Consider the following 144,179-nt stretch of genomic DNA (forward strand, 5'->3'; position numbering starts at 1 on the left):
CAACTTTAGTGGCAGTTTCCTATCCCAAGGATAAGAGAGTGCCCTGAACTTCTGTCCACTACTCTGTCCTCTTTGAAAGGCTGTTGGCAGAATGAGTGTGATTCTTTATGGTGGATGTCTTCAGCCACCAATGCTGAATATTAATCAAAATGTAGGTGGTGGTGGGTTTTGAACCCAGTACTGAGAACGGTTTGATTGCCAGTGAAAGACACTACCGCCATTATTTTTTATTCCCCACCGCCCCACCCCCCCACCCCCCCAGTGTTGTTCATTGCATTTGGTCTCAGCGGACATCACATGACATCCGTTCAAGTTGATCGTTGATTCCTTTATTCAGTTTTTTTTATTACAGAGGGCCACCATCTCTCTGACTGAATGCACTGAGCTACCATGCTGGCATCTTTAGGCAGACCAAAAATAGGATGGAGAGCAGGTGGCCAAGGAACATCATACACTTGGAGCAAGGAAAGTAGTTGCCAAAGACAGAACACTGTGGAGGAGGCTACTTGATGAAGCTGCGAACTGTGTGAAGTTTGTGAGGACAGGAGAGTAAGAGCAAGTCAATTTAATCAGTTGCATTTGGTGTAACAGCTACTGATGGTGCAATGCCTGTGCAATCTTTTGAAATAAAAAAAATTATTTAATTTATTTCCACTGATCTCACTACCTGAACCAGTTAACATTACTGGTTAGGTCACTTTGCAGATGACTCGATTGGTTCATATTTCACAATTACTGAAAGTAATAGAGAGTCCTTGAACTTCTCATTGTAAAGAAAACATGTAACCCAGACTTACCATGAAATTAAATGTAAATGAGTTACGTACATACATTGTCAGACCAGTTTTAAAACATGTGATTCAATTAACCAAACCTTTTATGATTTCGACTCCAGGTCCAATTTTGTTGCTCCCCCATCACACACAGAATCTTTATGATTTCATGTTATGATCAATTATATTAACTGCATGTCTTAGATAGGAAGGACAATAAAGAGATGATACCACAAATAAAACACTCACAGTTTTTGTAAAATAATATGTATTATGTCACATCAGTACATCTGCAGATTTTAAAAAAATGAATAGAGAAATTAAAAACTCACAAAGACAATTTTAAGTTTTGAAGAAAAGAAAAAAGTATGTTGTCCCTGATAAATATTCAGTCAGATCTGAACTGCTAGTAAGTGTAACACAAATACATGATCAATTGAATGTTGCACATTCTGTCATGTAATCTCCACTGAATATCTGTTCAATAAGTTACAAGTACAGCTGATAGGCACAATATTATGAAGCTTTTAACAATAAATTACATTCTTTTTGGTAAGCTGCAGATATTTTTTGCAGACTAAAACGTTTTTCATATTTCTTTCACTCATAGCACCACCTTACAATCACACAGCATTCCAATAATTTACACCCCGCAACTATCAATAACCTTCAATGTCAAACATTTGGCATGACTGCCACTGTACCACTTAATACACCTAAAAAACATTCCTGAGCTCTGAGCAAAATACTTTGCCAGGAACATTCAGTATACACACAGGATGCAAAATAACACAATGAATGGGACTAGACTACCAAGAAAAAGATCTACACTATAAATATGGCATAAAGAAGCAACAGCCTCTTTCACTCATACATGAAAACTTAACAACAGTATCAATCAAACAATGGAACTTTGTTTCAAAAGTACAAAGAAAATCTATTGGCTAATATGGTACCCTATTTCAACTAAAACGGAGGAAGCTGGTTTCCATGTGGTGCAAGTATTAAAAATAAATATCTGAAATGTGTTGTTCATTGTAAAAAACTACCTGTGCAGAAAATACTATTATTTTGTATGCAACAGCATAACATAACTTGGTGTCATAAGATTTTATCATGCAGTATGCATGTAATGGTTCAAAAACTTGAAAGTATTAAAAATGTAAAAGCTTCATGGAAATCTAACTTGAAAAATGTTTTATTTTCACTTCTGTTTTACTAGAACCACTGGTAAATCGATTCAATAATTTGCTTGAATCTCATGATAGCAGTATTCAGAGTAAATTGAAAAATAGTGCTACATAACAGAAGTTGCTTGTGCTTTTATACAGCAGAGATTTGTATAATTAAGAATTTTAGTGACCAATAATAATCCACAGAAACCAGCGAACATCACTGAAAAGTTTTATCACTTTTGCTGATTCTGATTTCAAACAGTATTTTATTCAATACACAAATGCTTTTTTGAAAATAGTATGTTGAGCATCATTGAAATTTAAAAAAATGTATAAAGCTGTGAAACAGTTTAAATATAGTTTCTCATATCCATCATTAAATTTTGGAACTTTGTTTAAAGCATCAGCATTACAAAAATATATCTACTAAAATATAACTGCTTTGTACATTACAGTGTTTGTCGAAAATATCAGATAATATTCCTCACTTAGATTGTACAATTTATCACAGTTGGCTTCGTTATTAACTGCTGAGCTTAACCTTTCTTAAATTTCTTGACAATTTTTGCAAAGTTGTTGTAACAGGTGAAATGAGTTAATTTCAATTTTAGAGACATATGTTTCTTATGTCAGTTTCTTTGTAAAATGTGAATAAATTGTTCTTATGTCATTGTATGAAATCAAAGTAAATTAATCTCTGAACTGCAATAGCAGCATACACATTATACATGAATAGAAACAAAAGCAGGAACAATATTGGAAATCTTTCACACTCTGCAGTTGTACATCATGCCAGTTCTCTAAGAAAGCACACTGAGAAAGCTGATATCAAACTCTGTGTTAGTTGTGTGGCACTATTCAGCATTTCCAACCCACCCACCTGTGCAAAAACACTTAAAAATTATCTTTCCATTTATGTATACAAATACTGCATTTAAGAAGAGTAAAATAGGTTACTCTTCAATCCAATAAAATTTACAACTTTTACATGCTATATCTACATATTATTACATTCACATTTGTTAAATAACAATAAAAAACATTTGAGATAGCACCTTACACAATAACTCGTATCTTATTTACGGAAACAATTAATAACATTAACAGAATGCGGCTCAGTGAAAGACTGCATTGGAACAGACTATAGTGCATGACAAACAATGGTTTTAAAAGTTTGTCATGTTTGGTACAAAGCTGTTGCTGCATTAACTTAACTCCAAAATGGTTTTGGATTACTCTGTTCCCTTACTATTACTGCATAGCCCGTTAACTGCAATGCAAAAAGAAATGGATGTTGCAGTTTTCTAATGCATGTAATGCAGTTTTACATTATATAAATTAAATTTGCTTGTGGGCTATGACTAGATAAATTTGCTTAAACGTGTTCAACACATTACAGCAAACAGCTAGTTCTTCCTGTAGGCACTCTTTGCTAACTCATTATCACTAATAAAGCTCCCTCTTCGCTTGCCACATGGTTATAACACTAACTAAAACATTAGCACCATATGGCAAGCTCTGCAGTCTAATAGGCATGTATATCTATGTTAACAGTCTATCTCTTCCAAATTACTGGAAATGGCACACCCAAAAGGGCTTATGGCAGGGAATGCCAGTGCCACAGTTGGTTTTAATAAATCACATACCAACTCTGTAACTACCCTGTGGTGCCTGCACCTAGGTAGACAAAGCTCTGAATCCGCCTCTGTTTACTGACTACTGAGATTAGCCTCCCACAACCTTTGCATGCGGACGGATGTAGGATGTGTGAGGCAGTTCCCACAGTAATTCTCCCTTAATATCTCACATCCTTACATCTCTTCGACAATTTCTTGTATGCTTGTCCAGGTTCCAGTGACAAACCCAAGTACTCCAAACAGAATGATCAACACGTTTTTCCAGAGACGCCAGTAATAACTCCCCAGTCCAGGAGATTCCCAGTAGGTGGCCAATTCAATGATGGCAGGGAACATCAGGCCAAGGGTTGATAAACACACAGCACCCACCAATGAAATTATTGGTCCTAGATTTGGCACAGCAGCTGCTACACCCACTGTAAAGAAAGTGTTCCATTTTATACACACAATTGACATGGCAAACATTGTAAACATTATGGCATAGGAGTTTTTATGTATTCTGCAAGCAATGGATGGAAATTCAGAAACAACTTGTGATTTTATAGAAATGATGCAGAATAGTTATATTGCTTGTAAAAATCAGTAAAAATAATGCAAGATTTGTGAGTGACTGATTGTTTTCTGCTATATATTCCAACAGAAATGTGCCATTAATAATTGTAACTCCAGATTTCCATATTTATTATGTATCTAAAGGACTTGTTTTCAATTTACAGTTAATTCCATGAAATAATGTCTTAGCATAGAAACTTTTAAGTTCAAAATTTGAATGGTGTTGTGTCAAATGAATCATATAGTTCTATTGCATAGACCAGAAATTATTTGTGACACAACTGTTATTGCATTACTGGCATGTGAAAAATTACATTGTAGTTATAATACAAAAAGTACATGATAAATACACTGAGTAAAGGTGTTTGGAGCAACATATATAGTCTTGTTACTTTTGAACATTATTCCCATTGTCAGAGGAAATGTTCCAAAGCTTGGAAGTGAGAGCTTAGTGGCTGTGAGAAAGTTAAATGCATAGATGTTTAAAACAATGGACTTGCATTTGGAAAGAGCAAGATAAAAATACCCATCTGTTTCTTATAGTTTTCATAAATTACCTAAATTTGATGTTAGAATTTAGCCTCCAAAAAGACACAGCTAATTTCCCACCATAGGCTTATCTAATTTAACACTTTGACTGCTGTTGATAGATTAATTCATCAAACCCCACTGTTCTCACTAAGCTGCTGAAGAGCTTAATTGTGACCTCTGCATTTTCCTTCAGCATTACTGATCAACTTGAACCTCCTCTCTGACCGCTGAGCACTCTTTACCAATACAGACATGTCACCACTCAGGAACTTGAGTACTGTTTCTGAGTTTAAGTACACAGCAGAATTTCTGCCCCATATCTTAGTAGCTTTTTATAGTTACTGCCATTAAATTGTGTTGGGATTCTTTTGTTTGTTGTGACCCTCTTTTGCTGCATTCAGCTTTGCTTTACGTCTTACTGTTAATCAGGATTGGCATCACAATATTTTTCCCATCATCGTTTCTACAAACAAAATGACAGGGCATTGTGGTTGCACTGAGGAAGAGTTCATGGAGATACTCAGGAAGAGCAGCACTGAAGATGAATTATTTGCTGTTGATGTGAGTGATAACTGCTCCTCGTATCCTGAAAGCCATGGTCCTAAGCAGCAGATGTAGAATTATAGTTCCAACAAGAGATGTAATTGATAGTCCTTCCAAATATGAAAAGCTGAAAGTGGTAGTAACTTTCACATGGGTACTGATTTCCTATCAGAACTCTTGATATTCATAGAGCTGCTTTGCTTTTGTCCAAAGTTTCTTTAATATTTCTATAGGTGACCTCTGTCTTTCCTCAAGTTATGCATTCTTCTACAGTCTTACATTTCTCATCTTGCCATCTCTACTTTGCCATTTTGCACTTCCTGTCAATCTCATTTACTAGATATCTATATTTTCTGCTTTTGTCAGTTAGATACCTTATCTCATGGGTTATTAATAGAGCTCTACTGGGCTTTCCCTGTTTGATCCCATACTGCTTTCACTATTTCATTTTTAAAAATAAACCAATTATCTTCTATTTATTTCAGTCAATTATTGTCTAATTCTCTTTCTCAAACTCTAAACTGCCTCTGTTTCTTTAAAGCTGTTCAGGCCCATTTCCTCAATTTCCTACCTTTCTGAAATGTCATCAGATTTAATCTGCAGTTTGTAACCAACAAATTATGGTCAGAACCCACATCAGTGTCTAAAAATGTTTTGCAGCTTTAAATCCAGTTTTGAAGTTGCCTTGCTGTTATGTAATCAGTCTCCTGCTCTAGTCCACATGTACAATCTTCTTTCATGAGTTTAAACCAAGGATTAGTAGTGATAAACTATGTTCTGCACAAAATTCCATCAGGTGACTTCCCCTATCATTTCTTTCCCCTAGTCCATATTCCTCACTATTTTTCCTTCTCTTCTTTTTTACACTGCTTAAATCCAATCCCCCATCACAATTAAATTTTTGCCTCCTTTAACTATTTGAATAATTTGTCCCATCATACATTCTTTAATTTCTTTATCATGAATGGAGCTGATTGACATATAAACTTGTATTATTCTTGTGGGTGTTGCCTTCATGTCTATGTTGACTATGATAATGCATTCATTAAGCTGTTCATAGATGCTTATTTGCTTTATTATCTTGTTATTCATTATTAGACCTACTTTTACATTAGCACTATTTTTTATTTTGTTTTTATAACTCATCTGACCAGAAGTCATGTTCTTCTGCCACCACACTTCACTAATTCCAACTATATCAAACTTCATCCTATCCAATTAAGGGATCTAATGCTGCACACTGAAACCCATAGAAAGCCACTTTTGTTTTACCTAGTGATGATATCTTCCTCAGTAGTTCCCAGATAGAGATCTGAATGAAGTAATATTTTCCCAGACTCAACCATACAGTAGAGTTGCATGCCTTCAGGAAATATAATGGCTGTTGTTTTTCCTAGCTTTCTCCTGTTTGCAGTACCAGCATAACAAGGCCATGTTGCTTAATATTACAAGCTCAGATCAGGCAATCATCCAGCCCGTTGCCTCTGCAACTACTGAAAAGCGTGCTGGCCCTCTTCAGGAACTACATGTTTGACTGGCCTCTCCACAGATTGATTATTCCTCCCACCCCATCCCCACCCCCTTCCTCTCTCTCCGTGACTGCAACTATGGTAGAGCTATCCATGCCACTGAGGCAGACAGCGACCCGACCTTGGAAATGTCCCTTATTAATGGGGGTGGAGCTAATTTTTACACCTTCAATTATGTCCATTTTGGTGGTGGCAAATCCTAGAGTAACAGGAGGAGACATACAAACATATTCAGCACAGTGCAAAGCAGGCTGTATGGGTAACACGGGATTTTGTGTGGGTAGATGTGATCAGGGGCTAACACCACAGCTCTCAGCTTGGCATGTAGCAATCTCATCTGCAGCAGCCATAGGGTCAAGCCTGTGATCCATCTTCAATCATTTAATCAATGGTGGTGAGTTCAACGGTAATATTTCGCCTTTGAGTGACCAAACATACATAAAAGTGGTAATATCAAGAGGAAAAAGGGCAGGTCAGAAAAATTTGAGACACAAGCAGATCAGAAACTAAAAGGCAGAACATGACATTACTAGAAAAAAGGAATAGAGTAAATATTTGGCAATGGAGACTTTTAATGTTAGAATGAGCTACTCAGTAAAATTCCACATGCTTGTGAATATAAACTTGTGTTACATTTTATGTAAATTAGTATGTTTCATTGTCATTAATTATGTTTGCAATTAATATTGCATAACCATTTAAATCTGTAACAAATGTACCTGTGCAGATAACGAGGATCGTTCTCAGTATGTACTCAGCAATGGTTTTGCGGGAACCAAAACGATGTTTTGTCGCCTTCCAGATGATCTCGAAGGGCACGTAGAACTGCAGTGCGTATGTGAAGAAAATTGCCACCGCTATCATGACCTTAACTGACTGGGCCAGTCTGTAACAAACCCGCACTAAAGATGGACCTCCATAGTTGGTTCCATTGGCATTTTGTCACTTCATTGTATCTTGTTGTAAAATGTGATACAGTGACATCCAAAAATGATTTGTGTTTGTATTCAGTACAAATTTATATTTGTACTCAGATCACTAATATCTGTCTACTATTTGAATTTTAAGGTGATTCGTCAGCTGTATATGTAATAATTGTTTACACTATATGTTGCTGGCAAGTGTCCTGAGGAAGTGCTGTAAATTTAATATTGTTTTAAAGCTAAGAAAGTTAGCGTTAGATAATATTTAAGCACTTTGGACAAATGATAGACATTGTGACATTAGATGGTATTAAAAATAATGTAGAACAATAATATAAGACCATACTGACTCTGAATTAATACTCACACTTCTTCTGTTGGCAAGTTCAGTGTTATGCTGCCTTCAGTCTTGTCACCATATTTAAGGTAGCCAAAGAAGCCGACAGCTGTGTAAAGGGACACTACAACTGCCATACCAATATTGAGCACACCTGGGCAGCCAATAAAATGTGTCGGTGTCTTCATACTGTTTTCGAGTGGCATTACCTGCAAAAAGATATTCAAATTAAATAAACAAAATTAAGAATTGATCTTAAGATAATTAGTAATATAGTACAAATATTATGGACAATGTTGCTAAGCTTTTTGACAATTTCCTCCTTCAAAGATAACTAATACAGTGGACATACACAAATGTGGCTACATTGTCCCAACTCTGCTGATTAACTGTGGTGTTGAGTTGTGTCAGGTCAAGTGGAAGGAAGGGAAAGTAGGCAGGGAGCAGTGGAAGTGCAGGTGCTGCATGTTGGCAGGGAGAGGTAATGAAAGAACATGATAGGGATGTGGAAGTAGTGAGTTTCCTTTGGTCCAGGTACCAGAAGTGTTGTGTGGCACATGATGAAGTGGTTTCATGGATTGTGACTTAGACAGGGAGGTAGAACAGAGGAAGATAGAAACTGCAGGGAAATGAGTGTAAGTGTGGACTCAAAAAAACTGAGGCATGGGGACAGGGGTAGAGATAGATGTGTGACAGAGAAAAGTATGGTACATCATTTGTCCCATATAGACGGCTGCATATATATATATATATATATAATGAATAAAAGTACAAGTACTTTGAACTATGAGAAGAGACTGCGACAGTCATTAAGAAACTAGTCCACTGAGGTTTATATACAAGTCATATAAAATACCAGAAGCTGTTCGTGTAATATGAATAGGTTCATGGATCATCCATCAATGCTGTCTCATTACTTTACTGAGTATTACAGATAAGCAAAAAAATATTGCAACTACTACAGTGATAGAAAATATTTTCTATACATGTGTATGAATGTCCGAAATCAGATATTAGTTGAGTACTTTAGAGAATCATTCAGAATAAAGGTGAGTGAGTCAAACATTAAAACATTAACACTAAGCCTGGTGTGCAAAAACCAAGCTACTGTGAAAGTCAATGACTCAGTTGTCAGAATCATAAAAAACAGCAGTGCTAATAATGTATATCCTGATTGAGCTTAAAATGCTAAAATGTCTCATTAATTTGAATTCTGCTCTATAATTAAATCAAACTGAATGTATCCTACAAAAGAGGTTAATGCAGAAGATTTCCATTTTTAACTGTTAGTATTTTTCATTAGTTGACATAAGAGTTAACATTTATTTAACATTAAAACCACACATAAATTGTTGATTGTTTCCACATACCACTCCTATTCCTTCCAAGGCAAAAATGGCAGTTCCAAAAAACAACGGTAGTTGTCCCCATGATGAAAAATTAGGAAGGCCACTGTTGGTGATGGAAGGCAGATCACTGAAGATGTAGTAGAAGGTAATTCCTAATCCAATACTGATCAGTATGTTTGCCAGCATTGAGAAAGGAGAGAGGTATTTCAGATTTCGAACCCAGTTGATTAGGATCAGTACAGGAGCCATTATCAGCATGTAGTACTGAATAGGCCACTCAGTCTCTGAGTAGAAATCAACAACCTATGACAGAAAGAGAAGCAGTTACAACCAACAAATAAATTTAAAAAAAATGGCTCTGAGCACTATGGGACTTAACAGCTGAGGTCATCAGTCCCCTAGAACTTAGAACTGCTTAAACCTAACTAACCTAAGGACATCACACACATCAATACCCGAGGCAGGATTCGAACCTGCGACTGTAGCGGTCGTGCGGTTCCAGACTGAAGCGCCTAGAACTGCTCGACTACCACGGCCGGCAAGAATAAACAGTTCAAACAGTTCATTATTTTTGTGAATACCCTCTGTGTCTTCAGGTTTTTTCAGATAACAACAGCTACATATTTAACTACTTTAGTATTAAAGGAGACCACTCACCAAAAAGCAGAAGCATTGAATTGTTGATCGGCATACACAAAAGAAGGAAAACTTGCTAGCTTTCAGAATTACCTTTTAATGGCCTAGAGTAAAATACACAAACACACACACTCACAAACATGGATACATGCCCTATGCCCGGCACCATGGAGGGGCTTGGGAATGGATATTTGTGTGTGTGAGTGAGTGTGTATGTGTATTTTACTCATTAAAGGATGACACTGAAAGCTAGCAAGTTTTCCTTCTTTTGTGTTTGCCTATCAAGAACTAAATGCTCCTGCTTTTTGGTGAGTGGTGTTATCTAATCCTAAGGTATTTACAAAAATGGTTCAAATGGCTCTGAGCACTATGGGACTCAACTGCTGTGGTCATCAGTCCCCTAGAACTTAGAACTACTTAAACCTAACCAACCTAAGGACATCACATACACCCATGCCCGAGGCAGGATTCAAACCTGCGACCGTAGCAACAGCGCGCCTCCAGACTGGAGCGCCTAGAACCGCACGGCCACCGCGGCCGGCTAAGGTATTTACACCCAACAAGAACTTTACAGCAAAGTTTATGTATATAACTAGTATTCAGTCACACCAATGACATCATCCAAATAGAATATCAGCATAACAAGCATTTTTGCTACATAACAAGCAATAAATTGTTGGATTCAGTGATTGATGTGAAACTGCATTTTACCTAACCTGAATGACATCACCTGTGAAACACATTTAAAAAATGTATTTTGTGGCTTGAGAGGATTTATTTATTGCATTCTAAAGATATTAATCTGATCTCAGTTCATGAAAACTGTAGTGGTAAATTACCAACCAAACTAAATAAATGGTCTTGGACAACATGTTAGTAGGAAGCCTAATAAATTTTTGATTCAGAGTTATCTTTTAAATATGTCAGGATTAGCCTGAAGATGTAGATCAAGTGTACACATTAAATTACTATAGGTGATATAAGTCACAATGAATTACACAAAAAGGTAAACAAAATGTTTCCTCATATCACAACGTTTCTGTATTTTCACTTTGAAACTGGAATAATTGAGTGCACACAAGCAAGAATCATACGGAATTCTGTAGAGGCAACAAAATTACCGTGTTTATCATTATGCCTTCTACATATCATCTGTTTAAAAAAAGGTCAACAATGCATATTTAATTATTTCTGCCCTTCATGGAACTGTTGCAGATTTGCTTAGTCACTGTTCAGCTATTAACAATCAAATGATACTGCATCAGTTCCATTTATTCTGTACACCTCACCCAAAACATATATCTATTTATTTTTATTCATATATTAATTTATTTATCCTTTCATCCAGCCATGTACTTTACATAGTTTACATTAAGTTAATTACAGCACATGTTATAACAAGTCTTGCACCACTTAGAAATAATTATGAAGGTGTGTTGAAGAGTAATACTTCCAAACTTTTATGTGAAAAATCTTAAAGCTTTTTAAATAAAACAAACATTATTAACATTCTCCTTATATATATTTTTTCTGCAGTCCTCTGTCACTAGAGAGCTCTGAATGGTAGCGTGTAACAAGGTGGTGTGTAATGTAACCATGTCAGTGCAAGAAAAACAGCATGTTGTAATCGAGTTTTGAATTCATGTAGTTCATTCATACATGGAGCACAGCATGACAATGCCAGGCCACACACAAGCACTGTGACGTCCATAACAGTCCGATGGCTCAGGTTCACTCTCATCAATTGTCCTCCATACAGTCCAGACTTGGCCTCATCCGATTTTTGTCTGTTTCCAAAACTTAAAGAAAGGGCACCTTTAGGACTTCACTCTGACCTGATGAAGAGGTGCAAGCCAGAGTAAGGCTGTACCTCTGTCAATGAAGTTAAATATTCCACAAGAAAGGTATCAATGAACAGGTCTCTCATTGGGAGAAACATATTTATTACAAGCATGACTATATTAAGAAATAAGTATGTAAACATGATCTAGAATTTTAATAACATTTGTTTTATTAAAAAAAGCGTTAAGATTTTTCATGTAACACTTTTAAGTGTATAACATAAATAGTGGTAACAGTAGTAGCTACCATAAATAGTAAAAATAGATTTTATATAATTTCATGGAAAGTGAAACAACAAAGACAAATTATAAGGAGGTAGATGTAAACTGAAAACTCTGGATACTGGTAGCAATGAATGTTGGGAAAGAGGTGGGGGAGGGAGATAAAAAGGAACATCCAGAATGAGGGGTGGGGATGGAGAAAAAAGCATGACTGTATAAAACATGAAAATGGAAATACAGATAGCCAGGAGAAGATGGAAGCACTTGCTTTACTGTTTAACAGAGACAAATTGGCCATGTCTAGCACTGAGATCACTTAAGAAATTTTTAGGCCTCAGATTTTACACGTAAGTAACGTGGTCAACAGACACACATAACAGTTACACAATGCCAGCCTGTTATATAAAATTTGTTAAATTTAACTAATTTCTTACCTGTTTAATATTTTTTGCAACAAAAACAATGTAGACACAGCAGCATCCTATTAAATCAATCACCAGGAATGTGTTTATGCAGCCCCTGAAAGAGAAACAATTTCATACATTTTCAGGAAATAGATACCTTGTGTTACAGTATTGTTGTAAACTATACTTCAATGCAAATAATCTTTTTAATTTGGTTGTCAATAGCTGTGTAATTAAAATGTGAAAATACAGAACAACACTTTGACAAAATTTGTGAATGTAGCATGTCTGTTTTACGTATTTCAGTATCCAAATTTCAATATAGTATTTTTTTAATATTGCATTTTTCTGACAAAAAAGTTATTTAATTTTTTTATGATAAATATGTGCACTCACGCTGCAATTCCCGAAAACTTCTGCAAAACTGGTGGTCCTGTCAAAAATGCTGCTTCAGCTACTTCAGAAAAGCCAAGCGTAGGAACTTTGGATCTACGACATAGGATATGTGCGCATTTCACCTGAAAAAGAGGTTTTTGTTATGCTCGCTGCAGAAAATAGAGTGTACAGAAGTATCCACTCAGTTATAATGAACTGCTCAACCATTTCATAGCCTGTTCAGAAATTTATGTAAACTGAAGGTAATAAAGACAGGAAATTGCTTTTTGCCTTATAACAACATGTTTATCAAAGTAATTCTTCTCTTAGGGAGATATAACTAGTTCTACTTATGTCATTCAGACTGAGTTTGTCATCAAAATATGCTACAAATGTATATATCTAATTTACATTCTTAATATTAGAAAAATCATTATTGATTGTTTATATATAAATGAATACTTGTGCAAGTAATCACATGAAATACTCACCAGTATGTGTACACAGTATGTGCAGACAAAACCAACAATGAAAATTGCAACAAGGCCAAACAGGAGACCAGAATTGTAGAATGCCAGAGGCATTGCCAAGATTCCTGATCCAAGACTTCCCTTTAGCAAATGTATTAGTGTCTCACAGTCACTGAAAAAGTTAAAAATCACAGAATCTATCAGTGGTCTACAACAGAAATAAGTGAAAAATATTAACAGTTAATAAAATTGAATGTAAATTATGTTCCTAACTTGTGGAGACCTACTAAGCCAGTAGATGTGAAAAACATGGAACAAAACTACAATAAAATGTGAACTCTTGTTATAAATAGTTTCCTCAGAGTACTCAGATATGCATTTGACTTTGACTTTTAAAGCATATCATAAGTATGTGAATTATGTCTTGTTGCTGCAGTCAATAATTATGTCAGAACTGACTGAGAGAAACAAAATTATTATGTACATATTTCTGCAGTGACATACTCTTTCAGTTTAATCTCATAAAGAGGGCTGAGGGTAAGGGAAATGACTATTAAATGAAAGTCTGAGGTCTATGTACATTTCTCTCGTGTTAATATTATTTCAAAATTTATAGATGCAGGTCTACTGCAAAAAAAAAAAAAAAAAAAAAATTATGTCAATCCTATAAGACATGTCAGCAGAGTCCATAACTAAAATAATAGAAACAGTTAAACAATGCTTGCTAGAGATATCATGAGATAAAATATGCACATGCAGTGGATAATGAAGCGGAGAGCTCATGATAATCACTATTCATAAGAAGCCTTAGAAGAATCTTCATTACACACATAATGTCAGTTTTGATAATATTATCAGTCTGGCAAGAAATAAAGAAAACTGCACAGCAACACTTACGTGGTGGGATGTGGATGGTCACGATGTTCAAAGGGGTTATAACCGAGCTCCTCATCATTGGCAGGCTTTTCAACAAGTGGAGTAGTTGATCCAGCAGCAACAGTGATGGGAACATCATTTTTATCACATTTATATCTGTGAAAAAAAGTGGATAGTTAGCACACTCAAGGGGACTTTAAAACAGATAACATGAATTAAGTATTTCCTGATTGTAATAAATAAATACAACCATGTCTCTGATGACACTTGTTTGTATAATGTAAGCCATACAGTGAATTGCAATCTTGGATTGAGATGCCCAGTTATGAGAGTGTTATCTGGATTACCGAAGGACAAACAGTTAAAATTGTACAAGCAAGTTGTGTGACATTGCTGTAACAAATAATATGTAAAGTAGTGTTAGTGGACAATAGCTAGGATGGATCTAGTATGGTTGGTGCCAGTGGAAACACAGATCACACTTTGAGAGATTGTGATACCAACCAATTCCTACATTAAATATGTGAAGCTTGTAATCATAAATGTAATTAGGATTCTCAACTATCTGAATTAAATTTTTCTGATGAGAATTCATTTCTAATGCTTTGGGTAATGGATATCTATTTTTAGCCAGTTTCCAAGATGTTAATGAAGTTAGAAACAGATAACACATGAACTTCTGCCACATCAAGTTAGTTGAAGTTTGATGAATTACATCAGACACATTTATTAAAAGGAGAGAAAAAAAAATCTGGCACTTTATAGAGTGTGAGTTCTTGATGAAAACAAGTTCAGAACATGTTGTGGCAGACACTGATTGCTTATAAAGATAGATGTGTAAATTACATGTATGGTCAGACACATGTATGACACAAAGTGGAATTCAGTACATATGTTATATTTTGTCAGTAACATAATTAATTTTGTTTTCAGTTCTCCTGCCATGTGTTACCTGTATGTAACTAGTGTCCTTATTTTCATTTTTTTATAGTGTGTGTTTCAGTTAGAGTGACTGAAATATCACTGATTGCTTTTTTAAATTCTAGCTTATCAATGCTGTATCTAGCATCTCCCTCTTCAGGTGACTCTATTTGACTTTAATGCTTTAGTAAATTTGTTTTAAATTCTCTATGAGTCAGCCAAACTAATAGATCAACCACTACCAGTTAGTTTGAAATGTATTTACACTGTCTGTATTTTACCAGATCCTCTGGTAATATTGACTTACATCTTTGCATTTGATCAAACATACTACATTTTTTATACTCTGAAACATGAAGACTGTTTCTTTAAGCTTACTTCATTTGAGCACATTACTTACTTGTTAAGAACAAGGTCTGCAAGTTCTGTTCGACAGCCTCTCTTCTTGGAATCATATTCAGTGATTATAGGTCGCAGGTTGCCTGCCTGTAAAGAGAGAAATTGGATATGATTAGATAGTGCTGCATGTATTGACAAAAATTATGTTGATAGCAATTAATGCCCCCTACTGCATTGTGTGTCTCAGGTAACTTACTTAATCGATACCTTATTGCCAGACGTCTCAGACAATGGCCACATATTTGCTTTTGGAGGAAACAGTGAATGTACTGCTAGTGCTCAACTGATGATAAGTCCTAGTACACTGATCAGGAGACACGTTTCCGGTGAATCTCTGATGAAACCCCTTTTAACTCATCCTCTTATTAGGTGAGTGGCCATTCTCTGTTTGTTGCCTTCATTCACATCTGCATCTCATAAACAGTCCAAAATTTGACAAATAGCCTCATGGTGCAGAAGAACTACTCTTGAAATATGATGCCTCTTTAGCTGAAGTTGTCAACCGATGATAACTTGGTGGCACTCAGTTGGAGATAGTTCAACCCATTCCAGGAGGTGAAAGAAATTTCCTATTGCAGAATTTGGACTGCAAGGGAAAAGTGGTAGTGCCTGATCATCACATTTTGCAACAATGTCCCGTGTTGAAAATCAAACCTTTCCACAGTGTCTAATAGAATGAGGACATGTGGCACTGTAAATTAAGATCCATCCCTTGTATAGGGGTGGTTGGTAGCCCTCCTTTTACTATTTGAGAGGGATGGACATGTGCTAGTAGTGAGTTTCACCATGCTTTTGTTCCATACTATGGTCATCAGTAACAATACAAACACATCAATAAAGTGCACAAGCATGCTTCAAAGTATCAGTTTCACACAGATGTGCACTTGATATCATGTAAGATCTGAGGAATGTAATGATAAACCATCTCAAGAAGGAGCTTCATCAGGACAATGAATTGAGATTCCCACAGTGTCTTCAATGCTTGCTGATCAGTATGGGACTAACTTTGACTATGACTCCACTCAGATTTCCTCCAGCCTGTTTCCATTACATAACTAGGCAAAACTATGTGGCTGCAACAAACTTCTGGCAGTGTACTAACTGACTGACTCCATCATTGAATCCTGAAGGCCACACAATAGAGACTCACCACCATCACTGTCTGCCAACAACTTCAATGGATGCAGTATGGAGAAGTATGGGATCAGTATACTAGTCTATCGTCAGCATTCTGACCTTTAGAGATATTATTATTTCCTATTTAAGTGGATTCTCACCCTCATGATTGCATTCAGTCCATTCCAGCCCTTCTATTAAAAAAAATCCCTTGTAAAACCAAAATTCAAAACTAGGTCCTCTTCATGATTGTCAGACATGTTGCTTCTGAGGTGGACACTAATTATTCCTTTAAATGAAAAGTAAAATAGCAATTATACGCTTCTGCCAGACCACATGGTGCTAATTCATGTATTATAAATGCCTATCTTTCCTGTAACTTGCATAATAGTGTATATGCTATGAAGGTTCTGATTGCACCATCATAAATTTTTACTAACACCTAAATTACCGCTCAGTCATAGCTTATGCAGTATTTTAGTATTGACAATACCTTTCAAGGATCTAGTTACCACTATCATATGTAATAAATTCAAGTTAAATTGTGTTTTTGTGGAGATCTTGACAGAAATGAATCAAGAACGTTTTTCAGCACAAGTGACATATCATTCAGTGATTAGATTCAACTGCCAATTTACACAAAAATAATGGAAGTTTGGAATTTAGTGACGTAGGCACACCAGCCACCAACAGTACTTAGCCACCAAGGACTTGAGATACAGTATCTAGCACCAATAATCTGGATCTTCAAAGGCTGAATTTGGATTTGTACAGTTACAAGCATGGAAGTTTCCTTCAGCACCTGACTAGAAGGAAAATGTAGTCTTCTCAAGTTCTTCCTCAGTTGCTAACAGTTGCCTCAGGAGCCCTGTTGACATGCCGTGCAGTCAGACCCTGCCAAGTTTCCAAGAGATAGCAGAGGCAAAGTCATACCTCTCTGCCAGCAACTGTTGAAGTCGGCCACCCATGTAGTGTTAACCAGCTCACTTTATTCCAAGAAGCGTTCTGCCTGTGTGAATGGCTCACTGCTCCACAGTATGTGGTCATCACGTGCACTCCCTGGCACCGAGGCGGTGCTCATCGTGACAGTCACACTATACTGAATTTTTTGCTAGCCTTTAACTTGACAAAATCTCTCAAAACAGAATATGAATCTATTGACTTCTAAGTACCATTTTCAATGGCTACAGTTGACATTCTACACCATCATATATAAACGTTCTTGACCTAAGGCATGTCTTTGTCAACTAGAGTTTTAAAAATCTCCTCTCACTACTGGCTACAGATAAAGGATAAGTCAAGAGGTTTTGTAAGGTTAAAAAAGTCGTGAGAAAAATGTCAAATTGCTTTATGGAAAATAAGGTAGGTCTGACGAGGCATGTGGAGCACTTCCAGCAGGAATATTGGGCACAAAGATCAAAACATCATCTTTCAGTTCCTTCCCACTGGTGCCACATTCATCATCATCATTTAATGCAGTCTCAAGAGCCGTAAATACGACTTCTAGTTTTCCACCATCCCTCGTCTGCAGATCATAAATAACGTACAGAAAGCAGAAGCTCTTACTATAAGTGTAAATAACCTAAAATCCATTTCATGCACGACAATGCAGAAAAAATTATCGTGAAGGAACTTTCTGCTTCCTGTTCATCAACAGGCTCATTGTTAGACTCGTAGGTAAAATACTTCTTCATTCTCGTGGGACTAATTAATTTTTTTCCAACTCTGTATGAGATCGACGTTCGTGTTAGCAATTACATTTGCATCAGTTGTCACTTCTTCTGAGCTTTCCTGCTAATTATGATATTGCCTGTGTACAAATCTTGGACTTGAACGCCTCTTATCTACAGGGTTATTACAAATGATTGAAGCGATTTCACAGCTCTACAATAACTTTATTATTTGAGATATTTTCACAATGCTTTGCACACACATACAAAAACTCTAAAAGTTTTTTTAGGCATTCACAAATGTTCGATATGTGCCCCTTTAGTGATTTGGCAGACATCAAGCCGATAATCAAGTTCCTCCCACACTCGGTGCAGCATGTCCCCATCAATGAGTTCGAAAGCATTGTTGATGCGAGCTCACAGTTCTGGCACGTTTCTTGGTAGAGGAGGTTTAAACACTGAATCTTTCACATCACTATGCATGAAACTTGCCCTCACGCGTTCAACCGTTTCTTCGCTCACTGCAGGCCAACCTGTTGATTTCCCCTTACAGAGGCATCCAGAAGCTTTAAACTGCGCATACCATCGCCAAATGGAGTTAGCAGTTGGTGGATCTTTGTTGAACTTCGTCCTGAAGTGTCGTTGCACTGTTATGACTGACTGATGTGAGTGCATTTCAAGCACGACATACGCTTTCTCGGCTCGTGTCGCCATTTTGTCTCACTGCGCTCTCGAGCGCTCTGGCGGCAGAAACCTGAAGTGCGGCTTCAGCCGAACAAAACTTTATGAGTTTTTCTATGTATCTGTAGTGTGTCGTGACCATATGTCAATGAATGGAGCTACAGTGAATTTATGAAATCGCTTCAATCATTTGTAATAGCCCTGTACTTGGTACCCCAAGCTGCCGCTTGGGTTGGGTCCTCATTCCACCAATGTGTCATCAGTACTAGGCTGTTAAATGAATTGCGAGTTAGCTCAAACTGTGTGGTAAATGTGACGTGGCACTGATTCCAGAACATGTCCAGATGCGCCATTCCGTCACGCTGGTGATTTCCTAACTTTGCGTGAAGTGTAGCCAAGTTTGGGACTTGCGCTGATGTCTTGGCAAGAACGGCGTTACGTTTCTCCATTAGACGAATCGTGTTCTAACAATAACGGTTTTCGGGTCTCCCACTGCCTGTTGCGAAATCTGCCCTGTCTAGCCGCCATGACACGACGAGCGACTTGTGTTCTTTTCAGTCTCCTCTAGCAAATTGTCAAAAAGTTCGTCAGCGATAGTTCAGATGATGAAAAGAATTATTTTACCTATCCAAAATATTTCATCCTTGTATTCGAGACGGTACGGACAAATGTTTCGAGCTTCAGCGCAACACATTGTACATAGACCGTAACTTAGGCGCGGGAACAATATTCTGCTCAGATTTTGCAAATTTGGTAATTTTGGAAGCAGGTTAATTAGAAATGAAGCATTACTGAAAAACATTACTTAAATTAAGTATGTAGATAAAAATATTGCGCACACCAAATTACATGTTTCTTTGCAGTAAAGAAATAACAAATTGTATAAACTTCCTCAAAAAAATCTTACTGTTTATGGCTGCTAATGTACATCCGTTTTAGTAAGACGTATAATAAAGAACAAATTTTATTTGCTCCTCATAAATTATCAATATTGTTTAGTTATAAAAGAGCGGTGCTGAAATTAGCTGTTGAGAAAATATCACTTTCCAGGAACTATGTATGTGGGTGTGTGTGTGTGTGTGTGTGTGTGTGTGTGTGTTTATAATTTTATTTTGCGTTTCCTTGCTTCAAGCGAAGCAAACTCACCGCTCAAGTCACTGACTTGAGCTTAGGAGTTGTGTCGCATACTCGTATTCAATCGACAATGTAGCTAAATCTGACAGTCTGCTTCAACGAATACTTACTGCATCCACAGGATGATGCTGTTACTGGCATTGTCGTAAATATCCTCAAAGCCATTTCAGTTTTGGATAGGCGTCTCTCAACCGTAACTTAATTCTTAAAGCACTCTTTAAAAAAAATAAAAAATCAGTTTTTGCGCTTCCTCTGTGGCTGCATTGTTGGCGGGAGCCTTTTTCGCCAGCCCCTCGTGCAAAGGGAGACAGAAAGACCGTGCCAGTTTTTTAAAAACTTCTTGCATTAAAACATTAGCGTAATTCCTAGGAGCGCTTAGTGCTCGGTTAACTAAGAACCATTATGGCGTCACGTTCGGTCGTCAAACCTGACCCTGCATTGTTTGCCAACCCACACCTGCTACGTTGCCTGAACAAGACGTAAACAAGTCTGCAGCGGCATTCTGAATTTTGCAATCTCCCTTGCCCACTACCGCGTTTGGTAAGACAGCTGGACGACATGAGAGCGGTGTTGTTTAAGTTGGAAGGGTTCAAGGCGCAAACCATTTACTTATCACAATTTCGTAATCTGGGCGTTCGAGCACTAGAAAAGACATTCGTTAGACAATGGATCGCTCTAGGTTACGGTAAACGTCTGCAGACTGGCCAACAATTTTTTTTTTTTAATGAGGCATTGGATAATTCTGAGCAGTTATTTATCTGTACTGTAGACTTCTCTTTAATATCTGTCGGTTGGATCTAAATGTGCCAGTATATTGCTATACTTGAAACACTTGGTTAAGCCAGTTGACTCATGCTCGAAAGGATCGGAATAAATACACCAACTTGGTAACTTAATGTTTTAGTGATTTCCGCATGTGATTCTTCACTTCAGCCAGTGATCCATCTGCAGCGATGTTGCTGTCGACGAGATATTAAGCCCGACAAAAAATAAACAGCTTCTCAGTAAAGAGCCACTGCCACGTATTTCGTGACAGTGTTTGCTAGTTTTCACTTTGTTGCCATCATTATTCGCACTGACTTGCTAAGCATTACAGCTGAACTTTACTCACAGTGTTTAGCTTCGCAGAGGTTTTGAGGGAACAAGTAGCGGGTGCATATATCCTTGTGTATACATAACATCAGTAGAAAAAAAAATGGCTCTGAGCACTATGGGACTCAACTGCTGAGGTCATTAGTCCCCTAGAACTTAGAAGTAGTTAAACCTAACTAACCTAAGGACATAACAAACATCCATGCCCGAGGCAGGATTCGAACCTGCGACCGTAGCGGTCTTGCGGCGCAGACTGCAGCGCCTTTAACCGCACGGCCACTTCGGCCGGCTTAACATCAGTAGAGGTTTGTATGACTGTAGTAGTCTTTCGAGCCTTGTAAGAGCTTTTGCGTGCAGAAAGCTTAGTCACAGATACAGGAAAGATATGTTCATTTCTGCCTCTGTACAACAACTCTTGGAATGAATGTCCAGGAAATTCTCTTTCGAGTTTAGTGAACAGAATTTGTCTGTTTTAGTACTTATTACGACATTTAAAAAGCTATGAATATTCCTGTCGTATCACATTATTGTCTGGCAGACCCCGAGGCAAGTTTAGCCTCCAAATCGGAAACCTTGCCACGCATGGTGGCTTTCTGCCTTCAGACAGTACGAGTGTTATGTCCCGGTAAGTGTAGCTTTTTGGTGTATGTGAAAATAACGTCGGGATTTTAATGGGCAGTCTGATGATCAGGAACTGCACAAGATACCATCTCTCCTCAACTTGCTGGCTAAGTAGCGGAAATGAACATTTGTTCCAACACCATGATTCGAGGCAGCGCATGGCTTGGCTATGAAAGCGGGTTTGTTCTTGTCAAATTCCGGCGATTTTGGTGTATCTGTGTTACTGCAGTCCACTGTTTCTCCACGATAAATGTTCTCAAAAATTACTGATGAAGTGAAGTTTCTTTTCCCATGTCGCTGTTAACTCCTGTTACAATCTACAGGATGTTCTAGAAGTCACTCTCCCGACTTGCCGCCTTCGTTCAATCTATTGAGTAGTTTCCTATGAAATCCACTCACAAAAGAGCAGCAGAACTTCAAGTATCGCGGCCAGCAAGGCACGATTACGTTAGATAAAAATTTAAAAATGGAAGGCAGTGAGGGCCGAACTTTGGTTGCAAATTTCGAAATGTCGAGTCTCGCTCAAGAGTGTTATTTTCTGATGAATTTGGGATGTATCACTGTTTGATTGGGAGGGGTGTGGTTTTCTGATCTAAGGAAAATCCCTATTATGTGCAAGAGTCGGAAAACAAAACGCCCCATGTCAACACAATGCCTGTTCGGACCATTTTTTTTTAAGGACACTTGAACAGAAATTTGTATTTAGACAAGTCGCCAACGTAGTTTATTACTTCAGCTCGAAGACATGGAAATCAATAATGATGTGTGTCTACAGCGGGATGGAGCTCCAACACACTTTGCTATTTAGTTGCGTGAGCTTCGTGATGAACAATTTCCAGACTACTGGATCTGGCGTGGTTCAGTAGCATCTCCATCGCCAGTGAAACGACCACCACGGAGCCTTGACCTCACCACGCCGGCCGACTCATTATGGAGAATAATCAAGTGCCACGTGGCTCACCGTTGGCAAGACTTGTGAAGAACTGAGCAAAAGTGTTGTGGAAACCTTTCGAATCGAAACTCATAACATCATCCACAAGACGTCGAAAAGAACATGGATCTCTGTGGAAAGCATGGTAGTGTACATACAGAATCACGGGATATAGTGCATGGTTTTCATTACTTCATTATGCTGGGTAGTTATAATTGAAGTGCAACTCCTCGCGGAGGTCCAGAGTGAGCTGTAATTATCGTGTGGGAGCCAAACTTGGTAGATGTGCTTGTGTGTCAATGCGAGACCGATTTACGCAGGAAAAAACTTAGTTCTAATTTTAGCCACCAGGTGCAAATCTGGCGCTGTACATCTAGTAAACGTCTTTGGTGCTCGTATTGAGCTAACTATGCAAGCGCCGGTTAATAATAAAATCAACATCATGCCTTTCTCACTTGTTTGACCTTTTCTTTCCAGGTCAATAGAAACATTGTAATTGGGACTAATGTTTTCCCAGCGTAAGTCGGATCTGCATTAACGCATTAAAATATCTACCAAGTTTCGCTGCCATACAATAATTACAGCCCAAATTGGGCCTCTGCGAGTACTTTCACTCTATAAGCAACTGGCAGAATATACTGGTTTGACCTAGTGGTACAAGAACTTCTCGGATACACGGCACTTATCCAGCTGTTATGACAGCGTATGTTACGGGACGCTTTGATGAGATGAGTGCGTGATAGACTTGTGCAATGCGGCGCGGCTCTTCCCACGAAGCTGCAAACGAGTCCCGAAGGTTGACCACGGCGTCAGGCAGGGATCGCGTGGATGTGGCCCATTGCGGTAATGGTCAACATCCCCCGCGACGGCTTCAAGTGGCTCAAGTACCCACCAAGGACGGCCAATTGCGGATCGCGAGCTGCGCTCCCTTGTCACCTGCCTGGTGAGGGGGGGAGGGGGGGGGGGGGGAGGGTGACAGCGAGGTCGCGATCGCTTTTTTATTTTTAGCTCCCGCTGCTCTGATTGCTACCAGCTACGTCATGCTAGCGCCGTCGCTCTCGGGTGCGTTGACTCGCACAGTGTGGAGCGTAACTTTGGGTTAGTTGTTAACAATTTTTAACTGCTTAATGAAAGTGGTAGCTTGACCTTTTATCGTGAAATATCTGTTTTTATAATTCCTTGTGGATAAATCTGGTCGGATATAGACATGGCAAGCATATGGCCGTCCTGTAGCTGCAGCCATTATTGAAACTTCCTGGCAGATTAAAACTGTGTGCCCGACCGAGACTCGAACTCGGGACCTTTGCCTCTCGCGGGCAAGTGCTCTACCAACTGAGCTACCGAATCACGACTCACGCCCGGTACTCACAGCTTTACTTCTGCCAGTACCTCGTCTCCTACCTTCCAAACCGGGCGTGAGTCGTACTTCGGTAGCTCAGTTGGTAGAGCACTTGCCCGCGAAAGGCAAAGGTCCCGAGTTCGAGTCTCGGTCGGGCACGCAGTTTTAATCTGCCAGGAAGTTTCATATCAGCGCACACTCCGCTACAGAGTGAAAATCTCATTCTGCAGCCATTATTGTTACACTGCTATCATGGATCATACTTCAGAAGCCATCTAGCCAATTTCGCCTTTGACTTACCTGTCTCAATATAAGCTCAATATGTGGATCTGATCGTCCTGTAACATACCCTACTCCCTATCATTTCAGGATTTACGCATCGATCAATGCGCTGTATGTTGTTTAAAACATTCTTTTACTGCCCTTTTGTTGAAGCGCAGGTATGCTAACGGCGTCTAAGTAATCAGTTGTTAGAGGAGGTAAAGAGATCCTACAGGCAGAGGGTGGGTAGTCCTTCATGTACAATTCGTAATTACGTGGTTCTCTAGATAGTCTTACGTAACTCTGGAAGTACGCCTAAACTGACACTGCTAAAACTTTTATCGAACTTGCGCTTGTTCACTTTGCTGCTACAAAAACCTCTGTTGAAGTTTTTAAATAATTCTAGATAAATTTTTTTTACGGGACAGTTTTATGAAAGTCTTATTTCGTTTTCTGTTAGTAGTCTACTTTTGTCACTCATTAAAAAAAGAAAATGTTGTTACCAATAAAACTGAAGATACAGTTAAACTGAATAATCACGCGGTATAAATCTAATGCAGTTAGGAACTCGTATTACTATATGATATTACTTGGTATTAAATTCAAGTAATGTTCAGTTTAGTGAAAAAATAGAGAGCACACAGCCTGTTTTTTAGTTGTTGTTACGAATTAATTATGTGATAAAGAACTTATTCAACCACATCAGCCGTATGAGAAATAATGTTGTAGATCATCACAAAAATCCTTCGTAAACTGTGATATATTATGCATCTAACAAGCGAAATCACTTTTGGAGGCGCTCGTGGCATTTACCTTCCACTTCACAAAAATCTACCACGGATTGTTTTGTGTTATTAATCAGTGGTTGAAGCTGTATCGCTACAAGACACGAAACACGATGTCTCATGGGTAAAATGTAGGCAAATTAGTTGGAGATTGCTTCGTTTTGGCGTCCTGATTGACAGCCCGTGATTACGGCCTTAGCGGTATCACCTGCCAGATAGCGACGTCAATCCTATCGCCGTCACCGTAAAAATCGAAGTCTGCGTCATTCCAGGGAAAGGGTGTGTAACGGGATACTAGAGATGACTTCTGCGGTTTACAAACTATGTACGAGGGCGAGTCAGTGTTCTTAGAGTCGTGGAAGCGAAAAACACACATTGCTAATAATTCGTCTACAGTGGCCATCGCGACTGAACACCTGCCAAATGTCGAATCCTTTCGGTAATACTGATACTAGTGACAAAAAATGTCCAAACTGTTGACATTTACGTTAGTTTGCTCGCCCATCTTCCGCAGCAGCCAGGAAAATCGGTAGTAATTGTTGACATGTGTCACGGATGTTCTGTTCTTTACAAATGGAATGTACTGAACGAAGGTGTTGTAAGTTAATGATGGTGTTTGTTTTAAGAGTTGAAACAAAAATTCTCATATTGATATCAAAAGTTGACTGTTGGTCAAAAACAGCTCGGCAAACACCGGAATTGTAGTGTCATTCAAATGGGACGTGTCTGAACATCCGCCTCGTCGTCCAACTGGCTCCAGGAGACATCCACCTGCAGAAGCTCATGACAAAGTAGCATGGCTCCCAAATCCCAACGGTTTGCATCCGACAAATAACAGCAAGACATTGTGGCAGGCTAGCTGCAATCTCTTGTTAAGAGATACGATAAATGCTTAAATATGAATAGCAACAATGCCGAAAAGTAATATAAAGGTTCAGCTTTAAGACATTCACGTCAACCATTCCAATACGTTATTTCTTGACTAACGGAGGCTATTTTCCAGGTGACATTGTTGTATTTTACCGCGAACGGTAAGTATGCAGTGTTCTGAATACGTTGCAAGTGTCACTCGGGGTCAGACCAGTGTTCTGTGTAGATGCGACTGTATTAGAACAGAGCTAAGTGAATTAGAACATGAATAAATTGTTCGTGCTCATATGATGGGTGCTTCCGTAACGAAGGAAACAGAGATGTTCGGTGTTTCAAGAGGCACCATTTCGAAGATTTATTCCGCATATAAGGAAAGTGGAAAAACGTCATCCGCTAAGTCACAACACAGACGAGGAAGTGTGTGTTGAGTGATTGTAACAGACTGTCATTGAAGAGGATTGCTACGGAACATAGGAGGACAACAGCTACAAAATTCATTGCAGAATTCAACCATGGCAGCACCAATACAACAGGAAGGGAGTTCCACAAGCAGTGAATTACAGGGAAAGGTGGCATTTCAAAAGCACCCATCAGTGATGCAAATCCCGTAACAAGAAAACATGGTAGCGAAGCCATAAAATCTGGACTTTAGAGCAATGGAAGAAAGTCATTTCGGCAGATGAGTCTTGTTGCACACTGTTTCTAACTTCTGTCCGAGTTTACGTCCTAAGAGTGAAAAAGGTGGGGGTTCAGTGATGATTTGGGAAGGCATATTGTGATAGTCCGCTGGCCCCATGCGTACTCTGCGAGTACCCATTACCGCCAAGCATTGTGTGACCATTCCGGCTGATCAAAAAAATAGTTCAAATGGCTCTGAGTACTATGGGACTTAACATCTGTGTTCATCAGTCCCCTAGAACTTAGAACTACTCAAACCTAACGAACCTAAGGACATCACATACATCCATGCCCGGGGCAGGATTTGAACCTGCGACCGTAGCGGTCACGCGGTTCCAGACTGAAGCGACTAGAACCGTACGGCCACACCGGCCGGCTCCGCTGATCAGGTCCATCCCATGGTACAATGTTTGTTCCCCATGGCAGTGCTGTGTTTCAAGGTGACACAACCCCTCTTCACACAGCTCACATCGTACTGGGCTGGTTATGTGAGCAAGTGGATGAAATGACGCGTTCCTTTGAAACTGCACAGGAACTATTTTTATCCATTCCAAAATGACTGGAAGTGTTTTGAATGCCAAAGGTTTTCCTACTCCGTATTGGGATGGTTTTTCCATTTTTACGTGTTTTTGTCCACCCCATGCAAGTGCTCGTTAACGCTCTTCATTTCGACAGAACTTCCGTAGTCGTACTGTGTACAGTGTATGTTCTTAAAAAGCGGGGGCGGCAACCGATGTTAAGAGATAAAGAATGAATTGGAGAGATGAGAAAGTGGCTCGAGCAGGGTTCACTGTCGCATGGCTCTAGCATGCTTCGCTTCAGAGTCGAGGTCACGAGACGGCCGCCCCGTGGCAGTCTGGTGGCGGCACGTGGCCGTTTACATTGGCTATCGCATTGTCGTTGCTTCCGGCGACCACAAAGAAGGCCGCGCGCGAGCTCTGCATTCGCCAGCGCGCCTCTTCCACACAACGGCTGGCCCGCAATCTTCCACTTTGGCGACGGTGGCCAGACTTGGCGTAATAGGGCGCTATATTTAGAGGCGCTGGAGACACTCATCTCACGGGAGGTGCTGATCCCAGCGCTCTGTACGGCTAACGGGCCAATGCGCGACCAGACAGACGTACGTGCTTCACTTTGACACTGCTCGCTTTGTAACTGATAAATTAATGGCGTTGCCAATGTTCGTCGTCTGTGATTACATCCGCTTCAGCGTTTACTTGGTGCCTTCTAACTACAACTGGATTTATTCTTATCTCTTTCTCACACTGACCTAGTCTCTAACGGACACCACCTATTTCCAGAACCAGCACTACATACAAGAACGAACGATCTGGGGGAGCACGTGTACTGTTGATCAGTCTCTTTGTCGAAGCAGTATTGCTCCTCGCGTTTAAGAGTTGAATACTCGTAAATACAGAGGACTAGACAGAAAAATTATAAAGTTATTGGGCGTAAAGCAGCTCGTCTTGAGCAGAGTTACACGTACAAAATACGTAAACCTGACATTACTCTAGTGAAGTAGTATTTTTCGTCACTCTTTAGTGCCTCAGGGTATCTTTCAGACCAGTGAATGCCAGGACAGTACGGGGAAGGTCAAGGGCAGTTGGGAGACACTGTTGCCATGTCACTTCCACTCCGTCCACGGTTGGAGAGCGAGTAAAAGACAGATCGAAACACAGTCACATGTTATTTTCGGTTCGTCAGTTGCAAACAGGACTAGTTTTGAACTGTGGTTGCGATAACGAGCAAGGGGGAAAACCTGGAATTCATGGGGCACTCACTGTTAATGCGTGTTTAATGTAGAAAGTGACTCATTCCCATCTCTACGAGAAAGTTTTGATTGTATTGGTATGTTCATGTTCACGCGAAGATACGAGGTGTCCGTAAATTATCCTTACAATTCAAGACTTTAATAACCTTAAAACTATACGAAATATTAACAAAGGACTTTCAACAAGTGACAACGCATTTTTTTTATCCCCCAGACGACACAATTTTGACGCCAAATTGAACCTGAGAACCTGGTAAAATATTTCTGGAAAGGTGGACTCGACGAGATGGTCCAATTCGATGGTCGCCACGATTTCCTGACCTCACGCGGCCGGCCGTAGTGGCCGTGCGGTTAAAGGAGCTGCAGTCTGGAACCGCAAGACCGCTACGGTCGCAGGTTCGAATCCTGCCTCGGGCATGGATGTTTGTGATGTCCTTAGGTTAGTTAGGTTTAACTAGTTCTAAGTTCTAGGGGACTAATGACCTCAGCAGTTGAGTCCCATAGTGCTCAGAGCCATTTGAACCATTTTTTTTGACCTCACGCGATTAAACTTTTTACTGTGGAGTTTTGTAAGGGACCTGGTGAAACAATCAAGGTTAGGAACCTACAGGACTTGAAGGCACACATTCGCAATGCATTTGAATATGTCACCGTTGAGATCTTGAGTAGCACATGGAGAGGAATGGCATTCCGACTAGACATTATCCGTGTCACTAATGGTGCTCGCGCTGATGTAAATGAATAAGGAAACAAAACTTTATGAGCTATCACAAATATGAAAATCATTTCTTCATATCTAGCATAGTTTTCAAGGTGTTAAAGTAAAAAGTTGTAAAGATAAATTGTAGGCACCCTGTAATGTAACGATACTGCACAGCTGATCGAGACAGGCCGGCGGACTCAACATGCATGACATTAACCGAAAGTGTACTGCGTTATATATTAAACGAATCACCCATTTGTTGGACAAGGAACCTCTCATAGTAACCAGTTGGCTCTTCCGAACCTTAAAATCCACCGATATGCATCCAACCATTGATGTAGGTAAAATACATTACAAACTACGACATGTCAAGCAGTTTTTTCTTGAAGTAAGCTATATTGATGGACATTATTTGACGCAGGATTTACCGACGACGCACCTGTTATTAAAAAGATGGACATCTCCAATAGTCCGGAATCCCATTGAACTTCAATACCCGAGTGTTCATTGGAAGGCAGTTTGGGACAACATCAGTTTAACTGTCCACACTGCTGAGGTGGCATCCACATGGTATAAAGTGGTAAACGATGTTATACCCACTAATGAAAGGTTGCATAGAATCGGTTTCAGTGACAGTGATAAATGCGTCCGCTGTGGTCTGGTCGACACCCTACGCCATCGCTTCACTTGTGGCGGTCATCTCATTAACTGGAAATGGGTGCAGCAGAGGCTGGGCCTGATTACTCGCAGCAGCCCAGCCAGCCAATGCACCGACATCCTGCTCTGGCCGGACACGAAACATTTTCCCGCTACAAAGAACAACACCGTGATGTGGCTGTTAGGACAGTTTTTGACATATATCATCATCCACGATAGAGAAGATAATCTCATTAGTTTCGAGGCTTACATGAGAACGGCACGCTGGAAGATGAAACGGTACCCAAATTTCAGGAAGATGTTTGCTAACATGTTAGATATAATATTCTAAAAAAACAAGGCGTAGGGTAATTCTCGAGGCCGGTAAGGACACAAATCACAGGCAAGACTATGTAGCGAACAAAATACACAACGAATAAGGGGTTATACCAGTTCCTAGGACTACTCCCGACTTCTCAATGGTGTTATTAACTTCATTATGACGTTTTCATTAATTTATGTTCCTGTGCATCTCTTGTTATCCGTTTGTATGCTCCAAATGACTTTGAGTTTGGACGGTTATGAATCAGTTAAGACAATCAATTATATATATGCTTGCGTTTCGGTTCTATGTCTCTGTCTGGACTGAAGAGGCTATTGTCAGTTTACTATTTACGTTCTATTTTGTAAGCTTACAAATGGCACTATATTGAAATGTGTTCTTCAGTCTACTGTAGGATACAATTCGTGTTGAATCAGTTCCAGCACTTCAATATTTTGTTTTTGTGCTTATGTACATATATGGTTGTTTTAATAAAGGAACAAAAGGTAAAAAAAAAATCGTAAATACAATATGCTATACACTGGACGAGGCTACGTGCTGTCTGGTCAACCATAGTTGACTACGCATTATTTTGCTGTTGTAATGCTTGTGTTTATGACTCTTTTAATAATTTTATGTATATCTTGTCTTAGACAGGAATGCCAAAAACGTTCCGGTAGGAACAGTATGTATTAAAGAACCTTAATCCGTGTATGCATTCTCCATCAAGAAACTGCACAGAACTGTTGACCAAGTTAATTAGGTACATAACTATGTACCTTATTAAACTATTATTTGTCTTTTGTATTGTGCCTCTAAACATGAGCATGAGGCCCGATACCAGTTCTGTATAATAAACTGTATATTTTAAATAAGTTCTACTATGCAACCGATACTGACATTTTGGTTACTACAGAGCTCCTAGAATTCATCGTTTAGTCATTCTCGAAGTTAACAGAGATCGAGGCGGAGATCAATTGAAAAACGATTAACGAAGTAACAGGCCGTGACCTCGGTGAATGAACCATCGCAGAAATTGTGTAACGTGGCTGACGGAAACCACTCTTCCTAAATGATAGTATGCTGCCTTCTCTATGACCCTTCTCGCTTTGTTCTTGAGTATCAGCGGAATGGAGGCGTACAATAATGCGACATACTGTCATACTACATGTGCTGTTACGCTCAGGGTCCAAATCTATGATAATAGTGGGATCTCTGCTACAGAGACTTACACTGCACGAAAAGTATTCAGTTACTATGTACCACTTCTACATGATAACTCTTTATTCGTCTTCAAATAAAGTAAAACAGAACAGCAAAGGCAACAAGGAAAAGAACAGCAGGTGCTTCCTCCGGACGTCGCCCTTTGTTAGACACTTTCCCTAGACACATGGCGTTTCCGCTTTGTGAAACAGACCGAGAATATTCGGCTCGTCTTATCAAACAATGATCTTGAGTAGTTGTAACTCTAAGCTTTTTACTGTTCCTCCCGCGTTTGCACCTAAATAATTTTGGAGACTGGGTCCTTCTCATCTAGAACACAAATTCGCTTCTCTTCAGCCATACACGTTTTGCCACTGCTGCAGAATCGTTAGTGGTTACATTGTTTTTTATTGTGCAATTTATGTAATTATTGGGTAGAGCTATTAGTGTGCCAACTAAAAGAGAGACAGTGCGAAACAACATTAACATTAATTTCAGGATAAACGGTATACAAACTGATGACGCCATTGCAGTGACACCACGTGTTTGACTGAAAACAAACCAAATTATATTGCATAATGTGGGTTCGATCTCCGGGGGAAGAAAGAAAAATATTTCTATATCTTGTGCACACTATACTTGTAACGATTCGAATTATCATATTATCTCCTCCTCAGTTTCGTCTTTCTCACCACGAGCGCAGATTTTCAGCCAAGTAGTTACTCCTACAGACTTCTACTTCAGTTGTGCAATTGGCTTACTGTTGTCTATCGGAATTAACGACTGTAGTGGATAGACTTTATCAAAAACGAACGCCAAAAAGGAATAGCTATTTTGTGTTTTTAAATTGGGTCCCTATTATATGTACAGTACTTGACGTTGGTGGTTTGCTATGTCCTAAATGAATGTGACTGAAAGATGGAGCCAATTGGACTGAGAATCTCGATACCAGCCAGAACCCTCTTTTCCCGGTTGCAACAGTCTAAGCAAAGATGGAAGATATGTTGGAACTGTTTGCCTTTCAGATGAGTTACAGTAACATAAATCTTATTGCAAGCGATAAATCCGTGGCTGGATCACCCACTTCTCATACAGTTGTCGTCCAGTTCATCACAAGTGAATCTGGACAGCTTAAATTGGATAGATACTTAGTGGAATTGCCTCAGCACTCACACGCAGCCTTGTGTTAGCCTCGCTCTGTCACAGAAAATATCTTCTAGTACCAGTGGAGACAGTAATGCCAAACCGAATGCCAACAGATTCATTTCAGTTACTCTACGTTAAACCGCCGACGAGTCCGAAGAACAGTTAATACTTAGTTATTTCCATGAAATTCAACGCCTATGTCAAACGATTTTTATTCTGCATAGAAAATGCTATTTTAAGACATAACATGCGTAGTTCTTGTAGTAAGTTAGATACACATGGGAGCGGCTGTGTTGAACAAGAGGGCAGAAGTGTTCTGTAAAATGCACGCGCAGCCAGAAGGAGGTCAGAAAAACGGGGACGCTTCGCCGATAAAATTTTTTCCGAGCCGTTGACTCCTCTGGGAGGTGGAGTGGCGGAAGTCTTTCTCTAGCATTCAAGAAAAGGCCTTGTTGGAGCTGAGCGGAGCAAAAGAGAGACGGGGTGGCGAAGCGAACACTCGCATGGTTGAGTGTTCGGTATTTTTGCCACGTACGAATTGTTACAATTCAGTGTTGAAGTATTTTCCACTGCTGATTTTTAAGATAACATCTCGTAACGGAGACACATGTGATCTCCCTTTTTTTTTTACTTTTTTTGTTAAAACTTACTTTTACGTACTGTACATAGGAAAGGGCGTTGGCAACGATTTCTGAGGGTTAGTTTGCATAACTGGAACATTTTAATGATGGACGTTAACCTTGGGTGGTTTACAGAACGGAACTTTCCCTCTGCAGTGGACTGTAAGCGACAGCGTATTTGCCTGACACACTAAAACTGTTAGCCGGTGCGGGATTCGAACCCAGACCTTGGAATCCAGAAGAGTAATAGAGGCGTATTAGCAGCGATTGTGAAGCGTATTGGAATAGTGCGTTGCCTGTGGAACGATAAAGCTTCGATTTCCGGTCTCTGGCGCACAGATATTTTTTATTTTTGTTTTGAATTAATTATTTGTACACACATATTGTCAGAAATACTGCATGTAACGAAAATACAAGACTACATGTGACATATTTTGCTTCTACAATGCAACCAGCTATATACGTACGCAAGAAGCAACTGGCGCTAGCATAGCAACGAAAACATTCTCCTCCTGAAAGTTCTTTTGTGAGCAGAAGAAGACTGCAAAATGTAGTAGCTTCAACATATCACGGATTAAGAAACCAGAGAAGTAACAGCTTGACTGAAGTATTTCAGTAAGAAATGAAACCTGATCTGGTATGCTCGTAAAAATGGTCGACAAAGGGTGAATCTTAGGGTGTATCCTATTTTATTGAACAACGTGCTGAAAAGTGATTCTTCAGCAATGTGCAATGAAAGTATTCACAGCAATTGTAAATTTATTGTCTAGTCTGTGTATGCCGTGCGGGCTGTTTTGAACTGCTTAGCTTCAGTGAGACGCTGCAGTCACAGACCTGTGCGTTCGTGTTACGGAGAGCTATCATACTGTGCAAATTTACGTTGCCCCTGGCTTCCTGAAGATATTCGACTCGAAAATCTGGGTTGAAAAATCTTGATGCAACATCATGGCAGATAATGTATCACATCGTTATGAAACTGAACAAGTACTTTGTTGTAAACAGATCTGTAACTTGAACGGTTAGCAATCGGAAAGGAAATATTGGAATCATCGTATTGTCACATCTAGGAACACTTCTTTTTCATATGGCAAAATACAATACAACCAAACAGGGAAGAATACTTCTTCAAGGCGTCCTACGAGACGTAGTCATAAAGTTTTAATTACCAACTCGAAAAAATAAAATTGCGTAATTAATTTTTTGTTTAGAGGTACACAACTACAGTCCTGGTTCGCACTGAAATATCCGCATCACAGTAACGTAGCACGCCCCTAGGCGAAAACAAAATGGCGCCGCCAACTGACAAAATGGAGAAGGCCGCGCCATTTTTTGGCTCCCCTAGTGGTGTGCTAAAGTACTGTGGTGCGGATGTTTCAGCGAGCACGAGGTATACCTGTAAACAGACGAAAAATTACTTACGTACTTTTATATTTTTTTCAGGCGATGAAAAACTTTATTACGGTACTAATTCTTGTACAAGAGAACATTTGAGAGAGGAGGTAAAGAAGAGATGACGTAATCTGAAGTCGGAATACTGGTTTGATGCACATCGCCACGATACTCTGTCATGTGCAAGCCTGTTTATCTCTGCATAACCATCGCAAGCTAAAAGTATTTGAACCTTCCCACCAGTCAAGTCTCGATCTCCATCTAGAATCTTTACCCACCGCATTTCCGTTAATTACCAAACTGGTGATTTCTTCATGCCTCAGGGCGTATCCTGTCGACCGATCCCTTCGTTTTGTCCAACTGGATGTTCGAATAACATTCTTTTTTGCTTTTCTGTTTCAAAAATTGTTCATTAGAAACGTTCGGAAAACTTTACAGAGCATTCCTCAATCAAACAGGTCTTTTTAGTAGTTACGAAATTAACAGCGGCGGCTGGCTGTATCTCGTGTAGCAAGGCCGTTGCTCACACGCTTGAGGAAAAAGTCCAGAAAGGTCTGTTGTCTGCCGGAAATATACCGGCTACAGAGCTCAACAAACCGGTCCTCGCCGTGGCACGGTGGACCCGACCTCGCTTGGCAGCGGTTCCATGTACGGGCCGGGTCCCCCGTCGGCGCGCCTGGACAGCTGGATTCCGCGTGCCTCGCAGCTGACGAGGCAACGACCACGCGCATGGAACACGGCCAACAGGCGGTCCCCCGCGCCCTGGAGAAACTGGAAGCGTTCCAGCGAATGGCACCGACCTACGCTGGCGGCTCTGCCTCAGCTCCCATGCCAGTGAGCGCTCGCCCCTCCACGAGTGATCCGCGCATGCGTCATTCCGTTCTCTTGCTGAGGAATGCTGAATGAAAGCGTGGGCCCCACACTACTCCGAAGAATGTGACGGCGAGTGTGACACAATGAATATACCTACTCAACGTTTGGCCGGCCGAAGTGGCCGTGCGGTTAAAGGCGCTGCAGTCTGGAACCGCAAGACCGCTACGGTCGCAGGTTCGAATCCTGCCTCGGGCATGGATGTTTGTGATGTCCTTAGGTTAGTTAGATTTAACTAGTTCTAAGTTCTAGGGGACTAATGACCTCAGCAGTTGAGTCCCATAGTGCTCAGAGCCATTTGAACAATTTTTTTTACTGAACGTTTGAATTTGTTGCTGCGGGCGAACGGGAGCCCTGTCGGTTCTGTTGCACTGTAAAAGGGTGTGCTAATAGCGAACGTATCGTTAAAAAATTAAATCGAGTTTAGTCACGAACGCAGTAGCCAGAGATGTGCTAAGAGGACAAGCACTCCATAGGCATATGCACACTCTGCCATTTGAATGACCACTTTTGATGGTAAAGAGATGTGGTGCATGCACCACGATTTTTCGAACAAGCGCACCCCATATGACATAAATCTGCTGGTCTTTTAAAATTGCAATCTATGATGATGCTCGTTTCTCAATAGGAATTCAAAGACAAATTGAGACTTTTTCTTTCCTTCGTCTGTTTGCAATGAAACGTCATGGATGGAGTACTATCTGAGCAAATGGGGATAAAAGCAGAAATAGATCCAAGGTAGATAGACAGGCTATCTGGATCCGAAATCTGCATCTACGGAGAAGAAGGCCAATGTTTTACAAGTGTGCAACCTCAGTCACTATCATGTTGAAGAAGAGTGATTTACATGACGTTGATATTCAAACCTAGGTGTAGCCGAATGAGAGTGTCTAGTTAGCACAACATTTCGGTGACGTACATCACCATCATCATGTGCTAATGAGGCCGCTGAGGTATCAGGAATGTAACTGAGGTGTCAAAAATAATATAGTCCATGCTTATATATCTAGGTCAGATGTGTCGTAAGCATCGAAAAATTTTTTGGCATCTGAGGAGCAACAGATGCAGCTGGTGAAGACAACGAGCTACGTCACCTCAGTGGAAGACACATTCCCAATAATCAGTTTTGCACGAATCACATTTGTTTTGTTAAAGTTTGCCGTCCTGTATGTAGTGCATCATTAACAGGAGACCAATACAACGGTTATAAATAGTTGGAGAAAAGATGAGAGGAGTAGGAAAATCATCCATTGCACCGTTACTTCACTAGATTACATCACCGTGTTACAGAGACACTGCGGTGTCACTGATCGCGGTTGATAATATATAGATGTGAGGTATGCACCACAATATATTTGCCGTAACTACACAAGTGTGGTCCAGCTTGTGAAGATGACCAAAACGGAGAAAAAAGGAAAAAGATTGGGGTTTAACGTCCCGTTGACATCGAGATCATTACAGGAGGAACAAGACGAACAACGTGTTAACTGACACAGTCATCTGGTCTGTGATGAAGTGGTTCGTTGATAAGGCCGAGAGCTATGGTCTTATGTGTAATAGCGGCCTTTACTTCAAGCAGGCAGCAAATACACATAAGACCACCGCACACACTATTTGAAGATGGCGATCAGGTAAACCGCCGAAATACTGTGCGCGGAAAACGGAATCGGTGGCTTGGCAAGAAACACGAAAGCACTTTACCAATAAATTATGACAAAAAAACTACATAAATCGCATCCGTAACAGCTATAGCCACTAGCTTTAAATCAGTTAGCATCAGAATGTGGTAGCTCAGTTTGTTTACTTTGAAGCTAATATCCACTTGTCGATATACGAATCTCCGTCGTTCCCCGAGTCCTTTTAGCACGTATTTTCACTTTCGCCTTTGAATACTTTTTTGTGCGTGAAATATTCGATGGTGCGACGTGATTCCGATGATAGAATGACACCCACAGGTGTGCGGGCGGCTTATTTACAGTTCCAGTGGGAGCAAGGGTAGCTCATCTCCTCTAGGAACATTCCTAGTAAAGCTAACTTTTGAATTGGTGGCTATCCTAGCCTTCTAATTGCAATCTAGATGAAAGGGATCAAAGCGAAAATCCTCTCCTTTTACAAAAAGTGTAGAGCCGTATTAAATTCTGTAATACGGAAATAAGGAAGGCACAGTGACGTTTCTAGACTCCATATTTTGAGGTTGCCCTCTTCATTTGGTGATCTCCAGCCCTGACCACGTCACAGTTTTCGCAATGTCACGAGTGAAGGAGCCAGCGAACTCTTTATTGCGCTTGTCAGGTTGCTTAGTGGTGATGGAGTACGTTGAACGGTAGCTGTAGTGAGATTTACAGCACCCGTTGAGTGCTTGGTGTCGCTATTCCTGTTAGATGACCGGTTTAGCAATTGTTTCAATGGAATAATAGCCATCCACTTGACTGCATGCGCGGCTGGGGCGTCTGCGAGATGAAAGAGCGTCGACAGCCGTCTCATCTCTCATCTCAAACTCACGTCGTCCGCCTGACATGCTCTAAAAATATTACGTCTGAAACCAGGCTGGCAGCTGCGACGTTTCACACACAGCACGGAGTGTAGGAAGGAAAGAAGGAAGCACTAGCTGTCCCCACTTTGGGTTGCGGAGCTCTGTCGTTTGTTGCTGCAGAGTACAAGGCGCAAAGCGGCGTCAGTAATATAGCGATGCCCTCGACACCGAGAGACCACAAATCCAGACAGTCCCAAAGTCTAAGATCGAAATAATTAATACCAAGGTAATAAGGATTAGAAAAGAACTGCATGCAGACTTGGAAACTACCTTAGCCGCGATCATGTGGATGCGCAAGTACTGAAAACGGGTTGATTTGTGCGGTTTGCTAACAGTAACTTGCGATTTTCTAACAGCGATGCACCATGTCGTTGAGATGAGGAGCCACCGGAAATATATTCTGAAGGAGCAAGGACTAGATGGTAGCTGCAGTGATCGTGGGAATTAGAAGGAGATCACATCGGACATTACGCCTGGATTTAAAACGAGGGCATCCACAGAACATTTGAAAAGTGATGATGAAGTTGATAAAATAATCCACTACAGACTGGGACAGTGGTATCAGTCACTGAAAGATTCCTCTGTAGCAGAAAACGAAAAGCTGAACATTTACTGGAACTGCAGCATATTAACTGATGAAACAGTTCATTGTAATGGAATTTATGCAATAATGACCGATAAAGGTGAGAAAATCACTTTACTCATAGACATCACTCTACCCAGCACTCATAATTTACAAACAAAAAGCAGCCCACAATTTACAGACATAAAGCTGAGGAAGTGATGTTCCATATAGACTCAAGACTCAGAGTTTATAAATCATCTGCAACTTGAAAACTGCCAAGCAAAGGGATGTGGTAGATGAGGTAAGGGCCGTATGGACACACACAGCATCGCTATTGTAATATTGGACATGGATGTTATCTCAAAACGGACTGCGGAAATACTACAGAATGTAACCTGCAACCTTCACCCTACTGGCATTACAAAACGCAGTTGTACTAAACCCTAGCAGAATAGTTCGTTGGATTCTCGGAATTCATAGTTAATGCAGTTGCAACCTTTTCTTTAAACCATTCTCATTACATCGATACCTTGTCATAATCAGAGGACAACATTAGGAGCTTCCACTAATGTTAAGAACTGGATAACTTATCCTAGTGTAGACTGAGTCGGAAGTAAATGCGAAAATAGAAAATTTTTAACTGCTACGTTATCAAACGTAACGTGTAATCCAGAATGAAATTTTCATTCTGCAGCAGAGTGTGCGCTGATATGAATTTTCCTGGAGATTGAAATTGTGTACCAGACCGATACTCGAACTAGGGACCTTTGCCTTTCTCGGGCAAGTGCTCTACCAACTGAACTACCCAAGCACGACTAACGATCCGCCCTCACAGCTTCAATTCTCCCTGTACCTCGGCTCCTACCAGTAGCCGATAGAATCATTCTAGATTTTTACATTATTTTAAGTAGCCTTAAAGCAGGAAGTGTGTCTGTATGCATTCATACAACCAACGTCTTCGTTGAAGCAATAGGGAGGGGGATGCAAGGTACATCAATATATGTCTCATATAGAAATACAGAAAGAGAACAGAAAGAAGGGGAATGCGAGTGATCAGGCAATCTGCACTAACGTTACTGATTGTTAGAGTTGGCATTGACTGGGAGGTAGATGGAACGTAATCGACTCCTACGAATGAAGAATCTACCTAGTTACGTAACATTTTCGTGCGCAGTAGGGGAAATATAATACGCTCGGCGACCTTCGGCGATATTCTCTTGCGCAATAAGTTAGTACCTCCTATACAGAAGAGTGACACCGTCACAAGTGCCACACAAATGCGCAAAGGAATGCGCCCGCATTAGCCTTCAAGCTACTTATATTCACTACAGGTACTTTGAATCTGGAAACCGTGCTGTCAGATATGGTTATTAAAAACGAAAAAAAAAAAAATCTTCGGCATTCACTGAATATTTTAGTGGTAGTCACTAGTGAGATATCAAAGGAATTTTGACATATCAACAGTCAGTCCTTATGGGACTAAGCAATTCATGAAAAACATCCTCATTATGACCGAATGTAATTTACAGCGAATAAATAAGCAAAAAGACCTGGATATTGTTTAACGTCATTATCGGTGACAAATTATTCACGAGTGCTGGGTGTACAGTGGCGAATGTCTGTAGTAATTTAAGTCTGGAAGACCAGGTAAAACTAGTCATGGGGAAGCCAGATAAAGCACTGAGATTCATTAGAAGAATCCTAAGGAAGTGAAATTCGTCTGTAGTGGGAGGGTCAGTTATGAAAGTCTCGTCCGACCTGTTCTTGAGTATAGCTCATCACGGCGAGATCCTTAGAAAAATGAATTAAGATTACTTCTGTTCCTACCTTTAATTGTTTACACCAGACGTAACTTTGGCACTGGCCAATTTTTGTTGTTGCTTTTATGATGATATAGCTTCAATGGCTTACTCTGAGTCATTCATTATCACTGTTTTCTGAAACTCGTTGGTTCAATAGTTAATGGCCTCAGCTTTTCTATCTAAGTTGTTTTTACAAGCAAAAGAAAAGAGTAGTCTATTTACACATACACTAGCATTTCCAGCTCTCTGACTTACCAATTCATCTGTATAAACATGGAGTCAACGTTACGGTGAGAACCATGTTTTATTGTCCATTGAGATAGCTCTTAGCGTATGCAGATTGATATCATGTTTTCTTGTGAGCTTTCTGTTAAAATTAAATTGTCAGTGTTGTCACTGTACTTATGCAAAGAAAGTGGAGGTACGAGCTTTCCTTTTCTGCAGATGGGGAGTTACCATCCCTTATAATATGTAACCTTTGAACAAAACCTTTTTATGTTTTCAGCTGCCTTGGATGTCATATAATCTGACTATGAATGTGTGTTTGGTAGCCTGATTAATTTTCTATGAAGTAAAATTGCTAGCATTTCGACATCAAGAAAATACAGCGGTATCGTTCTTAACGATATGGTGGACAGAAATCGATGGAAATGAAACAACTATTACCGGCAAACACCGTACGGTGGTGTGCCAAGCGTCAAGGTCACAAACCGACGTACAGAATGAGCTAATTTCGTCGCAAAGTAAGAAGTGGAGAGCGTAATTCGTTGAAACTCTTACATGCATGACATATTTACCGAACGTGGTTGGTGTTAGTATATGTGGAAAGATCACTTGATTATTATAGCACAAAGGGGATTATCATCATATGAGTATAAAAGCCGCCCAGTCGAATAAAAAGCGACTTTGGTGATGCTATTTTTTCTGCTTGTATTAAAATTAACTTTATAATTGTCATTTCAGCGAGTCGAGTGGTACGGATCAGCCACGAGGCCACCGGTTTTTTTTCTTTCTTTTTCCCCCCTTGAACCTTGTCAAGCGTGGCTGGCTGCTCGCCGGTACCACTGCCCGACGCCATTCAATCAAGCTGTTTTACTGGAGATACAGCGAGTCAGCAGAACGTAAATTCACGGTACAAAACACAGGCCACATTCCCTGTTCAGCACAGGAGTAACCAACCATTTTTACCTGCAGTACACTTATATATCTCTGTTGCTACTAAATTTTTCTAATCACCCGCTGGTTCCAGAGTAATGGTAATTTACAATGTAGGGAACTAACTTCGCTTTATGAAGTTTATAAAGCAGAGTTACAGCAAGTTAAAGCATATAAAAATAGTTATCAACGAAACATTTTAGATCAAAATTTTATGAAAACGTAATAAAATGTTTTTTAAAACGCCTACTGCCTTCAGTCTACTAGTAGACATTAGGGACCAGATTGACTATTACTGACTTTTGCACTAGTACCATGTGACTCCACTACTGAGGTAAGTGGTAGATATGTGGCAGTCTGTTGTATGAAATTAGTGTAGCAAGACATGTCCACGGGCATATGTGACAGAATGGTAGGAAGGGGTTGTCTTGTTCGGAACTTGCTCATGACGAGTCCGTGAATAAAGCTGGGCCGTGCGTAGAGGACTGTCTTAGTGCCTTCAACAAACTGTGTATAATTCGCGGCTATTTAACATAGCATAACAGCAGTGGCCGCAGGAAAGAGACTAGTTCAGGCCTTGTCAACGAGAATCGGTTACAGACCTGACATGAACTGCTGCTTCAATGAATGCAGGGATTTTCTTATCCAGTCTCCAAGCTAACATTACGGAGGGAACTGCATGCAATGGACACTGGGAATTGGGTACCTCATGAAAGGGCGTTGTCCACAGCGCCAAATATCCGCACGTTTTTGAGCCAAACAACAAGGAAACTGGATAGATTCTGGCTGGGGGCGTGTAGTGTGGTACGAAGATTCTGTCTCTTTCACAAATGATGCGAGGTGTGAAACGAACCTACGACCCAATTGGGCGTATACCCGCAGGGTGTGGTGAGTGTCGTTCAAGCCGAAGGTGTCGATTCTTTTCTTATTTTTTTGGCTTTCGGGCCGAGCCCATTCAGCCACCCAATAGTAATATCATTTATGACGATACGAAGATAAGGACAACACCCAGTCCCCGAGCGGAGAAAATCTCCAACTTGGCCCGGAGTCGAATCTGGTCCGGAGTCGAATCCGGCCCCCTTCGTTTAGAAATCCCCTGCCCTGATACCGCAGCTACCGGGGTGAACACCGAAAGTGGTTCTGTGATGGTTTTCAGTACTGCGAATTGAGTCCACTCATTTAGGGTATGGTGATCATCAGAGACATCAAAGGACTTGGAAGAGCAGTTGAACGGAATGGACAGTATCTTGAAAGGAGGATATAAGATGAACATCAACAAAAGCAAAACGAGGATAATGGATTGTAGTCGAATTAAGTCGGGTGATGCTGAGGGAATTAGATTAGGAAATGAGAGGCTCAAAGTAGTAAAGGAGTTTTGCTATTTGGGGAGCAAAATAACTGATGATGGTCGAAGTAGAGAGGATATAAAATGTAGACTGACAATGGCAAGGAAAGCGTTTCTGAAGAAGAGGAATTTGTTAACATCGAGTATAGATTTGAGCGTCAGGAAGTCGTTTCTGAAAGCATTTGTATGGAGTGTAGCCATGTATGGAAGTGAAACATGGACGATAAATAGTTTGGACAAGAAGAGAATACAAGCTTTCGAAATGTGGTGCTACAGAAGAATGCTGAAGATTAGATGGTTGGGTCACATAACTAATGAGGAGGTATTGAATAGAATTGGGGAGGAGTTTGTGGCACAACTTGACTAGAAGAAGGGATCGGTTGGTCGGACATGTTCTGAGGCATCAAGGGATCATCAGTTTAGTATTGGAGGGCAGCGTGGAGGGTAAAAATCGTAGACGGAGACCAAGAGATGAATACATTAAGCAGATTCAGAAGGATGTAGGTTGCAGTAAGTACTGGGAGATGAATAAGCTTGCACAGGATAGGGTACCATGGAGAGCTGCATCAAACCAGTCTCAGGACTGAAGACCACAACAACAACAACGATCATTTAAATAGCCTCCGTTACCTAGTATCTTCTTAGACGCTCTATTGCAGCTCAGATGGGCCCCTAAATGACCCGATTATAGCCCCAAAGAAAATGTCTGAAATGGTTTGGTACAGCAGGTGCAACGCAGCAATCAACATCCTCTCAATTTGGTAGTCCTAGAATATGGCATACACGTGAAGAAATACGTGGTCCCTCTTCGTTGACGATTTCTGCCCGGGGAGTGGGTGTTTGTGTTGTTCTCATTATTCCATCATCATTCACGAAAGTGGTTAGATTGGACTGTGTACAGATTGGGAATGTGTACGGGCGCTGATGACAGCGCGGTTGAGCGCCCAACGAGCCAAACATCACCATCATCATCATCATCATCGTCGACGACTTGAGACCATTATGAAAGCCTGGTAGGGTGTCTCCTGGTGACGACTAAGTTTTTGCAGGGTGCGCTTAGCACGCGGTCGGCCGCGGCAAGTGTCTGCGTCCTTGCGTGTGGTCGCCAGCGGCTGCGGCGCGTCCTTGAACCGCGCGGCGGCGCGCAGACGGCGGGTCCGGTTCCAGTGGCCGCCTGGTGGCGGCGCCTTCGTGTGCCGCTGCCGCCCACGAGCCGCGCGCGTTGCGCAACCGGGTAGGCCGACGCCGTCTCGCCAGATGCCGTGTCCCATCGAGCGGCCGCGGCCGGCTGAACTGGCGGCCTCACCCGCTGCGGCAGGTCGCAGCTACGTGGCGCGCGCGAGACGGCATCGGAGGGGGGGAAACCAGTTTCACTCGAAGCTTGCTAGGAAGGGACGTCAAAATGACGTGTACTTGTCTATTACGTTAATCGACTGCTATCGAGTTACGTAGGCACAACGAATTTTACGGAAGTACTCAAGTGTGTGCATAAATCCTCGCAAATCTCGGCAGCTAAATACACTAAAGCCGAATATATACTAAGATGGTATCTGTTCTTTCGGACATGCCCGAAAGAACAGATACCATCTTAGTATATATATAGTTAAGGTTCACCGGCCATTTGACCATCTTCTTCATCTGTGCGAATGAACAAACAGTGCCCGAACTCTTACGGAAATCTGCAACGCGCCGCGAGTAATGAGTATAATGGGCAGGGGCACTACGAGTGTAGTGCGGGACAATACGTTGAGGATGTGGGTTTCGCGGGAGGCGTGCCAGATATAAATCCCTGCAGTCGCGCTATCCTCTGTGTCCTCGGTGTCTCAGATGGATAGAGCGTCTGCCATGTAAGCAGGAGATCCCGGGTTCGAGTCCCGGTCGGGGCACACACTTTCATCTGTCCCCGTTGACGTATGTCAACGCCTGTAAGCAGCTAAGGGTGTTCATTTCACTGTAATTTCACACTAAAGCTGAACTCCACCCGAACAGGTCAACAGGCCATGAAGGCCCACTGGCGTCACCGGATGCGGGCATGGAGGTTCATGTGGTCAACACTCTGCTCTCCTGGCCGTACGTCAGTTTACGAGACCGGAGCCACTACCTCTCATGAAAGTCCCAGTTTGCCTCACAAAGGCTGAGTGCACCCCGCTTGCTAACAATGTAACAGTGCTCAGCAGACCGGATGGTGACCCATCACAATGCTAGCCCAAGCTAAACACACTGACCGAAAAAGAAATCGCGGCACCAACAAGGAGCTGTGTAACACAAACGAAAGTTTGTAGGCGTGTTTCTACATCTGAAAGATGATGTCTCTTTAGGTTTCGTGCAGGTCTCATAAGATTTGCGCTAGTAGCGCCACTAAGAGTATGCCAATCAAATTTTCTTTAAATAAGCGCTGTAACGGCCCTGAGCGTTTGTTAGCTTAGAGATTGGACCTGGTGAGTTGATGCTGGCCGAGAATGCCTTTAAGGCGACAAAGTTGCCGTTATCAGCATCTCACCGAGATTGAACGAGGTACTGCAATAGGTCTACGAGAAGTTGAATGTTCCTTCTGCGATACCAGGTCGGGTTGATAGAGGAGATGGAGAAGATCCAAAGAAGAGCGGCGCGTTTCGTCACAGGCTTATTTGGTAAGCGAGATAGCGTTACGGAGATGTTTATCAAACTCAAGTGGCACACGCTGCAAGAGAGGCGCTCTGCATCGCGGTGTACCTTGCTGTCCAGGTTTCAAGAGGGTGCGTTTCTGGATGAGGTATCGAACATATTGCTTCCCCCTACTTATACCTCTTAAGGAGATCGCGAATGTAAAATTAAAGAGATTCGAGGCAGTCGTTCTCCCCGCGAACCATACGCGACTGGAACAGGTTCAAATGGTTCAAATGGCTCTGAGCACTATGGGACTCAACTGCTGTGGTCATAAGTCCCCTAGAACTTAGAACTACTTAAACCTAACTAACCTAAGGACAGCACACAACACCCAGCCATCACGAGGCAGAGAAAATCCCTGACCCCGCCGGGAATCTAAGCCGGGAACCCGGGTGTGGGAAGCGTCAACGCTACCGCACGACCACGAGATGCGGGCACTGGAACAGGAAAGGGAGGTAATGGCAGTGGAACGTAAAGTGCCCTCCGCCACACACCGTTGGGTGGCTTGCAAAGTATAAATGTAAATGTAGATGCTGATACATAATTTTTGTATGTTTTCATTAGTTATAAATTACGTTATAATTTTTACTTTACAATTTTTAAAAGTCTTTAGCGCGCCGTTGTCAGTGATGCTGTCGAAATTTATTATATGTTGATAAGTTAATCTGCACCATCACTTATTTTGAGATGTTTAATTCGTTTCTAAAACTGACAACTTCTCTTGACAGCTTGACAACGGTGTACTATGTTTACATCTTTGGTTTATTAATCTATCGATTTGTGTGAGGTAGTCATCATTGTATTGTTTACTTCTGGTATTATGTTTGCAAATTATACTATTTACACTTTCGTTTCGTTGGCCTACTTAGCATCACGAGAGAAGCACTATCTAGTAGCTGAAAATGAGACATAAGCGTCCCTATTCCAGGGAGAACTAGGTCTTAACGGAACTTTTGCTCAGCGCAGTCATTCCTAATCTCCACACCCTTTCCATTTCAGCACCCTCTAGTCCCTTCCGTTCTTCTTGTTCCAACTGCTACGCCCCTCCCCCCCCTCTTTCTTTCACCCTGTCTCATTTTCTTTTTTTCGCCCATCCCAAAATGGTGCAATGGGCACGTGCCCTAGCTGCCACAGGCTAGTCACGGCATTAGATGTAGGTATAGTATACGTGCAGTTCAGAAACTTACGGAATAGAACTTACACAATTAAAGTCCAGGCGGTGCACACGAGACATCCGCACTAGTTAGGCTGATGTAATGAGGCAAGTATTCATAGCTGAATTGTACGTCCATTAATACGAGTAGAATGTCATGGCCGAGTATTTGTCATCCCATTGTGTAAATTTGTTTTTCCCTGCACCTTGCCAAAGCTGTATTCAAAATCTCAGCAACTAAGTTTCAGGAAGAGAGTTGTACGAGATCACATATGCACATGCATTGATATTAGAAGTAAAAAAAAAAAAAATGGTTCAAATGGCTCTAAACACTATGGGACTTAACATCTAAAGTCATCAGTCCCCTAGAACTTAGAACTACTTAAACCTAACGACATCACAACCATCTATCCCCGAGGCAGGATTCGAACCTGCGACTTAAGCGCCTAGAACCGCTCGGCTACAGCGGCCGGCTAGAAGTAACAGATCACATATGTCGATATAAAAGATTTCTGAGTATCGTGCCGCGTCATAGTGTGCAATCTGTGCTGGAGAAACCAGCATTTCGGCTACGGTCCTGCTTCCGGGTCTACTGATCAGCAGACCACTGTAACCGTGACATTAAGACGCGGCACGGTACTCAGAAAGATTTTATGTCAACTGACTCTGGCCGCGGAAGTCCATACGCAATTAGATCACATATGGTCGTTCAACTAAGCGTGCGTTCGTGAGTTTATAGCCTATAACACATGACATTACGCGCTGGCATCCCGTACTATCGTCCATTTGTCCTCGTAGAATTGTTAACTTGTATACGTACTGCGACCGCTGGTGGAAACCGGCAAGTAGGCACCAACTTCTTCGGCGTGTTAGGAGATACCTGCTTTTACGCCGCACACAGTGCCGGTCGGTGCCCACGTCACACGGCCAGCCGCCACGCGAAGTACGAGCCCCGCTCTTATCGCGCGGTCTCATTGTCGGCAGACAAGCGTGCCGTGGAGCGGCGCTGCCGTGTGGGTGGCCTACCGGCCAGGGGAACGCTGCGGAGGACTACGGAAGGCCCGCTGTGCACGGAATAGGACACGCCGCGGTACCGGCCCACATACAGACTGTGTTCCCTTCTAGGGGCGTCTGAGTCACAGCACAGCAAAGCAAAGTTCCTCTCGCCGCCCTACATGGCACGCTCACGAGAGGAGAAGCAGTGCCAGAGTGGAAGAAAGGCTCTGCGAGGGACTTACAATACCGCCTAAAATGACCAGGGAGACTTACTAACAAATATAACGCGCGAGAAAAAAAAGAAACATACTAATGTGAACTACTTTGTGTTTTAATGACCGGTAACACAGTTCTAATTATATACGGAATGAATTTCTCTATGGACGTGCTCTGCAGTCAGTTCCTCGGCTCACAAAAATCGCGTTGTTCTAGTCATGTACACACGAACAGCACATCTTGGTCTGACTGTAAATCATTAACCATTGGCTGCGGAACACTGTGTATCGGCTACCTTCCGCGTGACATGTGCTGCCACCTCCAACATACCCATGGGCGCGAAAATTAAAACTAGTTACCTCATTCTGGCGTTTCCGACTTACTTATTGCCACACCCTCGAACTATAAACCAATATAAAAGTACCCTAGACCTCTCCTGAAAGCGACGGCCAAACAAAAATTGCCTCAAATTCACGTAGCAGTTAATGTTACATGAATAACATAAAAACAATCGTGTCAGTTGCACATTTATTCAAAATTATTTTATTTTTCCAAGCACAGAAATGGTACGTCTTTTATCTTCTCTGTATCTGTGCAGTAGCACAATTAGAATATAAGAGAATCTTTCCTTGTTTCTTTACATTTGTTAAGATCGAAAAATTTTTATGATCTCTAACAGGAGTCGGTTGCGCAAACAAAACTCAGTACAGATGCATAATCGACTGAAACGAACAAAACCAGCAGAAAAGTGCACACCCAAGAGGTTGTGATGCCACAGTAATTTTACCCCTCCCCAAATAAAATTTAGTGTTGACGAAACAAGTGAAGTTACGTTTGGATACTAACCAGCACGTTTCAAAATTTTTTGCTGGATAACCATTCAAGAGGCATACTTCGCATTAAAAGCTTCTTCGTACCTTAGGACATGTTTCATTTCACGACCATTATTTGTAATGAGAAAGCTAAATGCTTAAAAAATATTGCAAATAAGTAAATAAATTAAAACAAAAATAAACCGACTGTACCCTCACGGCAGAAAAACTAATTATTTTTCTACGCTTCATCTCTTTTGTATTATTTTCATCTTTTCTTTATGACACCTTTGGCGTTTTGTCACTGACTTTATATTACTTAAAGCTGACATACGCTTCAGGAATGTCCGATCAGTACAAAGTTTTGGAACACTGAAAACTTCCCGTGCCAGATAATACTGTACAATATTTGATTTAAGTTTCCATCAGTTTTTCAGTATTCAGTAGAACATAATTATGTATTGTTACGATATGTTCGCCATAAATCTTCCAGATATTGTGAAGACAAGTTTTCAGCCGAAGAGCTGGAAGGAGAAGAGTATGGAAACGTGATACATGGAAAAAACATTTAAGTAACCTCTTTATTATTTCGAAAGTAGTCACCATAACTATCAATACAATTAGTCAATGTCTTAAGGAAAAACTGTTTGCGGTTGCCTGCGGAACCATGATTGTACCCAGGCGTGCCCTCATCGTCCGAAGCAAATCGACGGCCACGAATATCTTTCTTCGTGGACGTCGATTTGGTTCGGACGAAAAAGTGCACGCCCGGGTACAACCAAGGTTCCTCATGCAACAGTAAACATTTTTTCCTTAAGTCGTTAACTGTCTTGTCCCACAGCGGAATAAGTGTATTAATAGTTATGGTGAATACTTTTGAAATAATAAACAATTTACTTATTTTTATCAATTTGTCTCGTTTTCATTCGACTGCCCCTTATAATTATGTCCTCGGTGTGCGCCCGAAAACCGAAAGAGCTTCGAATTATATGGGAAAATGGCAAGAAACGCATATGAAATATTTTTACAGCATATTCCTGAAAGGTGAACAAAATGGAAATTTGGATAACTTACGCGCTTCGTTTCTTTTGTTTCTGCAGAGCAGGGAGACACACTCACCTGGAAGACCTGAAATGAAACAAAGAAAAAAATACTGTTAGTCAAACTGAACAATATTGGAACGAAAGAGATATAATTAACAAATGTAAAACATAGGGGCATATTTCAATTGTTACGCAACCGAATATCATAGGAAATATTAAGAGCCCCAAGGAATCCAGATTTGTGTGAGCTACACGGCGAAAACTTTCATTTCTTAGTTTCATCAGTTACTTCTCTGAAACTCCTGTCGCCTTCACGTTCAGTACACTTCATTAATCACAAATACTTTAAAATAAATGGACACGAAATGCCTAATACAAACAACAGACAAGTACAGTTCTTGAATTGCTTCTTTTACGTTTAACGTAATAGTATCCGTAAGAATGGTGGGAGCAGGGGGACAGTATTACGTAACACAGGCTGCTATTCATAACAGAAAAAAATAATATGCGCCTATCAAACGAATTGTGTGCAGCCATCCGAAGACTAGCCATGAAACTAATTACGAATTAGTAAGTAGTTCATTCTTCGAAATTGTAAGTGACAAGAGTGTTGTGATCTCTCAAGTTCTAACGGTATGGCTGATTAAAGATGAATACTTTTCCCGGAGTAGGTAATTTTTAGCCTAAACTTGTCGGCACACTGATCTGTGTGTTAGACTTGGTTTCGAACCCAAACCCATGCCTTTGACAAGAAATACTCTTACCTGCCGAACTATCCGACCAGGCTTCACAGTGACATCTTAGAGAAACGACTTACACGCAGCCTATGGCCCATTTCCCTAATGACCCTTTCACTCTACAGTGAAGTGTGCTTTACTGAGATACTTTCTGACGGATAAAGCTTTAGGGCTCGTGCGTGTATAAATGAAAGTTTCAACCGTATTTTGAAAGAGACGGCGATGCAGTACCTCGCGCAGGACACTGTTGCACGATCGAGACCTAGAGCAGGCGAAAAGCCCTCACAACTTCATTTGTGTGCCAAGATTTACTACGAGAAGACGACTTCGGAGCCTCTGTCTGTCTGTCTGTCTCTCTCTCTCTTCTCCAGTGAAGACACCGTACACGGCGTTGCAACTGGCGGATACGCATCTGGAATTCATTGCGCAGGCAGCAGAAGTAAAAAAACACAAGGTGATTCGCAACACTGTATTGTTCTCCAGCGAGATACGGCCCGTGACAACCGTGCACGAAGCAGCTGTTCGGAATACCAAAAGTGTCTGCGCGCGTCGCCAAATTTTACTTTCATATTGGTTGCGACATTCATCTACTCATTGTGATCAGTATTCCTGGAGCCGGCACTGGTAGGAAAACGACAGGAAATTTTCCACTGCCCACTGCTGACGTCGACGAGAGTAAAGCCTGTTCCTGTTTCGGGAGTATATTATCATTTAGAAATAGTTTCTGGAAAACAATGATTTCGTTTCGTTAAAGTAAATCAAGGTCGAAGCATCACCGCATTAGCCTCTCTGATGTGAAGACTATAACGAAGAGAAACTATCAATTGTTCTACAATTATCAGTCGAGAAATTGCTTCGTAATGATTTGAAGTTTCAATTGCTCAAATAACTTCCATACTAGTGTCGAAGAGATCATCGCCAATTCTGGGCCCTAGAGAAACGGTTTCATTTTCGGTAGCCACCGGATTTTGCAATTCACTGTCTAATATCAAAGGAATATTTTTTTAATTCCTCTGGGTGGTCATATCTCTTCGTTTTACATGAAGGTTTTCCACTACTTCTGCTCGGAATATGTATTTCAGCACGTAGTTGTTAGAAGCGTGTGACTTTTCACCGCAGAGTACGTGTCGTGAACGTTACCCGCAGTGGTTATCAGTCGCAAGACGATAACCGACAACCTAAAACCGGTTAGCGTGTTCCAGTTTTTGTCTCCCTCTGCCCCCTTCTTTTTGCTTTGGCGTTAACACACAGAACAAGAAAGGGGAACAGTGGTCATTGTCAGCTGTTACTTAACTATTTACCAAAAACGTTTTTTAATATGATTTCGGTGCAGTACGGGAAGAGCATCTAAAAATCTACAAATATCTAACACATGTAGACGAGTCACAGATTCCGCTATTTCTCGATCTTACCTAACTGCTCCAAGATCATCTAAAAATATACTCTTGTTGTGTTGCGTTCGTAAATTGATAGACACCGAAACCAATGTAAAAGGTGCCTTCAAAGCCAAAAGGTTTGTAAAGTTCCTGAGTCTTCTATTTTTGAGATACTCCGTTAACGGTATTTGTTTATGCATGTTATTGTGATTTATGATGTGCTATAAACATTGGTAAAATAAACTCAGAAATATATTTTAAACAATTTAGCTACATATTCGGCGTTCACGTGGCAATAAAGATGGTCAAGGAAAAAAGAATAATAACCTGTTCTGGTATTCGGGCTGTGCAGAAATCGGATCCAGTTTTCTAACATATCTCGAATGTAGGATACTGACGATGGCTCCTAAACTATCCCTCCAGGACGAAGATTTGTGAAGACAAAGAATTAGTTTTGATTCTGAAGCATGAACATTTGTTCAGGCGACTCGAAATCGACAAACGCTTCGAAAATATCAAATACTTTTATTAGAGGCCTCCCCTTACGTCTATACACTCTCGAACAATTCATGTTCCTGGAGTGATCCTCAAACTCTTCTTACATATTCTGATGGGTACGGTAAGGTAATGTACTGTCTTGTCGCTTGTGAGGTGCTGTAGCCGAACTGTGTTCGAACTGTAGGATCCTACATCGTCCACTGATGAAAAACGATGGCAGACTACCATGGTACCCGTTTCATCGCTCGTGAACCCCTCGCTCCCTCCCCCTTCCCTACCTCATACACATACCTTCTCCATTTGACTGATCTGTGTTCCGTGGAAACTCGAATGTGTCGTCTCATGTGGCTTTCCACGCACTCAACTCAACCACTGGTCTGTACTGATCCATTCAAGGGACCTTTTTCCACTTTCCGAGTGTTCAATAGCTGTGGCAGTCCCTGTGCCGTGTGATATTCCGTGTGCAGAGGAAAACGTGTAAGACGACGAGTTCTGTAGTCTTCAGAAACGGTTTGCTGCGGCGTTATATACCTACTCACCATCGTTGACCGGCGCTGAACTGGTGAGTGAATTGTAAGCTTTGCTAGAACCTTCGGTAGTCGGCGGCGATCACATTCTTTAACCGATGTTGTCCGAATGGAGGTACCCACATTACTCTATTACCGCAGCAAGACGTGAAAATCGCAGTGCCTGCACGATTTTAGAGATGAATTGACCTGTGTGCTGATCATCCACGATCTGGTCTTGATCACATATCTCTCGTATTGCCCATGTTACACTCTACTGCCACGCCGATAGGCAGTACTTGGCCTGAGGACATCCCAGTTGGTTAAACGCTTAACTGTTCTATTCTACTGTGCCGACAAAAGATTTCTGTCTGCGATACTGCAGCTGAATCAAATTCGGTAGCTCACGAGTCTGAATTGTACAGGAAGAATCACCAATCTCCATACAAATAGTGAATGCCGTGAGGAAGTTCTTTTTCATTTTCAGGAAGGCGGACCAATTGAAAAGAAATGTCACTAACCAAAGAAGAACGGATTGACATTATTCTGTTGGCTGGGAACGGTACGCCATGTAGCACACACTCTCAGGGCAGCGCACAGAACGCAAATAACCTATGATACAGTGGCAAAACTTATCAAGAAATTGAAAAGAGCAGGTTCCGTTGCCAACTGGACTCACATTCCGGAGGACGACAGTTCAAATCGCCGACTGGCCATCCAGATTTATGTTTTCCAATATTTCCCTAATTTTCTCGTCGTGGTGGCTTCACGACATGTATGTGGGAGGAAGTAATACGTTATCTGACACTTACGGAAAGTGCTCTCTATGTCAATAGAAAATCTCTCCGTGATGTAATAAGCCTCCTTCGTAAGACTATCACTGTGTGTCGTCATGGAAGGGAGACACATGGAATATAAACGCAAGTGTAACACCATATGACACCATTTCCACTAATAAGTGACAATTGACTCCAAATAATGAAAACTGTGAATTCGTCAGCATGATTACTAAAAGCAATCCGATAAATTTCGGTTACACGATAAATTACACAAATCTAAGGGCTGTAATTTCGCCTACATACTTATGGATTGCAATTACGAATTACTTAAAATGGAATGTTCATATAGGTAATGTTTGGGTAAAGCAAACCAAAGACAGCGATTTATTGGCAGATCGCGTAGAAAGTGCAACAGATCTAGTAAAGAGGCTGCTTACGCCAAGCACGTCCTCCCTCTTCTGGAGTATTGCTCTGCGGTGTGGGATCCGCGTCAGATGGGATTGACGGAGGAGATCGAAGAAGTTCAAGGAAGGGCAGCTCTTTCTGTATTATTGCGAAAACAGGTGAAAGAGTGCCATGGACATGATACGTGAATTCGGGTGGCGATCATTAAAGCAAACGATTTTTCGGAGTGGCAGGATCTCCTCGTGAACTTTGAATCACCAACTTTCTTATGCGATTTCGAAAATGTCCTGTTGGCACCCATTTATATAGGGAGGAACGATCATCGTGATAAAATAAGATAAATCGGAGCTCGCACAGGAAGATTTAAGTGATCGTTTTTCCCTCACGCCGTTCGAGAAAGGAACGGTAGATGAATATCTTGAAGGTGGTTCGAAAAATGCTCTGCCAGGCACTTAATTGTGAATTGCAGAATAATCATGTAAATGTAGGTGTAGATGAATAAAATGTAGACACCACGTTTACTCTTTGTATGGAGTCTTATGACTCACGCGGTAGATGAAACTGAATTCCACAGTGGTCCTTAGTACAGTCCAACAATGTCTTCAAATAGGTGATGCGGCTGCGGTTAACGGGTCGATATTTGTCTTACGGGTATTTAGTTGCTATTTCGGAGTAGGGACCGCAGACAGGACGGAGAGCGCGTGGGACAGTTCGACTCCAGACGCAGTCTCCAGCGGAGCGGCGTGAGGGCGGGCTGGAGACGCGACACCCCAAGGACACGGATCAGGCCGCCTCCACGTGTCGTCACGCCGCCGCCGCTCGCCGTCTGCAGATTCCGTCGGCCGTGACGCTGACGTCCACACCAGCAGCCACCACTCCGCAACTTCTCCGTGCAGCGCGTGTGAAATCCGTTCCGACGCTTCGTTCCCTCGTGAACAGCCAGTGTTTCTCATCTAGCGGAGGACAGCCTTTCTCATCTCAAAAGGTGGCACAACGTTCAAACAATTCATTCTCTCCTTTCCTCGGTAGTCATGCAGTCGGAAAGAATAACACGGGGCGCTTTCATCTCGAACTCATCGGTGAGGGCGAAAATAATTTCATGGCCACAGTTTATGCGTCAAGGAGACGAACAATGGTGTAGTACATTTTCTGGTCAATGAGCTTCTGCCTATGTCTTTAGTTTCTTAAAAGATGACGATATACACTGAGGAACTCACTGGATAGCGACATCCACATATAAAGATGGTGATAGTATAGCGTACACAAGGTATAAAAGGGCATTACTGACGGAGCTGACATTTGTACTCAGGTGATTCATGTGAAAAGGTTTCCAACGAGATTATGCCCGCGCGATTGGAAGTAACAGACTCTGAACATTGGAGCTAGATGTGTGGGGACTTCTATTTCTGAGATCGTTAGGGAATTAAATATCCGAGATCTACAATGTCAAGAGTCTACCTAGAATACCAAATTTCAGGCACTACCTCTGACCATGGACTATACAGTGGCCGACGGCCTTCACTTAACGACCGAGAGCAGCGGCGTTTGCGTAGCAGTATTAGTGCTAATAAACAAACAACACTGCTTGAAATTACAGCAGAAATGAATGTGGAACGTACTTCGAACATGTCCGTGAGGACAGTGAGGCGAAATATGGCATTAACTGACTCTCACAGCACGTCTGCTAACAGCACGACATCGCCTGCAGCCTCTCTCCTGGGCTCGTGATCATATCGGTTGGACTCTTAGACGACTGGAAAACCGTGGCCTGGTCAGATGAGTCCAGATATCAGCTAGGATGGTAAAGGTCGAATGTGGTACAGACTGCACGAAGTTCTGGACCCAAGCTTCAAGAAGCTACTGTGCAAGGTGGTGGTGGCTCCATAATGGTGTGAGCTTTTACATGGAATGGACAGGGTCCTCTGGTCTAACTGAACCGATCGTTGTCTGGAAATTGCTATATTCGGCTACTTGGAAACCATTTGCAACCATTCAACGATGGAACTTTTATGGATGACAATGCGCCATGTCACTGGACCACAGCTGTTCGCAGTTGATTTGAAGATCTTCTGGACAGTTCAATGGAATGGTTTGTTCACCCAGATCACCCAATCGAGAGCTCAATCTGCGCACGAAATTCTGCACTGGTAACACTTTCGCAGTTATGGACAGCTACAGAGGCGACACCCGATAGCTGAGTGGTCAGCGCGGCGGTCTGTCACGCCAAGGCTGGGTCGGAGATTTTCTCCGCTCAGGGACTGGGTGTTGTGTTGTTCTCATTCCATCATCATCAGTGGAAGGCAACGGGAAACCACCACTGGAATCACGTCCCTAGACGCTCATGCGGTGGACTACTCTGACAAGGCTTCTCCCATGACAAGACCTGCCCTAAGGCAGAACACAAAGTCCTATAGAGGCAGCATAGCTGACCATTTCTGCGGAGGGCTACCAGCGACTTGTTGAGTCCATGTCACGTCGAGATGCTGCACTACGCCGGGCAAAAGGAGATCCAACACGATATTAGCAGATGTCCCGTGACTTTTTTCACCTCAGTGTAAGGTAGTATTCTTTGTGATCCATTCGTCGAACCTGAATGTCAAGCCCAGAGACATGTTGAAGCTTTTCGGAAGAAGCAAGGAAGTAGCAAACTTCGAGCATCGGTCACATCCTTCACTAACTCAAACAAAGGACTATACTCTTCACCCACCCAGCCCTGTCACCTAATTAACAGGCAGAAAAAAGACCAGTTCAGCTAGTGTCTAAATACGTTTCCAATTTGCTGGTTGTATTCTTATTATTTAAGCACTCGCAGAACTGTATTTTTTTCTTCGATGAGTGTTTCTCTGCCTTAATAACTTCTTAATAAATAATTTTCATTTCGTATATTTTACAGATTTTCTTTAAGACACAACTCGTCTAGAAGAAGCGATCGGTTGATAGCATACACTCCGAGGCATCATAGAATAGTAAATTTGGCAATAAAGGGAAGTACGGGAAGTAAAAAAATGGTAAATACAGAGTACTCTTGGCTACAGTAACCAGGTTCGCGTGGATGTAGGTTGCAGTATTTATGGAGAGATGGACAGACTAGCGGGAACAGATGCATCAAACCATTCTTCGGAATGAAGATCACAACAACATCACCGCTAGTCAGCAATGGTACAGGACCATAAATGTTTCCTTACATTTCTGATAGTTTGTTTTCCTTTTTCTTGGGTAACTGGAGTCTGTTTGAAGCAGCCAAGCATTTGGTTCAAAATGCTAAGTGCCATAACAGTGTTGAGTAGCTTTTTACGTCTTTTTTCATTGAATCCATTTTTTGGGCTTATCAGAGCTCCTAATTTTCAATATGATGGAGTTTTATTGACCGAAAGTCTTGAGAGCCCTTATTAATCGTACGGTGCAGTTGTCGACTGCAGTGGACAGTTGTTAATGTTGCTTCTGTGGAGTTTTTGGTCAGTCCAGATGCAGAAAACGCACGCGGGGCACAGGCACCATTAAGGAGTGGACTGGGCTTATTTGCAGCCTCAGAACTGATTAAAAACGCCAAAGTTGCGAAATCAACAGCTGCCCACTGCAGTGGAAAATTGGAACATGTGGTTAAGGTGCTATTTCGATGAAGTTCACCATTATGTTCAATGTCAACCGTATTGCCACAGCGATCAGTTTCTGAACTCTGAGCCACAGTTATTCACATTCTCGGTCCCGCCCCGCTAACTGGCGTCACCGTAAACTGCTCTTCGCAGAGCGTGGGCGTGGGTATGAAGACAACTAACTAGGATCTGAAGGTGATCATTGAAGAAGAGACTGTCTGAAATCAAGACTGGGCATAAATTTGATACGCAGTGGACTAGTGATTCTGGTATACTCGTATCTGTGGGCTCGCGTACAGTGAGCCACGTAATATGAAAGGGAACGAGTTCGCACAGTGTTCCCGGCGAAGTCGAGTCCTGTGCGCCGGAGCGACTGCTCGGAGCCAAGTCGGCGACCTTTGCTTCTGGGAACTGGGTGCGGAGTTTCTGAATGGGACGTGGCTGAGTCACCCTCTTACGCAAAGCCGCGTCATACCGGCTGGCACTAGCCCCCTAGCGTGCACGCTCAAGGCGAGGTAAACACGTATCCTCACACTCGCCTGATAGGCAACCCGCTAACGCTGCCGGCTCTCATCTGGCTGCGAGAGTGCAGACCCAGTGATACAAGTGCCGTGCAAGGCGGAAGCCGGCTGTGTGACGCGTTCTGCGCAGATAGAGTGAGAGAGAGAGAGAGAGAGAGAGACGGAGAGTACTCAGCGGACTCCGCACTGCGCTCGCTTGTCGCTTTTCCATACCAAGCGTTCCAGCCGTTGCCTAATCTCGTTAACTGACTACGATAGGGTGGGCGCACATTGAGGAACTGTTTCTACTAATGACTCTTCCTAGAACAATTAAATGCACAAAAAGCTATCGCTGTCGCTTCTACATCTACATCTACACACAAACTCCTCAAAGCACCATACGGAGCGCGGTGGAGGACACACCTTTACCACTGCTAGTCCTTTTCTTTGCTGTTTCACCCGCAAATGAAGCGAGGGAAAACCGATTGTCTTCGCATCCCTTACACTAAAAGTACATTGGTGGCAAGAGAACCGTTCTGCTCTCACCCGCCAAAGCCGGTTCTCTAAATTTTCTCAATACTGTTTCGCGAAAAAAATCGCTCCAGGACTTCCCACTTGAGTTTACGAAGCATCTCCGTAATACCTGCGTGTGGATCGAACATACCACTAACAAATCTAGCAACACGTCTGTGGATTGCTTCAAAGTGTCTGATTTAATCCGACTCGTTACAGATCCCAAATACTCGAGCAGTACCCAAGAATGGGTCGCACTAGTGTTCTAAACGCGATCTGCTTTTATAGGTGAGCTACACTTCCCTAAAAGTCTCCCAATAAATCAAAGCCGATCATTTGCCTTCTCTACTACCGATCTTCCGTGCCCATTCCATGTTATATCGTTTTGCAACGTTACGACTAGGTACTTAATCGACCAAATTGTGTCTAGCATTGCACCAGTAATGCTTTATTAGAACATTACGGTTTTTTTCCCTACTTATTTTCATTACCTTGCGTTTTTCTATGCTTAAAGCAAGGTGACATTCATCACATCAAACAGAAATTTTGCCTACGTCATCCTGCACATTCCTACAGCCACTCGTCGACGACTTTCCTGTACACCACTGCGTCGTCAGCGAACAGTTGTAGACTGCTGCCCGCTCTATCCGTCAGGTCATTTATGTACTTAAAGTACAAGAACAGTGCTATCACACTTCCTGGGGCAATCCTGACGTTATCCTTGTCTATGATGAACGCTGGTCGTCGAGGACAATGTTTTGCGTTCCAGTCGCTCACATATCTGGGAATCTACTCAGTCTGCTCGTACTGCGGTTGAAGTCCGCAGTGGAGCACTGTGGTTAACGCCTGTTGCCCCTCATCCACGGTTTGTAGAATTTCGTACGAGAAAAGGACAAGCCTAGTTTCGCTTAATGAACTCCATTATGCCTAAGTACTCTCACATTACCTAAACTAACATAAAAATCACTGCTAAATGTTCTACTCTGACCACGAAGGACACACTGTTGTCAGATGCAGCGTAATGCCGCCGTTGGCTGAAGCGTCACGTGGTACACTGCTCCATGTAACTAGCTGCTGTTGCTCATCGCCCTAACACTCACCTTCCCACTTGCAAGTGACTTACAGTGGAGAAGTGCAGTTCGATCTCTGACGACAGCCATCCGCAAACTCTGCCCGAAGACAGATGACTTTGAAATCGATTTCATCTCTTTCCCAGTGATTTAGCTGACAAGTCATGTGGAATAGCAATTTTATTTAGTTGTTTACATAACGATGGGCGCAGCCACAACTAGCGAACTAGGATACTGATTTGGTATTTATTATATTTACATGTGTAAAAATGTCATGCAGTTTACGGTTTCAATGGTATTAGGAGGGCAAAAAACTCTGTCCATTAAAATATGTAAATAATGTAAATAGTAATACTTACATGTGTAAAAATGTCACCGCAGTTTATGGTTTGGATGGTATTAGGGGTACAAAAAACTCGTCCATGAAAATATGTAAATAAAGAAATAACACACTTTGCTGTTCTTAGTTGTTCATCACTGAATACATTTGTTGAATGTTAAGGTTTTGAATGATATGCGTGGACGAGAGAGAAATACAACTATCATGCCAACTAGCGAGCACCATGTTGGACCATGGCAAGGATGATTGAGGTAAGCTACTCGCTGATTCGATCTGGGGTAGCTAACTTACATTAGATATTTCAGTACAAATTTCTGTGTGTATTATGTTTTGATCGTGCCGATTAATGTTTGGAAGATCACAAATGGGTATTTCAACAACTTCTTTAAGAATATGTCGATTATAAATAGGCCCCTACTTTTTTCAATTGCAACTTCTTCTAGGTAAAAGCCAAAAATGACCAATGGAGAGCAAGTAAAGGCGAAACACTATCCCACATCCGTGTCAATTTTTGTTGGTAACAGCAACATGCGTTTGGCTTCGAGGATCAGTCTTATAACTGAGCACAAAACTGGGATGAGTACAAATCTACACCATTCGGGCAGCATATAGCTGTCTGACAGGACACAAGCTTCCACTGGTTAACAGATTCTTACGTGCTAGCTAATCCATTATAACTGATGCAGGGTGAAATGAAACAGTTGTAACACACCGTACGTGTTGTTGAGTGAAGTGGGGTCCGAATTCAGTTCTTGCCACATTGGGCAGTGTTTACGCGATTTAGTTAGATAACTTGAAGCTAATGCATTCCTTCAGCAACACCGATGCTCAGTTTCGTATTGAGTTTATTGCACTGTTGAAAGTAACTAAATGTTTACTGTATAAAACTACAATATTTAAAGCTCAAAATTTAGACTATGTTTAGAATGCGCCATCAGAAATCCTTAATTTGCTTTGCAAATCCATGTGATTGAATTGTCTGAGTATAGTAGAATAGACGTTAGCAGGCGAATGGTGTTACGTCACCCAAGAGGTACTGCGTACACACGATTGCTACATTGTTTAAATGGCACACTTTGCCTGAAGCCCTGAACAGACCGTCGGCCGGCGCAATCCCACCCACGCAGCGGCTGGAATCCAGGTCGGAGAGTTTGCGTTTGCAGTTACCCGCGGGTAACTGCTATGTGCAGCGGGTAACTGCTACGTTTACAGAAGCTGCGACTGTTTGTTTACTGGCAGCCGCGTAAACAGACAGGGAGGTTCTTGACCATGAGCCAACATGTGTTTGCGCGGCTCCGCCTCTAGAAGAGCTATGGCGTCATAGCTTTATTTTCTCTAGAGCTTTCACGTGACCGCGGACAGCCTTCGTTTGGGTTGCAGGCACGCCGTGAGTTCAGCTGCACCGTAAGGCAAACGAGAGGTTGGACAGCGCACGAGATTCGTCATGTCGGTGGTGTTTCTCAGTCTGTCTTTCATGGGCTCTTCGTCCTGTCGAAGTACTTAACTCTATCTCCTTCATTTATCACTATCCGCTTCTGCTGGCCACCATATTTCTCAGTCTAATCTTCCTCCAGATCATAGTGTCGTAGTGAACTAGTCTCGTATTCGGAAGGACTTAGCTTCATATTTCGGACAATTTATGTCTGTTATCAATAATTTTCCTAAATCAGTTTAAACGATTTCCGAAATAACTTCATGAACGATAGTAGTTCTCGTTCTTCTTCTGCTCACATGAACTTTGCTCCATCTCTAACTAATAGCACGTTATTTTCGCCAAAAAATTTCCACTTCAAAACGAACAGAAAAAACTGTTACGAGGTTTTGTTGGGTAGCATATCTCAGGGTGTATTCAGAGAACTGCAAAGAGCTGTTATACCATCTTATAGATTCGAGATGCAGCGCTGCAGTACGTCTTTCTAGCGTTTTTTTCTCGTAAGTAGCAGACTACATTCCTTTTTGGAAAATATGCTGGATTTTCCCCTCAGTACGCTGACGAGGATATTTTTGCCTTCAAAATAGTATAGCTCAGTGCCTCACAATAACCTTCAAAGAATTGTTATACCATCTTATAGATTCGAGATGCAGCATTGCAGTACATCTTTCTAACGTTTTTTTCTCGTAAGTAGCAGACTACGATCCTTTTTGGAAAATATGCTGGATTTTCCCCTCAGTTCGCTGACGAGGATATTTTTGCCTTCAAAATAGTATAGCTCAGCGCCTCACAATAAGTGCAGACCACAAAAGAAACACCCTCGCTTTGCTTCCTAGTAGGACCTTCCATTTTTCCTGCCACTTGAGGCTTCTATCACGTCTCGTAGTGTTTGTTATGTGAAAAATACCAAATAGCACAATGGTAAGGAGTCCACGTACAATGTTAAGTCACTTCTGTGGCGGAACGAAGCAAACGGCATACAACCTCTAAGAGGACTATGGAGAAGAAGGCGCTGCTGTAATGAAATCAACCTTCGGGTAGGGATTTTAGAGAATAAGTCTCTGGAATCGTAAATCTTTTTTAACATTCCATTTGTTTGTCGCATATTTGCTCGTAATTTTAAGGATAAATTGGCATTATGACTACCGGAAAATAAAATTTGTGATAACTTTAATGGTGGAAAATACGAAACGAATTGGTTGCATCCGGTTGCTCTTGATAACAGCCTTTCAGTCATGTTCCAGGAAATAACACGCTATCTGTCCGTGTTGTGGGTGTGGTCTACGGCATTGGCAATACAGGCTCTATTCCGCTCGATAACAAGGTGCTCTGTACACGAGAAATCTCTCCATACGACAGCTGGTTTAAGATTTCAGAATCCGCAACAAAGCTAAAGAAACCATTAATAGGAACAAGTACTCTGTTTCTTCTTTGAAAGACTACTGTGAATCACCTGCCTGCTTTAGTAGCCCGTTTTTTCACTCTCTTTCTTGCCATGGCATAAACACAGACCCATAAAAATAATGTAATATAGGTTAATGGATTACTAGCTGCTGTCTTTACATGGCGATGTTAGCTTGTTGTCCCTGGATAACAGCAAGATTTGAAGAAGAATAAGCAACAAGATAGTACTACTTAATAATGAAGTAGAGACTAACTCGTCAGAGAATATCGGAAACATGAGGAAAGACCATAAGTGTGTGATTACACATTATTTTGGACACTGTAGGTTCATGGTGGGCACTAGACACGTTAGTGAAGCCGAGTGTCGCAGTTAGAAGACGAAAAGAACGATTTGACATCACAACTACGTTGTGGTCGTCAGAGCATGATTCTTGCGCAGAAGGACACAGCTGCAAAAGAGGTAAAGGCATTCACGTTATTGAACGAACCATTGTAGAATTCGTCAAAAATAGCTATGAAAACTCCATAAATGTCCTCACTATGGATGGCTGCACATGAATGTGAAGGCCGGAACGCCGGCCCGAGTGGCCGAGCGGTTCTAGGCGCTACGGTCTGGAACCGCGCGACTGTTCCGGTCGCAGGTTCGAATCCTGCCTCGGGCATGGATGTGTGTGATGGTTAGTTAGGTTTAAGTAGTTCTAAGTTCTAGGCAACTGATGACCTCAGTTGTTAAGTCCCATTGTGCTCAGAGCCTTTTTTTGTTTTGTTTCGGAACGAGATTCGGTTATCGTAACCAAATCGCAAATAGGACTAAGCAAACAGTCGATGTTTTTGTCAAACTCGATATGCTTTTTGGGATATTTACGTAAAATTGTGAGACGTCATGGTAATAATTTTGTGTCCAAGAGTACATTTAAAGTTCATAACTGCACTCTTCGTACAAGTGAATCAGGCATCAGTTACGGAAGCCATCAGTAACGAGTTTAAGAGGCTCAGTTATAAGCTCAAGCATTATTTTTGGGAACTATGAAAAGACGCTCTGCGTTCATTTCGAAGGATTCTGATAACGTAGATAATCTAGGAAAATGAAGAAATCCTGTTATAGTGAAGCAGAGAAAATGGAATAATAGAAACTGGAAGCTTCTAAAAGTGACGAAGTGCACTGGTATAAAAAAAAATAATGTGTGAAATGCGAAAAGCTGATTCGTTTATCAGGAACAGATGAGAAAGCAGCCTGAGGTATACGATTATGATTGTGCTGATCCATTGAGGACAACGTAATATGTTAAGCAAGGGAGCAGTATAATAAAGTGAATAACAGGGTGGAACAGCCCTAACGTAGCATAAAGATTGCATCTGCACTTGGAAAAGGTTTTCCTTGCGTACTATTCCACTATACTCTCTTTTAAAAGCCGAAATACATGAAAGGGAGGCAGTAGTTGAGAAACGATTAAGACAGCGCTCCCATATCGTCCAATGTGTACATAAAGAAAGCAATAACTGGAAGTAAGGAGAAATCTGGAAAAGAAATAGCAGCTGAGGTAGAAGAAATAAAACTTCAAAGTAGGTCTGTCAGAGAGGGCAAGGAGAAAGCAGTTTTACTAAATGAAGTCAGAGAGAGAGAGAGATACGCAAATATCAGGTGGTTATAGTTAAAGTGCAGCTACCAACAGAGTTACACTGTGGGCTGTAATTATCTTATGGCAGCGAAACTTGGTATACATTCTAATGCATCAATGCGAAACCGATTTACGCTGTAAAAAAAATAAGTTCCAGTTTTGGCCACCAGTTGCAAATCTGACGCTGTACAGAATATCGTCGATATCCCTTGCTTTCATGTTGAACCACTTGTATAAACGGCGGTTAATAATAACATCAACGTTATGCCTTTCTCACTTGTTTGACCTTTCCAGCCCACGTGCCTTTCCTAATCCATTATATATGGAAACATTTCTATACGCCTTTCTTGCATTCACAGCCCCAGGTTTGCACCTGGTGGCAAAAATTTGAACTAATTTTTTTGCAGTGTAAATCGGTTCCGCATTAACGCATTAGAATATGTATCAAGGTTTGCTGCCATACGATAAACACAACCCACACCGCTCTTTAATTATAACGACCCGGTGTGTACAGACTTGCGCAAGGTAGAGAGATGCAGCGAAACAGTTGTTCGAGTGGAGACCGCAACAACAACAACAACAACAACAACACATTCAGCTATTGACATTCGGAGCGAGGGGAAGAGCAGAGAGCAGGGGCGACTGGGGGGCCCCGCGTTGTTTCTGCAGCGCGGCCTTTGGACAGGCGGCAGCGGCTGTGAGGCAACGCCTGCCGGACGCTGTATTTTAAGCAGGAGTCGCGACGAGGCCTGTGGAACTGTTCCAGCCGGCGCGCCGGCGTGCCACGCACAGCTCGCCTCGCCTGTGCGAACTCTCCCGTTGGCATTCTGTCCCTACGTCGCGGCCGGTTCTTAAACATCGAGCCCAAGAAAGATGACATTTAGCATTTCTTACTCAGTGATGTTTAGCGTGCCTCCGACAACGAATTGATTTCAGACGAAACATTAGATTTGTAAGTAGGCTGTTTAGGTTTTTATGTTGGTAACGTCATGTAGCGCTCTATATGAAAATCACTGACTGTGCTGTGTGAAGGCTGTGGTTGGTTTGCATTGTTGGAGTAATATTCGCCATTGTAGTGTTGGGCAGTTGGCTGTTAACAGCGCGTAGCGTTGCGCAGTTGGAGGTGAGCCGCCAGCAGTGGTGGATGTGGGGGGAGAGATGGCGGAGTTTTGAGAGCGGATGATCTGGACTTGTGTCCATCAGAGACAGTAAATTTGTAAGACTGGATGCCATGAACTGATATATATATTATGACTTTTGAACACTATTAAGGTAAATACATTGTTTGTTCTTTATCAAAATCTTTCATTTGATAAATATGCCTATCAGTAGTTAGTGCCTTCAGTAGTTTGAATCTTTTATTTGGCTGGCAATAGTGGCGCTCGCTGTATTGCAGTAGTTCGAGTAACGAAGATTTTTGTGAGGTAAGTGATTTGTGAAAGGTATAGGTTAATGTTAGTCAGGGCCATTATTTGTAGGGATTCTTGTAAGTCAGATTGCGTTGTGCTAAAAAATATTGTGTGTCAGTTTAGTGTTGATCAGAATAGGTAAAGAGCGAAATGCCTGAGTACGTTCAGTTCTGCTCAGCTGTTTGAAAATCAAATAATGTAAGAGGTTTATCAGCACAGTCATTCAGTAAGTTTTCTAAGGGGACGTTTCAGATTATGTAGGCAGTATTTGGGAAAGAGGGACTGCTTGCGTGTTTGTTAAAGGAACCACCGCGGAATTATCAGGATCTAATGAATGAAAAATAAGGAAAAATTAAAAATGGATCATATCATGATGGATCTCGTTGAGGTCCGTGGCGGTTGTTCAAATAAAGGTTGTTCAGAAATGAGAAGATTTTATGTTGGGCTTGACCGTTATCTTTATGAGTTTCAATTGACAGTGCAACATTCTGTAAGTAATCACATTTGTTATACTTTCCGCTAGGCGTTTCGGAAGATTACACGAGAGTGAGTCAATATATACCGGCTGATCAAAAAGTCAGTTCAAAATTGAAAAATTAATAAAGCACAGAATAATATAGACAGAGAGGTAAAAATTGACACACATGCTTGGAGTGACATGGGGTTTTATTAGAACCAAAAAAATACAAATGTCAAAACATGTCCGACAGATGGCGCTTCAGCTGATCAGAATAGCAATAACTAGCATAAGACAAAGCAAAGATGATGTTCTTTACAGGAGATGCTCAACGTGTCCACCATCATTCCTCAACAATAGCTGTAGTAGAGGAATAATGTTGTGAACAGCACTGTAAAGCATGTCCGGAGTTATGGTGAGGCATTGGCGTCGGATGTTATCTTTCACCATCCCTAGAGATGACGGTCGATCACGATACACTTGCGACTTCAGGTAACCCCACAGCCAATAATCGCACGGACTGAGGTCTGGGGACCTGCTAGGCCAAGCATGACGAAAGTGGCGGCTGAGCACACGATCATCATCAAACGACGCGCGTAAGAGATCTTTTACGCGTCTAGCAATATGGGAGTGGAGTGCCATCCTGCATTTTGGTTCTAATAAAACCCCATGTCATTCCAAGCATGTGTGTCAATTTTTACCTCTCTATCTACATTATTCCGTGGTTTATTAGGTTTTCAAATTTATACTGACTTTTTGATCACCCGGTACGTTGCAAACGGGAATAGAGATACCAGAGCCGCCTGTACTAGTCTCAAATTTATTTTCCTTTTCTGCATACTCCTCTCGAAAAACTAAACACTTAGCCAATCGCTCGACAAAACGTTAAAAGCCTGCAGCATAGAATTCTTGTCGCGGTGTTCGCATCTAACGAGTGACATTTCAGGATATAACAAGTTTATTTGGTTCCTTAAATTGGTGCAACCCACAACAACGATGTGTCCCGCGGATAGCGAAATACCCCCAGACGGGGAAACAGTTTGCAGTCACCGCATACCACGGATGGCAACTACGTTTCCTATTCGTGATTTTTTTTCTTCTTTACGGAATTCTTCTATCCAGTTGAACAAAAATTTCCATTAAATACAGTTATAACCATGCGTGGGACGAATTTCGCCGTGGCCGTGCTCTGCCGACAGTTCCTCGGCTCACTGGAATCGCGTAATTCTAGTCGTGTACATTCTCATAGCACACCCGCCATCTTGGTCTGACTGCAGATCATTAATCATTGGCCACGGAATTTTGTGTATCGGTGCTACCACCTCAAACACGCGTACAGGCGTGAATTTTAAAACGATATGCCGTATTCTGGCGTTGGCTTTTGCGACCCTCCATCATCAGATGGATTTATGTCAGTAAATAAACACGAAATTATCGTGTGTGCGACTTTTGGGTAGCCCGGGGCTGCTCTTCCAGTCATATTTAAATCACGTACACATTCTTTTTAAAGAAAGAAGGAAGATTAGGATTTAACGTCCCGTCGGCATGGGTATTATTAGGAACAGAACAAAACTTCGAACTGTTTCTTGGACGGGGAAGGAATTCAGCTGTTCCCTTTCAAAGGAACCACCCCGGTATTTGCCTGGAGCGACTTGGCGAAATCACGGAGAATCTAAATCTGGATGGCCGGACGCAGATTTGAAGCGTAGTGCTCCCGAATTCGATTCCAGTGCGTTAACCACTGCGCCACCTTTTTTTTGTTTTTTGTTTTTGGTTCCGTTTATGAAAAGTGTACGCAGAGTAAATAATGCACGGGTGAAAAAGCAGTATTTGTCTGCTAAAAGACAGCGCTGTAGATTACCAAGAAGCCATACACACACTGTATCTTACCCTGTTAATTGACATAAATCCACCCGATGATGGGGCTATAATCCTCTGAAGTGCTTGAAGGAAAGTATAGAAAATGTGACTGGTTACAGTAATTTTCAGTTTGAAATGATTGCTGAGACAGACCGTAACCTGCCGGAGATACCATTAAAAAGCTTTTATTTCATCGCCACTATCAGTTTCGGGTAACTATTCCCATCTCCAGACGAATACAACGGTTCTATCACACCGTCAATGTCTTAAGTAACATGTTGTCTACTCCTGCACTGCGTGTGCTTAAATATTCTCATAGCGTGCAGGAGAAGATGATATGTTGCTAAAGACAGTGAAGATGCGGCAAAGCAATTACAGCTATCTGAAGATGAGACTGATGATACAAAATCTGTAACAGTGATGAAATAAAAGGATTCGTAGCTGGCTGCAGTCACTCTCAACAGACTTTAGTTGAAACTGGATGGTGGGATGGGGTTTTGAAAGCCGCAGCCTCCCGAATAGTGTACTATGTTGCTCGGTCTTTTCCGTTGAAGGAAAACTTAGGTCATCAGTGGGAAAAGAACTCAGGTTCTGACAGTGAGAAACGCGTACCGCAACCCGACAGACCACAATGCACAGTAATAGAATAGACTGCCGGAGTCAGATGTGTAAATAACTATCCGTCAAGACAAGGAAGCGCAAACAAGTCAGTAGCAGGAATCTGGAGGAAATAGGTCTTATCTAAGTGCAAGAACTTGCAAACGTGCCGTTCCTGTCACTTCGGCGTTTCTAAAGGTCAGAAACGTACATTAAGCTGAGCCATAAAGGCCTATCGACGTCGACTTACTGCGTGCATTGGGACGCTTTTATTTCACCACAGCTTACGACGGGCGAAATAAAGAACGATATTATTCATTGCCCTGGCACTTTTGCGATGTGCGCTTGCTGGCGGGAGAGAGAGAGAGGGGTGGGGGTCACTGGAGAAAGCTAACACGATATTCAGCATGTAAGCACACAGTCGATTAAGTGGCAGAAAATAACGTAAGGAGCTGTTACTGAATATGACGCTGCTCACCCCGCTCCTCGTGCCAGGTACACTTTACATCTCGAGCAAGCCATCGAAATAGTGTACTTATGTACGGATACACGTTCACATACACTAATCTTCCATATTTTTTGTCTGTGACATATCGGCTCAGAATTAAATTAAAAGTAGTTCCCAACTCCGGAATCTGACGAAAGATTTCGAGAGGTTTCACATCATAGTAAGGCAAATACTTGAAGCGGAAATCTCCAGCCAAAGGTTCCGAATTGGGATTCTTTTTGTCCAGTTACCAGCCCCCTTGCTATTTTGCTGAAACGGCTTTACAACAGACCATTATTAAAATTAAAATAAAAAATACAGCGCTCTTACGAATGCACCACTGCGTGTGTTCAAGTAACTTCTAATGTGTGTTACTTCGAGTTCAGTATTCTGAACAACAACGAACGTCCTTCTTTAGTTCTCTGAAGAGCTATACCGCACTTGCGAATCGAGTGGATCATACGATCACCAACTGAGTGACTAACGTTATAATAAAATTTAAATAGCTTTGTGATGGACCTTTCAACGAGTCGATTGGTAGAAGCCAGCCGCCAGCCAATCGCAGTTCTTTCTCGAGTGGCATGAGCTAGCCGTGTTGCCTGGTTGTAGGTACACACACAGCCTTGTCTAACACGGATGGCCGTACTCCGACAACACCACTCCTGGCCGCTGCAGTCTGTCAGTCGCTGAGTTATTTTAATACAAGTATACTGTAAGCTGCCATTGCAAAAGTTTTGGACCGGCTCAGGCGTCGGCGCTTTCCGTTATCAACATACAGACACGTATTCGTGACTGAAATCTCTGTCCTGCGAGCTCGCCTGATGATTGTTGCGGTTTCCCTAAGTCACGTCAAACGAGCGTCAAAATGATTCCATCACAAATGCCATGGCGGATTTAATCTCCCGCGCCCCCATCCCTTCACCTTTCCTTTTGCCAATAAATCACCTCTCCGTATTTAACGACCTGATGAGACACACATTTCAAGCTTTCGTTTCACTTCCTTCTGTCTTCAGGGGTCCATTTTTCACGTAGATGCCTCAGGAATTTTCTTATTGGAAACATTGCTTCTCAGCCTGTCGCCCTTCCAGCAAAATTGTTTGTTTGTTTCTCGCTTTCTTTATGTTCATTCTGCTTCTTTTATGTCCGGCTCCTACGAAATGTATTCTAAACCTGACTGAAACAAAAAAGAAATAAAAATATGTAAATTTGTGTAGTCCTTGAGTGTAACGTTTAGACGACTTTATCTCAAGTCTTGGCATCCAGTAGTACTTTACAGGCGCATCAGGTACATACAGCGCTCTTACGAATGCACCTCTGCGTGTGTTCAAGTAGGTTGTTGCAGAAAGTAACTATTCCTGTAATACGCTGGTAATACCAAGCTCCAGAAATATTTCTATACTTTTATTTTTGGGAGCTCTGCACTTGTGTTTCAAAATAAAATATTTATCCTATATTCTTGAAAAAACTTTGTAAATCTGTAGTGTATTACGCGCTCCTCGAATTCTCATAGTCACTAGACGCTACATTTACCTGAACATTTCCCCAGAAGATTAACCAGCCTTGCGACATAGATCACTGGCTGTAGATGAGGCATTATTTAACTAGTCCCTGCCCATAGAAACTGCATATCAGTTTATGTGACTCCAGGATGCATACCTGAATTTCAAATCATAACTGCAGATCACAGTTGAAGTACCAAAATTAAGATGTGAAAATGTCTTTTGTTGTCTGAATCGACTTTATCGTTCTTTCTTTCACTCAGTGTTGTTCGGAAGTAGTGGGATTATCAGTGTGTTCGGTTCCCGACAGTTCAGCAAAGAAAAAAAAAACGCTTCAGTAAAAGCAGATTGCTATTATTCAGTTTCTGAATGTTGAAGATATAGGGAACCGCCCACATTTTGCTAAGAAACGAAGCAACAAAGTTTAGCGCTTTCTTAAAAAATCACGTAGAATGTCACTTTTCTTGTGTAATGTAACGTTCAAGAAAGAGAATGAGCTCGACTGCTACTCGCTGAATCCGCCTCAGCTTCAAGCACATATCTTCTCTCTCCCACGTCTCAGATATTGGGAACCTGTAGGCGACGCCGCTCCCATTTGTTCCTTACGAGTGGAGAAAACATTTAACGAAACTACTCAACGCCCCTGATAATACCTAAGTGGTGTTCCAACTACACTTGACGTGTTATACCTGCTCGTTTTGCGTCGTCCATCTATTCAACACAAACATTTTAAATTTTTTTTGATGGACTTGTAGATACGACGCATGAATAAGTGGTATTTGTGCCAAGTTTGTAACCTTCAATTATTTCAAGGATAATTACTGGCAAGTCGAAATGCTTTACGATAGATAAGCAATTTAAACATGCCTCACGCCACTTGTAGTGAAATAGTTCTGATAAGACGAAGATAATGTAACGACACCAGTAAGTGGCGTTTCTGTCCAGTATGGATGTATTGGAAAAAAACTACGCTTAAAACGTCAGTTGACTACCAATCTCACGCCAAATAAATGAATTTCATTTTTGGTTAATTAGCCAGACTTGTATGGAAACTGAATAACGGCGAACTATTGTGAATGAGAGAAAATCATGTACGAAGTTAACGGAAGCGATGACGGAGACGTGTGGTTCTGTTAAGCAACTTCCAAAATACTTTGTGATCCACAATACCTAATATGCCAAAGAACAGATCCAGATTCTTTCTTCCGACTGACAAAGGGCAATCAGATCTTAAGAAATGTATGAGGTTTTCACAGGATGCTGGAAAACGGCTGACCATACCTTATGATCATTAGGTTACACTTATGATCATTAGGTTACAATCCCTGCATAGGTGTAGAGTAACTTACCAACGGCAGCGGACTGTGAAATCTAAGCTGATATACTCTCGGACCCACGTAAATTCCGGTTGTCTACTAAGATTACAAGTTAAGGACTCAGTACATGGTTGATAAAGATTGGAAGTTGGAATGTTGATAACAGTTTGTGAAAAAGAACATTGTAAAGAAGGATTGTTGTCATTTCAAATCGATACCAAAACGCACACCTGTCAAGCTTCGAACAAGAGACCATAAATTACCTGAGGGAGTCTTTATGCATTTATTTGACAAAATAGATGTGCAATAAAAATCTCGGAACTCCATGCAAACGAGATAAACGAGATCAGCCCTGACCCTTTTCCAAAAGCACCACTTAAAGAGCTTGTAAGTGATTCGCATAGAAAGACGAAAACGGGGCAGCTGTCAGCTGGATTTGCGGGTGAGAGATGGATGCGTTAAGCATTGGGATCCGATGGGGCTAGTAACGTTAGTGGTGTATCCCGGATCTTAGTAATCCTAGATGTATCAACAACAGTGACGAATAGCAGATCCGGCTTCTTCGTGAAAAGTGAGCCACGGTCGGCTGTATAAGCTTCACCATGTCACAAATCGTTGACCCAGTTGCAAAAGAAGTCGGCAGAAAGACTGCTATTGGCCTAGACGCACTTCTGTATCGGAAAGCTATCTTTGCTATCAACGAGTGTTTTTTCAGTGTTTATTTACTGTGACTGTTTCGTCGCGTTTGTTTATTTTGCGGTTTAGATTGAAGAGTCTATCCAGTAAGAGAGTTTGCGGGGCGCTTTTGGTTCGGGCAGCCAGCGCTCTTCCCAGTCGCTTTACGACTCTGGAAAAACTTTCCTGCGACGGCCGCAAACTGCATGGCCTCAATTCTTCAGAAACTAGAACGGAAATCAAGTGTTTTCTATCGGCAGGCAGCACTGTTCACAGTACCAAGGCAACCAGAAGGGAAAAAGAAACCCTGGGCCGTTTTAGATGTCCTTCCGTTCAGCTCTTAGTGTGAATACCGCAGTTATTCAACACCAGCGATTTCATACGACAGGTTTATATATACTGGGAGTACTAGTATCTTACAAACAATCGTGACAAAGGAAAACCTGTGCAATAGAGACAACACTTCCACGGTTAAAATTTGTCTCTTCTGTCATAAGCTCCAAACAAACGATCGAGAGCAATTTTCATACACGTAACATTCATCCTTTGAAGGAGAGTAATTTGGTAATCCGCTCCACGGAAGAGAAAAAGAAAAGACAGACCGCTTCCAAGCTTACGGTTTTTGGTTTCCGAGGGGCAATCTTGTCCGGAATTTGCTCTCCAACACCACTAGTTAAAAAGAGGATCGCGTACTCTTGCTCCAACTAAAAGCTTGCTCACCTACTTGACAATCCACATTGAAAACTACTGAAAAATGAATGGAAACTGAGACAATTCAGTTTTTCAGCTACAATTTTCTCGTGCGAGGGGACACTTACGTAGTTATTACACGACATACATTTTCACAGCGTTGGCTAAATGAAAACATTAATGTTTAGAAGGCTGGTACGTGACGAAAAATCATGTCTTATTGTTGTTTCAACAATAATATCGTCTATATTCAAAAAGTGATCACTCTGGAAAGAAAGAAAAAAACACCTCCTATTTAGCTTTTTGTAATAAAATGCATAATTATTTGTTTGCTGTCCTCACTAAACGATACTTGTAGGTAATGAAGGTAACGATGGCAGTTACAAATAATATGTTTTGCTGTATTGCATGTATCGAATGTGTTTCTTTCGTTTCGTGTCGCTTGCACAGCGTTCCTAAATTAGGGAAAGTAGTCAGATATCTTTTATTGGATAAGTGCCAAAGTCTCACCGTTAGTCAACATGCTTTATTTTATTAACATTTAAAAGGTCAGTTCCACAATAAAAGGCGACAAAAAAAATGTTCTCGAAAGCTTTACTGCACGTTCGCACATTGAAGGAAATTTACGCAGAAACGCTTACTTACATCCAGATAGCTGCTCCAATTAATTCTATATGTATGTACGTTTGTGAAAATGAGCACGAAGTGCCTTCGAATACATGTTACTCCTTCGGCCGAATTTTGCACCAAGTTAAATGCTCCAATAAAACAAGACATATTATCCCGCTTATTGAAATTTATATAGTGTATCAGGTATAACTGCAGATATTTCTATTACTGACTGAGGACGGTGATGTTTACGTCATTTTCAAGCTAATAATTATAGCTATTATAAGTTATGTTTTTAGGTTGGTTAGTACCTCCAAGTACATGTGGCTAGAGCAAGCCATTAATCCTTATTATCCCCTTGGCAGCTGGTCAGGCGTTGAAATGTGGACGCGTGGGCCAAAAACGTTTAGTCTATCCTGACAGTCGTAGTCCACTTAGTGGCATAGTAACGACCGTGCAGAAAACATCTGGTAATAAGTTGCGTGACGTGTTTGCGGGAAGTGTTAGAAGAAGAGCAAAGACGAGTCTTACTAACGGTTGAAAACCCCTGAATCAATGTAGATGAGCTAAGACAAGCAATTTAAAGCACATACCAAAAAGTGGACGACGAATGTGGAGCATGTGACGTCACTTGCAGCAGCTGGGCTTGTCGATTCTACCCTCATCGGTAGCGGGCAGTGTTGCACACCGCACCGCTACAGTACTCTTTTTTCTTTCTTGCATTATCCACTGCGATGCGATACCGCTCCGGTAGTGTTCATACAAGACTACAGTGAACCGGTTTACATGTATGAAAATAGAGTAGCCTATCGGAGTGATACGTAGCTCTGCCCCCTAACAATATACACTACTGGACCTTAAGATTGCTACACCAAGAAGAAATGCAAATGATTAACGGGTATTCATTGGACAAATATATTATACTAGAACTAAAATGTGATTATATTTTCACGCAATTTGGGTGCATAGATCCTGAGAAATCAGTACCCACAACAACCACCTCTGGCCATAATAACGGCCGTGGTACGCCTGGGCATTGAGTCAAACAGAGCTTGGATGGCGTGTACAGGTACAGCTGCCCATGCAGCTTCAACACGATACCACAGTTCATCAAGAGTAGTGACTGGCGTATTGTGACGAGGCAGTTGCTCGGCCAACATTGACCAGACGTTTTCAATTGGTGAGAGATCTGGAGAAAGTTCTGGCCAGGGCAGCAGTCGAACATTTTCTGGATCCAGAAAGGCCCGTATAGGACCTTCAACATGCGGCCGTGCATTATCCTACTGAAATGTAGGGTTTCGCAGGGATCGAATGAAGGGTAGAGCCACGGGTCGTAACACATCTGTAATGTAACGTCCTCTGTTCAAAGTGCCGTCAATGCGAACAAGAGGTGACCGAGACGTGTAACCAATGACACCCCATACTATCACGCCGGGTGATACGCCAGTATGGCGATGACGAATAAACGCTTCCAATGTGCGTTCACCACAATGTCGCCAAACACGTATGCGACCATCATGATGCTGTAAACAGAACCTACATTCATCCGAAAAATTGACGTTTTGCCATTCGTGCACCCAGGTTCGTCGTTGAGTACACCATCACAGGCGGTCCTGCCTGTGATGCAGCGTCAAGGGTAACCGCAACCATGGTCTCCGAGCTGATAGTCCATGCAGCTGCAAACGTCATCGAACTGTTCGTACAGATGGTTGATATCTTGCAAACGTCCCCATCTGTTGACTCAGGGATCGAGACGTGGCTGCACGATCCGTTAAAACTATGCGGATACGATGCCTGTCATCTCGACTGCTAGTGATACGAGGCCGTTGGGATGCAGCACGGCGTTCCGTATTACCCTCCTGAACCCACCGATTCCATATTCTGCTAACAGTCATTGGATCTCGACCAACGCGAGCAGCAATGTGGCGATACGATAAACCGCAATCGCGATAGGCTACAATCCGACCTTTATCAAAGTCGGAAACGTGGAGGTACGCATTTCTCCTCCTTACACGAGGCATCACAACAACTTATCACCAGGCAACGCCGGTCAGCTGCTGTTTGTGTATGAGATATCGGTTGGAAACTTTCCTCATGTCAGCACGTTGTAGGTGTCGCGACCGGCGCCAACCTTGTGTGAATGCTCTGAAAAGCTAATCATTTGCATATCACAGCATCTTCTTCCTGTTGGTTAAATTTCGCGTCTGTAGCACGTCATCTTCGTGGTGTAGCAATTTTAATGGCCATTAGTGTACATATAATTGTTTTGATTGCATTTGACGAACTTACGACGGTTTACTGGTTTCGACCAGATCCTTGTTACTAAAGTAAAACTTGAGACAGACATCTAGTGCCCATCTCGATCACTTTCGTGTAACTTCGGTAGCAAGTTACTGGTGCTGATGATGACATATGATTCGAAACCGGTAATTGTAACAGCCATAAGCCCACCACCTACCATCAAGATAATTGTGGATAAGGGAGCATTTTTGAAAATAGAGTGAGCGCTACAATTTGAGAATGTCACTCTCCCAAATATCTGTGTTCTTCAGGGTGAAGGCATTTCAACGATTCACTTCGTAACTATTGATAGATGTTCTCAAATCGACGCAGGCTACAGTTATTCAGGGTCTTTAACGGAGACGTGACTGATGAATGTTCACAAGGAAAATCTATCACAGGAACTCTCTAAGGCGCCTTGGTTAGAGCTGTCTGACGGAGGACTGATTATAAATGGACGGCAGAGTGCTGTGACGCCGCCGGTGCATCATCTTGCCAGTAGCATCGGCGACCTCGCGTTTCTCTTTCTGCAGCCACCTTTCAGAGAATAGGTCACCTGTGAGCCCGTCTCGCCGCCAGTATTTGGATCAAGGGCGGAGGCGGCGGCGGTGCTGGCGTTGTCTCAACGAGGCTCTCAGCGCCGGCGTCACGGCCCCCTAGTTACTGTGCCACTGCTTACTGAGGCACGTTGTTTTTGCGCTTGAGGTCAGCCTGTTGACACACAGGCCACCTGCGGAATGGACGCTCCTCCACCGTGCAGTAAGCTGCCCGTCACTAATGACCTCGTAGTCGACGGTATGTTAGACCATAAACTATTTCCTTTTTTGCAGTACTATATCCACCTACTTTCCGGAGAACTGTAGCAATAAGCGAGACCATACTGTCCCTACGACTTATTATAGAAGATAGACTAGGCAAGGAAAACGTATGTACACAGCGTTTGTAGATTTAGACGGAGTTTTTGACAATGTGAGTGGAATACACTCTTGGAATAAAAATGTGCGAGGGTAAAATACAGGGAGCAAAAAGTTATCTATAATCTGTAAAAAAAACAGATTGTAGTTATAAGATTTGAAGGAAATAAAAGGGGAAGCAGTAGTTGAGAAGCCGGCCGCTGTGGCTGAGAGGTTCTAGGCGCTTCAGTCTCGAAACGCGCGACCGCTACGGTCGCAGGTTCGAATCCTGCCTCGGGCATGGACATGTGTGATGTCCTTAGGTTAGTTAGGTTTAAGTAGTTCTCAGTTCTAGGGGACTGATGACCACAGATGTTAAGTCCCATAGTGCTCAGAGCCATTTGAAGCATTTAAACCTAGGAGAAATTTGGAAAGAAAATTAAGCTCGAAAGAACAAATAAAAGCATTGAAGTTCGATACTGTCAGAGACGGCAATGGGCTTGGGAGATCAGTTGAAAGGAATAGATAGTGTCTTGCCAAGAGTTTATGAAATTAATATAAATAAAAGTAAAACAAGGGTAATAGAGTGAAATCGAGTACAACGAGACGATGCTGAGATAATTAGATTAGGAAATGAGGTATTACATGTAGTAGACTGGTTTTGCATATGTGCACCAAAATTTTTGACGATGGAAAAGAGGGGTATAAAGTGCAGATCGCGTTTCTGTGAAAGAGAAATACTCTTGTTTCAGGATCTATGAATATTATAAATTAAAGTCCACTGGTACTGCGTTTTTATGCCTGTAAGTCATGGCTAACCTCAGGAGCTATTGTAGGGATTTTGATACGGTTTTCTCTACTAGACTGATTCACTAGAAAGGTTTGTGTACATCACTGCATATTATAAACAAGTCATCAGGTCGGAGGCAGTGCTATCCGTGCGAGGCTCGGGCGGGTTGCTAGTCTGATGAACGAGTGCACACTCAAAAGCAACGCCTCTGATTTTTTTATTCTGTTCCCATATCGCTTGAGGTATTACACTCCATGGACATTACTCGGTCGACGCAAGTGACAACCCACTGCCGCTAGAGGGCTCCAAATTGTAGCGAGTAACATATCGGTATGTAACGTAACTATGTTGTTGCGCCGCTACGGTCGCAGGTTCGAATCCTGCCTCGGGCATGGATGTGTGTGATGTCCTTAGGTTAGTTAGGTTTAATTAGTTCTAAGTTCTAGGCGACTGATGACCTTAGAAGTTAAGTTGCATAGTGCTCAGAGCCATATGTTGTTGCGTGAGAAACGACATGCTATAGTCGAGTTTCTAATCGCAGAAAACGTGCGTCCACAGAAGAATGAAAGCTGTGTGCGGTGATGACTGTATGGACATCAGTAATATGCGACGTTGGGTTCTATGTGCTCGTAATCAAGGAATCGGCGGTGGTGCTAACTTAAGCGTGTGCGACAGAGCTAAGTGTGGGCGAACGCGTATGGCAACCGACGAGACTCATCGGAATTAGGTTGATGAACTCATCAGAGGAAATCGTCGGATAATACAGAAACAGATCTCAGGTAAGCATGGCATATCACGGGAGCGTCTACAGACCATCACTGCAGAACTGCGGCACAGAAAACTGTGTGAAACAGAGGAGACTGGACATTTTTCAATAATGTCTTTTGCGTTTTGAGCGTGAAGTGACATTGTGACAGTTGATGAAACGTGGGTCCACAGGTTTGACCCCGAAAACAAATGAGCATCAATGGAGTTTCACCACGAAGGATCACATACGCCAAAGAAATTCAAGATCATGCCCGCAGCAGGAAAAGACAACCTTACAGTGTTCTGAGATGTTCAAGGTGAGGTGCATTTGAAATTTATGCCTAAATGCAACGCGATAAACTCTGCAAGGTACTGCGAGACCCTCGCTAAACTGAAAGTACGAATTCGAAGAATTCGTCGGTACATGGAGCACCGTCTCCTTCATCATGACAATGCCAATCCACACACGAGCCCTGCGACGTCTGTAATAATCCGCCACCTGGGATTCGTTGTCATCGATCATCCTCTATTCAATCCCGACTTGGTCCCATCCGATTTTTGTCTCTTTCCAAACTTTACGGAACACTTTCAAGGACTTCGCTTTGATAGTGATGGGGCGGTGTAAGGAGAGGTGAGGTTGTGGCTCCGTCATCATAGTCAAACATTCTACAGTGGCGGTATCAACAACAGCGCCAGGGTGACTATGTTGAGAACTAAATATGTAGACATGCAGAGTGAAGATTTAGATTTTTATTTTAAAAAACTTGAAGAGTTTGGCGAAGTCCTCTCTGTTGTGTTGGCAGAAGAGCCAGCACCGTGTTACTCGTGGAGGCAGAAATGCACGCGTTTTAGCTCGCGCAGGCTGCCGTGAGGAGGGAAGGACTATACTGACGTGAGGTCTGGAACATGACAAGGAATTAGAATTCAGAAAGCGGACCTAATTAGTTTGATACTTAAAACTTTAATCCATTAATGATGAACGGTACATGAGTCACAATATTATCTGTTCAGAAGACATAGTAACTGAATATGGCGCCTTGCTAGGTCGTAGCAAATGACGTAGCTGAAGGTTATGCTAAACTGCCGTCTCTGCAAATGAGAGCGTATGTAGACAGTGATCAATCGCTAGCAAAGTCGGCTGTCCAACTGGGGCGAGTGCTAGGGAGTCTCTCTAGACTAGACCTGCCGTATGGCGGGGCTCGGTCTGCAATCACTGATAGTGGCGACACGCGGGTCCGACGTGTACTAACGGATCGCGGCTGATTTAAAGGCTACCACCTAGCAAGTGTGGTGTCTGGCAGTGACACCACACTCCCTGAAGGTATATGTCTGGAGTGCAGCCTGGTACGGAAATGAAATGTGAACAGTAAATTGCTAAGATAAGAAGAGATTGCAAGTTTTTAAAATGTGGTGCTGCATAAGAATGCTGAAGATTAGATGGGTAGGTAATCCGATCTGATTGGGCGGTACCAGTTTCGATTTTTACGTAGTTTACTTCATCCTCTTTTATGCTACCAGTGATTGCTACTGTCTTTAGTTTGTTCGTATTTAAATTAGTTATAGTACAAGACGCCTGCTCAGTTGCACACCACATTTCCTTTTGGTGTTTTATCCTATAAAAATTTTTATCACTTCGATCTGTTGCGCCTCAGATTAAAATCGAAGGCAATGGCTGACAGTCGCCTCACTGTCATGATTACCATTGTTCCCTAGTTTCGTGAGTGAGCATTCTCTCCTGTCTCTACTGCGCACATTGGTTGCCTATTCATTCGTTAACGAGGCGCCAAGGAGTGCGAGAGTTATGTACCTCCGGGCGCTGCTGACATCAAGTTAGTGAAGTTCGCCGCAGTGCCGTACGGTGGGTTCTTCCTAGCGCAGATAGCTTATCCTTCCCCGCCAGCGTTGCCTCCTCCAGTCTGCTGGTTTCGCGGAAGGCGATTACCTGAACAAATTTACTCAGGCGCGCGGCGCGGGCCTGGAAGGTGAGTTGCGCAAACGCCGGGTGGCTCCCAGCGGACCTTATCTGCCGGCGCCAGTACTTAACCGCGTCCCTCGTCTACCGGACCGTTCCACACGAACAACTGCTGCGTCTAGGTCGCCGGTAATTCAGGGCCTCCACGTCTGACGACTCCCGGCACAGCATTCGCCGCCACGTGTATTTGATTAACACTCGAGACCACTTGTTCGGATGATAACATCATATTTTTCTTTTCCTCATTTGTTTTGCGGCAATATGATATCGCAAAAGGTGACTCATGTCGATGGTACAATCCCGTTACATATGCCACTGGCTGCCTCAAGATCCTAAGTAACAAAACTTCTTTCGTATTCCAGTTTGGCGCATTTTTCATAATCCGCAGTAAGCGAAAATATTGAACTGTCATTTTTTTCTTGAATAGCTTTTTTTTTAATTTGACGCTTCCCACTATTTGCTTCGACTTCACTGAAATAGTTGGAAATGTCACAGCTCGTGGATTTCATTGAGATCACTTTTCACGCTCAAGAACTGTAACATAAGCAGTGGAAAAAGTCATAGTTGTAGTACAAAAGAACAGAGTTTAATACAGTTTATGAAAACTAAAACAAAAAAGGCAGGGAAGTACATAGTGTCGGAAGTTCCATACGGATTTTCGTGGATGATCTGTAGTATACAGAGAAGCTGCAGCATTAGAAAATTGCAGTGAAATGCAGGAAGATCTGCAGCGGATAGGCATTTGGTGCAGGGAGTGGCAACTGACCCTTATTTAGAAAGAAGGATCTTTTATTGTATGATTATATTATAGCGGAACAAACACTGGTAGCAGTTATTTCTGTAAAATATCTGGGAGTATGTGTACGGAACGATTTGAAGTGGAATGATCATATAAAGTTAATTGTTGGTAAGGCGGGTGCCAGGTTGAGATTCATTGGGAGAGTCCTTAGAAAATGCAGTCCATCAACAAAGGAGGTGGCTTACAAAACACACGTTCGACCTATACTTGAGTAGTGCTCAGCAGTGTGGGATCCGTACCAGGTCGGATTGTCAGAGAAGATAGAGTAGATCCAAAGTAGAGCGGAGCGTTTCGTCACAGGGTTATTTGGTAAGCGTGAAGGCGTTACGGAGCTGTATAGCACACTCAAGCGGCAGCCTCTTCAAGAGAGGCGCTCTGCATCGCGGCGTAGCTTGCTGTCCAGGTTTCGAGAGGGTACGTTTCTGGATGAGGTATCGAATATATTGCTTCCCCCTACATATACCTCCCGAGGAGATCACGAATGTAAAATTAAGAGAGATTCGAGTGCGCACGGAGGCTTTCCGGCAGTCGTTCTTCCCGCGAACCATACGCTAGTGGAACAGGAAAGGGAGGAAATGCCAGTGGCACGTAAAGTGCCCTCCGCCACACACCGTTGGGTGGCTTACAGAGTGTAAATGTAGATATAGACGTAGAGTGAGGTCACTGGCAATAACAGACTTGAGAAAAGTGGTGGGCGAGGGACAGAAAGAGAAATGTGATGGACGACAAATACCGAAAAGAGAGAGAAAGAAAGTGACGTCAAGTGAAAAGCGAAAGAAGCATAACTGGGAGAAAAATGGAAGAATTTGCTTTACTGTTTGGCATAGAGAAGCTAATCATATTTGCTTATCAGGGAAAAGTTATGAGGTTGACAAAAGGATTTGCAACAGGTACTTTCGTAAGCTAAACAGGGAAATGTATTGTGCGCAGAGCTGCTTGTTCCAAAGGTGTAGTACAGCAATCGAGATAGGATTTTCCGACATTTTTCTTTTCTTTTAAATTTCTAATATGGTGCATTGGTGTGCAGGCACACTGAGTAGCTGCTACAGCTAACATAGTTGCGGATCTTGTCTCGCTGCAATCATTCTAGCTGACCATATGAGCCACTGTCGTGACCAGATACACGGGTCTCGCAGATGTGACGCCCGCGAGTATTCAGGGTTGGTTGAAATCGTCTAGAGTTTCCAAAACTCGCGTCATATTGGATTATATCGCAATAGCGGAGTTACTTTACATCGCGTGATTGCACAATTGTCTGCTTCGCGTCCCGTGGAAATATATCCCGAAATTTCCGTAGGGGACACAAACAAGCGTAAGTTTTCCTGCAAGTGGTGGTGGAGTTGTCTGCCCAGTTGTAGTGCTCATACAAAGTTCCATTTAGGTTCTTCACTATTTTCTGGTATCACGTTGGGATATAAGAATACGAGACAATTTTTCACGGACTTCAGAATTAATTAATTTATTATAAGATACTAAAATTACTAGTGACTTGTCTGCATGTAGTTTATGTCCTGAAGGCAGGCCATTATGGGCAGTTTCCAGTTTATAGATGTCGAATACTCTTCTCTTTTACGAAGGGTTCTAGAGACATTTCACTAATCCTCCACAAGGGGCGACATACTTGAAGCGAACTGTAAAGAGAGGCATCGCTTAATGGTGAACTGAGGCAGCTCGCGAGACATCAAAGTCCCTCGTCCGGCCTGAATATATGGATGGTAACGTTGTCAGCTATTTGACGTTCGGATGTTTGGAGCTCAAATTTCAGTAAAATCCCAGTTTCAAAACTATCGGAGACAGACTCGGAGGAGTGACATTAACCTGAAGATCCGACATTTCGGAGTCTGAGATGACTGTCTATCGTACCTTAGATGTAAGAGGAGCGTGTATGGACTCTTAGGCTCATTTCACATTCATCCGCGGGCCCGTGTGGCCGAGCGGTTCTAGGCGCTTCAGTCTGGAACCGCGCGACCGCTACGGTCGCAGGTTCGAATCCTGCCTCGGGCATGGATGTGTGTGATGTCCTTAGGTTACTTAGGTTTAAGTAGTTCTAAGTTCTAGGGGACTGATGACCTCAGATGTTAAGTCCCATAGTGCTCAGAGCCATTTGAACCATTTGAACACATTCAACCGGCAGCCATGTGCACGGAACGCTGCCTCTGCGATTACACATTTATCCGGCTGCTTTTGTACACGGCACACGAGTTCCGCTTGTTTTAATTTCTTCCCAGTCTCTCAGCACAGTCCCGACATAATGGAACGTGGACAATTGCTGAAATCGGTTTTAGTTCATCATCGTTTCAAAAGAGGAAAGAGAAACAAATTCATCTGGTTTATTTAAAAAAACTGTGAATGCGGACGGTTTCACGTCCTATTGCAAGAATTATCCTGAAAAATTCTTCTGACACTTTCGAATGAGTATATCGAATTTCGATGACCTTCATGGCCGACTATTGAATTCATTACCCCGCAAGAAGACATTCTTGAGCTGATCTGTTCAGCCTATACAGACGTTGGCTGTCGGCAACAGACAGAATTTAGTCCCACAAACCTGGCCATTCTTCCACTAAAGAACTTAATCCTACAGTTCTGTTTCCTGTGCCGTGCATAAGACTACAAAACAAAGTTATGAAAACAAAAATGAAGGCAAATAATAGCCGAATGAATGAATTTATATACACTCTGTTGTTGCCTCTAGTACTGCTTAGTCTCGAGCCAGAACGGTGTGATGGGACCAGAGTTCAGTAAGTCCCCACTACCACACACTCCAGTGTGGTGACGGCAAGGCAGTCGTCTGCTGGAACTGTCGGTGGCACGGCCGTGTACGCTGTACCCTATAGTCGGCTGCTGGACAAGTGAGAAAAGGGCCTACGGAGATGGGCGACCCTTGAGCCAGCCAAGACACCCTGACCTGCCCTAGTTGCGCGGCGCGGCGGTAGCGTGTTCGTGGCCCGACTGGCCCCCCCTCCGACAGGGCAGCAGTATTGATCTGCGGGCCAAGCCAAGGGCACCAAACTTCCGTATTTATAGTCGCTGCGGGTACAACTGAGGTATCCTCCCAGCAAGAATGGCGGCATTCTCTGCCCTGTTTTCTGCCGCCACCTCAATCACTTGTGTGACCAACGTCTATAATTTACCCCAGATCTGTAATTATGCACCTAAGAAATACGTACATATGACGCCTGAACGTTTATTTCCCAGCGTTTGGAGTAAAATTTTCCTAATTTCCGTTACAAATTGACTTAATATTATTCTTAGCTTCAAAAATATTTTTTATACGCGAAGAAATCAACTAGGGATGGAACACAAATACAATAGAGGAAAATAACCACACCTCCAACCTATGCTGTAGTTCCAATAACATGAGAAGACAGCCTATGAAGATGAACACTCTAATCGATCAAAGAACAGAAGTACTATAACTTTATTAGAACTAAAGTTCTTAGTTTGAACATTTATTAATTATTATTATTATTATTATTTTTTTTTTTTTTTTTTTTTTTTTTTTTTTTTTTTTTTTTTTTTTTACAATCTCGTAACTATACCGGAAAACTCAGCTTCTCAACACGACTTCAATGCTGCACCGTAGTTTAGGTGCGTCAACAGATACAGTCACGTACGGGAAGTAGCTGCTTAAACACTGGAAACAAATTTCGAATTCTAGACAAACGGTGGTAACCAACAGTATGCAACAATATAGCGTCACAGTCACTACGTCGTATCAATATGATACATATAAATATTTGTGGACAGTGTGGATACGTAGATATCGTAATCCACAACCGTACCGACGCCATTATTGCAATAAAAGTGCTAAAGCAACGCTTAGCAACAAACAGTAGGCAGAACCAAGTACGACTCAGCAAATGCAACACTCCTCAAAACCAGGCTAAATGGGCACCCACGCAAGAATACAGCAGAAGGCAGAAATTTACATTTTGGGCCACGCAGCAACACTTGCTTACACCGCAGTAGCCCATAGAGTATAGCCATAACAGGAGAAAGAGAGAGAGAGAGAGGAATGTGCGGAAAGATATAGACACTGTCTTCGAATAAAATTGCAGCAGTTAAAAAAAATGAAATAGAGCTGAAGTTATAGTTACTATAGACGAGAGACATGAAAAGGGGAGTACGTATTTAAAACGAAAGAAAAACAGACTTTCTTGTGGAAGAACAGATATAAAATTTCAGCTCAAGCCTACAGGACCACAAAAGTTTTGAATATCTAAGGCCTGTTGTTCCAGCCACTGCTGGATGCTTCTCTCATGTTATGTACCATAACCATAATCCTAGATCAGCGTCGATAGCAGTAGATAATAGAGACCAGTACGTTCTTAACCACGTTATCGATGTGTCTATCGTACTGCTGGCTGGTCCCATACAATTCCATAAAAAAATTAGTCGCAATTCAATAAAGGAATTATTCGGTGCTTTTTTTTTTTTTTTTTTTTTTTTACTATAAGCCACAAAACGAAATTCAAAGTACAAAGTAGACGGGGACGCTTCATCAACAAACAGATGTCCAATTTCACTAAAATCTTCATACCATCAACTTCCTTCCCAAAGTGTTTTCGGTAGCATAGCTGTGTCCACTTATTTGCTGTCGACGCCCACGAGCGGCGTGACTCATTAAACTATCATTTGAGACTTACGTGTATCGTGCTTCTTCATTTCTAAAAGGAAGAGAGGCTGCCGTTGACATTCAGTTATTACGAACGAAGGACAAGCTCGAATGGCGCAAAGATAAGGTAGGAGTATGGCCTCGGCAGTTTAGGAATAATGCACAAAAATCTCAATCTAGACGACCGAAGGACAGAAGGACATACCGAACGAAGTGGCACACTGGTATGACAATGGCTTTTTATTCGGGACAGCAGTGGTTCAAATACTTGTCCGGGCCGCGAGGAGTACCTGCGCGGTCTAAGGCTCCTTTCCACGGTTCGCGCGGCTCCCCCGTCGGAGGTTCGAGTCCTCCAAAAAAAAATTTCAAATGTGTGTGTAATTTTATGGGACTTAACTGCTAAGGTCATCAGTCCCTAAGCTTACACACTACTTAAACTAAATCATCCTAAGCTTACACACTACTTAAACTAAATCATCCTAAGGACAAACACACAGACACCCACGCCCGAGGGAGGACTCGAACCTCCGCAGGGACCAGCCGCACAGTCCATGACTGCAGCGCTTTAGAACGCTCGGCATGGGTGTGTGTGTTGTCTTTAGCGTTATTTTAAGTTAGATGAAGTAGTGTGTAAAAGCCTAGGGATCGATGATCTCAGCAGTTTAGTCCATAGGAACTTACCACAAATACTCGTTCGGCAATCCAGATTTAAGTTTCCCACGACATCTCTAAATCGTTTAAAGCTGTTTCCTCTAAAAGACCGTCACCAATTTCCTTCACCATCTAAATCTACATCGTTCCCCAATCCTAGCTCTCACTATCTTCGGTCTGTTCCTTCCGAAGGAGTTCTTCTGGGTATTAATCCTGTGAGGAAAGTACTGTCCTATCTCACCAAGTGCTTCATTTTTAGAGCGAAGCCAGATATATCAGTTGGGCCTCATGCATCTCCGTGTCCATCGTTGACCTCTCACTTGAAAGGGAGGGTAGTTATCGAAATAGTGCAGTTTGTCTGTTCATGATAAATCTTTGACGAAGCCGTACGCGAAGGGTCAAGAAACTTTGCTGTTTTGGCAAACATTTCTGTTGTTAGTCTCAGTGCCCCTTCCAAGCATGCCAACACAGAGGGACGGACAGTCAAGCTTACCCGCCTTATCGATTTACCAGAGCAGAGCTGTGCAGCGTGAGGTTCATAGTGTGTTCAAAGGTAGCAAGCATTAGCAATGTGGCACGAGTGAGTGGTACCGGCTGCTATCCTGGATTCATGTGATGTAACGGAAGAGATCGGCGACGAGCCTCAAACGAGCACAGAGGCGCAGTGATGCGAATACGACCAATCGGAGCCACGCCGGAGAGGCACTCCCGTTCGGTGCAGATAGAGCTGGGGGCGAGGCCGTTAGATGCGCGGGAAGTATGTAGGCCGGCGGCGGTGACACAATGCTCGCTATTTATACGCGGCGTCCACTACGGGCGTCGGCGTCCATCGGCGGGAGGAAGGCGCCTGCAGCAGGGACCGCAGCACCCGCGTGCTCCCGGCCTCTGCAGCCCTGCTGGCGGCTCATACGGGCTCCCGGCCTACTTGCCGCTGGGTGGTGGGGTCTGGCTGACGCGGCGCGTGGCCGTGGAACGCCAAACAGCAGTGTCGAGTTGTAGGTGAAGAGGCTCTCTCGCCAAAAGCATTCTACCAGTGATTTGACAAATGGCTCTGAGCACTATGGGACTTCACTTCTAAGGTCATCAGTCCCATAGAACTTAGAACTACTTAAACCTAACTAACCTAAGGACATCACACACATCCATGCCCAAGGCAGGATTCGAACCTACGACCGCAGCGGTTGCGCGGTTCCAGAGTAGCCCCTAGAACCGCTCGGCCACTCCGACCGGCGTGGTTTGACAACAATCTGGCACTGCCCTCTAGCGTAGAGACTCTCCTACTCACCATCCCACAGGAGGTCCACAGCAGACTCAAGTTACACATCGACCGAACATACAGGGGTTGCACAAAAATATGGAAAGACCAACAGCACATTGTCACGCCTAATACGGTACAAAACAGAGTCTCCTCGGAATCGATAAACAAAGCTCCTTTACGGTTTTCAGGCAAATCTTACAGCATTCTTCTCACAAAACAGTGGAAGTTAACGTAAAGGCGGTGGAAGTTCTAACAACCCTACCACAACAAAGGTCAAAATTTTAATAATGATTGTGGTGTTGCTCACGCTGCTAAATACTGCATTTTCGGGCAACATCAGTCATATTATGTGGCAGGTGTCATTAGAGCACAGTTAATAGTCATTTCATGTAATAATGAAAAAAACTAGGCACTCATGTTTTGTGTTTCCCACGCAGGTCTCGTCGTAAAATCATGGCTCAATCGCTGAAAATCTAGGTGGTTATGATTCCAAGCTCGGATGCAAAGAGGCCTAGGTTTGATCGTGCTATATTCAAAAGTTTTGTAGATGCGCTTCACAAACCATTCTTGGAGATTACACTTTTGTTGAAAACATCTTCCTCACATTTTATAAGCCAACTACAATATGCATCGTTCCAACATGACGTCCAAGACTTGACTTTCTCAAGATCCGACTCTCTAACAACTCAACAACTAACTAACTAATAATCGCTTACGCGCCCAAAAATCAGAGTTACAAGTACGTCAAAGATCATAGTGACAAAATAAAGAATACACATAAGAATAATATCATTGCAATATAAACATATCGATGTATCAAAAGTGAAATCAAATTTGAATGTTGTCTCAGAAATATGTTAAGTAGTTAACAGAAATACAGTAGAATATTCCTGGTATCGAGAGGTTCAGGTAAGGTACCGTAATGGTTACGTAATTAAAGTACCATTACAAAGTCGATAAGGATAACGCACCCTTCTTTCCAAAGCACATTACAAAGGTTCAATAACACTGAGATCTAGTAACTGGTAGCCAGGGGAGGTGTGAAGATTTATCCTCGTGCTCACAAAACCAGTCCTGGACGATGCGAGTTGTGTGAACAGAGGACCAGTCATCTTGGAGCTCAGCATACCACTGGGGAACAAACATTGTATAAGGGATAAACCTGATCAGCCAAAATGGTCACGTATTCCTTACCGTCCTTAGTGAAAGTGAAGAAGAATTACATAATCTGCGGAATAGAAAATACAATCTAGTGAATAAGCATATGGATTGAGATTAAATCGAAGGAAGCCGAAAGTAATGAGAAGTAGCAGAAATGAGAACAGCGAGAAACTTAACATCAGGATTGATGGTCACGAAGTAGATGAAGTTAAGGAATTCTACTATCTAGGCAACAAAGTGACCAATGACGGATAAAGCAACATCAAAAACAGACTAGCACTGGCAAAAAGGGCATTCCTGGCCAAGAGAAGTCTATTAGTATCAAACATCTGCCTTAATTTCAGGATGAACTTTCTGAGAATGCACGTTTGGTAGTGAAACATGTACTGTGGAAAAACCAGAACAGAGGAAAATCGAAGCATTTGAGATGTGGTGCTACAGAAGAATGTAGAAAATTAGGTGGACTGGCACGGTGAGGTATGAGGAGGTTCTGGGCAGAATCGGAGATGTGGAAAATACTGACAAGGTGAAGGAACAGGATGAGAGGAGATCTGTTAAGGAAGGGAATGACTTCCATGGTACTAGAGGGAGCTGTAGTAGGCAAAAATTGTAGAGGAAGGCGGAGACTGGAATATCTCCAGCAAATAATTGAGGACGTAGGTTGCAAGCGCTACTCGGAGATGAAGAGGTTGGAACGGGAGAGGAATTCGTGACGGGTCGCGTTAAACCAGTCAGAAGACTGATGACCCAAAAAAAAAAAAAAAAAAAAAAAAAAATCCTTGGCAATAATGAGACCTTACAGAATAACCGTGGGGTCCATTGGATACCACGATATGGCAGTGAAAAGCAACAAGAAACCCCCACCATGTTTCACTCTTAGGACTTAAACTCGGCCAGACATTGGCAGCAGAGCCGGCAGCTGTGGCCGAGCGGTTCTAGGCGCTTCAGTCAGCAACCACGCTGGTGCTACGATCGCAGGTTCGAATCCTGCCTCAAGCATGGATGTGTGTGATGTCCTTAGGTTAGTTAGGTTTAAGTAGTTCTTAGTTCTAGGGGACTGATGACCTCAGATGTTAAGTCCGATAGTGCTTAGAGCCATTTGATTTGATTGGCAGCAGTGTGAAGTAACATTCTTCCGACCAAATGACTTCCTTCCATGCTTCCATAGTCCTGGTTTCATGGCTTCGGGAGCACGTTTTTCCAGTTACGGGCAATTTGCATCACTGATTAGTGGTTTTGCAATGCCAGCTCGCCCTGTAATTCCCTAATTATGGAACACCCCTCGTCTTGTTTTGAAGCTGTCAGGCTTCGCTAGTGCGACATTCAGTCTTAAAGTGACTTTTACATCCGTCGTCCTCTTTATTTTTCGTCACAGTCATCTTCAGTGACGCACTTTCGTCCTCGCTGTGACCTAGCGGATGATGTTTTCTGCTTTCCCTGTATAAGGTATAAATCTTCGGTACGGTGTTTCTTGAAACACCAAACACTCCGACTTTCTTGGTTACGGAAGCACCGACCACACGAGCAATAACAATTTTTCCATGTTAGAATTCTCGTAGCTCCGACATAACGCACTCACAACTACGCGGAACACACAGGTGCTGTTCGTGGTCAAACACAACAGCACAACCTGCAGGCTTGGGTAGCAGCTGCATTTATAGAACTTGCGTCTCTCCAGTATCCTCTACAATACTCGACCTGACTCGCGTTTACCTATGAAAAATTTGTCAGGAGGTCAGTTTTTACTGCCTCCAAATCCTACAACGGTACATCGTCTACCACGCCTAGATGAAATCTATACCAGCTCATGTAACTGCCTTATTCTCCTTTGAGTATATCCCTCACACCAACACATGTAAATAAATCAGAATAACGCGTCTAGATAACAAACCAAATTAATAATGGCAAATGGTTCAAATGGCTCTGAGCACTATGGGACTTAACATCTGTGGTCATCAGTCCCCTAGAACTTAGAACTACTTAAACCTAACTAACCTAAGGACATCACACACATCCATGCTTGAGGCAGGATTCCAACCTGCGACCGGAGCGGTCACGCGGCTCCGGACTGAAGCGCCTAGAGTGCACGGCCACACCGGCCGGCCCAAATTAATAATACAGACTTTAATGGTGCTATAAAACAAAAGCGGAAACAACTAAAACGACATTCTGAAATCATACAAAGCTATTCGGTGTAGTCAGTCAGTTCATATTTCTCTATTCGATTCTGACAGAAAGGAGTGAAGTTCCTTATACACTGCAAAGTCCGTGGTTGTTGATAACGTTGGCACATATGTTGGTAACTGGTATTCATTACCCATAAAATTTCTCAACAACTTTGATGTGAGACCCCCCCCCCAGGTTGATGACTCAAAAAAAAAAAAAAAAAAAAAAAAAAAAAAAAAAAAAAAAAAACAATGGAGATACGCTTAGGTTGTGCACCTGACGTGAGAGGCCCTAGGTGATGATACCACCCCTCCGCCACACACCGTTGGGTGGCTTGAGGAGTATGAATGTAGATGTAGACTCGTACAGTAAGGCATTGAGAGATTTCGTTTCCTGGTCGTGAGCGGGGCCACAGGCGCGTGTTGGCACGCCCACGCAAAGGCACGCGTGCGTGTCGGCAAAGACCACACCCTGCGGCAGATGGAATGCCGGCGGAGTCTCGTGCGAGCTTGTCCCAACTTGCCGCAGCCTTGAGGACGTGACAGGACCGGCGGGACTAGCCGTCAGCTGTACTGCATGCTCAGATGCAGGAAGGGGAACTCAAATGAAAACGAGAGAAATGGAAAAAAATAAGTAAACCGTTTACTATCTCAAAAGTAATCGTCATGAGTGTTAATATTTTTATTCCAATGCGAGACGAGACGGTCAGTCCCTTCACGAAAAAATATTTACGGTTGCCTGCGGAACAGTTATTGTACTGAAGCGTGCGCCGTTCGACCCAATTGACGGCCCAAATGTCTCTCCACAGTGCTCCAAACATATGGGAAACGTATGGGGAGAGATTGGGACTGTATGAAGGCTGTGTAAGGGCTTCCCATCGAAATTTCCGCGGCATAAGCGAAACAAATTTGGCAACATGTGAGTGCACATTTTGCTGGTGAGTTGTTTAGTTAAACTGCAGGAAATTCGCTGGGAAGTCCTTACGCGTTCTCCATACAGTCCAGATTTCTCCCCATACGTTTTTCATACGTTTGGAGCCCTGCGGGAAGGACATTCGTGGCCATCGATTTGATGCAAACGAAGAGATGTACGCCCGAGTAAATCATGGTTCCATCGTCAGCCTCAACCATATTTCCATAAAGGTATTCACCGTCTTGTCTCACAGTGATTTACGTCACTGTATACTCGTCGAAGGATAGTAATGGAAATACTGAATAATCTTAACTGGCAGATACTCTTGAGAATACCCAATATTTCACGAGAATCCGATTCAGTTTTTAGGGCGGACTCAGCAAATATTCTTTAGACTTCCAGTGTTGTCCCAGTAGAGACAGTGGTGATAAAATCAGACTAATAATAACACGCACAGCGTCATATAAGCAGTAATTCTTCATAAATTTCCTCCGTAAAGCCGGCGGGGTGGCCGAGCGGTTCTAGGCGCTACAGTCTGGAACCGCGCGACCGCTACGGTCCTTAGGTTAGTTAGGTTTAAGTGGTTCTAAGTTCTAGGGGACTGATGACCTCAGAAGTTAAGTCCCATAGTGCTCAGAGCCATTTGAACCATTTTTTGAACCTCCGTAAATAAGTTATGTGAAACGATGTTGTACTTTACAAAAAGTACCCTCTTTCGTGCACCTTTTAGTGCTAGAGAGAGTGTATGTTACTACGTAGACCGACAGCCGTCGTATGAAGACAGCTGTATGTTTGTAAGAAGAGGGAAAGTAGACTCTCAAATTGCTCCTTCGTTAGAAAAAGACACAGAAACAGCATTTTCTGATGCAACTCGATCGTTTCCAGGAAATAAACGTCAAGAAATGGGCTCAATTGACTTTCACAGTTTGCATCGTAAACGTCGGGTGTTTCTTATGCAACTGGCATCCTGCCACTGATACACGCGTTTATTTCCCTTCGGACGTACGACACGTGATCTGTTCGTGTCTTTACGACTTCCGGCTGGAGTGCATACAGCAGCAACTTTCTGTTGCGACACCATAGTTTCTCGCGTCGTCGAATCTCAGGAAACAGTGGACGTAATACCACCTGCATGGGAACATTGGAGGGAGGACGAACAATACACTTCCTGCACTTGAGTCAAGCCGAAGTCTACAGTAGTCTGATTGAATGGAAGCTGTAATTGCAATCTAAATAGCTTTAGGAATGGCCGTGGCAGCGTAATGTATTAAGGTCGTGCGTGCTTGTGGAGATGATTGCGACCTACGTAATCGGAAGTTTATGTCAACCAAACTGGAACTGAGGGTCAGCAATTCTTTCGATGGGCCGTGTATTGATAGTACAATAAACAAGCTGGGCTTATGCGTGCCAGAATTCTGTAAACAGGTGTGGTTTTTACTCTGTTCCACAACAGAAACAAACACTCGACGCAGTCGCAGGTTTCATACGCTTATACTACCTACGACTACAAGCTGAAAACTATTAACGTGAGACTCTTTTAGGAGACATATGGTATTAAGGCGTCGTCTATAGAGTGGTCGTTATTGACTAAGCTCAAGCTCGATTGAACCATGGTTAGTGGTTGGGAAGGAGGTGACTGTGGGCTTGATTCCATCCTAACATACGCCAGAAGTGGTTTAGAAAACTCCTCTGCTTCCCACGTATGAGATAATCTTCTTAAGCAGAGTTAGCGAAAAATTCGGGGCTGCACATGTAGCTGTACACTGTTTTCAAGTGTACACCGGAAGGTAGGAAAAAAGTGAAATAAAATGGAGGGTATTGTGTCTTTCAGCTTTGAATGTAAATTGTTAGGGTGAAAAGTGCCGAGTGGTACCGTAGCTGGTAGTCCTGTTTATAACTGGCTGGGTAAGTCACCTCAGGAGAAACCAAATGCACTCCATCTCCAATGGAGGTCTGTGCTTTTCGAAGCGGCCTTTTTTGATTTTAATGTGTTATATGCCCAGCTACCGCTTACGTCAGTCACCCAGATTGCTGATCACGGTACTGAGAACGTTCTTACAAAATACAGTAACTATATTGGGATAGGTTTCTTCAAGGACGCTACAGAACTCTTAGCCTTGTACGGAAGTGAAACGTGGGCGGCAAACTGCTCAGGCAAGTTCAGAAAAAAAGCTTTTGAAATGTGGTGCTACACGAGAATGCTGAAGATTACCTGAGTAGGTCGGATAACTAACGAAAGAGTACTAAGTCGAACTGAGGAGAAAACAAATTTATGGCATAACCTGACTAAAGGAACGGACTGGTTGATAGGACACATCTTGAGGTATTGAAGAATGGTTAATTTGGTCTTAGAGTGAAGTGGAGGGGAGGGGGGGCAGGCGAAAATTGTAGAGGGAGTACAATGGTTGAGTACACTAAGCAGGGTGGGTTATGCACAAGACAGACAGGAGCGGAGAGCTGCATCAAACCAGTCTTCGGACCGAAAATCACATCAATACCTTCGTCAGAGAGAGAGTACCAATAAGTCATTGTAAAACAAAAAACGCCAACAGTTTAAGCAGGGAACAAGTGTTTCAAGGGCCACATTACTTCATTAGTATCACTATTTCGATCTCTAATACTGCTTTTTACACTGTCACTACTGTTACTGCTTCTGTGCCTACCGTTTAATGTTCGTCAGCTGCTCTCTCCGGAAGAGCATGTCGTCCATAGTTACGAACGTTTACACAGTTGGGGGCTGTTGAGACCACCTGGCTGTGCGGCTAAGAATAGCCGTTACGACGTGGCTAGTCTGGGAGACGGTCCTGACCTACCATTATAGGAGGAGGAGAACGACAACCCCCGGAAGGAGTCTGGCGGGCGGTCACGACCGCAGGCGGTGCGGTCCTTTCTCCTCGACCTGCAGCAACGCCTGCCGCTGCTGATGGAACCGGTTTGCCGGCAAGGGCGCTTTCGAAACCGCCTTCCTGCACTCTGCTATATGCGGTGAACCTCACGTTCGGTTTCGTCAGCACCTGTTGCAGGAAGCTCTGTCGCGTCCTCGACAGATCAGGGCACGTTGAGGCATTCCCCTGTACGACGCACAATATCTAGGTTTCGGAAATCGCAGTGTTTCCGTGATAGTTGCGGTTTGGTGCACAATATCACTGTAGACTGACGATCTGTTTTGTTCTGAAAACGAAAATCTTGCCTGGTTCGTCTGTTCTGGCTGCGTCCTTCAGCTGTCCTGACTTAAAAGCAACTAGAGCTGCTTAGTCACCACTTCGGCCCGAGTGAACTACACGCTTGCTCCAGACACCCCTCCCCCCTCCCCCGCCGTGTTTCCCTGTCGATGGCTGTTCGTGCCTAGTCAGTTTTCGCCTCCCTTCGTAGCCCTTTCCCGTTTCTCTACGGCGTCGGCATAATAACATTGGTTGTGGCAATGTTAATGACAGTGGATGGCTGGCTACCGTTCCCCCGGGGACGGAATCTGTGTACCATCTCTGTGTGCGTCTGGAATAAATATCGTGTTCAAGCGTGAGAAAGTTTTTCGAAAAGTATGCATAGCACGTATCTGGAGCGGGACGTAGGTAGCAACCCGGTGTTTGCCTGGATGGGTGTGGGAAATTGCCTAAAAAACACATGCAGGTTGGCAGGATCACCAGCCCTCGCTGTTAACCCGCGAGGCCAATTTGATCTGGGACAGGCTCGCCACCCCGAATCTTGGAAGCGACGCGTTAACGCCCACTGTTATTCGGGCAGATACACTGCTCAGCAATACCTCCGCCGATTTTATCTTTTCATTTCATTTGAGGCCTCACTCGTCTCGTGCAGTCGGCTACACAACCTCTGACTGGTATCAATCTCATGGCAACCTCAGTACATGTCCAGCCCGCTTAAGTCAGCTCTGTATCATATTGGAAACGATTCTGTCAGGTCAGAATCTATGTATGAGGTTTTCTCTCTCTCTCTCTCTCTCTTTTTTTTTTACTCTAGTGTTTTCTGGTTCCTCACATGGCTCAAAACTTCTGTTAGAAGCTTGTGATGAAATTTTAGACCGTATTGCACTTCGAAAACTAATGTAAAGAGAAAACGGAGGCACATAGTTTGCTAAAGTAAGAATCTACGACATACAGTGTATTTCATGGACAAATTTTGTCCGATTTTTGACTCACGCCAAACGCTATCATTAAATGATCCTCAGTTCCATTTGTGCTTCACTTTCATTTTTAAATTATAGATCATTTTCTTCTATTTTTTAATTCTACAAGAGGAAAGAATCACTGTGACACAATTATTCCCTTCAGTGTTTTTTTTCTGTCACGTTTCAGTACCTACTCTTCTGGCTTCAGCGATTAGTTACTTATTGCCTAGAAAAGTGTACACATGCATCGGTTACTTTTGAAATAGTAGGAAATTAGTTTAGAAAGCTGTTTCTAGAAAAATGGGCTTAGTTCGGTGATTTCGCTGTAAAATACGTAGATTGTGTACGAATATTATGTCAACTACTTACAGTGGCAGTGATAGCCTGTATCGAATTTAAGTTTGGAAAACTATTTTCAAGACCTACAGGAACAAAAATGGCACTGAGCACTATGGGACTTAACTTCTGAGGTCATCAGTCACCTAGAACTTAGAACTAATTAAGCCTAGCTAACAAAAGGACATCACAAACATCCATGCCCGAGGCAGGATTCAAACATGCGACCGTAGCGGTCGCGCGGTTCCAGACTGAAGCGCCTAGAACCGCTCGGCCACTCCGGCCGGCCTTACAGGAACAAAAAGCAGAAATATGAAAGGCAATTGAAAGATTTGGTTAGGTGGAACATCAAACGATTGTAAATATATTATTGTGTTTGATCAAAACCTACTGCGATGACAAAAACAGCCGTTCTTCAAACCTGGCTAAGGCATTTTACTGTGCCAGAACAAATTACTCAGTGGAAGTTGGCCGATATACGGCTTGTTTACAACCTGTAGAGCTTCGTATCCCGTGTGAGTTCACTAATTTCGTACTACAGAATTTTCATTGTCAGTAAGGAGTAACCAGAAGTTAAAGGTAGGTCTGGTGTACTATATCAAACAAGGGCTGTATTAGGGTGCACGGCTGTTCAAACCCCGCCCGGCCCTCCAGATTTTCCTTTTCTTAATTCCTTACATGCAAATGCCGGTGTGGTTCCTCTGAGAGGGCACGGCCGGTTCTCATCCCGTTTCCGACCTTGTGCTCCGTCTCTAACTATGTCGTCATCGACGGGATGATAAACCGTAATCTTCCTCCTTTCGTTTTCGAAACAAGAGGAAATAATCAGATTTGAGAACGCACCGTTCCACGGAAAATATGGCAGACAAAAGTAGAAGGTGTATCTTGTCAGTGTAGTAAAATGCACCGCAGTCGAGCAGCTTTTGATCATCGACGAATCTCGGGTGTGTTACCCATCGAACAGCGTCCTCACATCGAATTCACAACAATACATCATCGAGGAAACCGTGGAAGGTAGGCAACCTCAGTTATAAATCAGCTTCCAGTAACCACCCACTTGTTATCTCAGAAGAGGTTGAGAATTCAACCCCTCAACTAATGTGCCGCTTCCCTTCTTCCCAATGGCAACCAACATGGCGTCAGACGCAGTCGCGCCTTCAGAAGAGCCAAGCCGCTAGCAGACACGGTTGCCCTGTTGTCACTGCTGTTAGCGGCTAGCGGACATAGCAGCTCCGCGGACTTGCAGAACGAGCCTCCGGTGACGACGGCGGCGCCGGCGCCGAAAAGGCCGGCAGCCGAGTTATTTTCAAAGCGGCGTGACGGAATTAGCTTTCGCGAACTGTGCGGCTGCAGGAGGCGGGAGGCACCTCCTCTGGAACGTCAGCAGGCAGCTAGCAGCGGAACGAGCAGGTCGGCGCCGTACTATACGGCCCTCCCGCGGTTGCTGCTTCCTGCCCGGTACGCTCCACTGCTTGTTCGTTTCGCTTACGGTTAAGCTGACTGTCTACAACGCAGGTAGTCTCCTCACATTCACCCATCCGCGTCCGTTGCACTACCGAGGCGCAATATCAGAGGCTACCTTCACAGAACGTAACTCTTGACAAATGTCACTAATCTCTAACGGGACTTAATGAAACAACAAGTTTACTGTTACCAGTTACTGTTTATTTATCTCAACGACGCGATTCAAAGGTGGATTTACATTTGTTAGTATGACACGTGTGTGTGTTACTTTTTTTGGAAGAACCTATGACACTTTCTAGTGGAGAAACAAACCACTATTTCAGAACATGGTTTTGGATTATTTTGACAACAGAACGTATCTGTTCAAATGGCTCTGAGCACTATGGGACTTAACTTCTAAGGTCATCAGTCCCCTAGAACTTAGAACTACTTAAACCTAACTAACCTAAGGACATCACACACATCCATGCCCGAGGCAGGATTCGAACCTGCGACGGTAGCGGTCGCGCCGTTCCAGACTGAAGCGCCTAGAACCGCTCGGCCACACCGGCCGGCAGAACGTATCTGTAGACGGAGCCGTAAGGTCTTCCAAAATATCGTAACACAACACATACACATTTCATACTAACAAATGTAAATCCACCGGATGAGGGAGCTTTAAACCTTTGAAATGCGTCGTGGAGATAAATGAACAGTGACTCGTAACAGCAAATTTGTTGTTTCATTTAACGTCAATAATTCACGTAAAGCTTAATCTAAAATGTTCGCATTTAAAACTGTGACGGGACGTTAAACCCTGATCTTAACAGCAAAACACTTGCTGCTGCGTTTCTATTCTTATACATTTAATTTTTTTCTCATGTGTTTCAGTTTTACACGTATGTCACTCAACTGCTATCTTTACTGTTACCGTTTTCGACGTATTACCAAGCCATCGTCACATGATATGCTTCAAAAGAAAGAAAATGAAGGATGTTAACATACTAGAAAACTAGATCACGTATCAAACCAAATTTTTGCACAATTATGGGTAAGTAATATAATTTCATATCGTTTTGCTAACTCCCCTTTTTCTTTTTCTTTCTTTTTAAACGAAACATTTAACGAGTTGCTAATAATTCAAACACGAACCGGTAATGACACCACGTGAATAAGTCTGTGTTCATATATTTAATTTTTTAAATTTTGTCTTCACTGCTAGCGAGTACCGAACATGGTATGCCAAGGTCCGGTATGTATGGTGTTGTTTTTCACGCGACTGGCAGCTGCAAATGATTTGTTAAAAACGAAGTCTCTTGCGAGTATATCTCTAGGTCCAGAAAATGGTTCAAATGGCTCTGAGCACTATGGGACTCAACTGCTGAGGTCATTAGTCCCCTAGAACTTAGAACTAGTTAAACCTAAGGACATCACAAACATCCATGCCCGAGGCAGGATTCGAACCTGCGACCGTAGCGGTCTTGCGGTTCCAGACTGCAGCGCCTTTAACCGCACGGCCACTTCGGCCGGCCTCCCTCTAGGTCCAGGTCAGAGGAAGTAACGCCATGTAAATACAAAAGTGGATGACCATTAGTTTCCGAGGCAAGGGAGTGAAAGGGAGTTAGCATATTTACGATGAAAGAACTGACTCCAAATCTCTGTAGTGTAGGCGTGTCGAGAGTGGATTGAACACGCTTTTTCGAGAGCCATCGTGAAAATTGTACCATTTTTCGCGTGATCTTGCTGTACGATCACTACAGTCCATGTAGGGCAACCAGAATGCTGGAACAACTCACTGGCCGAATAAAACAAGGTCCAAAAACACTCGATCTCAGCATAGCAGACGAGCGAACCCTCCAGTTTATGGGATTCAGAGGATGTTTGGCGTCTGTATCCACGCTATCGAAGATATGGTAATGGTTAAGTGATATCACATTTATTTTGCAAGGGAGTGAAGCCATAAATTAAAATAAAAAGCCCTGTTTGCTGGTTGTCTGTGTGCCCCCGAGACGAGAGCGAGACGGAAAATACTTAACAGTATTCCCTCCGTACAGGAGCAATTTTGGGCCACGCTGATTTTAGGGCAATGCCTTCCAAACAGTAGTTATTGGTGGTCACCACATGTCGTTGACCGTCAGAGGAGGTCCTTGGTTTGAAGAAGGACGCAAGGAGAGTAGGTATACATTCCTGGAAGGTAGCTGTCGGTTAGGATCAGCAAGGTAACGGCTCCTCAACAGATCTACGTAGTTCCCTCAGAACTCTCTGGTTAGAGATATACCGTTCTGTAGGAAAGGCCGTTTGGGGTCCAATAGGAACTAGTATCTACCCTGCCAGTCTGTTGTTTCTTTCATGGACCATATTTTTAAACAGGATCGAACAGGGACACATAGCCTGTCACACAGCCTCCCTTTCGTTGGTGTCCCGGAGCAATCAACATGATTCATCTGCGTATGCAGTGCCCATCACAGGAGGCCTTGTGGACAACTGCCATCCGCCGTCGGCACAGCACAGCGAGATGCTACGTCAAACCCTAGTGTTGCTGCTCATTGTTAACATTTCTCTGGCCCGCTCATCCTTCATTTGTTACTTTTCTTTACCTTTTACTTTAACTGAAGCTTAATGTCATGTGATCTTGATACTGAACACTAGTCCACTCTTCCCTCCCAAGTACAGTGCTTAATGTTAGTTTTCTGTTGCCTTGAAAATCTTGATTGCGCAGTAGACGTGTAACACCACAATGACTTGTTGCTGTAATCTATTGTCTGTGTAGAAACCTTCATGCAATAATTTCAGTGGCACGTGGATTTGGAAGGTGGCATTGAATATGAAGGGAGCGGAGTTTAAATCTCCGTCTGGTATTATTAGGTCTTCCGTGGTTACCATTAATCATTTCCAGGCCACGATTCCTGCATCTTTGTTCAGATGAGCAACTGCTCTATGATCACGTTGGTGACACGTTAATAATCTCCGCCGCCGCCCCCGTAACTCATCAGCCAGTCAGCGGCGTCGTGGACCCAGCTACGACCAGTGCACTGCGGCCTCCTCGGCAGTACAGGATCTCGCTTGTCGCACCAGCGGCAAAAACTGCACTGTGGACGGTGAGGTGCCACAGTGCTCTGTCCTTGTGCAGCCGTGGCAGAAGGTCGCCCTTGCGGCTCCCGTTAGTCCTAGGTCTCCCACACAGGCTTCTTGCTACCTGCGCCACACTGCTGACCCTGCCGTAACGGTATTTCGTGCAGAGGCCACAGACACTGAAAGTTTTGGATGGGCGTGTCCATCTACATCTAATTATATAGTCAGAAAGGTACTGAACAGTGCTCGGTGAGAAGTACTTCGTACCAGATTATCCTTTGTCTGCCCTATTCTATGCGCGTATTGAGCGAGAGTAAAACGGCTACCGTACGCCCTAATTTCTGTTACCTTATTCCCATGTTCCTTTCACGACATGTTCGATGGTGACAGCCCAATATTCACACAGGCTTTTCCAATCCAGGTTTCGCGAGAACTACGCCGTCCTTCTTCTTAGGATCCCCGTTAGTTCGATGTCTGTTCCCGCGCCCACTTAATAAGGACTGTAGATGCTAGGACATTGCTCCAGAAACAGTCGCATTACCGCCTCTTATGCGATTTACTTTACAGATAAATTGCGTTTTTACAGAATCCTCCAACAAACCTGAGTCTTCCAACGAAATTCCCTGATACTGATTTTACGAGATCGTCCCATTTCATGTTGCTTCTTGCTATTACCTCTAAATAATTGTACGATGCGACGTGCTCAATATGTTCGCCACTAGCCCTGTAATCGGATAACACTGGTTTCTTTCTCCTTGTCGTAGGCATTATCTTTCATTTACCCACATTAGAACAGAGCTGCCATTCATTGTACCTAGTGGAAATTGTGCCCTAGTCTTTCTGTATTTCCTTGCGATCTTCCAACGGTGATACATTCCGGTAGACACGGAAGAGCGTTGCGTTTTGCCCAGAGGATATGGAAGATTTCATTCAGAATCTGTCAGATGTCCCGCATTTTAATTGGCTTGGTGCATCGCAGAAGGCCCTTTCTGACGCGACCTTTCCTAGAAATGCCACATCTTATGATTCCTCCAAATGAAGAATCGGCAGCTGATGTTTGAAGTGATCGCTGTCTCAAAAATCTACAGACATCAGCCTTTGAATGCTGGCCTCTATTTTGATCGGAACCCAGGTTGGAATCTTCCTACACGTCAGCCAGGAGGCTTGAAGATGGCATAATATAGCACCGAAACTGGTAGCCCAATAAAATAACAGTTCGGAAATTTAGACGCCTGAAAGTTACTTGATTTGATATTCTGTACTGAACACCCAAGGTCCCGAACCACCTCTGAAGAGCTGGGCATACAGAAAACGAATTAAATTCAGTAGTGAAGCACCGCATCGATTTTACCGCAATGAATTTTCCAGATTCAGAAAGACATTCAACAAAATGTTGTATTAATAAACAGGAATCTAGAAATAAATAAGAAGAAAATCGGCATTAATGGGAATAAGGAAATAGTTAAAAAGACCTACATGGAAATGAGGACTGGTGTCACTAAAATCAGTCTCAGGTTTAGCAGTTTTGCCTTCTCGGCAGAATAATTATGAGAAGATACTAGATGTTCGATAGCAGCGGATATAATGATTGGTCTAGGAAAATCAAAGACTTTTGTTTATGATAATAATTCTTATAAGTAGACACATCTATGTAGGAATGGAGAAATTCTTCTCAAAATTGTTCATGTGGAGAGACATCTCTGTGGGTGTGAAAGCTGGACTCTGTAGAAACAAGAGAAGACCCGAGTGAAGGCAGTTGGAATATGGATATGCCCACAGCGAGCTGAACGGAAGGAAAAACGAATCCAGGACCACTACTGGAACCAGAGGAGCACTACGTTTGATTAGGTAAACAGGAACAAGGAAGCTGGAAATTATAGAAAATTTCTTTAGAAGCGATACTTTTCTCACAAATTCAGGAACATGGGATTTTAGGCAATAAAAAGGACGCTCGAGGATGAGACTTTCAGGGCTAAAATTAAGTTATGGAGAGGTACAACTTGCCATGGTGAGATGGGAACTAATTGACTGACACACATTGTTTATGAATAAATGTCCATTGACCGTTTTCAGTTTTTGCTTCCGGTACGTATTTCGAAGAGGTAACTCCAGCGTAATTACTAACGGTTACTTTTGTCTTAATCACCCGACCAGGCGACACAAATTTTAATGAATCTATAATGTTTCCAAGTGGCGCACGGAGGCAGTGAGGGATACATATTTTATGAATAAATGTCCGTCAACTGACTGTATTTCAGTTTTATTTCCGGAGTGAAAGCTCCTGCTCTGAAATACGTTACAGCAATGCAGTGTGTACCAAGACTTACGGTCAATATTCAGGGATATGACAGGAACGATCATTCGAAGCAAAGAAGTCTGGTAAACATAGCCTCTAGAATGGATACATTAAGAGCTATGAGCAGGTCTTTATCTTTGATACTATGAAACAAATCTCTTCTACTACAAGGATTTTGCTTTTCATATTTTGGAGGATGGACCAAAACAAGGAAAACTATCAAGTAAAGATGCGTTTAAACACATACCTTAGGAGCTACGAACACTTGTTGAATAGAAGCTATGTATTAAACAGTAGTGAAGCTGAAAAAAATGCTCGTAACTCTTAAGGTGTGCAGTTTAACGGACCATGATTACTGGACTTATTTATTGTTTTGGTGCATGCTGCCACCTTTCAGAATGTGGAAAGCAAGGAGCTTGCTGTACAAGGGATTGGTTTCACACTATCGAAGATGAAGAAGAGCTGACAGCTCGTAAGATGTGTATTTTAGAGCCAATGTTTATTAGTCTTTTTGTTTCGAATGATCGTTCTTCTGATATTCCTGCATATTGACTACTCCTGCTGGAACTCCACACTGCCCTCCAATACTAAATTGATGATCCCTTGATGCCTCAGAACGTGTCCCACAAACCGATCCCTTCTTCTAGTCACGTTGTCCCACAAATTTCTCTTCTCCCCAATTCTAGTCAATACCTCCTTATTAGTTATGTGATCTACCCATCTAATCTTCAGCATTCTTCTGTAGCACCACATTTCGAAAGCTTCTATTCTCTTCTTGTCCAAACTATTTATCGTCCACGCTTCACTTCCATACATGGCTACACTCCATACAAATACTTTCAGAAACGACTTCCTAACACTCAAATCTACACTCGATGTTAACAAATTTCTCTTCTTCAGAAACGCTTTCCTTGCCATTGCCAGTCTATATTTTATGTCCTCTCTACTTCGACCATCATCAGTTATTTTGCTCCCCAAACAGTAAAACTCCTTTAATACTTTAATTGTCTCATTTGCTAATCTAATTCCCTCATCATCGCCCAACTTAATTCGACTACATTCCATTATCCTCGTTTTGCTTTTGTTGGCTGAAAAATGGCTCTGAGCACTATGGGACTTAACATCGGAGGTCATCAGTTCCCTAGAACTTAGAACTACTTAAACCTAAGGACATCACACACATCCATGCCCGAGGCAGGATTCGAACCTGCGACCGTAGCGGTCGTGCGGTTCCAGACTGAAGCGCCTAGAACCGCTCGGCCACACCGGCCGGCTTTGCTTTTGTTGATGTTCATCTTATATCCTCCTTTCAAGACACTGTCCATTCGATTCAACTGCTCTTCCAGGTCCTTTGCTGTCTCTGACAGAACTGGACACAGTGTATAAACCGAAAAACAGCCAGTCCGCGGACTTTTAATCATAAAATATAAATCTTTCAGTGCCTATGGTACCACGCAAAAAAGAAAGCTTGACACGTTTTATACGCAACTGACACAAATATCTCCCAAAATGCCTTAACAACGAAAGGTTGAACGTATTTATATTTGTTCTCTTACTGTAAATTCTATAATTGGACGGCAGTACAGAGTATTTGGCTATCAGGCGAACACAGATTTCTTTTTAGTTGTGAGTGTTTTATTATTTTAAAATTATGATTGTTCAAAGTAAATGTAACTGATGATGAGCGCAAATCTGAAAACAGTGGAGTTAGAAACTAGTCACCACGAAGTGATTAGTAGCAGAAATTCGGCTGAAAATCTGAACATTTCTTTACATTTAAAGCCTAGGATCACGGAGGTACGTATGTTAACAGCATCCCCGAAGAGATTAGAAATGGGTTAAAGTGACAACAGTACAATATGTACCCATCATCAGACACCGTGCGGCCTCTTGTTGAGTACATATTTACATTCTTTCAGTGATCGACGGTGTAGATGCAACGTATTGGCGCGGCACTTGCGACGTGTGCATTTTGGCGCCAGGAACAGCAGCGTCAGCAGACAGGGCGCGGCTCGCTGTCGGACAATGGCCGGCCCAGCCCAGCTTGGCCGCTTTCACTGCAGAATGCAGGTGCAGGTAGTGGCGGCGCGGAAAAAGGGCGGACCACCGCACAATAGCAGCCAGCCGGAAGAACGCGGGCCGGGTCGGGCGGCCGCAGACAAGACGCGGCCTGTCCTTCCGCTCATAAATGGCGCCAGCGCCACTGGCGTGTGTGTAGGGGTAGCGGAGTGGCGGGAGGAGGGGAGGGGGAGGGGGATTTCCGATAGTCCATTTACCAGCAACGAATTCCTGAATGGGCCCGACTTCTATCAACTCCGCCGCACTGCGGCTGTCTACACTATCTTATGCGGCCACTAGACGGTCGATATTACTGTACAATAATATTTTGATGGTCTTCTTAGACGGCTCATAAAAAAAGTGCAATAATATTGTGCAAATATGAAACGTTTGTTGATCGATTTATTTAATTAGCAACATGTTTCGAGATTAGACATCATCAGTCTACAGTGGCAGGAAAAAAAAAAAAAAAAAAAAAAAAAAATTAACACAAGTGCACGTCTACATCTACATCAGTTCTCCGCAAGCCGCCTGACGGTGTATGGAGGAGGGTACTTCTGGTACCACTAACTGAACCCCCCCCCCCCCCCCTTTCAGGGTTCCACTTGCGAATGGTGCGTGGGAAGGACGATTGTTGGTAAGCCTCTGTACTAGCAGGTGGAAGGAAGTAATAAGCTGTCCGACTCTTCCCGGAAAGTACTCTGTCGAAATTTGGTTAGTAAACTTCTCCGTGATGCACAACACCTCTCTTGTAGCGTCTGCCACTGGAATTTGTTGGGCGTCTCTGTAACGTTCTCTGCGCCGATTAAGGACGATCCCGTGACGAAACGTGCCGCTCTTCGTTGGATCTTCTGTATCTCCTCTATTAGTCCTACATATTAAGGGTCCCAGATTGATGAATAATACTCAAGAGTCAGTTGAACAAACGCCTTGTAAGCCACTTGTTTCATGGGTGAGCTATATTTCCTTAAGATTCTGCTCTCTATATATATACACTTGCTATAGATATATAAATCCCTTTCTGTATAGTCTCGGTATGTCCTGTGCTCATCCTTGTTCTTGTGACGTGGTAGACTTCCTACGATGTGTCGAGGTAGGTCTATTTGTATTGCTCTTTTAAACCTGCGGGCCATTGTTCACAAACTTCTAGAAGACTGCCACGCAATAAGATCAAAGATAACCACAGCACATACCAAAATTTCACAAACTTTAATATCTATGTGAACTTGAGTTAAACGTTTTATGTACTGCCACCATAGGCTGATGATGAGGTCTTACCTGGGTACATATTGCTAATTAAATTATTTAAGCAGTCAACAAAGTTTGTGACTGGTAGCGGTATTTGTAAAACATTTTCATATTTATGGAAGTTACGGTCCACAAACAGTCAATATGGCTTTAAACTGGTTCGGCGATGGCGAAGGCCACCATTTTTTTCCCCCCAAGGAATAATTCCCATAGATTACTTGGAGAAAAGCGGAACCATAACTGGACCCCATTATACTTCAGTGTTGGATAGTTTGAAACTTCCGTTGGCTGGAAAAAGATCAAGGTTGGCACGCAAAATAGGATAATGTACCATCTCAAGCATCAGCTAAGGTGCATCAATCGCTTCCTCATCCACCATATTCACCAGACATAGCCCAAAGTGACTTCTTCCTGTTCCCAAATCCAAAACCTTGGCTTGTTGGGAAGAAAGTGTCATCAAATAAGCAAGTGATAGTTGCAGTCAACGAGCATTTTGCATAGTTTGACAGAACCTATTTTCCCGGTGGGATGAGAAGTTTGGAGGATCGCTGAACCAAGTGTAAATCCCTGAAAGGAGGCTATGTTGAGAAGTAAGGTGCGTTGTTTACGAAACAAACATTTTTACTGCTTTTTTACCAGACTTACCAAACCACCTTCGTGTAAGTCAAACGATTTAACTTTTTGTCAATGCAGAGAAGATAAAGGAATCCTGCGGAATAAGCATGAGACGAGAAAATCGTCCTGATGGACACGACTTTCACATACAGCCCGTGTCCATAATTGGTCCGACTTTGCAACGTCAGATGATAGGCACCTCGTCAATGAGTAGTAAGAAGTCGGCGGTGTCGGAGTAAAGAAGGAGACTCCGTTAGTCCTGTCACGCGATAGCACATGCAGACAAGCTGTAGAGGGTGTCAGGTTCCGCAACTTGAAGCCGCGAGTATGATGCAACAGACACCCGAGAGCGTGCCACATTACACGACGACCCTGACTCCACCCTTGAGGCAATATTGTTTTTTTATTCAGACTTTTACGCCTCGCATAGTTTCTCGATGATTCCGGCGGAAACGAGCGAAAGAGGCAACTTACTAGACGCGCACTCTGCGAAGAAATGAAGCACCATTTAAAAAAAAAAAACAAAGTGACAACAACAGCCAACGTCGGTGCTAATTGTCACTACTTATCATTACACTTTATCGTGCTGAATCATTTACTGGACAGGGGACGCAACAAGGAAACTAAATATAGTTCCGATGACATGACTTTTAAGACACCGCGTTTCCTTAACGTTGCTGACATTTACAAACTATTAACAAGTTTATTCCCATAGTATTAACAAGTTTATTCCCGTATTAGAATAACAGCGGAAAAAGCCAAGGCAAATGGAACGCTGTCGATTGTACATAACACAACGCGATTTAGTCGTGAATTTGCGTGCATATCATGTAACAACGTAGTGCCACGTACGACAACATCAATCAACAACGAAATTTTGCGCGAGTTTGTTTTTCCAGTGAGATCTGCGCAGGACAGGCCGGCCAATGGAGCTTGACAAGGTTTCTAGGATGTTTGTCGCTCATTCATGTCAACGAGTGCCACGCTGGCCAAATATCTTTCTGCATGTAAGGAACAATGTATACACATCAGTTTACAGTGTTATATTGTAAAAGTAAACAATCGGTGTTCCTCGACTTGAGGCTTTATGTAGCAAATTTTGCCATGAATAATACGCGACGCTATGCTATACAAAAAGCGGAAATATGGTGATCCATGAGATTAGACATAAACTGGTCCCAGTACCGTGGATACTGTTAAAAAAATGGCTCCAAATACTATGGAACTTAACATCTGAGGTCATGAGTTCCCTAGACTTAGAACTACTTAAATCTAACTATCCTAAGAGCGTCACACACATCCATGCCCAAGGCAGGATTCGAACCTACGACCGTAGCGGTCGCGCGGTTCCAGACTGTAGCTCCTAGAATCACTCGGCCACCCCGGCCGGCTCGCGCATTGTCATCCATGAAAGCGAAGTCTGGGCAGAATGCACCCCTGAAAAAGATGCACTTGGTAAAAGAGTAGTGTCACAATAACATTGATGGTGAGTGTACCTTTTTCACAGATTTGAAGGTCATTATGCCCATACAACATTATACCTCCCCATACCATAACACCGGGCTCGCCAAAACGACCACTTTCAGCAATGTTCCTGGGTGCATTACGTGTTCCTACTCCTCGCCCTATGAGGGTAAGTCGAGCATCGTCGAATATGATCGATTTGATCGTCCAGGTGTCACGCTGAGGAGAGGCATAATGTTGTATGTGTGTACTGACCTTCAAATTTTCGAGCACGGTACACTACGCGGCCAACGTAATTGTTTCACAGTACTCCTTCCCCACATGTGCCTTTTCAGGGGTGCATTCTGACTTGAATTCGTGCGTAACCGCATCAAACAACGCAGCTGGGGGAGCTCGAGAAACGAGAGGATACTGGGCGGTTGCAATGGTCTGTCCGTCACCCATACTTAAATCCCGTCGAGAACGTGTCGGATGCGTTGGGGAGATGTACTGTAGCACTTCCACATGTATCGACTACCATCCAGCAGTTGTCAACCTGCTACGGTCGCAGGTTCGAATCCTGCCTCTGGCATGGGTGTGTGTGATGTCCTTAGATTAGTTAGGTTTACGTAGTTCTAAGTCTAGGGGACTGATAACCTCAGGTGTTAAGTCCCATAGTGCTTAGAGCCATTTAGTTGTCAACCGCTCTGGTGGACGAATGGGAAACCCTACACAAAAACCCTTATCAATCTTGTGGGCGACATGGGGCCACGTTGCAGAGCAATCTTTGTACTCTGTGGTGACCACACGCGTTATTAAGAACCACATCCCGCTTTTTGTAATGTCCAGGGAACCAACATGAATTACAAAGACTTCATTGGAATTATTTTCTTTGAATGAATGTGTCATTTCAGTTCCTGTCATTGCGTTTTTCTTGCAGTTAGCTTCTGTGCTGCACTATACCAGTTCTTTCTATGTACGGACCAAGTCTTATCTAACTATGTTACTTGGCAGTGACACATCTCGCGGAGGCTACTTTTGTCGTTACGTTCTGTACACCAGTGTATTACAACTTGGAGCAGTTAGAGATAATACGGTAGAGTCCTTTCTGGAACACGAGTCTAATTTGTTGGTCGAGGAGAACGAACGAGTGATGCCAACTTTGCTCGGTAGTCGCATCTGCTTGAATGGATCGAGAACGTACGCCAGTCAATGGGTGGCTGTGGATCGATCGTAAAAGTTGCTTATCGGCGCGATGCGCTGCACACACACACAGTAAAAAAAGCCGCCCACCCGCGCCCTCAGATTAATCAGAGCGAACCCACTTAGGCAGTGGCATATATCCATATGCACACGCAATGACTATGTTGCACCACGAAATGTAGAGTTATTACACGGAAAATCTCTCTCGGGTGAAAAATAATCCGCGCATGTAGGCTAGCCAACCTGCAAGATTCCAGTAGAAAAGTTAGTCGTCGATGTCAGAATGTACGTTAGGTCGTGAGTTACAGCAGCCTGCTCTCCACATCATGAGACATAGAAACTGAATCAAGGGACACAGCTGACTTCAAGTGCACGTGACCGCCAGATGGTAAGAATTATGGTCCGAACTGTGACATATGATCATTGAGTCGCTCTTACGTAACGCCTACGTTGGGAAACGGTGTGTCGCAGATTTAGCAGCTCTCGTTCGTTCATCCGCAGCTCCACAGGCGAAGCGTCAACTTACGTAATCTGTAAAAATAATCGACCTATTAGTCAATTGGGTGAAATATGGAATAAATCACTGTACGATTTTAATCTCGCCTCTCCAGCTTGTCAGACATCACTGCCTTAACGATACTACCTCTCGGACGGCAACTACTGAGTCTTCCAGTGATAAGGATCGTGATTAACAGACTTTTCTGTACTTGACTGACTACAACTTCTTTTTGTTTTGAAAGCTTAATTTTTTTTAAAAAATCAACAGGACACATGAACCAAAAAGCTTACATCTCTTATAGTTACCCATACTCGGCCTTTCTAAGGTGTGCTGTAGCTGACACTGGCAACGCAGTGACTGTGTCTACTATCATTCATGTAACGCTTAGAATGAAAAGCTCCGAAAAATGAAAATAAAACACATCACATCCATTAACGTTAATGTAGGCTCAGTGTGGTCTCTCATTTTCAGTAATATCCCTGTTAACAGTCACGAACAAGCAATCATTCTCCGACAGATAGGGCACTTTGAATGGTTGGAAAACCTAGCGAAATTATGGAGCGAAGGGGGAGTGAATGCGGAAACAGTCTGCGAGTCGAGCGACTATTTCGCAAAGTCCGTGGCCCTCATTTGGCTACGGCGCCATTTACGTAACAAGACACAGGACATCGGAATCCACAACCATTCAGGTAGCATTCACGGGACGATTCGAGAGAAGGCAGACAGAAGAGTGGAAACCAGTCTGTCTTTAGTTGCAATAATATACAAAAATAAAAAAAAGAAACGCAATTTATTGTTGACGCAAACGATGACAAACCGATCCAGGTTGCTTTGCAGGTACGTGAAGGAACGATACATGACACACACAGTGTTACCCAGGGAGAGAAACAGTTGAGAAAATGCAATTAGGCGACCAATGAAACTCAAAATTTGCTGACAGATAAGGGGCGCTCCATCGTTGTAGTCTCATTGAGATAGCGTAGCTGACCGACTGTTAACAATTTTTATTTTTTTCCTTGTGAATCACCATGGTAAGTCAAGACGCCAGACCATCCCACAGAAAGTTGTGCGTTATTAAGATAGAATGCCACATTCGCAGTGTCACGAGACCAAGTTAAGAGTTACGACGTGAGCGCTGAGATATCCGCCATTTTTTTACCCTTCTGTTGCGTAGAAAACTCCGCGCCGCTACATCTTCAAGTGTGGCGTAGTACCCCTTTTCGGATTTCTTAGGAGGTGCACAATTAATAAACTTTTTCAAGCATTATAGGCCTATAATCTGCACATTATCATGACAACTCGAGGGACGACTAAAATGTGCGCCAACACAGAATAAAGCTTCACAGAAATTTCAGAGACAAACATGCAGATACAAATATATAAATTAACGGAAAAAGCTTGGGAAGGTGTACAATGACATTATTATTAACTTCATTTGCTTTGAAAATTGTCTCAGTTGATTGTCCAACACATTGTACATCTAAACTCCGAAAAGCACCGTTTAAGTGTGCAGCTGTATTTGTTGGAGCCCATATCAAGATTTCTTCATCCTTCATCGAAATAGTGACTACGCCGCACTGATTATACGCCTCAGTGTGGAGTGTTATTCGTCTAATTTTACCGTTGAGTTCAGTCCGGGAGCGATTTGCAAACATCTGCAGAATATCCCGGTTCCTACGAATTTTCGAAGCAGACTTTTGCTAAATGTTGATGTCTTTCAGCGAATGTTTATCAGTCGAGAGCTCTTAGCATTTCCGTCACACTCTCCTGCGCAACAAACAAGCCGGTGACAAATCGCGGTTCTCTTCTTTGTATAAGCTCGATGTCCCACCTTAGGCAGTTCTGCCTCGTTTTTCGAGGTGTAGTTCAGTCGGCACAATGAAAGGCTACCAGATATTTATATTTATCGAAAAACAGGAAAATTAACTTTTGTCTTTCTTGAAAGCTACTTGCCAATCTTAAAACACCAGTTCGGCGTCTTTTTACCTGACTTCACGCGGACGTTTCCACTATTTTTATAGAGTGATCCTTGCGGGCAGATAACCGCACCAACCCCAGCACAGTCTGGGCAGACTTACACAGTAATCCAACAGATTATGCACCACATAGTGTAGAAAATGTTCGGCTGCACGTGGAGTGAACGCTTCTCTTTTCCCGCTCAGGGAGAGTCTGCCGTGGTCAGTGACCGCATCGCATCGACCCACAAACTACCTTGCGGTGCCAGACGGCCGTACCTGGAGGCTGACAACGGTTGCCAAAAGCCAAGGCAGCGCCCGACCAGAAACTGAATGAGGTCGAGGAGCTGCGAAGCACAGCACTATGAAAATGTCATCGGGTTCGCTATGACAACTACGTGCTGTCTACTTATTTAGGGTAAGACGTGTGCGGATTATTTGCGCCACTGTTGTGCTTCATGCCAACTACATAAAAAAAGCGAGCTTCCAGAATAAACGGGTGCTATTTTGAAGGAAAGAAAAATAGGCAAAAGCCGTGTAGTAGTTTAGTAAAGAAGTGCTGGGAACCACTCACCTCTGGAGCCTTGGTGGAGTTGGCCGCGACGCGCTGTGGCACTTGGTGTCCCGGCATGGTGTCCGTTAGCTTCTGGGTGTCCTCTGCTCTTGATGACTGCTGGCCCGCGAATGAACCGGCGACGCGTGTGCGCGCCGTACTCTCTCTCCAGCGGCGGCGGGCTACGTCACGTGCCCCTCTCCCCTCCCCTCCCTGCCGCCACCACAGCCGCCGCCCCCACCCCTGGGCCGTCGCTCTGGTTTACACCGCCCCCACTTCGTACGCCGCCGCCTTGCGCCAGCCACGCGACGCCGACGCGCTACGTCACAGCTCCCCGACCTGGCGCCGCCGCGTCCTCTGGAGCTGGTCGGCGGAGCGCCGCCGCCGTGGCCACGGTGCCTCTGGCACTCCAGTCTCCAGTCGGGCGCTGCCTGACTGGTCCGCACCTTCTCTGAGCTCGCCAGTGGTTCCTCGAAAAAGCGTGTGTCCGCTAGAGATCATGAACGGAGAGAGGACGAGTCTGATGTTCGGGTTGCATACCCACAAATCAACTTGCCGCTGTCACATCAGTGATACCGGGCTTCCTTCACTCCCACTGTACTGGGTGATCAAAAAGTGAGTATAAATTTGAAAACTGAATATATCACGGAATAATGTAGATAGAGAGGTAAAAATTGACACACGTGCTTGGAATGACGTGGGGTTTTATTAGAGAGAAAAAAAAAACAAAGTTCACAAAATGTCCGATAGATGGCGCTCGATCGTCATGCTTGGCCTCCCAGGTCCCCAGACCTCAGTCCGTGCGATTATTGGCTTTGGGGTTACCTGAAGTCGCAGGTGTATTGTTATCGACCGACATCTCTAGGGATGTTGAAAGACAACATCCGACGCCAATGCCTCACCATAGCTTCGGACTTGCTTTACAGTGCTGTTCACAACATTATTCCTCGACTACAGCTATTGTTGAGGAATGATCGTGGACATATTAAGCATTTCGTGTAAAGAACATCATCTTTGCTTTGTCTTACTTTGTTATGCTAATTATTGCTATTCTGATCAGATGAAGGGCCATCTGTCGGACATTTTTTGAGCTTTCGTATTTTTTTGGTTCTAATAAAACCCCATGTCATTCCAAGCACATGTGTCAATTTGTACCTCTCTATCTTCATTATTCCGTGATTTATTCAGTTTTCAAATGTATACTGACTTTTTGATCACCTGGTATATCAACGACTATGACGAGTCTGAGAAGCGTGGCGATGCCGTCGCTTCACACTCGTCGACTCGCTCTCTCTTACCCTTCGAGTGGCCACGCATCTTCTTTCTTTTTGCGTGCCTAGCCGCGTGAGATATTCAGTAACCACCTTCTATGATAAGTTATAATTCATTTAGGAATTAGTTTAATATTTACGTTTTGCAGTAATGTTGCCATATATTTGTTTGAAAAGTTTCAGTCAGCACCTGAATGAAGGAAATCATGATACAAATATGCAAATACGCAACAAAGGGCAGAAATATAGTATTTATTTATGTACGACAGAGAATACAATGCATTACAAACAGAAATCTCTTATAGCCCATTGTGGCCCCCAGGATATCCATACCTGTACCGTCTGACTCCCAAACTTCTTACATTTAGATGTTATACCTTCCTCATTTGAAGTTCATGGCATCATACCTAAAATTGTTATTCACATAATCTTGACCCATCAAACATAAAACGCCGAATATTGTCGTAATTTCATATCTATTCGTAGTTTTATAATTTCTTTTACGTTTGTAGTTTGTTGTAAGGTTTTAATATATTTGTTAGTATGGGATACTACCACTTGTATCATACCAGTTGCGAAAAAACCTGAAAAACTCAGCAATTTCACTAGAAATATTGTTTGAAGAGCTTGTGAGACCGGCACAAACTTTTGTAATACTTTTTTTTTTGGCTTAGTTTCATTTTAGAGGCAGGTTTCTTACTCCATTTTGATAGTTTGTATTTTTCTAAGTAAATTCCAATTTCGGAACTTCTTCCTGTTAGAAGTTAGTTTCATGGTCTCGCTCGCTGAAATGGACCTCTTCGTCACTCAGATCACCTTCCCTTTCAGCTAACTCAGTAAGACTTATTCCAAGTCTCTCAGCTTCGTCGCGCTCTTGAAGGTACGCAAGTACGTCCTCAAACTTTGTAAAATCTTTGGACCTAGAAACAAATAGAAGAAAGTCACTTACATATTTTTCGATGTATGTATTAAATACTGCTGTGGGAAAGTACTTTTACAGTTCAATCCTTTGCTTGGATAAAGTGAAAATGGCGCACACGTTCAAAACTACCTGAAAGAAATACAAGTAACCTGGAGGGTACGGAGAGCCTCACTACCGTTTTCCTAACGAAAAAACACAGTACTGAGGGCTCTGAGTCGTGGACTGGTGGTGGTGGCGGTGGTGGGGGGGGGGGGGGGGTAGAGGAAAGGAGGGGCGAAGGTGGCTAAGGTAAACAAATACCTAGAACTGCCACGTTGCAGGGCACTGAGTTACGCTTCAGCAATACGAAATTCCGCAGTGGGGTACTTAATGCCCCAGCCCGCCCACTCGAAGAGTACGGTATGTCCACACGATGAGCTTTTCCTCACGCGCAATAGCTGACGCACGGGAACAAAAGGGCATGCACAAAAACTAGAAAGAGCGCAGGAAGGCATGAGAGTACTCGTGTCCAGACGTTGTCTCATTATGCAAGTGGTCTGCTATGGACCTATTGCTTTGCTCTGCAATTTGTGCAGCGCTTTTTGCCATGAAAGGCGACAGAAATCGTGAACACAAGACGACTATGAGTAAAATAATATCTTGACAGCAGAGGCACGAGAAATACAAAGTGACTCTGACGTTTTGTTTCCATATTTCCATGAAAGTTGGACATCCGAGATTTAAGAATTCCTGCTTAGGAAAATATAGCTATAAGGCTAGAAATAACATTTCGTTAGCTGGCAACTGGCGACCTTTATACCAGTTTGAACAACTTATTTAGCATTTCAGAGCAACTCGTTTCAGCCATTATTCCTGAAAATGGTTCAAATGCCTCTGAGCACTATGAGACTTAACATCTGAGGTCATCAGTCCCCTAGACTTAGAACTACTTAAACCTAACTAACCTAAGGACATCACACACATCCATCCCCTAGACAGGATTCGAACCTGCAACCGCAGCAGGAGCGCGGTGTCACATTATTCCTGAAACTGAGAGGTACAATACCACACCTACTTCGCCATTCTGTGAATGCTAATTAACTATTAGTATGTAATTTGATTTTATTAAAAGTTATTTACACAACTTCTTCATTCAAGAGAGATTGTAGATAGGTTAACATTCTCGTGCTCATCAAAATTCGATAACGCTGTAGACACCAGAATTCACTAGGACGAAAGTTGTGTTTTCCTATTTTATATTTTTTACTTCATCAGTGCTCTTCATTTCTATCTATAGTACCAGGAGAGTAGCTTGTTGAGGAGCTCCACTTTTCCCACGTTTTCTTTCGTTCAGATATCAGCGTCTTCAAAAGCTGTGCTGTTAAGTCTCCCTAAAATCAGTATTCGTCCAGAGTATTCATAAGTTATACCTTTCTCATTTGAAGTTCATGGCATCATACCTAAAATTGTTATTCACATAATCTTTAAAGCAGAGTTCCATATGACTTGTATTTTTCTGTATGCATACATAATTTTTAGCTTACTTTCTTTCGAGTCAACAGACATTATTGCAAATAAATCGCACTAAAACATAACGTCAACACACCACACTACGACACACACATATGGGTGTACAAGCTGCCTGTCGTCTGCTAAACAGCGCAAGAGATTCTCACCGAATCGGGGAAGCAATGCACCCTTACGCACGGTCTCCATTTCGAAGAAATGACGCATGCACAAATGCGCATGCGTTGGTGCGCTTCCGGAAGCGTTGGCGCATGCGCAAAGTTGAACGGAAAAAAGGCATCGTGTGGACGCACCTTTACTGAAGCACAAAGAAGTGTAAGGATAGTCGTGACGTATTGTTAGAACGGAAAATGATTTCACGATTTTTCTGCTGTGCAGTCGCACTGACATGGTGAAATGACTGATTGTTGGCATCAAAAAAATGTTCAAATGTGTGTGAAATCTTATGGGACTTAACTGCTAAGGTCATCAGTCCCTAAGCTTACACACTACTTAACCTAAATTATCCTGAGGACAAACATATACACTCATGCCCGAGGGAGGACTCGAACCTCCGCCGGTTCAAATGGTTCAAATGGCTCCGAGCACTATGCGACTTAACTTCTGAGGTCATCAGTCGCCTAGAACTTAGAACTAATTAAACCTAACTAACCTAAGGACATCACACACATCCATGCCCGAGGCAGGATTCGAACCTGCGACCGTAGCGGTCGCTCGGCTCCAGACTGTAGCGCCCAGAACCGCACGGCCACTCCGGCCGGCAACCTCCGCCGGGATCAGCTGCACAGTCCATGACTGCAGCGCCTGAGACCGCTCGGCTATTCCCGCGCGGCTTGTCGGCATCAGATGACTTTTACGAAGCTATGTTGCACGAGACTGTGGATGGCGTCAGGGGAAAATTAATTGATGTAAAGTACACAACTGCAAATGTGTTCCATTAGACGAGGAGCGATATGTAGACTAACTTTCACGCTATAGCTCACGCTTTAGACGAAAAACACGCAAAGTTCTTCCAATGCAAACTAAATGGTCGTATTCTTGTTTATTCTACGTCCACCATGACAAAACAAATATGTTGTGTCAAACGAAAATTGGGCACAATTTCTGTATTCATTTGGTCATGGAAACTGGCGTTTACGAACAAACAGCGAGTTGAGTAGCTTATTATTCATTTCTGTAGTTCAATTTAATAATTAATCTTCATTTAGAGATTGCACGTCATTATCACGTCGTGCCTTCTGGTACTGTCGTTATATACTTGGGTTACGCCTCGAAAGTGTGTATACACTACTGGCCATTAAAATTGCTTCACCACGAAGATGGCGTGCTACAGACGCGAAATTTAACCGACAGGAAGAAGATGCTGTGATATGCAAATGATTACCTTTTCAGAGTATTCACACAACGTTGGCGCCGGTGGCGACAACTACAACGTGCTGATATGAGGAAAGTTTCCAACCGATTTCTCACACAAAAACAGCAGTTGACCGACGTTGCCTGGTGAAACGTTGTCGTGATGCATCGTGTAAGGAGAGAAATGCATATCATCACGTTTCCGACTTTGATAAAGGTCGGATTGTAGCCTATCGCCAATGCGGTTTATCGTATCGCGACATTACTGCTCGCCTTGGCCGAGATCCAATGACTGTTAGCAGGATATGGAATCGGTGGGTTCAGGAGGGCAATACGGAACGCCTTGCTGGATGCCAACGGCCTCGTATCACTAGCAGTCGTGATGACAGGCATCTTATCCGCATGGCTGTAACGGATCGTGCAGCCACGTCTTGATCCCTGAGTCAACAGATGGGGATGTTTGTAAGACAACAACCATCTGCACGAACAGTTCGACGACGTTTGCAGCAGCATGGACTATCAGCTCGGAGACCTAGGCTGCGGTTACGCTTGACGCTGCATCACAGACAGGAGCGCTTGCGATGATGTACTCAACGACGAACCTGGGTGCACGAATGGCAAAACGTCATTTTTTCGGATGAATCTAGGTTCTGTTTACAGCGTCATGATGGTCGCATCCGTGTTTGGCGACATTGCGGTGAACGCACATTGGAAGCGTGTATTCGTCATCGCCATACTGGCGTATCACCTGGCGTGATGGTATGGGGTGCCACTCGTTACACGTCTCGGTCGCCTCTTGTTCGCACTCACGGCACTTTGAACAGTGGACGTTACATTTCAGATGTGTTACGACCCGTGGCTCTACTACCCTTCATTCGATCCCTACGAAACCATACATTTCAGCAGGATAATGAACGACCGCATGTTGCAGGTTTTGTAAGGGCCTATCTGGATACAGAAAATGTTCGACTGCTGTCCTGGCCAGCACATTCTCCAGATCTCTCGCCAATTGAAAACGTCTGGTCAATGGTGGCCGAGCAACTGGCTCATCACAATACGCCAGTCACTAATCTTGATGAACTATGGTATCGTGTTGAAGCTGCATGGGCAGCTGTACCTGTACACGCCATCCAAGCTCTGTTTGACTCAATGCCCAGGCGTATCAAGGCCGTTATTACGGCCAGAGGTGTTTTTTCTGGGTACTGATTTCTCAAGATCTATGCACCCAAATTGCGTGAAAATGTAATCACATATCAGTTCTAATATAACATATTTGTCCAATGAATACCCTTTACCATTTGCATTTCTTCTTGGTGTAGCAATTTTAATGGCCAGTAGTGTACCTTTCTCATTTGACGCTCGTGGCATCATACATAAAATTTTTATTCATATAATCTTTAATGCAGCGTTCCATATGACTTGTATTTTTCTGTATGCATTCATAATTTTCAGTGTACTTTCTTTCGAGTCAACAGACATTATTGCAAATAAAACATAACGTCAGGGATTTTTTCTCTGCCTCGTGATGACTGGGTGTTGTGTGCTGTCCTTAGGTTAGTTAGGTTTAAGTAGTTCTAAGTTCTAGGGGACTGATGACCATAGATGTTAAGTCCCATAGTGCTCAGAGCCATTTGAACCATTTGAACATAACGTCAACACACCACACTACGACACACACAAGGGGGTCCAAGCTGCCTGTCGTCTGCTAAACAGCGCAAGAGAAGCTCACCGAACCGGGGAAGCAATGCGCCCTTACGCACGGTCTCCATTTCGAAGAAATGACGCATGCACAAATGCGCATGCGTTGGTGCGCTTCCGGAAATGTTGGCACATGGGCAACTTTGAACGGAAAAAGGGCATCGTGTGGATGCACATTTACTGAAGCACGCAGGAGTGTAAGCTTAGTCGTGACTTAGTACGGAAAATGAATTCACGTTTTTTTGCTGTGATGTCGCACTGACAAGGTGAAATGACTGATTGTCGGCATCAGATGGCATATACGAAGCTATGTTTTATGAGACTGTGGATGGCGTCAGGGGAAAATTAATTGATATTAAGTACACAACTGCAAATGTGTTCCATTAGACGAGGAGAGATATGTGGACTAACTTTCACGCTATAGCCCAAGCTTTAGACCATAAACAGGCAAAGTTCTTCCAATGCAGCCGGCCGGAGTGGCTTTGCGGTTCTAGGCACTACAGTCTAGAGCCGAGCGACCGCTCCGGTCGCGGGTTCGAATCCTCCCTTGGGCATGGATGTGTGTGATGTCCTTAGGTTAATTAGGTTTAATTAGTTCTAAGTTCTAGGCGACTGATGACATCAGAAGTTAAGTCGCATAGTACTCAGAGCCATTTGAACCATTTTTTCTTCCAATGCAAACTAAATGGTCGTATTCTTGTTTATTCTACGTCCACCATGACAAAACAAATATGTTGTGTCAAACGGAAATTGGGCACAATTTCTGTGTTCATTTGGTCATGGAAAATGGCGTTTATGAACAAACAGCGAGTTGAGTAGCTTATTATTCATTTCTGTAGCTCACTTTAATAATTAATCTTCATTTAGATATTGCACGTCATTATCTCGTCGTGCTTACTGGTACTGTCGTTATAGACTTAGTAACGCTACGAAAGTGTGTATATGTCAACGTAATTATTAGGCATACTCTGAATAGATATTAAACGTCAAAATAGATTTATTTATGGAAATGTATGTACAAACGGTACAGTATTAACTGATAACATTCCAGACATTATATCCGTACATAACTTACTCCTGTCATTTAGGCAGGTCGGACATTTTGTGACATTTGAACTTGGACTTGAGAATTGCTGAATAGACGAAATCATGACTGTGTGAAGTAAGTGAATAGTAGTTCACAGGTTAATGGCGGAAATTTCTTTCAAAACGTCACCGTATGCACCGGAGATGCCGCAAGTCTGCTGTTATACTTGCGAACTCATGTACTTTCGGTCTCCTTTCCGCGGCGGAGACTCACGAGTCGTCCCTACGGCCATATGGAGACCTCGTCTTTAGTGTCCACTAACAAGTAACTTCTGCAAGAACTTGCTCAAGTACGTGTTGCCTTTTTTGTTGTTAAGCCTCCTTACGCAGTCGGAGTTAAACAAGTAATATAGGGTATTACCGTCTTTTGGGACTGAAATAAAAGTCTTCTTCAGATTATACGCGTTTCGATTTATTACAAAGCATTTTCAGCGCTCACTGTAACCATGTGGTTTTTCTTACTGTTTGCCAAAATCTTAAACAGTTCTCATGTTTTAAATTACTACTGTCAAACGGCATTAAATAACAGTTACTACTCACCAATATTTTATCTTGAAATTCTTCCATTGGTTCGTGTTTACATAAAAATAAAATGTAAATGTCGTGCGACTAGCGCCTCCCGTCGGGTAGACCGTTTGCCGGGTGCAAGTCTTTCGATTTGACGCCACTTCGGTAACTTGTGCGTCGATGGGGATGAAATGATAATGATTAGGACAACACAACACCCAGTCCCTGGGCGCAGAAAATCTCCGACCCAGCCGGGAATCGAACCCGGGCCCTTAGGATTGACATTCTGTCGCGCTAACCATTTTTTTTATAAATCTCATTTTTTATAAATCTCATTTTTGTTCGCTTTTGTTCGTTGCATCTGCTCGGGGCGGACGTAGTAAGACATCCATTGTAGTTCGTTGTTGATCCGTTAACTCAGTTATTATTATTATTATTATTTATTACAGAGGGCACGTAACCCTCTGACCGAACACGCTGAGCTACCGTGCCGGCACCATTCAGCTACCGGGGGCGGACTGCACTAAAATAAGAATATAGGATTGTGGGTCTGCCTTGATGAGGAACACTTCTGTTTTTATTTATTTTATTTTCTTTCGCAGACTATTTTCAACGACACAATTGCCATCGTTGGTGGGTTGTTCCTTTATTCTAAATCACACAAAGATACCATCGTTGTAATCACGATAAAAAAAAAATACTGTTTGGTTCAGTGTATTGTATTCTGTTACTGTTTGGTTCAGTGTATCGTATTCTGTTACTGTTTGGTTCAGAGTATTGTATTCTGTGATGTTTCATAATACTTTATTTACTTCAAGTAACAGCATGGTTTTTTACGTTTGTTATAGTTATTTCCGGCGTATTTCCCAGTCACAAACAAAAACGTAAAGAAGCAGCAGAAGTCGTCAGAACTCCCGCTACTATTTCCAAAACCTTGGAAATATTCGATACATTCTCGCGACGCATGCGAACAGCAAGATGATATAATGTTTTGAAGTACGACCAAAGTGCAAATGTTATGTCTGTCTGTGTTTAAAAGCAATTGCATGCCGACCAACGATCGTTAGTACGTGGCAAATTACGTAACGAACTACTTCACACTGAAACTGTATTCATAACACTAGGCAATTCCCAGTATATAACGCTGACGCAGATAAGTTCACTTTTCCGCATTTGTTAACAACAGCCACTCATACAGTTGCAGATGACATGCTGTACGCCGAAGAAACGGCAAAAAAAAGAAAAAAAAAAACCTTAAGATATACTGGGAATGACGGAAGCCACTGACTTAAGTTAGGTCTTATTGAACTATTCACAGAATACAATATTGGGAACCAAACAGTACACATATAACAACGTATTATAATGTTTGTAAAGCTGTTATTTTTGATTGTTTCAGAATAAAGAAAGAACGCACTGTTGATGGCGATATTGTCACTGAAACTATTTTGGGAAAGAAATAAAATAAATAAAAACAAAAGTGTTTTGCACCGAGGCGGATCCAAAATCCCATATTACTCATGATACTTAGTTTCCTACTTCATTCCTACCGCCGTCCAGGGTGGCCGAGCGGTTCTAGGCGCTACAGTGTGGAACCGCGCGACCGAATCCTGCCTCGTGCATGGATGTGTGTGATGTCCTTAGGTTAGTTAGGTTTAAGTAGTTCTAAGTTCTAAGGGACTGATGACCTCAGAAGTTAAGTCCCATAGTGCTCAGAGCCATTTGAACCTTTTTTTTTTCATTCCTCCTACACAGAGGCATTTGTGCAGGAATAGTATGGCTTCCACAACGACAAAAACAAAACAAAAGACGATCTCATCCCGCAACATCAAAGCGAAGTATTTCTTCCTATTAATACAGGAGGTAGCGAACATAAAAACAAATATATTTTGATGAGAAACATCTGGTCTCTGAAGTCAGTTTGTAATGGTATAGAACATTTTGTTAGTGGTGTTGGAAAGTTGTAGTAAGTTCTATGAGACCAAACTGCTGAGGTTATCGGTCTCTAGGCTTATGCACTACTTAATCTAACTTACGCTAAGAAAAGACACATACCCATGCCTAAGGGAGAACACGAACCTCTGACAGGGGGAGCTACGCGAACAGAGCAAGACGCTGATATAAGCTGTTGTGTCGTTGTCACTGACGGGAAATGTGTACTGACATTCAAAACTGCTCTGTGGACGGAATATGTGTTGCCAGAACCGCTGGAGAATGAACCTCTGAATGTTAGACAAAGGATGTACATTCAGTACGATGCGGCGCCAGCCCATTTCAGCATTCCTGTGAGGGATCATCTGAGAGCCACTTCTGTCTTCGAGAATCGATTCATCGACAGAGGTGGCCCTGTAGCCTGGCCACTCAAGTCATGTGGCCTCACGTGTCTGGATTTCCTCCTCTGCGCTCATATGAAGCAGCTAGTGTATGAAATCGTTGCGGGAACAGATGAAGACCTCGTCTGAGATCCTGTGAATACAACTGCTGTAATTAGCATGCTAAACCGACTTCTGTGTAGATCGTCCCAAGCGTCAGAAACTGCCATCAGGCACCATACGCACACTAATTAAATATATTTGTTTTGACGTTCTCTACCTCAAGAGAAAGAATACTCAGTGTCACCGACAGTGCAGTGTACTGAAGTCGAACGCATGTGTGTATAAGAACATTAGGAACGACGTAGGAAGCGGAAAAATCCTGAGTAGTAATTTCAGTGTAATACTGTTTAATAGTGGCGAGTTAATGCTATTCAATAGAGGCGCTTTAAAACTGTTTACGATCTTGCCACACAGATTTGTACGAAAACCAAATTTTTACAGAGATAAGAGAAGATATTTGAAATAAATCGAAACGATTACCGTCTAAATAAGGCTTTTACTGTAGTTGCAAATGGCATATGTCATCTATATTATTTACTGAGAAGTTTGCATTAGAACAAAAACTTGCGCAAGTTTACCTCTGCAAGTCGCTTGGACAAGTTCATTTCAGGCACTTGTTACGAGTACTTGCAAAAGGGCTTGCATTAGAGCAGCAGAGTCGCATCATGAGATAAGGAAGTGGAAGTTTACGAAGACATGCTTAAAAACCAGAACAGGTGCTATCGTTGCTGCATTATTATTATCAAAGGAAAACCTCGACGAACACAGAAATCTAAGAAAAAAAAGAAGTGTTACGCTGAAGAAACAGATAAAGAGGCATACGTGTTTAAATTTATAAGAAACACTGCTGATTGAACTAAAACCAGAAGACTCCGCTCTGACTAAAAACTTTATTATAATGTCGTATAGAAGTTTGGAAAATTTCATTGTCTAGTGTATAATCAAGTATTCGAAAGCGGGATACAGAAATGTGGCAAGGTATATCACCAAGAGACCGACTTTTAACTATTCTTCGATTTCTACAATCTGTATTTATTACTTTTATTACAATGTAGTGCACATATGTGTATGTTAACATCAAATATCAACTAATATTTAAAGACGTTTACATTGCAATTCTGTTTTCCTTTCTAGTGAAACAAAGCAAACGGTCAATTCATTTCGCACTTCTACATCTACATCTACATTTACATCCATACTCCGCAAGCCACCTGACGGTGTGTGGCGGAGGGTACCTTGAGTACCTCTATCGGTTCTCCCTTCTATTCCTGTCTCGTATTGTTCGTGGAAAGAAGGATTGTCGGTATGCTTCTGTGTGGGCTCTAATCTCTCTGATTTTATCCTCATGGTCTCTTCGCGAGATATACGTAGGAGGGAGCAATATACTGCTTGACTCTTCGGTGAAGGTATGTTCTCGAAACTTTAACAAAATCCCGTACCGAGCTACTGAGCGTCTCTCCTGCAGAATCTTCCACTGGAGTTTATCTATCATCTCCGTAACGCGTTCGCGATTACTAAATGATCCTGTAACGAAGCGCGCTTCTCTCCGTTGGATCTTCTCTATCTCTTCTATCAACCCTATCTGGTACAGATCCCACACTGCTGAGCAGTATTCAAGCAGTGGGCGAACAAGCGTACTGTAACCTACTTCCTTTGTTTTCGGATTGCATTTCCTTGGGATTCTTCCAATGCATCTCAGTCTGGCATCTGCTTTACCAACGGTCAACTTCATATGATCATTCCATTTTAAATCACTCCTAATGCGTACTCCCAGATAATTTATGGAATTAACTGCTTGCAGTTGCTGACCTGCTATTTTGCAGCTAAATGATAAGGATCTATCTTTCTATGTATTCGCAGCACATTACACTTGTCTACATTGAGATTCAATTGCCATTCCCTGCACCATGCGTCAATTCGCTGCAGATCCTCCTGCATTTCAGTACAATTTTCCATTGTTACAGCCTCTCGATACACCACAGCATCATCCGCAAAAAGCCTTAGTGAACTTCCGATGTCATCCACAAGGTCATTTATGTATATTGTGAGTAGCAACGGTCCTATGACACTCCCCTGCGGCACACCTGAAATCACTCTTACTTCGGAAGACTTCTCTCCATTGAGAATGACATGCTGCGTTCTGTTATCTAGGAACTCTCGATACACCACAGCATCATCCGCAAAAAGCCTTAGTGAACTTCCGATGTCATCCACAAGGTCATTTATGTATATTGTGAGTAGCAACGGTCCTATGACACTCCCCTGCGGCACACCTGAAATCACTCTTACTTCGGAAGACTTCTCTCCATTGAGAATGACATGCTGCGTTCTGTTATCTAGGAACTCTTCAATCCAATCACACAATTGGTCTGATAGTCCATATGCTCTTACTTTGTTCATTAAACGACTGTGGGGAACTGTATCGAACGCCTTGCGGAAGTCAAGAAACACAGCATCTACATGGGAATTCGTGTCTATGGCCCTCTGAGTCTCGTGGACGAATAGCGTAAGCTGGGTTTCACACGACTGTCTTTTTAGAAACCCATGCTGATTCCTACAGAGTAGATTTCTAGTCTCCAGAAAAGTCATTATACTCGCGCGTCCAGTGGTAAATTTCGTTCAGGGTATTTGTCTTTGCGCCATTCTCCTTTTCGACAATGAAATTTTTGAATTCGTATTGAACACATGAAACTTTTGCAAGTTTGGGAAAAATTTACGGCAACTGGCAAGTTCGGAAAGTAATTGCAGCAAGATGCAAGAAACTGTTTTCACTAACTTTCGGAAGAGAGTTCTGGAAGTGGACCAAACTTGAGGCAGTCAATTTTCTGGTAACGTCTCCAAGTCAAAGAACTTACCGAAGTAGCTTCTACAAACAACTAGCGGGAGTTTGTGCGTAACGCATTACAACTTTTATTTACATCATCCTCGCCACCCGCAATAGGAAGTTAACTCGTAGTATCGGTTGCTATGCAAACGGTACTACATAGTGTTAGCGCCGAAGCAGCAAACTGATTTCTTCAACATGTGAACGTTAATTTCCGGTTGTCATTCAAAAGCAAAACAGTCCTTCGATACTAGTTTTCTTAACTATTCGTTGCACGAAACAGACATAAATGAGGAACGAGCGACCCATCGACTGTTATAAGTTCATGTAAGGAAATGTCTGGGAATGAATCGACCACGGCCATGCTGAATGTGGCCAGCATTCGACTGAGGTGATGTACAGAAAGGAACTCATAAGCCCAATCATTATGGCTAGGAGGAGGTTTGGTCCAGACTCCTTCTGAACACGAACCAGTATTTTTACCTCTGCTTTGCATTCGGACGAGCGCGTTCATATTCTACTGAGCGACGTGTTGCTTTTTGAGATACCGGATTCGCATTTGGGAGTACAGTTGATCAAATCCCCGACCAGACATTCAGATTTGGGTTTACCGTGATATCCCTAAATGTGTAGAGAAAAATACCGGGCTGCTTCCTTTGAAAAGCACCTGACCTCCCTTTTTTCCATTATTTCCCCAATGTAAACTCGTCTTCCGTCTAATGACCCCTTCGTCGACGATGCGTTAAACATTAAATTTCAGTTCCTAAATTCTGGTTTAGCTTTTCTTTGGTTTCTGTAGTTCACCCGATGTGAATGCGAGTGTGATGCCTTCAACGAAGTCGATTTCCTTCCCTTGTCTTGACAAATCAGTTTGTACTCCAAAGACCTCGACGCATGCTTGTTGCATGTCGACAATCTCTAATTTTTAATTTTTTACATTCTTCCTTTGCAATATCTCTCTTGCAGTGAGAAAGATGTGTGCTTCCAGCCAATAAAATATGTACTGTGAATGATATGGCCTACTGTGTTGCGCCCCCCCCCCCCCTCTCCCCTCGCTCTTGGGGTGCAAAGCCATGCGTCCGTGGAAAGAAATACGATTGGAAATGACGGACAACAAGTAGCGATTGGTAAAACAAAGTACTCGACCGTAGCGTACCTCCATCTCGCCACTGACACGAGAGTAACTACTTCCCACTTATTTTCGGAGTGTATTTCCCTGTGATGTGTCGCTCCCTACTTTGACTGAAGTACCCTCCCATAAGTGACGCTTGTAAGGCGCAGATCTCTGTACAACATTTTTAAATGAATGCATTTTATAATCAGACAAGAAGCTTAGGTTACCAGCTGATTTGTTCTTTGCTTTAGCAGATGATGAGACGAATGTGATACGAGAGTAGGGTACCAGTGTGGGTTCTGGGCCCAAAATAAATCTCACAGATGAGACTTCAGGTGACAGAACAAAGCCTTATAAGTCAAGGTCACATCCACACCTAAAATTTGTGGGAAAATTAGAATAACATGTGCCAAGGGCATAGGATGGCATGAAATTTTCCTCCCCCCCCCCCCCTGCCCACTTTCCTCCCTGGGCCGCAATAAAATGCCCGGAAACCAGCCCTTCTCCTTTTACATTTTTTTCTAGAGCAACTGCATGAGACTCCTCATAATTTGTGCTCTGTACTCCATAGTGAAAGGATCCAGCTCTTTCTTCGTACACACTAACAGATATAGAACAAATTTATGGTTTATTAACAATACTTTATTACAATAATTTTCCAAAATTATTTCACTATACATTATTTTTGTATCTTAATATATATATATATATACAGGGTGGTCCACTGATGGTGACAGGGCCAAATATCTCACGAAATAAGCGTCAAACGAAAAAACTACAAAGAACGAAACTCGTCTAGCTTGAAGGGAGAAACCAGGCGCTATGGTTGGCCTGCTAGATGGCGCTGCCATAGGTCAAACGGATATCAACTGCGTTTTTTAAAATAGGAACCCCCATTTTTTATTACATATTCGTGTAATACGTAAAGAAATATCAGTGTTTAAGTTGGACCACTTTTTTCGCTTTGTGATAGGTGGAGCTGTAATAGTCACAAACGTATAAGTACGTGGTATCACGTAACATTCCGCCAGTGCGGACGGTATTTGCTTCGTGATGCATTACCCATGTTAAAATGGACCGTTTGCCAATTGCAGAAAAGGTCGATATCGTGTTGATGTATGGCTATTGTGATCAAAACTCCCAACGGGCGTGTGCTATGTGTGCTGCTCAGTATCCTGGACGACATCATCCAAGCGTCCGGACCGTTCGCCAGATGATTATGTTATTTAAGGAAACAGGAAGTGTTCAGCCGCATGTGAAACGTCAAATTAATTACTGAATAAAAAATACAGGGTGCCGTTTAAAAAAGTCATACCGCTGTTCATATCTTTGTAAAAAGCAAAGCTACAACGAAGGAAATCATGGTGATCGATGTCCCCCTGACGGCTAAAGAACATTTGCTTGAAACATTTTGTAATTTGCATCTGGACAAACAGCTATTTGGGTTGGTCAAGATAAATGGGACACACTTTATACTGAGACAGATACTACTAGTAAAGAATCTATGTACTACTACATTTTCTATTTAATCAGTGATTTTTATCTGATTGATTATTAAATTTTTCTCATGTGGATAAAAATTAGCACATTATAAAAGGTTTGTTTGAATTTTCTCATTTCGAGAAGACCAAAGAAGCAATCTATTTTACTTACTAAAAACATTCAACAGACTAGATCACATAAACAATCCTTTATTTAAGACAACTTGTTTCAACAGATTTTGCAGTCAACTTCAGATCTTAAAAATGTTTTTGTTGTGAAAACTGTTTAAATTACGTTGGACCTCATACCAAGCTGTCATGTGGATAAAAATCAGCCCATTATAAAAGGCGCTGATTATTATCCACATGACAATTTGCCGTGAGCACAACGTAAAATAAAGATGTTTCACAGCAAAAACATATTTTGAGAGCTGAAGATGACAGGAAATTTTCTCGAAACTGGTTGTATTAAACAAAGAAATATTTATGCGCTCTAGTCTGTTGAACGTTTTTAGTAAGTAAAATAGATTGCTACTTTGGTCTTCTCAAAATGAGAAAATTCAATACAGACCTGTACATGCGCCCTCTCATTATCACCCAAGTGCACAGTGTAGGAATGGGAGGGCCCTGATCCCGTCCTCATAGATGAACTGTTTACTGTCATATTCCAGCAGCCTAACTTTCAGCTGTGATAAGGTATACACAACGTTGTCTCACGCTCGAAAGACTACTTGGCGCACCTATTACCGAGGGCGAGTCAAGCCACCACCAATACCTATGAGCAGACGATCCTTGTAATGTTTGATCGTTAGAGGCATTGAGACTGCCATCCTTGGATGGCACTTGTATGTGTACAGTATGTATACATTTTTGATCTGAGCCCTACAAATACCACAATCTGCGTTCCATCCACCTCATCTTTCATCAGATCTATAACCTTATGGTTTTGAGGTTTGATGTTATAAGGGCTATCGGCTGCACATACAGATGAGTTGAATGCATCAGGGCACCACCTTATTATTTCATACATATTGCAGTCTTTCACCCATTAGATGAAACTGTCTGTATCCACACAAAGTAACTTCGAATCAGCAAAGCACAGAGTCTCAAACTCATAGTGGAAGTGGTACATGTAGAGTTTGGAAAGGTCCAGTGTATCACAGACAGGTTTTGTAGACTGTACTGAAATCTTATCCATCTCCAGAGTAACTAATTCTTGATAGAAGACAGTGGCCTGCATAAAATTTTTCGAGGAAATGCAATCTCTTGCACCATAACGTCCATACCACTGGTAAACTAAATGAAGGTTGTGACACTTTATCAACCTGAATACGAAATTAGTCATTGTTGTTGTTGTTGTGGTCTTCAGTCCTGAGACTGATTTGATGCAGCTCTCCATGCTACTCTATCCTGTGCAAGCTTCTTCATCTCCCAGTACCTACTGCAACCTACATCCTTCTGAATCTGCTTAGTGTATTGATCTCTTGGTCTCCCTCTACGATTTTTACCCTCCATGCTGCCCTCCAATGCTAAATTTGTGATCCCTTGATGCCTCAAAACATGTCCTACCAACCGATCCCTTCTTCTAGTCAAGTTGTGCCACAAACTTCTCTTCTCCCCAATCCTATTCAATACCTCCTCATTAGTTACCATTACCAATTCCAATTAGTCTTTAATGTAAGACAATACTTTTCAACGTCACATTCACGAGTGCCACCCTTTTTAGTATTGATATCTACATACTCCTCCAACCAGCATGACAGATTCAGGGGGGGGGGGGGTTGGGGGGGTTGTTTGTGAAGGAGACCAGGCAGCGAGGTCATCGGTCTCATCGGATTAGGGAAGGACTGGGAAGGAAGTTGGCCGTGCCCTTTCAAAGGAACCATCCCGGCATTTGCCTGGAGCGATTTTAGGGAAATCACGGAAAACCTAAATCAGGATGGCCGGACGCAGGATTGAACCGTCGTCCTCCTGAATGCGAGTTCAGTGTTTAACCACTACGCCACCTCGCTCGGTGACGGATTCAGGGAAATACACCCAAACTGAGACACTAATGAAGGTTTCTGTAGTGCTTGATGTATCTCCTCTTATCCCCCAGCATTATCATCCACTTGGGTAAAGAACCACTGTGTGGGACCAGTCGCTCTGGGCACAACTGTAAGTCACTATGCTCACCATGCAGATTGGTGGGACATGCCAGTTCTGCCTCTGCCTCAACAACATATCATTCGCCAGTATCCACAGCATTTAGGCAAATTCCAAATTGATTAGCCCTCAGAACTCTCCACTTCGCTGAGATTGCTGCATGACTTGCCTATGCATGTTGTTGGCATCCTAGCATAGGATGTAATTCAAATCATGTAATTACTTGTACTCCTCTTCACTAATTCGTGGGCTATTCACCTTAAGGTGAATGCATACACTCTCAAACTCCACTGCGGATTCTGCAATAGAAAAATAGCAGCATGTCAGCATCAATCAATAATTTGATACTGACACATGTTATTTTTAACATTATGTTCTATGAAAGCCCTGGTGTGGTGTATTAAAATTCAGGATCGAAAGTATGTGCCCATGCATACACTCCAAAATTTCTCAAAAACATCTGTGAGCAGATGTACATTTGTGTCGATTTATAGTCGACCATTTCCCCCAAATTAGTGATGCCAAACTCTTGACAAACATTAATTGCATGCCCATCCTATGCATCCAGTATGGCAATGACTGTAAATTTACTGGTGAATGCAGCTATGCAGGGCAGTGTGACTCTGTTAAGTCTCTCCTTCTAATCCAGTTATTCGTAAGGAAAGACCTCTTTCTTCATCACAAGGTGAAACTTTGCATCACTGGAATATGCAGTTATAATGCCATGCATGTTCTTCTGACATATTGTCTCAGGAAGTTTCTGAAGATGTGTATCCATAAATCATAGTGACTCCAGGAAATGAAGTGTTACGTTTTCGGTGACTTGTTTGGAGAATGAGATGTATTCTTTGACTTTATCATGCAGGATACTAACCTCATGACCTCTGAAGCCGAAATAACCCAAGTACCCTCAGCATGGAAGTGAGCATTATACCCATCCAAATTATGAAGGAAAAAGGGTATTTTCCTTGACATTTGGTATTTGAGGTTGCATGCATATTGCGGAACTTTCCTGTCAGATGACAATGGTCTCTGTGTAGGGTTTGAAGGTTTTCTATTCATTGAAACACACAAATATGACAGTCAGCTGCCTACTTGTATAAGTAATCATTCTCCTGTGATTCTGTCATGCGAACGTTGTTGTGGCAACAACATGCCATGCAAGTTTTCGAGCTCAGCGAGCAACCATCTCACAGGATGCTCTCTTGATATGTTGTCACATATGATACGTGTCATTCTGTGAAGATATTATCAGAGGCAGTGATGTCACACCTGTCATTCTGTGAAGGTACTATCAGAAGCAGTGACGTCACCTTGAAACATGCAATTGAATCTAAGAGGCACTCAAAATCCTCGTTTGTGACAAAGGCACTGTGTTCTTGGTTGTCAACATTCTTAATCTTTAAGGAATTCTTTACCTCAGTAGGCAATTCTTCACACACTCATTCATCACTAGAGAAATCGGTCAGCTGCTGTGCTAAATATCCAATTGTAGTAAACGAGCTGAGACATCTATGGCAAAAATGCCATGCCTCTTTATTTGTACTCAATTGGTGGAGAGTCGGTGGGACGTGGTTTTGATCAAAACATAGTGTTGTGTCTCACCCACAAAGAATAGCAACAATTCTACGTGTTTAGGCTGCTGCCCAGCTACTTTGGAAAAGTTAAGGATCTGATTTCTTTATGCAATACATATTTCATTTTCTTTTTCATAGAGTGTTGTTTGCATGTTCCTTGTATTCTCTATCACAAGCCAGAAGTGACCATGCAAAGCAGAATTCATCTCCCTCAGCAGAATTTTCGACATTAATATATGCTTTTTTAGCGGCAATATCTTTTTGAAGGGGGATAAAACTAGGTTTTCGAATTACTGGATCAAAGACATGTGATTACAAGATGAGCTGGGGTACATGGCCTTTCCTGCATTTCAGAAAAATGAGCCTGTGTGACACTCATGGTAAACGTTCTGTATCAGTATGCTATATCGAGTCGCCCTATGATGTCACACCAGTAACCCTCCAAATTCAGACAATGCTCTCTTCTTCAGCAGCATTACTACCTTCTTTCAGCTGGGTGCATAATTTGGAGCATAGAACCATGCTGGACTTACTGGCATAATATCGTGAGTCATTGATGATTCTGTGGAGCTCCCTTCCCAAAACGGGCTAGTAAGCGTTGTGGAATATGAGAGTTTCCTGGTAGCCAACTACAGATTTGTCTATGCGAGCTTCTGGGATCCTGTCCCCTACAACACCATCAACCACGGTTTAGTTCAGCGTGGATGTGTGATTTACCAGGTGCATATAGACAGGATGGCCTGCAGGACTGCTGCTAGATCCGTATGTGGCATACCTACACTCTGTAGGTTCCAATGCCATGTTTTACATTTAAATGTCTCTCTCTCACACACAGATATATATATATATATATATATATATATATATATATATATATATATATATATATATAGAGTATATTTAAAGTTTCACACAGTTAATTGTCCAACATATTGTCAAATATGTGGTATTTTTAAAAAGTCTTATGACAGAGTCCTGAAATAGAGAACTACTATTTTTAAATCATATGTTTTGAATGACAATTAAGTGGATGACAAACACATGTACTAGACAGAGATAACTCCCACGCTGGATACAGATAATATGTGATTCTGTGTAGAATACCGTCTGAAGAAGACAGTCTGGAAACTGTTAAAACCATGGCCAAGTGTCAATAAACCAGGATTTTGCAGCTGGTTTGTTGTTTTTTCCAGTCCATTGAAGCTTTCCTTTTTGTTGGATTTCTGCAAAAACAAAGTCTTGGGAAATTAATATCTGTAACGTACTGGTGTTGTAACAACATTTGTTCTACAATGATTCTAAGTGTTATATTTGTGAAAGATTCTAAACAATATTATTTTCTTTTTCTCATTCTGGAATCAGCATGCTACTGGAGTAAGTGTACTCAATGTATCCTTTTGTTAATAGTAACGGGACCATTATATTTCAAAACTGTTTACAATTTGAAAAAAGATAAACCTCCCAGTGCTCCTGTTAGAACTTAAATATGCAATTAATTTCTGGCCTTTTAAATCAAGTAGGAACTGTTAATCTTGTGACACAATGATTGAGCACTTTAAGTGATCTTCATTTAATAATTCTCAAAAAATTAAGTCTGTATCTTAATCTGAAGTCCAATTAACTTTTTACAAAATAATTTCCTTTGTATGAACATTACCTATGTACATGGTCATTTGTCACAAAATGCGCCATTAACCAGCAATGACTTTTCGGCTACAAGTTCATTTTTACCCATTCTATTAAAATTAATGAATATAACTTCATTTAAAGTAAAAATAATTAACATTTACAATAGTTTCAATTACAAATGAAGACAGTTGTAATTGCCCTTTTATACCACCTTTTGAGTGGATCCCTTAGTAAAGACTTGATAATTCTAATAACCTGGAAAATTAATCAGTTTATACGAAAGGAACTACTTCAAGTGGTCACCATTTATCAGGACTTATACATAATCTTGTTGAGCTTCTTGTGCAAGCTAATTTAGATGTCAAGTAACTAAAAATTGTATTTGTCTTTTTCCTGTTCACAGAAATGTGAATGAGACAACCAGATGAGAAGGAATGAAGTGAATAAGCAGTAAACATAAAGAAAAAAGTTTAAAAGGTCGTAAAATTGTCTAAATACAATTTTCTTATACGGATATTTTTACAAAGGATCTAAAATACCTTGCTAAATGTAAGGTAAAGATATAACTGTTTACTCTTGTGCCTCTGCAATATATAAAACTGTGTCAGTTAGGTAGAGAGTTCACAGCTGAATTTAGTACAGAAATACACTCCTGGAAATTGAAATAAGAACACCGTGAATTCATTGTCCCAGGAAGGGGAAACTTTATTGACACATTCCTGGGGTCAGATACATCACATGATCACACTGACAGAACCACAGGCACATAGACACAGGCAACAGAGCATGCACAATGTCGGCACTAGTACAGTGTATATCCACCTTTCGCAGCAATGCAGGCTGCTATTCTCCCATGCAGACGATCGTAGAGATGCTGGATGTAGTCCTGTGGAACGGCTTGCCATGCCATTTCCACCTGGTGCCTCAGTTGGACCAGCGTTCGTGCTGGACGTGCAGACCGCGTGAGACGACGCTTCATCCAGTCCCAAACATGCTCAATGGGGGACAGATCCGGAGATCTTGCTGGCCAGGGTAGTTGACTTACACCTTCTAGAGCACGTTGGGTGGCACGGGATACATGCGGACGTGCATTGTCCTGTTGGAACAGCAAGTTCCCTTGCCGGTCAAGGAATGGTAGAACGATGGGTTCGATGACGGTTTGGATGTACCGTGCACTATTCAGTGTCCCCTCGACGATCACCAGTGGTGTACGGCCAGTGTAGGAGATCGCTCCCCACACCATGATGCCGGGTGTTGACCCTGTGTGCCTCGGTTGTATGCAGTCCTGATTGTGGCGCTCACCTGCACGGCGCCAAACACGCATACGACCATCATTGGCACCAAGGCAGAAGCGACTCTCATCGCTGAAGACGACACGTCTCCATTCGTCCCTCCATTCACGCCTGTCGCGACACCACTGGAGGCGGGCTGCACGATGTTGGGGCGTGAGCGGAAGACGGCCTAACAGTGTGCGGGACCGTAGCCCAGCTTCATGGAGACGGTTGCGAATGGTCCTCGCCGATACCCCAGGAGCAACAGTGTCCCTAATTTGCTGGGAAGTGGCGGTGCGGTCCCCTACGGCACTGCGTAGGATCCTACGGTCTTGGCGTGCATCCGTGCGTCGCTGCGGTCCGGTCCCAGGTCGACGGGCACGTGCACCTTCCGCCGACCACTGGCGACAACATCGATGTACTGTGGAGACCTCACGCCCCACGTGTTGAGCAATTCGGCGGTACGTCCACCCGGCCTCCCGCATGCCCACTATACGCCCTCGCTCAAAGTCCGTCAACTGCACATACGGTTCACGTCCACGCTGTCGCGGCATGCTACCAGTGTTAAAGACTGCGATGGAGCTCCGTATGCCACGGCAAACTGGCTGACACTGACGGCGGCGGTGCACAAATGCTGCGCAGCTAGCGCCATTCGACGGCCAACACCGCGGTTCCTGGTGTGTCCGCTGTGCCGTGCGTGTGATCATTGCTTGTACAGCCCTCTCGCAGTGTCCGGAGCAAGTATGGTGGGTCTGACACACCGGTGTCAATGTGTTCTTTTTTCCATTTCCAGGAGTGTATTATAGATGAAATTAGAATCAACAAGGTAGCTGATTATGTGCACAGTGTGAACAATATGGTATAGTGCTATTATTTTGTTTCCACACATCACTAATTTCTTGTCAACAATTCGTGCTGTGAGGCAATATTAATTGTATACTGCTCTTTAAAATGGATATACAAAATTCGTCAAAATGATTTCAGTCATCTGAAGCATTGTAAAAACAGGCAGAATTATAAATATGGAACCTGTAGAAACCAGTGATCATGAATCACATGCAGGTAGCGGCGAATTTGCTGATCTGGCAATTGTTAGAACCTTCACGTGGGAGATGGAATAAACTGCAAGCTGAAGGTGGGAAGTTTGTTCCATAAACTGGTCACACTGTAAACCTGTTTATGGAGCTGTATAAAATAACATAATAAATGATGATTACAAGTTTTGATCGCTTGTCATTAAAAGAGATTGCCTTTCAGTCCACCTAGGACTCCTTCAAGTCTAAACTGGACGCCATTCACAAAAAACAGGACGTTTAACAGTTCATACAGGATGCACTAATATCAGAAATTTTGGAATTAAATAGTGCTTACCATGGCGCTATAAATGGTTTAACAGGTGAACTGGGTGCAATATGATTGGAACACTCCTGACTAGAAAGAACTCTTCAGTAGCTAATTGAGATAGAAAGGAACATACCAGCTGAAGAAGAGGTAAAATTAAAAGAACAATTTGATTAAAAGAGTTGGAATGTTTCTCATGCATTTATGAAATGGAATCTGAAGGAGGTGCAGAGATTAATGAAAAGATAGATTTTGAGTTAAAAGATACTATACAAAGGTCTAGTACTGGGATGTTAGCAGAAAGAGATATTTCAGGGGAGCTAATCCAGTCTGAGTTATGTCAAATTAAAATGCACTAAGAAGGGACCTCCCTAAGTTGTGCAACAATGTTGCTGCACAAATTAATGATATAAAGAGGGAGTTGTCTACTGTTAAAGTATTCGTGCATGACACACCTTCCCTGTTACAGGACAGGTGATGCTTATAACAAATCTAGTCAGTTTGATACGATACATAAAGATGATGCATATCATAGTAGCCTGTCGCCTAACTGCACATCATATAGGATGGAGGCAGTTCCTACTTCATCATCTGTTCTTCTAGGTGAAAATTTGCTGGGCCATAGGCATTTCCAAGTCTTCTCACTTGATAAAAATGGCACACAAAGAGTCATTTCCACAAAATCATTTACAGGAGTTTTACCTGAGGCATGGACTGATTGATAAAAAATATAGTTCACTACAGTATTTATACGGGGTGAAACAACACTATGGGCAACAGACACTGACGAGTGTTTTATTATCCGTGACATGAACAATCTGAAAAGGCTTATGTATCCAAATATTGGTCTACCTGTGTACAGAAAAAGCCTAGAAAAGAATATTCAGTTCACAGCCCTTCCGTAGCCAGTCTACATCTACATCTACATTTATACTCCGCAAGCCACCCAACGGTGTGTGGCGGAGGGCACTTTACGTGCCACTGTCATTACCTCCCTTTCCTCTTCCAGTCGCGTATGGTTCGCGGGAAGAACGACTGTCTGAAAGCCTCCGTGCGCGCTCGAATCTCTCTAATTTTACATTCGTGATCTCCTCGGGAGGTATAAGTAGGGGGAAGCAATATATTCGATACCTCATCCAGAAACGCACCCTCTCGAAACCTGGCGAGCAAGCTACACCGCGATGCAGAGCGCCTCTCTTGGAGAGTCTGCCACTTGAGTTTATTAAACATCTCCGTAACGCTATCACGGTTGCCAAATAACCCTGTGACGAAACGCGCCGCTCTTCTTTGGATCTTCTCTATCTCCTCCGTCAAACCGATCTGGTACGGATCCCACACTGATGAGCAATACTCAAGTATAGGTCGAACGAGTGTTTTGTAAGCTACCTCCTTTGTTGATGGACTACATTTTCTAAGCACTCTCCCAATGAATCTCAACCTGGTACCCGCCTTACCAACAATTAATTTTATATGATCATTCCACTTCAAATCGTTCCGCACGCATACTCCCAGATATTTTACAGAAGTAACTGCTACCAGTGTTTGTTCTGCTATCATATAATCATACAATAAAGGATCCTTCTTTCTATGTATTCGCAATACATTACATTTGTCTATGTTAAGGGTCAGTTGCCACTCCCTGCACCAAGTGCCTATCCGCTGCAGATCTTCCTGCATTTTGCTACAATTTTCTAATGCTGCAACTTCTCTGTATACTACAGCATCATCCGCGAAAAGCCGCATGGAACTTCCGACACTATCTACTAGGTCATTTATATATACTGTGAAAAGCAATGGTCCCATAACACTCCCCTGTGGCACGCCAGAGGTTACTTTAACGTCTGTAGACGTCTCTCCATTGATAACAACATGCTGTGTTCTGTTTGCTAAAAACTCTTCAATCCAGCCACACAACTGGTCTGATATTCCGTAGGCTCTTACTTTGTTTATCAGGCGACAGTGCGAAAATGTATCGAACGCCTTCCGGAAGTCAAGAAAAATAGCATCTACCTGGGAGCCTGTATCTAATATTTTCTGGGTCTCATGAACAAATAAAGCGAGTTGGGTCTCACACGATCGCTGTTTCCGAAATCCATGTTGATTCCTACATAGTAGATTCTGGGTTTCCAAAAACGACATGATACTCGAGCAAAAATCATGTTCTAAAATTCTACAACAGATCGACGTCAGAGATATAGGTCTATAGTTTTGCGCATCTGCTCGACGACCCTTCTTGAAGACTGGGACTATCTGTGCTCTTTTCCAATCATTTGGAACCCTCCGTTCCTCTAGAGACTTGCGGTACACGGCTGTTAGAAGGGGGGCAAGTTCTTTCGCGTACTCTGTGTAGAATCGAACTGGTATCCCGTCAGGTCCAGTGGACTTTCCTCAATAATGTAATTTACGTAAATACGTCAAAAAATATTCAAATAAGACACAACAGTAGGACGAAACAGTCTCATACTGAAATGTGTTGTGGTTTTTTAAATCTAAAGTATCACTAGCAATCAGAGAGAAGTTAGCAAATGTTTCTGAAACAAACTTAGAGCATTTTATGTCCATATTGGACTCAAATGACTTACTACTTGAGGATTCTAAACTAAGGAGGAGGAGGAGGATATTAGTGTTTAACGTCCCGTCGACAACGAGGTCATTAGAGATGGAGCGCAAGCTCGGGTGAGTGAAGGATGGGGAAGGAAATCGGCTGTGCCCTTTCAAAGGAACCATCCCGGCATTTGCCTGAAGCGATTTAGGGAAATCACGGAAAACCTAAATCAGGATGGCCGGAGACGGGATAGAACCGTCGTCCTCCAGAATGCGAGTCCAGTGTGCTAACCACTGCGCCACCTCGCTCGGTCTAAACTAAGTAATGTCAGTAGTACTGGCCAGTCCACACTGATGGGTAACTTTTTCAACAATCACAGCTGAACAAACGGTTGCTGCCACAACTGTCTAGTGCAGGCAATGAGACTTCTGCTGAATAATGGTATGCAAGGAAACCAGAGTCTGACGAAACTAAATAAAATGAAGAAGAAATGACGGAAGGTATAATGCCAGATACTTTGTTAAAAGGGGAAATTAGTGCATAATAATTATCAAAATCAGTGGAATCTTAATTTAAGAAATAATGGTCAGTCCAATGTAAATAATACTCATCAGGGCAACAATAAAATGTAGAATTGAACCACCAAAACTAATTGGAAGATGGCCACCTCTTACTGTCAAATCCAACAATCTAAAGGCGACGCCATTATGCCCTCAAATGCTGGCCATGGGATGGGGTTAGGACAATGATGCCAATTCTGTTAACCTATGTGATACAATGATGAAAGAGACATTAGAGACGAGCTGTGTACTGATCTTAGGGTGTGTAATGACTAATGAGCAACTTGAAAACCTAGATTAGGCTGTTGTTGACACTGTAGTGGAAAATGTACCAACTACAATTGTACTATACACGGTAGTTACTGTCAATGTGATGGCCACTGACTTATTCAATAGGAATAATGAAATTACGAAAGGGCCTACTTTCGGTGGTTGGTATTAGGTCTTGCAATATCATGAGGCAAATACAAGCACCTGTAATCCTAGGGAATAGAGCCATTCGGTTAACATTCCTAATTTTAGAAGGTTTAATTACACATTGCATCCTTGACATTAAATTTTTTCAAGAAAGAGACACCTAATTACACCTATTTAATACTAAATGCTACCTATTTGGTGATGGAAAGAATATTGCCATAGATTTAATAGAAATGATAGCCAAATATGGTAAGTACTGTCAAGGTGTAATGGTCAAATTAGTGAAATGAAAATTGCTGGATATCAGCAATTGGCAGTCTCATTTCATGGATATGAACTCTAGCAAAGATCATACTAGTGACAATGTGTCAGAATTCAAGTATCTTCATTGAGAGCAACAAGCTGAATTAGTCAATTTTGTTAAAGTATATAGATGTATATGCAGAAAAACCAGCCATCATTCATGAGTATGAATACTATACGGCAGTAATTCCGAACACAAAACCTATTGTATTAACAGAATCTTCCGTCGGTTCTACGTAGAACAACATTATAATAATAAATGAAAAGCACCAGTTTGCTTTGGTTCTACAATATTATTTCTATTGCTAACTGGTTTTCGGCTTACAAGGCCATCTTCAGACATTTACTGAGTAGTATCACCAAAGAAGTTAAATGTTAGCAGACAACATTGGAAGAGAAGTAACACATCTAGAGTGAAGTAGAAACATACAGTAACATCTTTGCAATGAAATAGTAAAAACTGAACAGTACATAAATAACAATGGAGTTGACAGGAAAACCTTTAGCACAAAATAGGAATAGCATGCCTACATAGCAGTTTCTATTAATAAACAAAACTAATGAAATAAGATAAAATTAGTACTAGACAAGGCTGCATCAAGAGGTATGAAACATGGAGAGTGATACACAACCAATTAAAAAAGAAGAGACAGTTGTCAATGTAAATACAGAGTACACGATGAACTTAAACAATATCAAGAAGATAAACAGAAATTAGTAAATGCAGGAAAATTGAGGTGTTTGACGGAACCTACAATTTGAGAGTGTGGTGGTACTGCATTTTAACATTAACACTATAATCAAAGCGGTGGCTGTATACCAGTTTACTTTAAATAAATGAGCAAAGTAAAATATTAACAGTATTTGATGAGACAACTACAAGGGGAGTTAAACATGGACAGTAATACAAGTACAAGTTAAAAGCAAACCATTAACTATTGAAACTACAGCATATGTGGAATTCAAAGACAACTGCAACAAATAAAACAACTTAATGACTACAGGAAAATGGGAATATGTAGGAAAAGAGAGTGTGGGAAGTAATGAACAACAAAGATGATTATATGAAGTTTAGGAGAGGGGAAGTGTTGAGTTGTGTCTGGTCATTTAGGATGAGATCTGGACTGTGAGCAAGATGTTTGTTAATTTCCAGGACTTCCAGCAGGTTGAGTTTATGGCCTTTGTTTGCAAAGTGAAGTACATGGGACACTGGCTGGTAGTTGTGACCCTCACTCAGTACATGCTCAGCAAATGCAGAGTCTGAATTCTGCAACCTCCAGCTGCGTTCATGTTCAGCCAGCCTAGTTGATATGACTCTGCCTGACTGACCAATGTAAAATTTGTCACAATCAGAACAGGTGATTTTGTATACCCCACTGTTGGCTAATAACTGGATCTTGTCTTTGCTATTAAAGACACACTGGGCTGTAGTGTTCCTGACATAGTAGGAAACCCTATACTTGCAGGATTTCAGTGCTTTGGCTACAGTCAGTGATACCTGACCCAGAAATGGTAGAGTACACCATTTTTTGCAGACAGTGGATGGGGAAGCAGGTGGGGCATAGAGGAGGGGTATAATTTTCTGTGCAAGATGTGGTCAATAAGAACTGGATTGTAGCCATTGGCTGAGGCAATAAATTTTATTGTATCTAACTCTGCTTTAAAATCATCTCTGGACATGGGGATAGATATGAGACGGTGTACCATTGAGTGGAAAGCTGCATGTTTGTGTTTAAGTTCCTCGTGTACTCTGTATTTACATTGACAACTGTCTCTTCTTTTTTAATTGGTTGTGTATCACTCTCCATGTTTCATACCTCTTGATGCAGCCTTGTCTAGTACTAATTTTATCTTATTTCATTAGTTTTGTTTATTAATAGAAACTGTTATGTAGGCATGCTATTCCTATTTTCAGCTAAAGGTTTTCCTGTCAACTCCATTGTTATTTATGTACTGTTCAGTTTTTACTATTTCATTGCAAAGATGTTACTGTATGTTTCTACTTCACTCTAGATGTGTTACTTCTCTTCCAATGTTGTCTGCTAACATTTAACTTCTTTGGTGATAATACTCAGTAAATGTCTGAAGATGGCCTTGTAAGCCAAAAACTAGTTAGCAATAAAAATAATATTGTAGAACAAAAGCAAACTGGTGCCTTTCATTTATTATTAAAACCTATTGTCATACATCTTAGTCCACCCTATCATCTAAGCAAGAGGCAGTTACTAAAGAAATACATAAAATACTACCCTGGATGATCACTGAGTCTCTGGTGTCATTGTTTTGTAGTCTGCTATTAGCCATGGTTAGCCTAGTGGTAACATTCGTCTTGTGCTTGATGCTAGAGCGATTAATCAAATTGTTCCTTTCACACCAAGACTGAGAACCTACATGAACAAAGATGGCAACTTCTTCTACTTATTAGATGAATTTTTGGATATAGTAAGTGGGTAACTTCCCCACCCTGCCACCCAAAAAAAATATTAAGTGTCATGTAATATTTTGTGTAATGTAATATCTTGTATTGACACCTTTTATTAACCTGACACTTCCCACATCATTACAAAGTGTCGTATTCATGATCTATGGAACAAGTACTAATCTAATCTAATACAAAAATCTCATAGTACGAAATTTTTTACAAACATTGATCTGAAAAGCTCCTGTTGGCGAGTCCTGTTTATATTTGCAGGTAGAATTTGCCAATTTAGTGCTTTGTCTTTTGGTTTAGATGTCAGTTCAGGGATCTTTATTACTGCCCTAGACACTGAGCTAAGACCTGAAATGTGAGATAAGATAACTCTGTCTGTTGAGGATTTATTCATCATGACACCCACTTCTGAGAAACAAATGAATTTATATGAGAGAGTATTAGAGAAGTGTTTGAATATAAGAGGCACAGAAAACCTTCAAAATTTCAAAATTTGGTAAGGATAAAATCAGATTTCTTGGATATGTAATTTTACCTAAGGGGATAATACCAGATGGTGACAAAAGATTTTCCTGCATCCAGAATGAAGAAACATATGAAAGCATTGTTAGGTACAGGCTAGCTTTTAAGGCAATGTGTACCTAATCAACTGATGAATGGTGAGCCACTCCTGAATTTCTATACAAAAAACGCATAGTGGTTTAGGTCGAAAGACTATCAAGTAGTTTTCGATTCTATCAAGCAAGTCTTGCTGAATTTTGAAC

At 42.5% G+C, this 144,179-nt stretch overlaps 1 protein-coding gene and 1 non-coding gene across 2 annotated transcripts; one reads left to right on the forward strand and one right to left on the reverse strand.

Moving 5' to 3' along the window:
• Positions 1-1,024: 1,024 nt before the first annotated feature.
• On the reverse strand, positions 1,025-113,191 carry LOC124612318 (proton-coupled amino acid transporter-like protein pathetic). Its single transcript, XM_047140448.1, has 11 exons — positions 113,081-113,191; positions 49,674-49,682; positions 15,495-15,580; positions 14,195-14,329; positions 13,319-13,469; positions 12,849-12,970; positions 12,483-12,567; positions 9,371-9,652; positions 8,031-8,209; positions 7,460-7,626; positions 1,025-4,001 (listed from the first exon to the last, which is right to left on the reverse strand). Exons 1-11 carry the CDS (start codon positions 113,135-113,137, stop codon positions 3,760-3,762), a joined length of 1,515 nt encoding a protein of 504 aa, XP_046996404.1. The 5' UTR covers positions 113,138-113,191; the 3' UTR covers positions 1,025-3,759.
• On the forward strand, positions 63,329-63,412 carry Trnap-ugg. Its single transcript has one exon. It is a non-coding gene; the product is annotated as a tRNA-Pro (tRNA).
• Positions 113,192-144,179: the final 30,988 nt, after the last annotated feature.

This window comes from Schistocerca americana, chromosome 4 (genome assembly GCF_021461395.2).
Source record: "Schistocerca americana isolate TAMUIC-IGC-003095 chromosome 4, iqSchAmer2.1, whole genome shotgun sequence".
Classification (NCBI taxonomy): Eukaryota; Metazoa; Arthropoda; class Insecta; order Orthoptera; family Acrididae; genus Schistocerca; species Schistocerca americana.

What these genes read in the sequence shown, in the direction of transcription:
- LOC124612318 (XM_047140448.1), bottom strand. Translation starts at nt 113,137, where the DNA reads ATGCCGGGACACCAAGTGCCACAGCGCGTCGCGGCCAACTCCACCAAG. An exon ending in GCAGACCTTGTTCTTAACAA is followed by an intron (nt 14,330 to 15,494) that starts GTAAGTAATGTG and finishes TTTTTTTCACAG; the next exon opens with ATATAAATGTGATAAAAATG. An exon ending in AACTTGCCAACAGAAGAAGT is followed by an intron (nt 7,627 to 8,030) that starts GTGAGTATTAAT and finishes GGTTTGTTACAG; the next exon opens with ACTGGCCCAGTCAGTTAAGG.